Genomic DNA, 144,179 nt, shown 5'->3' with positions numbered 1-144,179 from the left:
GAAAAGCTTGAAGGCTAATGAAACATTTTCCAAAATACATACAAAGAGTGTTATAAGAGTTCACATTGTTCTGATGCTCCGTCTTGCTGGCAGCAGCTTTAAATTGAATAGATGGAAAAAAAGTAATTTCCTTGTTTAACAGCAACTATCCAGTGGCCAGAAGCAAGGAGGACACGCATGAAAGGGAAGGAGCTACAAGGGTCATAGTCTCAGGCTTGTCTTTTCTTCCTGGCCTTGACATTGTCCTGTAGCAAGTTCTTCAACAAACAGCACTTTGTATGGTTCTTTCTCAGTATCTGTTAATCTTCTTCACAGTTACAGGCAAACATATTTGCTGTTTTTCATACTTCTTTCTAATTAGATAAGCTTTTTAACATTTACATTACTGTAAATCTCAAAGTCCTCCTTAGATTTCCATGTTTTAGTGAAAAAATATTAAAAGGCTTAAAGACTGCAAATAGTTATTTTGCATGAAAGTAAAAATGATAAATAATTCAAAAGCAGAATCCAAGCAATGGTCATACGCTGGATGCACTCAGCAATTACTGGGAATAACAGTAATCAGCAAGGGTCTTGAAAATGCCTGTAGATTTTTTCTCCTTCAATCCTAAAAAGCTTACATTTATATTTTATTTTCTATTCTTTGTATTCTACTTCTTTGTTTTTCACATGCATCATTATACAAAAAAGAAAGAGAAGAGTTTTCTTATTTTTTTTTCCTCTTTAATGAAAAAAAAGGACAAAATAGGGGGCAGAAATGGGTTTTTATTTGCTTTGGACATGTTTCTCTGGCCTTCTGCTTGTAGGGTGCATCTTAAGGAAATAACAGTATTTTTTCTTCAGGTTTTCATTTGTAAGGTATTCCTCAAGATTTACCTGATATTATTTTTTTCTGTCTAAAAAATTTTCTTCAATTTTCTTCCCTTCTCTGCCCTTCTCACAGAGAGAGGGAAAGATGCTGATTTATTCTGAAACAGTTATCAAAGAGCACCAAACCTATGCATCAGTACAGTGAAACTGGATAAAAAAAGCTATAGTGTACTTTAAAAGGGAGACATGAGCTGAATGGTAATGAAGGATACTTCATTGGTAATAAGAAACCCACTCTGGGGACCTCATGCATATAACAAAAGACCAGCTAAAGAATAGAGTGCTCTATAATGGATGGATATATAGGACAGGACTACAGGATGAGTCAGTCTCTGATGTGTCACCTTAATCAAATCTGACTTAAGAAAATAAACGCTTAAATGCCTCCACAAATGTTGCTAGTATCATGGAATAAAAAGAAGAGAGGTTTTGAAAATAGAGGCTATGGAAAGGCCTGGTTGAGTAAAATAGCCAGGCCACAGCAACTCAAGGCAGGATGCCAAGCTGGGGTGAGACCCTTTCCTACAAAGCTTTGTACCAGTCATATCACCAGCTGTCAATGAAGAAAAAAAGAAAGAAACAGCTCCTAAAATAAAAGCCACTTTTGTGGCTAAGATCCTCTATGATATAACATTTTTGCTCTCCCTTTCAGCTTGATTTGCTAAATAAATGAATAATTGGATTGTGAAACATGGCAGAAGAATATTAAAGGCTATTAGCATGTGAAATGAGCTGTCTGCTGGTGTAGTTCTAACCCTGTGTAGTGCAAATCTATGTAATTCATATGGGACTGATGGATAATTAGCCCTCAGCGCTGCCAGAAGTCTCTGATGTGTGAAAAATTAGACAAACTTTCAATAAGCTTTCTTCTGCCACTTCCTCCCCAGTCACACCAGTATGTTCCAGTTACACACATAGATGTGTCTCAAGGTTGAAAGCCAGTTCAAAGGCAGACATAAGTAAGGCAGCAATCCAAGCAGCTTCCTGTATTGCTGGCTATTAGCCTCCCTCTGGCCTGAGCTCCACTTTCTACATTCTGTTGGGAAAAGCTCTGGAGATCTGTGAACAGATTGTGCTGCATCAGCTTATCCAGATAAAACATAGAAAAGTTAAAGTTCGCACTTTGTCTGTGCTGCTTGGCATAAGTCTAGCAAAGCTTACCCTTTCACACTCAGCCACTGCAGCTGAGTTTAGTTTGGAGATGAAGCTAAGACTCACACAATGAAGTAGAATAAGAAACATCATGGTAGAGCCCTTTCACAGCTCTGAATGTGTCAAGGTATGGGAGCCATGCCTGGACCCAAGGGTATCCAGACTCAAAATCTTCACTTTGACTTGGTTTCTTGTTGCCAGGTTCACCTTTTTCTTCCTTTCATACTGAGGCCAAGGCAGGCAGGAAGCCAGTGATGCCCCACAAAATCTGGATAGCACCTTGTGCTTTTGTATAACAACTGTTTTAGTGCTTCATAAAGTTCTGTACAGATTTTAAAAAAATTGCAAAATTTATTACCAAATAAAACATCTTTTCTTTTTCATATAGAAATATTTTTTCTCTAGCTTCTTTAGACTAGGGAAGCTAGTGCCAAAGGACACAGACTCTTCAACTCCAGTTCTTTACTGTGAGAATAATACTTATTCAGACTAAAATAAAAGTTTCCATTTTCTAGACTGTGGCAAAATCTGTGTGACAAATGTTCCTGCTGATAGATTCTGTTGCTATGCCATCTAAGGAGACCACACTACACCTCTTCACATTCTACCATCTCCCAACAATACTTTCAACTATGCTCTTATTGCAATAGAAAGAGCTCTTGGGTCTCTACAGAGCAGAGTTGATAAGAAGACATTCAGATGTACACGCTGTTCCCAAACTCCCACTTTTCCCTGCAGTACAAATACATAATCTAGTACTGCCTGAAGTCCCTTGGAATCCATAAACTACTCACTGTATAGACAGTGCTGTTTTATCTTTTTCTGGGTTAGTATTTTGCATTCTACTTAAGTTTTCAAGAATTCAGTGTGTAAAAGCAATAAAACACAAACTGCTTACAGAGAAAACAGGGTGGCAAATTCAAACAGGTGCAATTTACGTGAACCAAAAGCACCTTGCAAAATATTCATTGATCAAGAAGGAGACCATGGCAAATTACAAAGGTTCTAGAGAAACTGAAAATCAAAGAGGAAGACAATTTACTCTGTAAAGTAAGATAAAGAGCTACCAGAATGGCTGGTTTCTCATTGACCTCCCTGGCTTCTATTTCACATTTTTTTGTTGATATATGCGCGTGTATATATACATATATACATATGCATACATCAGCAAAGAAGCTGAAATTTTCCAGATTCAGAGGGACAATGTTCATTTATTTTATTCTTCTAATCTCTTGCACTGTGTAAACATTTGCTATTGGAATATCTGGAAGAAAAATCTCCAACAAGACAGTAATATGACAAAGTCACAGGAAACTTTTTAATCCCTAACATTGGTATATATTTTGTGGTTAATCTAAGGATTCTTTCTCATCTTACATGAACTTTTTACTTATCTGAGCTTGAAGAAAATGAGAAGAAATAAGAGAGCAACAAAGGAATGAGAAAGGTTTCAACTGCATTTGCAGCCCATTGGGAGATCCTAATTGCCCTAAGGGCTGCTCTGCTGGTCCCTTCCTCTTGGCATTGGTATTCAAATGGTTGCATGGGTCATGGTGTGTTTGATAGCTACCCAGCACTGTACTGCTGCCACACTTTAAGATTTATGGAGTCTGCCACCATCTACAAGTTAATTATCCCTTTTTATTTGGATGCACTGGGCTCTTTTCATTAGAGATGATATATTTTAACACTCGTGATAGTAGTAGGTAGCTTTATATTTCTTTCTTCCTGGAATACAGCTGCTTTGGGAGTTAGTTTCTTTGCCTGAAGTTGTAAGATTTAGTACAATTCATGTTCTCAACATTTTGTTGGGCATATAAGTTATGAATCTGATCCCGTACATGACAGAAATACAGGTTTGCTGAGCTACAGAGTAGATCAAAAGCTGCACCATTCCACCAACCTATCATTTTGCTTTAGTCCCTTTAGTTTGGTTGAAAGTTATTCTTTTCCACTTTTAACTCACAAGGCTAGTATACAGTAAATTACTGGAGAACAGCTTACAGGAGGGAATATCTCTGAGCATCCAACACTCTTGTGCTTGTGCCAGTCATCTTGTTTTACATTCCCTGCAGCTCGTTTTCAAGCATTAGGCTAGTACTGTAGGTTAATGCACACATTCACCCAGCTGAGTTCTAGCCATGTAGCTGCTGCAGACCAATTCAGCTAGAAAACATGCCCAGGAAGCTAAATCAATATTCAGGCAGTGAGCCCACACTGAGCTCCAGTCTGCCACAGCTCTGCTGATAGCCGTATTTCACTTGTCAAGTTTAAAGGCAGCTTCTTAGCCTGTGTGTTAGGTGCAGTGGTGGCAGTGCTGAAATATTCTCAGGGACATACTGAGCACAGAAGGACAGGGCTGTATGACAGGTAGCCTGTGCCTGACCAAAGCCAGGACTCCCAGTTTCAGGTAACCATGCAAGAGATATCCACATCCTTCAGAAGGAGTCACACAACATCTATTCCTTACCTATGGCACAGGTCACAGAACAGCACCATGAAGGTACTGTAGTAGGAATGTTTTAATCATAATGTGCCTTAGGAAGGGAACAGGAGGGGTCAAGAGAAATCATACCTAGAACTTAATGAGTAAAACTTGTAAATTACCTTAGGTAGTGATTGTCCAGACAGGGAGGGGGAAACCTACAGTGGAACTTAGCAACCTCATCTGGGACCTCCCCACCTTGATTGAATAAAATTGGACTCTCACCTAAAAATGAGAATACAGGTTACTATGAAAGAAATTTGAGTTTGATGTCTAGCTTCTTAGTTCCTGGGGCTGAGAGTGTTTGACAATTTTCTGGGAAATTGCATCCACAGCTCTCTGCCAAGATGATTTGGAATGGAGCAAAACCTTGATGAGACCCAGGACCCCCATTTATTCCAGTTTTGACACACTTATATTTAGCATAGATATGCTATCTTAAAAATAATAACCAAAAAAAATTCTAAACTACTTGCCAAATAAAGTTTGTGCCCATATATGTGATTCTGTGTCATAACAGCTCAGGCTCTGCTCCGTGTCTTAAATGGAGCTCATGTGATATCAGTTATAAATGGGAACTGCGAGAGCAAGTGACATAGTGTATCTGAGAAGGAGTTATAAAAAAATATGCTAATTCTTGGAAGATTCTTGGAAGAAAATTTGAGTATGTTGATGGAACTCTACAGAAAATAACATATTCCTCCACAAAGACCTCCCTGTTGCCAAGAGCCTCTTTTTACCCACCTTAAATGATTACTTTATGTAAATGCAGAACTGGTATGTGTTTTTACAAAAGAAAGAAAATTCTATCTTAGCTGCTGCACAAGCTCTTGGGGATGCAGAATCTTTAATCAGCCATTGTGTTATACAGCTTTTCAGATGTCTCTTTATCTCCCAAATTCTGATGACTGAAACATGTTTAGAACAAGAACAGCTATAATTGTAAAGACTTGTGCCTTTTTGAAAAGTCATGGCTAATGATAGTTTTTTAAAATGAGCTTCGCAGTACTCTGTATCCTCTAGAGGGCTGGTGGGAGGAAGGGATTATATGCGTTCATGGTTGCTCTTGCTAGTTCCTCATTCTGCTTCTGAAATCTCCTTTATGGCTTTCTGAAACTAGTTGTTGTGAAAAAAATACATGGAGAACTAAAGCCCTTTGTGCATTTATCTGTTGCACCTTAACCTATTTGCAAAAATAGTATGCTTTGGAACCCACTTGTCTAAATAGTTCCTGTGCCCCCTGCCTTGACTGAAAATAGAGAAATGGTCAAAATATTTCAGTTCAAACAATTTTGTTCAGGAAATGATAAATAATCAGTCAGATTTTTTTCAAGACTGCTGATTTTACACAGGTTGGGTTGGTTTTATATGAAAATGGAATACCATTTATTATTAATTTTAATATCTTTCTAAAGCATTGCTCTAGTGTTTCATACTGCCTGAAGTGTGTGTTCTTCAACTTCTTTTCTCCCTCATGAGCTATGATTCCTTACTACATGTCTATGCAATGGCCAAGACTCCCTATCAAGAGGAGACTATGGTGTGCAACTACAGATTTAATTTACCCAATACTAGCAGTATAAAACCCACACTAATCCATTTCAAGATGGAAATAGAGCTGTTTTCATTCACAATGTTAGATATATTATTTCCTGTGGTTTTCATTAACACTCACAATGCAAATTTGGTCATTGTTCATATACCAGTTGAGATGTAGTGTGGTAAAATCATTCTGTATGGATGCTGTGATATGCAACCTAATTCATGTGATATGCTTTTGGTTCTTTCATAAACTACTAAAAATCTTCAAACATGCTAAAGACCAATGACAATGTTAATGAACTAAAGCACAGGTCCAAACAATTCCAGTGGTAAAATTATGGTAGCAGCTTCTCTCTCTCTTTTTTAGGGCTTCCAAATTGCGGAATTGATCCAGGCCCATTACTATTACCTCTAGACACCTTACATGATGCAGCACTGAGAAAGTGAAATATGAAATAATGAAAATGAAATCCAGAAATTGATAAAAAATTCCCAACAACAATCTTACTTTAACAGCTAACATATTTCTGCCAGAAATTAAGCCTCCCCTGCTTTTTCCCTATGAAGATACTGATAATTGATGTAAGAGCAACACAGTGAACATGCATTTCTATTACCTAAAATATTTGACCAGAAATTCTTCCTACTCCTTTTTAACTCAATAAACATCAGGGGAAAATACACTAGTTTGGGGTTTTTTTTGTTAATGCTAGTCAAATGAAGATGAAGAATAACATAAACTGCAAACACAGAATAGGGAATAACCCCCCATGTCGATTAAATGAACAGTGTATGGAAAAATGTTAGTGAGTTTACTATTCATTTTACAACATTTCAGCTTGAATAGTATATCTGGAAAAGCTTCCTATGTCTACAAGAGGTTTTTCCAGAAGAGAACATTTATTTTAGTTGTCTTGGCAACATGAGCTCCATGGAAATAGAAATCAGAGCTTTTTTTTTAAAAGAAAGGTTTTGTTTTCAAACTCTGAAATAAAATAGAAGAAAAATGAGGCAACTAGGTGAGCAGAACTTTATTATCTGCTCTCTTTTAAATGCATGAAATGACCAGATCCATTACATGTTAAAGTATTCCACCTTCCTTTGTGCTGATGAAACCTTCAGCGAGGTACAGTCTTAAACAGGAGTCAGGAGCATGGAGAAAGCTGCAAGCAAGCTGCATTGAGCACTCATTAAAACAGAGAACAGGATAATAAGCTGAGAGAAAGAAGACTCTTGACCAAGTCAGAAGGAATTCAGAGTAGGAAGTAGGAGACTGAAAGAACCCATGATTGTGATTTTTCAAAACCTAAAATGTTGTTATAAAAAGAACAGTTATAAAACAGTTATAACAGTTATAAAAAGAACAGTTCCACATGGCCATCAGGATCCCAGCCTTGAGAAGCAATGCAGGGAAAAATTCAGCTGAAATGGAGCGAAATTTTAAGCTGTTAATTAATGTCTTTAAACAAGGTGACAAGTTGCCTAGAAAAATCTCCCAATATAATTAGAAATTTTTAAGCACAGACTAAACACGATATTTTGATTATTTGTTCTTTTACAGTCATAAAGAAATTACTTCAAAGGTTTACAGAATTGTAAAACATTCTGTCCCATCCCATCACATTTTTTTACTGGAAAGCCAACAATCTCTTCCTATTATATACTGGATGAGCCTAGCATGAAGCAGGGTGTTTACAGTGCTGCCATCCATGTACTAGATAAATAGGATACAGCTCCACCTGAGCAGGCACACAGTCTCTCCTAGAGAAGGTGCTGCTGTTGCCATTGCCTTCATATTAACATTTATTGAGAACCATGAACTTCAAACTGGGAATCAAAGTCTCATAACCTTTCTTCTCCTGTTATTTTAAGTAGAAGTCTCATCTAGCAGCAATTGAAAGGGAGAGCAGAGATGATGTGTGACCTTGAGGTAGCTGCGCCTTCAAGAGCTGCCCCTACTCCCATCAGTAGTTGTGGTCCAATACTACAAAGAGGTAGCTGAAACATTTCTAGCTACACAGCATGTAAACCTAATTTCAACAGGAGACAGAGGGTACTGAAGTGGCTGAAAGACAAATTCATTGACCAGTGATTTCATCCTGGATCCAAATTTCAAGACAATTTTGTCTGCATTATCCATGACCTCAGCCCCTGCCATGTCATGCAAAGACCTTATTTCTTGTTCAACTTTCTGGACAGCAGCAGTGGTATATTTCTAGCTTGGCACCAATCTAACAAGGAAAAATATTTTTTCTTCTTCAGTCAGCAATCACTAGGAAAATGACACAGGAAAGAATCAACTAAAATGCACCTGACATCGACCAGAAATCAACCAAATTTAACAGGATAAACGCCATTTTTGTGATTTTTTGATGTTGTTACATTTTAAACTAAACTGTGATCTGTAAGGAACAAAAAGGAGTAATTGAGGACTGAAGTTACTCTAACCCAGTGAGAATTTCAGAAATTTCAGTAGCAGTTTTTTCATAACTTTTGTCCTTTCTTGATCTCATAAACTAATCTCATTATAGCTAATGTTCTCAAAACACTCTCAAGGACAATGACAGATGAAACTTGACACAGAAGCAGCATGTCTGGATAGAAATCACTCAATGTCCCATTAAAACATTTCTGTTCTGCCTCAAAGAAACGCTCAAAATCTTCTGATCTTCAGGAACTCTTAACTTATTTCTGTAAAGGTAAAAAAAAAAAAAAAAAGGAAAAAAAATCAGTGTCTCCCTGCACTTTTCTTTATTGATCTTTCTCCTTTACCACCTGTTAACCTACAAGGTAACAAATCACCTCTGTGTTGTAGGGTGGACATGCAATGCACACCTGTGATGTTGAAACTCGCTCTTGTCTTCATTTCAGATGTAGTGAGGGACAGTAACAGCAGCTACAGGAAATGTTTTGGCTTTTCACTTGTGCTACACATCACACAGAACTGACGTGCAAAGGGAAAACCACTCCAAAACACAACCCACTCGGCAGAACAAAGTCAAAGTACAAAGATGCAAAGGACATAAGGGCACTTACTGAAGCTCTGTGAGGCAACAAAGGCTTCTCCTACTTGAAAGTATTTTTTCAGGAAACTGGTATACTTTAAGACCATCCACTGACGCAGGTCTGACTGTTGTCTACTCACTGGTTGAGAATTTGCCTTGGCTAACCTTGTTATATTTCATCTTTCTTGAGGTAGCTGTTATATTTCATTCTGGGCTGCCCATTGCTAAAGTATCTACGAAACTTAAGATTTGAGATGTACTTGTCTTCAATGCATCCCAGTGAAACAAAAATAAAGTACAATTTTCCCCATTTTACTCCTGGGTAACAGAGACAAGAGTTATTTAAGACTGTACCTAGAATCCCAGAAAAACTGGTAGAGTGAGGAAAAGAGCTCCACTCTTCCAAATTTCCATCTGACATGTGAAATCTTACTGCATATAATGTTTTTTTCTCTTTTTTTCTCTTATTTACTACACAGATTTACAGTCTCTGAGTGATTCTTTATAGCAACAGTAACAGTGCAGGGGAAATGAAACCTAAGATACATTTAGATCTCAATATCCAAAATGGCAACATGATGACAGATAAGCACAGAAGAAAATGAGAAATAGAAGCACTTGCTCTCTATTTCAATCTCCTTTCATTTGATGATTGCTGATGATGACACTGGGGATGAAATCATTATATTTCTGGTGCAGAACCTCCAACTGGAGACTCGGAGCTGGTAGGCTTAAGAAAGAAAGAAAAAAGTGATGTTGTCCACTATTCTTCTGATTGTCAAGAGATATTCCTGCTTTACTAATGGAATCCAGTGCAAGCTTGTTGGAGAAATTGCCATGAATGGGAAGATACAGCAACTATCAAAAGAACTTTAACTTTACTCCAAACTTCACTCTAGCTGTTAAAAAGGTGTGCAAAATGTGAATGATTTCCAGAGCATCAAAACAGCTACATGCATATGAGACCAAATCCTATACTGATATTACAGTTTTGAGGTAAGCATCAGCTAGTATGAGAATATCTAACTAGAAGAGGTAGAAAAAGAAAATAAGATGTAACAAGATGGTTATAAACATTCCCTTTGTCTGGCTGCAGTCTTTCTCAAATTATTATACCTCAGAAACCTTAACTATTATTGATAATACCTTTTTTTCTTTCAGAATTCATTTAAACATCACACCGTAATACAGGACATAACAACTCAGGTGTTACAGTTAAAAAATGTCATCAGCAGGGCTGTTATCGTAATGGTGATACTTATCATCAAAGTAGAATAAAGATTGTATTAGTTAGTATTTAGCGTTATGCAAGCACACTAGTTTTGTGATTAAAGTAGTGTCTTCTAAGGTTTTGTGCTTTTACCAAGTGGCAACTTATTCTTGAAGACATTTGCAAAGTATAACATGGTGTGACAGTTATAATCCTGGAATGAAAATGTAAAAGATGCTACACTCCAGGTGGGGAAATAGTCTGTTAAGTGATTTCTCCATGTTTTCTTTTTCTGCTTTTTCTCTATAAAGCTCTTTCCTTTGGTCTTAGGATTTCTATAAACCTCACTGATTTTCAAGTGTTGGCATATTAAGAGACTTTTAACAATTCTTTACATCGACTAATTGACCTTCTCTCCAAGTCACTGCTTTAAAAGCAGGGGCTATGTTCATCTAGAATTCAACATGTTGTAGTGTAGAGTTGAGATTTTGTTTAGTCTGTTAACCCAAGAAATGATACATAAACATAACATAAAGAGCTCTGACAAAAACCCCTTTATTCCTGGCATCTAAAGAACTAGATTGTCAGAACTAGGGAACAGGGTTAAATAATAAATGCTTTTCTCAGGTCTCCACGTGTAAGTTATGAATGATAGCATTCAGTTTATCTCATAGCAACAGCAGTAAGACAAATTAATGTTAACATATAGCTGCGATATTTTAAAGATGAGTCCAAAAAAAAACCATGAGGTAAGGGGATATGTTGCCACTTTGCTATCACAATGAGGTAACAGTAAAGGTGCAGTAAATGTTATAAGGCAAAAATATTTCCTAAATGATTTTTCATTATTGTTTGTCTATTGGGGAAGGTCACCATGAAAATAAGCAATTTCTATGATAAACCATTTTGGACAGTCCGTCGGCTGATCTGTTTCAAGACAACAGTAAGACCCACAGAAGGCAAGTCCTTCCTGGCAACAGCCTGTTCTTAAAAACCACACCATTAGCAAACTTCTAGGCATAAAGGAGTCACACTGAAATTTTACTCAAAAGAGCCAAAGCAGGAGTGAACTCCTATGGAAAATGCATAGAATTAGTAGAGCAAGAAAATTCCATATTAAGGTTAACGTGAAACCTTGTTTCCCTGTACAGCTGTGTTGAGCCAGCACATCAATGCAGCCTGTCAAATACTTTGTCAAAACAGGTTATACTGTTACAGGTTTGATACACATTTCTGCAGGAGTGGCTTTCAAGAATTGTTCTGTTGGAGCCACATCAAACTAAGTTTTTCAAACCTATTAAAGATATTACTTCTCAATGTGGTTAATTAACAAGTTATGGGAGGGATCTAACTTTTTACCCTCAATCATTTTGGTTGCAAAGACATTAATTAAAAAATCATAGAAATTATATTTAATGATAGAATACCCCTCTCCTCCTTCCTCCCTCACTTTCCCCCAGTCCTGATCAGAATTAGTTTTGCTCCACCAAGCTTATGAAGTTAGTGCTCATACAGACAGTAGTCCTGGCAAATAGCTTCAGAATTATTATGGAAAGTTTAAAAGCCTTAACCATCACTGTTCTGGATCCTTCAGGAGTGGTACCTAATGCCACAACAAAACCTTCTTTCTTGATTTCAAAAGAATGCAGGATCACACTTACTGGGATTAAGGGTTTCCTGCTCATTATACTACAAATTACGTAGCATAAAACGAATTAGAGGGACTGTTAATGCTCTGTACAGCACTGGTGTCTTTGAATGTGAAATGAACTCAAAATTAAAACCAAAATCCTAACAGCATTCAAAAATTCTAATGTATTCATATATACTGCAAACTATGTAACATTTATTCTAAATACAATGAATATATAATATAGCTCATAATGGGAAGTTTTGCTTACCAGATAGGATTCTGTCTTGATAAAAACCCCACACTACTATGCATAAAAATCTCTTGTTAAAATACTGTTGGAATAATAATGTACACACAAAAAAAAAGTACCCCTTAGCATTAGTGCTTTTCTTATTACAGCTAATGGCAAACCCTCGTTGATTACAACCGGAGTTCTTTTCAGAGAGCTTTTCTGCTTACTTTTACTGCAGGCCAAATTATACCTCTGTAATCTCTGGAACCCTTAGTATTTTCCATTGCCACATCAACAGCTGCCAGCCTTTTCTCAAGTGCCTGAGTCTCTGCTGATGTCCCCAGCCAGCTCACTCCATGGGGCCACATCTGAAATATACACATTCTGCTGTTTGAATTGTCATTTCCCTCCCATCTAATGACTAATCTCTGCAGGTATTTATACCAATCAAATGAAGGATGTACAGAACATTGATATTTAGGTGTAAATCTCTGCATACAGTCATTTTTGGGATAATAAATCAATTTAATAAAGATCAGTGACAAGCCGGTTTTAGCTAAATCAAGATTAATTACTGAAATGCTAAATAATAATAAAGCCACCAGTTAAAACTAGACAATGTTTGTTTTCAAACATGCTTTCTGTTAATTTGATTCCAATCTGTTTTGATTAGGTACCATGTAAGGGCATGGAAGTACAGCAGATGACTCTTTTCCACACATAGATAAACGATGCCATTTGTCATATTTTCTAATTAAAGATGATTAAATTATGGCTCATTATTTTTGCCTTCTATGAGTATGAAGAATGGGATTTTTTAGTTGGTTCACGTGGAGATACTGAATTCCAAAACTCCCTACCTGTCAGAATCAGTTGTTTTCCACAAGCGCAGTTTCCCTCCTTTTCATGGCCACTTACTCAGGGAAGATAGCCAAAATATTCTAGTTCATGTAACCAAATGCAGCTATACACAAAATAACATGTATTTTTGAAATTGTAATAGATCCTGGAGAAAAAAAAGATAAAATATTTTAAAAATCACTTCCCTTAGTGTGTTTCTAAATTGAAAGGCTTCTAAATAGAAATATACAAAAAAGATTTACACAAGTTTACAGGGAAACTGCCATTTGAGATCTCATCCAAACTTCCATCTGATGGCTATAGATGTAGACACACATCCTGTTTCAGACTGGGGTCTGGGATACCTGCTTTAAAGGAAAATGCAAGAAGCTATCTGCATGCATGGGAAGTTCTGAAGAAAAAGAAAAGCCTATAATGCTAATTGCTTTCCAGGCTCTGACAAACCCTTGGCCATGAATTATTTCTCATTCAGTTAGCCCAATCAGAGAAAGGCACTCATTGTGGTAAATTCCTCTTGTCTTGATGCAAGTTATTTTCTCCATTTCTGAGCTAAAGTTTGTGTACTCTTTTTATTTGTTATCCTGAGTAAATAGCCAATATTTTTCTTTTTTTTTTTTTGCCAGCAATTCGGCTTCTTTCATTTCTCTGAAGATAACAATAAGTTTGTTATTACAATGAAATGACAAAATGTACAGTCCTTTTTCAGGTACAGGGCATCACTTATAGTGATGCTAGCCGGAGATGCCAAAGGTACCATTAACCAAAGAGGGGGAAAACTCAACAGAACTGCAAAACAACTAGGAAGATACATTTTTTGTTATTATTATTTAGTCTCTTTTAATAAGGTATGTGTTCAGTGAGCTGTGCCAGAACAAATAATATCACCAAACTTCAGCTACCTCGGAAAAAATCTATTGTCATCACAGAGACAGTCACAGCTTTACCAATGAAGTCTGCAATAACAATGTACCTTGTACAAAGACTTGGTTTTTTAAGTGGTAACCAGATAAAGAGTTGAAGTTATTATCTGATTGATAAGGTTGTTGACACAAAATATGCAGACAATTATTTCAGTATGTTGATGGCTCTATTTCTCACATACATTATTTAAGTATGACAGTTGCTCTTTTCTTTTTGATGCCTATGTGTGATTCTCATGAATATTATTATTAACTATGCAGAGCAGAATGTAACCTTGGTGGATTCAGTTTGCAAAGGGTTGGGCTCACACTGTTTTGTTATTATTATTTGTTATATATTCTGTACAAATTCATATTTACCTGCCTTGTTTTCTTCACATTCCATTAGGTGCTTCTGCAGAGCCTCAAAAAGTGTGCTCAGTTACCTGCTGTCTCATTGAAATAAGAACAAGAAGCCTTGGGGATGCATGATACAGGAAACCCACTTGTGGAGTTCACTAGCTCGACAGGGATGGCAGCAATGTTAGCACAAAACAAAGTGTATGTGTATGAAACCGGTAGGAGAAGGATTCTGTGACCAGAACCAAAGTGGGATGCAAGTTTATCCCAAAAGCAGTTTTCATGTCAGAAATATTGCTTTGAGAAGTGGTTAATTAGATAAACGCCCTTCAGTTCCTGTCAAAAAAAGCTTAAAGAACTAAATTACTTCAGGAAACAATGGTCAATCTCTTGTTTAACAGTGGAATTCGTATTTTAAATTATTTCATTACATTTGTTGCAGAAGTATTAACCTAAAAATGGTTATACTGGATAAGAGCAATAGCCAGACTCACTCACTCTCACCCACAGGGCAATTAGTGGGGGCTTCTGAAAGAGCACTGCCCAGGCAAGGCCTTCCTTCCCCAAGTACTTCTTGCCACAGCCAAAAGCTTAAAATCTGCTTGATTTGGAGGTGCATGCAGTTCACATTCAACAGTCACTGATGGATTCATGCTCCAAAGTTCCATTTGTAAAACCAAGCCTGCTCTTCATGCCCATAAATCCTGCAGCAATGAATAGCATAAATATTACTTTTTTTCTCTAAAAAAAAAATAGTTCTTTTGTTTGCTTGAAAAGTATCTTAGGATGGCTCTTATATCTACACACATGCAGAATTAAACTGTTAGCTATGAATTACATGAGCTATACACATATATTTCTTTTCTCTTTTATATTGCTTTGCATTTCCCATCCTACACCCTGCAGTTGACTTTTGAGCTGATGTCTTTTTGAACATGAAAGTAAATAATCTCAGATCCTGGCACTCTTTACTCTTGACACTGGAAGATTTCTGTAAATAACACATCTTTTATGGTGTCTTCAGTTTAATATTTCTCCAATCAATGCCTGGTTTAAAAAAAAAAAAAAAAAGAGTACTGCTGAAAGAACTTTTTTGATCACCTTCTCCCTGAATACTAATGCAACCAATATATTCAGTTTTTCAGCAATGGTTTTTATCTTCCCTGACTGCTCTTTTTATACCCTGGATCAAGAGTCTGCTCCAAACAGCTCTCTCAAAATCTTCCTAAGTTCTGATGTGATAAAACCAGATTTTGTTACAAGTTTTCATATCTCTAACAGAATACCTCAGTTTTAGTTTTAACTAGCAATATTCATGGTTGCTTGCAAGGAAATAATGTCTACTTGGAGAGATCGTTTTTCAGGTTTTTTTTAAATTCTTAATTACTTCCTTTACATGGCTGTGCAATCATGTTGGCCTTTGAAGGTCATTAAAATAAAATAAAATTCTACTGCAGTGGGTTAGTTTCAAAATTTCTCCTTAAAAGAAATTCTTCTGTATAGAATATATCTGCTAGATCTTGAACTACTATATCTCACTTCAAAATGGCAAGTCACAGCACAGAATGGAATGCCATATCCCATATTATGCTCATCATGCCATTTATGTAAATGTCATAATGTGCTGTGAAACAGTGCATTGTTTTATTTTTAATAAATAAAACATTTCTTTAATGTGATACACGTTGACATCTCTTATCTGATTTATTGGATATTTGCGATAGAAGTGAACACCAAATACAATGAAACCATTTAATACGAGGAAGAAGAAAAACAGATAAGCATTCAGTGTACTAATTAGAGGAGTAGTTATTTTCTGGATATGTCTCTTAGCCTGGAATCATTTTTCTAGGATATTCAAAACAGATGCTCTTTTAATTAGAAGCAGAAAATCTGAGTTTCAGCTAGCAACACCCAAGAGTACGCTTGACTGTATTGGAGATAAAACACAAACTTTATGTAAGTCCTACCACCTTCTGTTATGTAAATGTCTACTTATGAATACATCTGCTAGATGGCATCAGCTCAGTCAGAGTATGTGCCTCTCCCTGTGGCTGCGACAGTCTCCCCTGAACAGAGGAGGGACTACTAATCAATAAAATAGCATGAGCTGCTGTTCTTGAACAACAGTGGTTGAGACCTGCAGCTTTTCAAACAGTGGATCCTGGATTCTAGTGCCTGTGGTGTTCATATGCAATTTAGTTAGCTGTTGCTGTCTATGACTATATATAGAAACAGATTTATTACTATGGGTGTGTTACCAAGAGAGAAGATCCAACCTGATAGGAGGAAAAATATTAATTCCATTGAGTTCAAAAACATCTCCTGTAGCCTCCTTATCCTTCTCTTTTCTTATAGTCACGACAGCAGTGATAGACGCCTGAGAAATACCTAAGCCAGAATAAACCTCAGTAGAGAACCCAAAATGAAATATGACCTCTCAAAAATTTTAATTTTATGACAACAAAAATACAATAGCACCAAATTGCAAATGACAACTTCACAGACACAAAGAAACCAAACCCATATTATCACCACAGGTCATTCCATGCCTAAATGTGGACAACAAGAATGAGAAGGGAAAAGCACAGCCTTGTTTACAATACTGTCTCTTGAGGTTTGGGCAGCCATTCCAAAAATAATAACCAGCAAGTCACAGTAAAAAGTATGGCTTGGACCTTAGCTCCGTTTGGCCCTACATAAGGTAGAAGTTAAGTATCGCAGTTTTATTCCTTCACAGTGCAGGGTTGTCCATGACAACATAGTTACAACAATTCTTATCTTCTACATTGTTTTGACTGCCTGAAGTTGCATTCTGTTCACCACATTTCTAAAGGCAGAAATATCCTAACGTTTTAACCTTCCCCTGGTCCAAGTCTCGGTTGGAATCTGCAAGGTAAGTGTGCAAGAGGTACTCTGTTGGTTTAAGATGACACAATCGATCTTGAGACTTACCTAAGCTTAGCCAAGAGCCAGTATCTTAAAAACTGAGAGCCCGAGAATCACTGATGTCTACCAAAGACTGGCTAGCTCTGATAAAAGGGAAAGACAACTTCTTCTTAAGATCTTAGTTACTTTTCAGAATTAGAGGAGAAAAAAGATCTAATGGAATAGGGCTTTAATTGGCTCACCAGTGCTAATGAGACCTGCAGTAATTAGCTTGCTCAATACCTTCTCTCTGGACTTAAATAAAAAAGGTTGGGTGTTCAGATTGTCCTGCCATATTGAGCATATGTACCATATCCAGACTGGCTTGCAGACCGTGGCCCTAAGCAGACCACAAGATATCTGAACTCAGACTGTAGCTGCTTGTTACTATAGAGAGGACAGTGTGGGAGGCAAGCTGTAGAGTTTTAAATAGGTCTTTAAGACCTAGAAAAAAAGCCTGAGTCAACTGCAGAGAACAGGGAGAGTGAAGGGAAGGAAAACTGATATAGTGAGATGCATAAGCAGATTGGCAAGACGTGTGACAGTTGGTGCTTTCCTTAGAGCTTCAGCTTTCAGAATTAAGGGTCTAAGGAGAGAGATTGATTTAATTTAACATTAGAGTACTTCTAGCTCTTGTCCAGCTCATTTCAACATTAAATCTGTAACAGCCTCTCTGAAATTACACATTAGTGAAAACAGCGAATCCTTCAAAAAGGGGATAAAAGTTCAGGAGATGTGTCATTTATACAACTTAGCTACTGAGAAATAAAGTTTTCTTTTCATAAATATGGTCATGTTTTGTGTGTCATTACTACTTTGACAGAATAACATGGAAGTATCAAAGGAACCAGGAATGTTGTGGAGAATAGAAAGATAAATGGTAATAAGAAAATACGGTGTTTTCCTTCTATTGTAGCTGCCTTGGTATGCAATATTTAAAAGCTAGTTTCAAATTGCATAATGTCATCCAAAGAGAATCTAGAAATCATGGTATTTGGGGCTAGAAGTTGGAAGATGCACTGTAGATGTGTTCTTCCCAAGGAAAAATTTGATCTTTTCTAATGTAAAAATCTTTTTCTTTTAGAATTCGGAGAAATGAGTAGTGAATATATGCATTGTTGCCTGCTGATCACTAGGACAGCTCTAAGGATCCCGAAGCACTCTGCAAATACAAATGCTTTTGGTCACACACAGGAGTTGCAAAACCAGCCTTATAGCTACGTTACAGAAAAATAAATGGTGGTCTGGGCAAGGTCACAAGCAAAGGAGGAGTAGATCTTGGAATAAAGCTCAAGGTCACAAAGCAAAGGAGGAGCAGATCTTGGAATAAACCAGAACAAGCCTATAATTCCTGGTCCCTCTTGGTTGGCATTCTTTCCTATTCCTATGCTCGAGTCTGATGACTGTACAGCACTGTAAATACCAGCCAGTCCTTCAGTACAGAAGGACAGGGTTTGCTTTAATGCTATTTTTAGTTAAGCAGATCCCACTTTTAAATCTGCAACGCCTTCATTTTCAATATCGTGATTATGTTTAATGTTCCATAGGAAGATGAGGGGATTAGTATGAATCAGAAAGCACAATGCAGCGTAGGCAGTACCACGCTGCCTTCTGAAACACCAGCACAGAGCAAGTAGGAGCTTCGGTGAGGGTTTTACACGGGTAAAAGGCATTAGGCAGCTGGACGTGTCAGCTGGGTGCCTCATCAGGCAGCTGGTACAAGTGGAAGGTCAAGAGCACATTTACTGTTTACTGAATTTGTAAATTACTAATTATTCAGCTCACTAAGCAAGGCAGGCTCATTGCCTGCGCGTGATATTCCCCCTCCCATCAAGTCTAAGCGCATATGGAAGAGTAGGAATTCTCAGCTATGTTTTGATAGATGGAAGCCATTAAAGTGCCATAATAAAGGGCATAAAGAGCTATAATGGGTAGGTCACTAGTAAGCATAAGCACATTTCCATGTTTGTCAGAGAACAGGTGTAGAAGATAAAGTCCAGCTGAGCACTGAAAACAGCAGTTCTCTGTGTCTGCAGAGAGCTTGGGGGGTTGCCTTGTTAACCACAAGATGGTAAGAGGTGATGTCTGTGTCCATGGGGAGCAGTGGCCTAGGAGGAGTTAAAGAGGGGTCTTCACTCACATTCCACTGTGGGAGACAGAGACAGGAGCCAGACAGACACCATCTCGGAACTGGGGAGATTTCAGAGCTACTGGCCAGCAGAAACTGTGGGAACTACACCACAAGGAAGGAGACCACCAAGAAAGGAAGTAAGGAAATTGTCTGCAACATGAGGGTCAGAAAAAAAATTACACGGTGGGCCTTGAACCAAGAAAAGAGATTTGTTCTTCCTGTCCTGTCTGTCAGCAAGAGATGATTTTGGAAATAAGCTGTTCAAGAATTCATAAGAAAGAGACGTGAGATGGAGTGATCATCGTGACTTGAAAAATGAACGAACTTTGATATCTTAATCCACTTAGATTGGGGCAGTCAAAGATGGCTGACATAAGGCTGCTTGTGCTACCTTCAACTGAATAAACCCAAAAGAAAGGAAAGGAATCTTCAACTGAATAAACCCAAATGAAAGGAAAACTTGGGGAAAGCATATCTAGTTCTTAGCTTGAAGTCACTTACATTAGCTAAGTGGCCAAATAGGCATGCCTTCCCCTCCCCTCTGTACAAGTGTATCCTTGTACAGAGAAATATCTACCACAAGAAGAATCAAAACGTGATACTTCTGGAGTGAATAGGTTAAAACCTCCCCTACCCAGTCTTTGTTTGCTGCAATATCTACCAAGACATTTTATGAAAAGGGAAAAAAAGATTAACCATTGCCTCTATTTGACTGCTCAGACATGACTAGGAGTGAAAACTAAAAAGTTACCAGATCTTCCCAGACTAAGGACAAGAAGGGTCATACAGAAAGCTCAAGAATAGAGGAATTATAGCTAAAGTCAGTGGAAATGAGGATCAAGTATAGCAGATTAATGAGATTGTGTTTTCCAGATTAGAAAAACAGAAGCAAATACTCTAGATGGCAGGATGGACTTGAAAACAAACAAAATTTAAAAACCCTAAAATGCTTAATTCAGTATAAAGAAACAAGGCAGCAATGAAAATTAGTCAATAAATGCAATGAGAGACTATGAACAAACTGTACTGTTTCAGAAGTTCTACACCAAGACAGTTCCAAGCATGCCACTCAATCTATACATACCACTAGAAGTCAGGCTTTATAGGCAGTGTTCAGGCACTGGAAGCAGGGGAAGTGATGAATTGGTGACAGGAAAGTGAACAGTATTCTGCTAGATATGGCACAAAGAGATGGGTTTTGTGATGGCAACTTTTATTTTTTGATTCTGGTTCAGATAGTTCTGCATCAGAAAAGAAATATACACCTGAGATGAGCTACAACACTAGGTAGCTTTCTCTTTTTTTTTTTTTTCCTTTCCTTATTTTTAGAGTTGGACTACTTTAGTAGAGACTACCATGGAGACAGTTCAAGACTTTTTCATTCACAGTTTGATTTTCCTAAAATGCATGAAATTGCATCTGACATTTTGAAAGATCTGTTTCAAAAGTAAGAGGCACTATTTTCTTCTCAAAGCATTTCATGCAGCTCAGTTCCTAGTGGACACATCCTTTCACCAGGGTGCTGCCAAAGCATATCTCGAATCTTGCAACAGAAAATACATATACATATACTGTTTTAGAGTACACATGAAGCTGTTCCTCTAAGCCTTCTCAATACAATTTATGATACTAATGTGTATCTCAAGTTTCTTGTAGGTGCTGTTGCAAGTTATCATCCCATATCAATACCTGGTTTCCTACCATGGCACTGTGGTAGGTAACCCTGGTGAGGTTTGAACAGTGCTGCTTTTAAGGACAATTGAAAAACTCCATCAGTCATGATGACATGCTGAGTAGTACATACACAGTACCTGCAAACTGTTGTTCATAATCAGTGTTAGGATACTCACAGGGTGGCTGCACACAGGTCAGCAGGGCATTAACTCAGGATGGGAGCTGACTCTGAGTGACTTGGAGGAAGAGGAGGGAGGCAGTGGCTCACATTCTCTCTAATTAGAGAAAAGCTTTATTTTAACTACTCTTTTAAAAGTTGTCAGGTTATAAAAGAAATAACATTGCCAAAAAATGACTAAAGAGAACTATCGGACAAATTAAACTGGCAGAACTACCGTGTAATATAATGCAAAACAGCATTATAAGAGGCAGAAAGGCAGGCAACTATTTCCTATGTGCAAATATGGCTAGAAACTGCTTCTCCCTTCTTTTCATCTTGTCCCAACCAGAAAAGGGCTAGGGAAAAATCTAGACAGAGATGCACACCACAGTTACTAGGCAGTTTCCATATACCCCCTGAGTTTGAGCAGTGACTTGACTCCCTTGTGCATGTCACCTTTTTTCCCTTCTGAAATATATTTCATCTCAGTTCATCTTTTGAGCTTAATAGAACAACCAAGAAGTGACACTTAAAAGTGAAAAGCAGATTTAGATATCCCCAAGCTGTTGAATAATGTGATTATGGATCTTCAGTTGTTGGAAGGAGCAGCAAAATGTGGTGTATTAAGTTGCAATGATTTTAGCACATCTTTTCAGCAAATTATACATGTGCTATAGTTTTCATCTGCTTTCTACAGAGGAAGATCAGTTCACTTCCATCACAGACTGGAAGTTTCTTTTGGAAAAGAATGGGCAATTTTTTTGGTGAGATTCAGAGTTTGTGTGAACTGCCAGTGACCCCCTTGGCTGTTCTGTCAGTGCCTCTGCGGCACTGCCTCTGTGCCTCACCCATCCCCACGCTGAGCTTTCAAAGGTCTTAGAAATCAACCGCAAAATAATTACTGCAGTGCTTGGCTCCAGCTCCAACTTGGAAAGTGCTAAGTCATCAGCTCTACAAGACATAAATTATCAGTTTTGGTCAGTCTCAATGCAAAAATATAAAAGCCACAGCTTCTTGAAAGCACATCTAGACATATCTTAAGTCCAGTCCAAATAAAATAAAAACACATGATGGAAATGTGTAATGCTTTCTCCAGTGGTTTGTGGTGCCTTTAGCACAATGGGGCAGATAAGGATGGCTTTGAGACTGAGCAGTGCTCATGGCATCCTGGGTATGTTGGTTATGGTCTAAATCTGATCTGAAAAGCAAAAAAAACTTTTACAGTGGAACTTTTCCATATTCTTAAAATAAAATAATCTTGAACATTTCCCTCTTCAGAGTTCCTTTCTTCATGCCTGACTGTAAGGTAAAAGTAACATCTAGACAGTAATACTGGTCCAAGAGATAAATGTACTAGAAAAAATATTTTGGTTATGAATTGCTAATGAACATTTTCTGATTTTAACACTAACTAATATTCTCTAAGTAATTTCTGCAATAAGTTTTTGGCCTAAAGACTGAGTAATTTAATTTTTTTTAAACCCTAGCCTTGCAAACCACTTAATAAATAGCTCATGTGAGCTGTTTCCATTACTTTGAGTGAAACCAGGCTCCTTTTGCAAACAGTTGTGTCTTAGAGTTCAACATTTGCCTTCTTTAAATACTTCTATTTGTTTAAGATTAGCTGTTTCACAAACATTCTTCAAACCTCTTTGCTAAAACACTGTTGAGAATACTGCCCATAGATAAAATTCTCCATTTTCTTAAAACAGAGACAAAATGTACTTTCAGTTATTTGTTGAACTGTGTTAACAGGATATTAATCAAGCAATTAAGAAAAATTTATCCAGTTATTGTGCAGAAGTCAGTACTATTGCATTTAAGTACCTCACAATCTTATCCAGAAAATGATTCCATGCAGAAAGGATGTATCAATACTCCTATTTTATAGCCTAAGGGCAAAGCCTAGAGAGGCTAAACGACCTTCTAGGGATCACCCAGAACTTTTGACACAAAGGAAAACATAAACAGAGGCTCCACTGGAATACCTTTCCTTTCCTGAAGAAAAAGGAAAACTATTTTACTGAGTGATCCTTTCCAACCAGCACTGCTCAGTCACAGAGCACTGATGCTTGTTGGATTCTTTCAGGAATATTCCAGGCACGAGTCTTTGTTTTAGTCTCTCTGACACTTTGTCTAGTTTCTGAATCCCAGTGGTACTGAGGTAGGATGTATTTTGGCACGTACACCGTGAAAAGTCCCAAACTATTGTGAAAGATTTATAGATAACTTTCTGTAAAAAATGCAAGAGACTGTACAAGTATCCCATTTACTTCTAACTTAGAAGTTAAAAAAATCACAAATGCTTTAGCTAGCTAAATATTTATAATAGCTTGTCTTTATGTATGCAATGCATAATGCCTTCCAAGTACTTTAACAAGCTAGAAATAGAGAAACATTGAAAGCTGAAAGAGCCATATTTGGGGTGAAAAATGGAAATTGTTTAAAAACACCACATTCAGTTAGAAGAGAAATGACACATTTTAATGTATGGGCTATTTTAAGTCAAGCAGGCGGTAAGGATTATAGTTAGAATTTGGCCAGAATATCAGGCCAGGATATCATACTTGCAGAAGAGAGCAGCTGTCAGTAATAAAAGTAAATAAGCAATAGGACCCCTCCAAAGTAAGAGACATCTGCACCCATGGCCAGACTGGAGGCTGAGCTCAGGCATGACCCGTGTACAGCAATTTTGATGCTTCTTCCTGCAGTGCCCTGGGTTTCCTGGTGAGGAAGCATCCCCTGAAATAAACATCTACTGTCCAAAACTACCCAGAAGATGCCCAAAGCATATAATCTAATTGTGCTCATTTGTCTCAGGAAGTTCTCGGAACATGGATGCCCTTCCTTCACTGTAGGTTTTCCCTCGCTCAAGCAGCAATGCTCACCTTTCTACCACTTGGATTTCTTCCCTGAGCATTGCAGCGCTTTGGCATCAGCCAGAACAACAGCAATGTCAACAGGTGAGAGCTGTGGGCTCCTTCCAGCACACGCCTACAGCTTCTGCAGATATAAAACATCTTTGTGAGAAGTTCATGATGCTGGTAGATGCAGCCAAAAGATGTGTATTCCAGTGATGCTACAAGCTGTCAATATTGCCACCTGACAGCAGTTGGCAGTAAAGCTCATTGCTGCAGGCCTGACCTCAGCCCTCACTGCTTTGAGTACTCCGAAAATCAACTCCCACATCACTAAATGCTATTTTCTTTACTGGGCAAGACTGAAGGGGGATACTTTTGCTCTGCAATCAATACATTTATCTGTACAGTCAAAACTTCGGGCAGAGAGACGCAATTAATCGCCTGAAGTGCTTGAAAATTTGTACTAAATACATTTATATTCATTTCATTAGTCAGTTTTTTACAACTTATCTATTTATGTATTATGTGTGTCTGCAAAATGCAAAGTTTTACTCCCTATAAATCAGAAATTGCACTGTAGCACTTGTTTTTTCTCTAGTTTTAAAGTCTGTTTGCCAGAGGCTACGTATTTGTTTGCTGAAATTTCATAACAGACAGACTGGTAGTAAGGCATTTTCACAAGCAATGAAAATGCATTTGACCATTCTTATGGGATCCCAAAGAACTCAAACCAGAAAGGCAGGGCAGGGAGGAGAGCAGGGAGAACCACTGCTTCTCTCACATCACTTCACTGTTGAGACTCAACTGGATGCTTTTCTGTGACCGACATATAACACCGTATTTTTGGGCCTCAATTGCTGTTTCAGCAGCTCCAGGCTACCCCCTTTCACCAGACAGACATGCTGTCTAAAAGTTGTTACATTAACATTTTCTTCCATGTATAGCTGTTCTGGAAATTTTCCTATCTGGGCTGCACAGAGGCCATAAATGAGACCACAACCTCTTTCCACAAGGTGTCATACAAACTTATGGACCAAAAGCTACAGCCTGTAGTCAACAAAACTGGCAAGTGGTGTTATTCTTCACCCAAGTGAGACAGAGAATGCCATTTCTTTGGGGGTGGGTCCACATAGTCTAGATGGCCCAGGAAGAAAATGCACTGAAGAAGATATATATAACCTGGGGCAAAATTTCTCAAGCTGGGGTAGATTTATGCCAGTTCAAGGATATTATAGCTGTAATATGTTTTCCTTTCCATTCAACTCTGCTGAGATTTTCGTGGGATAGCTAATGCCAAATCGGGCTGACTCACCTAGGACAATAAAAGTAAGTCCCCATTTCCCAGAAAGGGGAGACAATTTTCTGAGTCCCCACCTTCCTTCCTTATTTCTGCATCTTCTAACACCACAGTACATTGAATGCAACCTTGGCTTTGAATACCTTTTTCTAGTCATGATACATCTCAAGGGCTTTGAAAAGTATAGCAAACCAGTAACTGAGGTAACTGTTTCAAAACCACATGGCTGACAGGAGACTCTCCCATTATATAAATATGACATATATGTACAGTTATGAGTGAGCATTGCTTTGTAAGCACACACCTGACATATCCCTTGTGATCTTCATCCTAAGCTAGCGTAGCTTCAGATGCATTTATTCATTTAAGTCTCAGCATATTCACTGAATCTCACTTAGTTAAAACAGAAAGGCAGCTACTATGCCAAAGGGAGATGTTCTGAACTGCTCTCAGCTGGGAGTCTCATCTTATGCAGCTTACAGAAAGGCTTCTGGAAAGCTGCACATTAACGCAAAACACAAATGGTAACTGAACAGGGTACAAAGAGGCTGTTCTCACAAATGTCTCATCAATAAACATCATAAAAGACTTGCGTCAAGAAATAGTACTCCATCCACCAGTATACGCAAACCATAGTAAATAATGAAAACATAAATAGGAGAGCAATAAGGAAGGCAGGCAGGGAGTACAAATGATAGCACTGAAACACAAATAAAGCAGCAAGGTTACTGGTGAAAACAGAGGATATTTTTTATACAGGAAATTGTGCATATCTTTCTGCTACCACAGAGATTAGTAATGGGGTGAAGAGTAAAGTGATTGGATTCATTCTTTTATCAAGATGCTGGAGTTTAGAGAACCGAGTCCTTTGAGTTTGCAAAGGGTCACTTGGGAAAAATAAATTGAATTTATTTTTAATTGAAGCACTTGCAATGTGAATCAGAATTCAAGGACCTTTTATTTCTGCAGTGTATCTCACTTCAAAATGCCTCTGTTCTTGAATGAGTGTATCAACACAGTCCATTTTGGTTTGTTCAAATTCACCTGACTAGATTAACTGTCTGAAGCACCTCCACATAGACAGATAGTAAATAAGGAAAAGAGATGCACCACAAAGAAAAGAATAAGATGGGAGTACAAAGCTCATTTTATCTTGTGCTGCAGGTAAAGCTTGCCTCTAAAGGTGTCAGGTGAGTACAAATGCAGTCCTTAATTCATCCAACAAATGTACAAACCAGATCTGCACAGAAAATGAATAAGCTAGCATTCACACAAAAAGGGTATTAAGAAACTAAGGTAAAGATAAGAAATGGAATCTATTTTTTCTTGAGTTCTTAAAGGACAGGCATTTTCTTTAATTAGAAGCAAGCATCCACATAACAAATGCAATCTTGTAACTTCTAATAGCTGAAGCATAAGCATAATCAGTTGTGGTGGAAATTCCAGATTGCATGCTCTCATCTCTTGACCTTGTTTCTCTCTATCTGTAATTAATACCTTTGTATTAGGGGGGCAATGACTTTGTAAGGAATGTCAATAAATACACACAGTCTAACATCTTCCATATTGTCACAAGTGCCACAGATCAAGTCTGTGTTCAAGGCTCCTGCACCCCTGCAGCTGCACAGCCAGAGCTGCTCTTTCTGGACAGAAAGGACCGACCACAGGAGTTCAATGAGCACACACCACTTGCAGGCACAGTGAGGAGAGCACAGCAGAGCTGACCTGCATCATGCAGCTCCTGGTCATGGACTCCCTTCTGTCACTAATGAAAGGGGTGGGATGTTGCTACATAGTACCTGTTGGAAATCAAGGGTGTAATTTAAATGCATTTCATGTTAACTGGAGCAATCAAATGGCTGCACAGCAAAGACCAATCTTCTAGTACCAGATGGTGGTATATCTGAACAAACTCCATTAACAAACTAAGCACTCGTGGTCCAGACCTTTCTCTTTCACTTTGCTCCCTTTGGTCTACAAGTTTCCCAAAAAGAAAAAGCAAGCAGTCAATTAAAAAAAAAAAAAAAAAAAAAAATGTTTACATCTTGTTGGAGAAGGGGATTTATGTCTGTCTCTGCCCTTCATCAGGTTAAGACTAACTGATGACTCCTCCAGCTTTGGCTGGAGGCCATGGCAACATCAATTATGTGGGACTGCCCAGCTTTATACTTGAAGAAACTCAGCTTTACCTCCAAAAAACCCCACAAACGTAGAACAACCCAAAACCCCACACAAAAAACTCCACAAACGCAACACCAAACACATAAAGAAAAGAACCCCCAACAAACCCACAAACCAAAGAGCACCAAATTTATCTTTCATCTGTCTCTTTGTATTTAAAAAAAAAATGTTTGTGTCCTTACACTCCCATTCCTCACAGGTGAAAATTGTTGGACTGCTGAACATCAACACAGGCAGCAACAAGTTTTGCCTTTAAGCTGTGGAAGAAATTCTATTGCCTTCAATGGCACTAGAGCAAGAGCTCAAAGTCTATTCTGAAAGACCAGAAGAAATACGAACAGAATGATGTGAGGAGTAAACTCAGAGAAATGCTGATTGTGAGATACTAAAATGTTATTTCCTGGAGCAATTATTTGCCTCAGTGACTGCACAGAAATCAGCCACACTTAAGGTACTATACTTCCCACAGCACTGTGCAACACAGTTCTCCAGTTAAGCTACATCCTTCTCCTCTTTATGGCATCATTTAGAGTATTTTATCAGCCACATTTTAAACCCCCCCTTGATTTCTTAAAAATTGGTCTCTATTTGCCTCTCAGCTTTCTATCTGTGAAACAGGATACAACTTCCCATCCATAAGGCATCTGTAAAAAAATATTAAGTTGCATGAAAAGGACTCTATAATCTTCTGGGATAAAACACAGACCCTTTCAAGAACCAAAAGCACTCAAAAGAAAAAAACCTGCCCGTGCAATCTGGTGCTCTACCTCTCACAGATCACTTCACTGTTGAAAAGCTTGTTTTAATTATTTTCCTGTTTGAAGTAACAGCTAGCCACTTACTGAGCTTCCTGCCCCATTCCCTCTCTGTAATGCTAGATTTGTACAAATACACACAGGTAAGCCACCCATAAAATCCAGGTAATTAAAACAGTTTTACAGCACAGCCATAGTATCAAAGCAAATGAAAAAATAGCAAACAGGGGCTCTGGGGCCTCCAGCAGGGTGAAGAGAGAAGCAAGACACAGCCAGTGTCTCAGTCCCTTCAAAAACAGCAACCCAAAATGTACAGAGCAAGCACACAGCAGGCAGAGCTGGATTGCAGCCACACTCTACTCGCACCAGAGCAAGACTGTTGCTTGTGCCCTTTGATGGCAGAGGTTAGCACTGCCAACAGGGCACAGATAGCTTCAAAACCTGCACACAGAGGTGTCTGTAACTTGAATAAAGAAATTTAGAAGAGAAAGGTCATGGCCCAATGCATGGATCGCAAAAGGAAAGGACATGTAGCAACTTCTCATGAGGCACTGGGATAATTTGCATATGCTGTGTACAAGACAGCGACACATGGCAGAGGAGCTTGTTGACAACTTAACGATTGTATTACTTACTCCAGTGCCTAAACAAAAGAAAGATGCAACTCTGTAGTTTTATTAAGTAAGAGGAAGTTCTGTAAGTCTAACTTTGGAGGCCAGTACCTAAAAATGTGCATCTTGTTAGTGGGAAATATGCTATTACCTTTGAATTCTGGACCTTTAAAATTTAAAGCTCAAAGTTAACATAACTAGACACTGGTATTTCGTACACTTGTGTCTTAGAGGGCTTCCTCCACAAATTTGTATGAATATACCTTAAAGGATTGTCGAGAGTTCTGAATATGTCATAAAAGGAAAATGCAACTCAAGGTGTATGTATGTTTCCATAATGAGAAAAGCACTGCATCTGTGAAGGCTTATACAACAGTGACTTCTGCTGTGAAAACCTTGTCAAACCAGCATATCAGTTATTAAGGTTAAAATTTCCTGGTATTGCTCTTATTACTCAAAATACTGAATATGCTTAAAATAGAACTTAACAATATGCTTCTGACAGGGTACTTGAAACGTGAGAGGCCTCAGTTCCTGTTCTTGCTCTCATAGCAAGGGATAAGGTGTCTATTTTAGTGGGACAAGGATGGAGACATAAAAATCAAACTGTTCACTAGTTCCAAAAGAAAACCAAAACTTTTTCATAATCATGAAATTGTGGTCACAATTTTGAACACAGGTGGATTCAAAAGTTTCCAGGACTCGCATCTGACATCTTGATCTGATGCCATTGCATCTTACCTGAGTTAAAAGCAGAGGCAATTTTGGTGAACTTCTGTTATGCCTGCATCCTAGGGACACTTAAAAGATTTTCCTTCCAGGGAAGAGTGCAACAACACCTTTGACAACTTTTGCCTCTAAAAAAACCCAGAACATAATTAACAAGGCTTTGGAGGTTTGAGAAAGTAATTGTTTTTTTTATTTTCTAAAAAATTGAGTGGTTTCAACAAAGAGCTTTACTTAAAATAAAAGAGCCCATGAGTCCTCACAAATTTTAATACAGGGTTATCTTCTGGAAAAACAATTACTAACGAAGAAAAACCATCTGTTCCCCATAAATTAGAACTGGTTAAATGTTCACTGGAAAATATTTATTTGACTAAACAAAAGAACTCTCTGCACCCCTCTATGTTTAAAGCCAATTTTCTTGCTTGTGTATTCACGAATAGGTGGAAAATAACTCTGTGAACAGCCTATACACATTAAGTTAGTCAGCATAAACTGTCACAAAGGCTTTCCATTTTAAGTCATACCTTTTATAAGTAGGACTTGACACTAAGCCAGTCAGCCTGATGCTCTCTCATGCTTTTTGCATACTTTAGAGTCTAGATTATTATTGTCTGCTCTCAACAAAAGGTCTGTAGCCATACAAGGTTTAGTATGCCTTCATCAATTTAGAGTGATTGTTACAAAATAGCCCATAATAGGTGTCTGAATTTAATGCACTAGAAATGTTGGATTTACAGATAAGAAATATGATATACTTTTCAATCTCTTCAGAACCACCATTATTTGAATTCCCTCTGATGGTGCATTACAGACTGCAGCACACATTGGTTTAAGAATCAGTTACTTTGTTTTTTCATGCCATGCATGGCAGCTCTTGATTTACAGTCATCACTAGGGCTGCAAGTTCTCACCATTGATTCTGCCCATACTTTCTGTTTATGGAAGAAATGATCATAGAATACACTTTATTTGATTTTCATAAACCTAAGCATGATTCTATAGTGGTTTGTTTTCTTTTTTTGTTATTGAAGTGCTTTATGATTTACAAAAAAAACAAGAGAAGAATTTACTGCCAGGCTTGTGACCTTGAGGAGGACAGTTTGAAACTCTGCTCCTAATCTTGCAAGAAAAACAATCAGTGCTATATACAGCATAAAATGACTGTAAATGAGATGTTGTAACTATAAAAATAAATAGAGTGTCAGAGATGTTTGATGTATGAGTTTGCATCAAGGGAGCATTTCTCAAATTTTAAAAGAATAATTTGATAAATGCAGGTCATCTTCCACGTATTACCTAAGAAATAATTTTTAGTGCTTTTTTTTCATCTGTTGTAGCTTTTGTACTGACTGTATTAGCATATTGGGAATGGAAAGATTTATTCTCTCTCACATGCCAAAAGTAATTTTTTTTCCTCTAATCATTACATTCTGTACTACACACAGTAAAAACTCCCAAACACAACTTTTATTGATGAGCAATTATATAGTCTAACTCCTGTTTTCACCAGCTGGCTTGAGACATCTTTTAAAGGGTCCTTTCTTTTTCAGAAACTAATCAATATTTTCATGGAAATTGTGAATGCCAAGATGAAACAGAATAACAGCTTTCCTTTTGATGAAACTTAATGCCTTATTTCAACGTTTATTAAATGAAGTATCCCCCTCCAATGCTTTTACATTTTCCAAATGTAGCCTTCAGGCTAATAACACCTTTTAAAGGCATGTATATTAAAAATCGAAAGCTAAATTACTTTGGGAGCATTGCAATTTTGGGTTTTTTAGGTGACCCATCAGCTTAATTCTAAACAATTTTGACATTTTTCTAATTCATGTTGACTAACAAACCATGTATTTCTCATTTACTTATCTGTAGTACCACTGCTTTTCAGGACACATCCTTGCATGTGTAGTACCTGCAGAATTAGATTTTTAAAAATACAAAACAAAACAAGAGAACTCAGGAAACACAGGAATATATATACACTGAAAGGAAAATCCCACATTGGATAGGTTAGCTGACCTAACTTTTTCTTTCCCCCCACTGAGGAACAGGACACTTCAGTTTGGAGTGACTGTAAAACCACAACTTCTCACCATCAAGCTGGATGACTCAATGGGTTATGATGGAACAAACCTTTATTTAAACCAAAAACTACATCCCATAAATAGCAGGGTGTCACAAAAAGTCATAAAGCCCAAATCAGTGAAATAGGTGAGGATTACATCTATTAAAACAAAAGCTGAAAGTCCTCTGAATAATGAAGTACATACACTGCAGCAGAGAAGTTAAAACAGTATTTTCACAGGAACAAGTATTAAGGTGCCAGAAATGCTTTTGGTCTGGACACCAGATTTTTAAAAATAAGGGAGATGTTGAAAGTCTCATTATGAGAGCACTGAGGACAAGAAAGAAAATTACTTTTCAACTCTGTCTTAATAGTTTCAAGAAAGGATTCTGTTTCTGAGTAGCTCCTGCTGCAAGTAAAACAACCGAAAAGGGCCCATGACTTGCAACATTAAACAGTGGTTTGTTACTGTTCATGTTCTTTCCACCATATTGTCTATTACAGACTACCTACATCTTCAAATGGCTGATAGCACTGAGAGTATAAAATAAAAACTAGGGTTTAGGGCAACAGTAGGGTGGAAAAAACTGAGGGAAATATGGCTACTTCTGTCAAGTTCCAGAATTTCGGAACTCTTTATAAACTGGCTTCTTGTAACTTCAGTAATGTCCTGAGTTACAGCAAAACAGGTTAAAATGAGAATAATAATAGTTTATTTCTAGTGAAGGTCAGGCACCATTTGAGGATCTTAGTAATTTGCGGGAAGTCAATTCAGCTATACCTCTGCACACCTCACCAGCGCTGTGTTATCACAGAATCACAATGGTGCACAGGGAAATGCAAATTAATTAAAAGACTGAAGCCTCTGTAAGTCAGCAGAGGTCATAAAATCTTAAGGCAGGTATGTGAACTTTCTCAAGTCATCTTCTGTTGCTTACCGAGTAGGTTCTTTTACAAATGTACTGCTGACACTGCTGGAAACATAGGAAGGCATCGCTTTCAGAAACTGCAGACATAGAAACCTTGCTAAAACATTATCTGATGTTGCACACTGCTGAATGCTGGAGTTGATCAACCACTGCTGTTCACGAGATCATCAACAGTGAGTAAACCAAGCGTTTAAAATCAAATCAGTAATTAACACACAACTGCATAGTACGCTTTATGAAACAAACAGACTTTACATAATATCCCCAAATACTTTAGCATTAGATAACAGGGCAAGGAAGGGAGAGATTAAGTTGCATCAGCAATGGAAAAAATATCTTTGAGAGTTTAGACGTGCAAGTGAAGCATGAAGCAAGGAAATGGGGCAAACAGGAAGGCTGCACTCGATGGGAGACACCCCTTGAAAGAAGATTTATCTACTAATGATAATGAGATTATAAAGCAAAGGGAAACTAAAGCTGCAGATAACAGTAAAAGAAGGAAAAAGTTTGAGATTGTATCCCCAATATAGTTCTCACACTAACTAGAACCTCACTTCTATTCTGAGAAAAATTTCATGGAGCGCTTGCCAAAACTCTAGGTCTGTGTATGGTTACATAGCAGAGAATGGACAACTGAAAGGAAAAACACAGCAGCAACTGCTGATCAGAAATCTTCAGCTCTGGAAGGCAGAGAACTGCCCTATGGAGCCAGCACTGTAAGCATCTCACTAAGGTTAACTCATGCATAGACTGAAGCATTACAAAGTAACCCACGGAGAAGCACAGCTGTGGCCTGAAGCCAGGGCAGGCTTCCTTACTCCACAGTGTCAGGAGACAGCTCTGATCACATCCTGTGCAGGATGACAGAGCAGTGTCAGCATCAGTTAGGAATTCAAGTGTCTCTGGAAGCTCAAATCTTGTAGCCCTGAAAGAAACTCTGCCATGTAAGGCCAGGAGGAGGGGAGGATATCCAATTCATTTTTACAACTTCACTTGAATTATTTTGTAGCTGGAAAATGGTCACTCTGGCGCAAAGTATGTGGTACCATCCTGAAAAATGAGTTCTAAATAATTAAACTGAAAATCGGTCAGAGCAGGTCCCAACAGATCACACTATAATTGCAGCTATTAACCACACATTTTTTACGACAGCGTAAGTCAGGGTATAAAAGTATGATAATTCATTTGAATTCTAGAAATACATTTGCAGCCAGAAGCTCTGAAAAGCCACACAGTTCAACCAACCCCAGATATAAGTGATACATATTTGCCACCATGGGATCAACCTTACCATTTGCTGAGGATATGCAGCTTCTATCACCTTCCTAGAATTCAGCTCCATGTGTTTGGTTCCTTCAGTAATTGCACTTACTCATCTTTGCATCACAAACCTACTTGTTACTATAATGCTGCAAGCAATTGCTGGCACTCTCAAATCGTATCTTCGCAGCAGAGAACAATTTTCTACCTCTTACCTTAGGTTCTTTTGACTGACTTCACTGGAATTACCCTCTCAAAATGCTATAACTAACAGTTATTTTCATCACAGAACTATAAGACAATCACATTTGGTCTTCTTACACGCATTTAGACGAAAAAAATGCATTTTCAGCCCTTTATTGCTTACACTAGCCAAACAGACAAGCTTGAAACCGAATACCTTAACGGTTATCACAGGTGGACCACAAATACCATCTTAATTTGCTTAAAAAAATTCATAATTTGAGCATCGAAATGCTAAGCTCTAATGCTAAGCATTTGTGGACCAAGCAGATTTGGCAAATGAAGGAATTAAGATGATTTTAATTGATTGGTGTAACTGCTAATGAGATAAGATGAATCTGCAGCAAAACGAGGTCCAAGAGTTGCAAAAAAAGGATCACTTACTCTGGAGATCACAGTCACCATCTTCACAAACTTGATCATTCCCTGCCTTTGCAGGAAGGGCATAGGGAATATTACATAAGGAACATCAATCATATTTGGACTGAAAAAAAACTTTAAAAGAAAAAAAGCCATTGCAAACACAAGCGTGATTTTTATCAACAAATACATTTTTTCAAGTTATTGAAAGAATTTAACATTTTGACAGACTTGTTTCTAATTTTGGAGAAATATGCAGTATGTATGTGAATTAAGAGTAAACTATCTTTGTTTTAAGAAATTTTAATGTATCTTTAGGAAGATAGGAAGGACATGATGTCATAAGAAAGCCAAACTGGACACTGTAAGTGTAGTTTGGTGGGAAGGGGGTTGTTTTATGCATTGGGTGTGGAGGGGGGAGTGTTATTCTGGTTTGGGTTGTTTTTCTTAACTAGCAATAGTAATATTCTAGCTCTTGGACACTCTGTAGTGTGAACCAGCGAAGGAAAAGTGTCAAAAATCAAGATTCCATGTCTTTGAAAGCTTCCACAGCAATTGGTGCTATTTTCTTCAATATGACGGACATAGAAAATATCCCAGTGAACACATTTAGCATATAATGTACTGTTACATAGCAGTGACAGATAATCCACCATCATATTAAATGACTTGGTTATACAGTACAAAGATTTTTGTGATTTGCTTCTTAAAACAATGATTAGATCTCTGCCATTTCCCCATTAAGAGGTGTATTCTGTAAAGGAAAAAATAATTAAAAATGCTTAATTGAGATCTAATGAAATCAGAAAAATTTTAATACACCTCATTGTTTTTCAAATGAGTTAAGTAATAAGATGAAATACATATTTAAAAAAAAATTAAAAAATTGAAATATTTTCCATACTAGAAGTCTGTATGATAACTTTCAAAACTGAAAATGTTTTAAATTTCTTTAGTTACAATATGCTGTCTATGCATAGTTTGCTTCAAGAAAAGGCTCCATGTAGACAACTTTTAAATATAAAGTTACAGCATTTATCTAAAATCACAAATAATGTAAAAAACCCCCCACTCTTAGGAAAGTTTATAAAGAATTGTTTGTTAAAACAGAGTTGAATAATCCCAAGTTAAGCTAGTATGTTCACACCTATCACTTGATCACTGATCCTCTGTTCACCTGGTTTTTGGATTCACGCTTGCATCATCTGTGTTGTGCCAGCAAAAGCATCTCTTGGTATTCAAAGAGAGAAAAAAGGTAAATTAAATAGGTAAAAAGTTTGCTATCAAATATTATCAAAAATTTACTTTTGCAGTGAAGAACATCAAGACATTTTCTAATCAAAATGACATAGATGGAATGTTGGAAAAAATATCTTCTAAAACAACCAAATGAATAAGAAACACTCATGGACAAAGCAGCCTAAGAAAACTTACAGGAAGAGGTCAAGCACCTTTTTTATGCTGTTCAGATTCTACTGCAGTTTTGGAACCTTTATTAGTTGTTACACAATACCAAAGTCTGCTTTGCTGGGTATCTGTATTTTCACAGTAGTCTCTTGAGTTTCCAAGCCAGTGCACATTTTTCCAATGTCAGTCTATTTTAATAGAAACTGTCCATTGTGAAATGGAGGTACAGAATTGTAGAAATTACATGGAGCCTTAGACACAAGTCTAGAAAAGATTACAAGATTTTACTTTAACCACAAATACATCCATCTCAGATTGACCTGGGAAAGCTGTTCAAGACTGCTTAAGGCAATGCTTGCATTCACTAAAAAGGATTATGATATGGCCTCCAAATTTATCAGGCACTGAAAAAGAACCCTTGTCTGAGGTGGAGAAATTGGCAGCTGTCAGAGTGTAATTCTGATCTGGCAAACACTTGCCCTGCAATTCAGGTCAATGTGAACAGAATGCAGAAGTTTGTAAGCAAGTAGATATTTGTCAACATATTAACAACAGATCATACATACAGGTTGAAGTATCTTCAGCCACTTCATGTCAGTTTAGCTATGGAGAAATAAATTTAAAAGATGCTGATTTCTAGTTAACTGTTTACCTGCAGCCATACATTCTAAATGGTGGCTTATAAGCATAAGGGTTAAATTCTCAACTTTGTGTTTCTAGCTTTATCATTTAGAACTATTTTAAAAATACCCACATAACTACATTCTTGATTTAAAACATCTGGACAAAGCTACTTGTTCCAGAACAAGGGCCAAATCTAGCTCCAGCATGTGGTAATATAAAAGAAAATGGTATATCAGGAAATTCCTGATGTGAGCTGAAGGACTCTTTGTAGCGTTCAATCATGACTTCAGTTCTACTTCCTTGTGATCAGAAGATATGCAATGTATGGCTGTTACTCACCTGCCAAAACAAACCTATTCTCATTTCCTTCATCCTCTCTTAGAAGATGTTACCACAGCGTTTTTTTTCAAGAAAAAGAGATAAGGTGCAAGTCCTGTCTTCTGACTGAAGGCTATTACTAGGTTTGCAGATTACAAGAAGACTGACAGTCCACCAGTTAGGTTCATGTCGAAGCTCACTATTTGGCATCTGAGAATAAAGCAACTGATGAAGCAGAAAACTTAGTACCTTCCCTCTAAGCTTTCAGGTAACTCAATGAACAGAAGAGGCTGGTCTGTCTGAAGTGAAAACTGAGTCAGAGCATTCTGCAATGTGTCTCTAAGCTAATATTCACATTTTTGCCTAGGTTTTCCCCAGTTTCCAGTGACACTCTCTTGAAAATAAGTGATAGACTCATTCTACAGATAAAGCCTTCATCCAATCAATTGCATTTCCATCTGAAATCCTTAACACCTGGGCCAGAATGTTAAAGATGTTAACACAAACATCTAACTTCTTGTGTCCTGCAGTTTGTGAAGGTCTCTGGTATTTATGTATGCAAGGCTGGACAAAAGCACAAAACTGAAGTTTATTCCTCTCAAGGTGGGTATTTGAAAGTATGTGCACCAATTTTAGTCAGAAATTTAAACCTTATGTGAGGACTCAACTAAAAAGAGTCAAGAAGATCAAGAGCTAGATGCACCCATTACACACAAGTGAAGTTACAGAAATTGACCTTTATTTAGTAATCAGTTTCTTTAACTTTTTTTTTGATACAAAGTGACATTTTCATTTAGTACAGAAAAATCCATATCAGAACAGTACCTGTCTGTTTCAGTTGTACCACTGGAGTCTACTCTGACCTCAAACTTTAAAAAACAAACAAACAAAAAAATGAGATAAACAAAACCCAACTTCTGTCCCTCACCATGAGAAGCAGGTGGACTAGTAATTCACTGATACCATTTCATATTTATTAATTTATATATATAGTATTATAATAGTATGGCATAATACTATATAAAATACTATATATATATATGATGTTTTTATAGTTCAAAATACTCTATATAGTTATAACTATATAAATACTATAAAGAGTATTTTGAACTATAATATAGCAACTGTAAAACAGAATTTAAATTTAGGACCAGATCTTTCTTTGAAGAACTGTACAATAAGAATCCCTTTTTTTAATTATAAAAGCTGCAAACAGAAGCAAAATTACAGCCTGTAGTGTAAAACTAGAAACCCTACATAATGAAACGTTAGAAACAGTGGCTGAGAAGCAGTTCTACTCAAATAATATTTTAAAAACAATTAAAATACAGTACCCAGGAAACATGGCACAAGAGACAGAAGAGACAGGTACAAAACCTGTGTTAGGAACACAGAGTCAGAAGTGCAAAAAAGGGAACCAATATAATAGAGTTTGGTACAACAGCTAAATAAGTATTGCAACCAAAACTAAACGATCACTTTTTTTTTGACAGTGAAAACACTAACAATTTAGTACCTTTCTAAAGGCTTTTAATAAAGCCCTAAAACTGTGTCTGCTCTTAAATAAAAACAATCTATGTGAATGCTACACACTGAAGTACAAAGCTTAAGAATTACCCTGCAAAATTGCACCGACATAAGCTTTCCATATTTACAGTATCTAAAAGTGACAGAACACAGCATGCTAGGCCTAGTTTATGACTCTTCCCCACCAGTACTTAATCCAGGCCCAACAACCAAAAATTATTATTTCTCAACACAAGTTAAGCTTGGATTGTTCAGATACATTATGACATTTAAATACTAGATTCATGCATAAAACAAGAAACGATATCTTTGACAGACAAGCATCGACAGGATACAAACAGTGGTCTGCCCTGTGTAGGAGTGTACTTACTTTTGAGCTTACTCCCAAGACGTACCGATTCAATCCCACCTTATTACCTGGTTGTCAAGTCAACAATGTGCTTAGAAATGGTCAAAATCGTAACTAAGAGTCACATTGCGCATAAACTGACTGCTCAGATTCAGAAATTTCACTCCATTTTGGAGAGCTACCTCATTAAGTGAAAGGACATAGAGTTAAAAAAAAAAAACAAAACAAAAAGACATTCAAGTAAACAGCAAGAACCAAATACTTTGAAAAGGTTTTTGTAAACTCGTCATTCTACAGGGTTTTGCAGCATTGTTAAATTCGTTACTCATGGACAAGTACACACAGGTCACAACCCCTCGTGACAATCTGTCATGTGTACATGTACGACGTTAAGAGACAAGCTCGGTGAAGTGATCTACCCCTTTCCCACATGCCTCATCAGGTCCTTGTGTGTTCAGTGTTATCATTCCCCTTCATGAAACAGAAATCACTTACGGACAACTCTATAAAGACAGAAATGAACAGAGTCCATTGGATAGAAAGTTAGTTGGTTATTTACACCTGCAAAGTAGTTTCACAGCGAAATAATCTACAGCGGGCCAGCTGGAATCCACAGGACTTTGTTTTGTTCTTGGTCGACAGTTGTCATAATCTGAGTGCAAATGCTTGAAAGGGCTCCTCCCTGGACAATGCCTGGAGAAGAAGAAACACCACACACAAATGAGACTGGAACAAACAGTTATGACTAATTACAAAGAGCAGTCTTCTGCATTTATCTGCAAAGTGTTTATCAATAGATCAGAATTAAGCAACTCAATTCAGTATTTGACAGATGCATGACTCTACTAAAAAAAAAAAAAATCAAATAAACAGAACAAAGAGGTCAAGAATTAAATACTCAGTTTCTTCTGCTAGCTCTTAAAACAGTCCAGGGAAGTCACAGAACTAATGGCTGTAATCAACTAAGACAACTGTTTTGTAAGAGGCCTCCATGTACTATTTTCAGAGGCATCAGGTGGCAAAGTTTAAGTCTAAAGATGGTCAGAACCTGCTATAATAAACTTTCTCTGTTCCACATGTGGTGTTAAGAATTTTATATTTACAGGGTAATATACATAGAGACTACAGCTGTAGCAACTAGACACTATTTACAAATATTAGAAGTAAATTATGAGGCAGCCCACAGATCATTGAGCTAAATAAAACAGCAGCCCTGCTACTTCAGTTCTTATTGTCAACTACATTTAAGAAACAAAAGGGCAACAGCAAGCAACTCCCTGAAAATCAATTCAAAAGATAAACGAACACCTTTTATTCTACCCTTGCTAAACATAACAGTCATAAAAAGTAAAATGCCAACACTGACACAGGAGAGGAGAATGTATTCGCTTTAAGACTTAAAAAGTGAGGAACTTCATGACTCAAGAAATATGTCAGCAAAGCCTCTGGCCACAGCTACCATTAATGCTAAAAAAATACGGAAAGACTTACACAGCTTAAGAAATAATTTTCCTTAAAGGGAGAATTTGATGTCACATAAACTAATATTTGACTCTGCAATATATACTACAATTAATGATGTCAGGTGAGTTTGGATATAGAACACAGTAACTGACAAGGTCTATGGAAGGTGAAAGGACAGGGAGGAAATGATTCAGACTACACACTGTGCTCACAATACAGGAAACAAAGCCAACTTCAAAGAGTCATTAATCAAAAAGTGTACTTCATGAAGTAGTCACGGAGTTCAGGTCAGAGAGTGTGTCCTACAGCTCCATGAGTAAGCTACCAGGTACAACACGCCTATCTACAGGCTTATTTTATGCATAACACTATAACGTCAACAACCTTAAATGTCAATGCAGTTTGAACACCAATCCTCTCTGACTATCAGCATCTGGAAATGTTGATGACTGCTGGAGTCCACTGTACTTGGAACTAACAGAGGGAGGACCTTCCCACAGGGCATATGAGAAAATACACATAAGACTCTCTTTCACTGACTGCCACTTCCACTCTCAGGGTAAAATTAAAATGCCACAAATGACTAAACAAGAAGCAGAAGATAACATATGGGGATGCAATCTGGCCATGTGCATGTCAAATTCTGTGAAGGTTTAGTACATACCATGCAAAAAACATTCATATGGCTATTACAGATAGGTAAATGATTTTGTTGAGAACGCACACAGGATGCACTGAGAGAGCTCTATACTACATATACCCCCTTTTCCCTCTCCTACCCTTGGCAGTTATGCATCAAAATATTTCTGTAAGAAACCCATGGGATGAAAAGTTGGATTTTGGCTTAGTTTAGTGTGTCATTTTGTTTTTCTTTTTAAGTTTTGTTGCCATACCCATCAAGATGCTTAGAATTTTATCCCCACTGTTTGAATGTATGTGGAACCAAATGAAAATACACTCTGAAATGAGCAGAGACAGTCTTCAAACACCGTTTTCCTTCTCTGGTAAAAATACAGTACTAACTACAAACTAATATTGATTTCATACATTTTATGAAGTTAAAAAGGCTTCTAAAGTTGAATTTAATTATTCCAAATCACAATGCATGTTCAAGAAATGTTGGACAATTTTTTTGCTTTCTTGAAACATTTAAAGTATGTCTCACAAATCACACAATCACAGAATGGTTGGGGTTGAAAGGGATCGTTGGAAATCATCATTTGTTAATTTAAACTACAGCGTTCTTCTGTTGTTTTGTTTGATTTTTAAAATTACAAAAAAACCCTTATATTCCTTACATGATATAAAACCGGCATTACTGTGTCAAATTATCTTGACCATACTTCCAATACTACTGACTAATCATAAAACATTTTCAGAATCCCTTCAGGTCACAAGATTTATAACATTCAAAACAAAACTAGGTAGAAGCAGAGAATAATAATTCTAACTTGACATTTCATCTCATAGTAAAACAAAACAACAGAACATGAGTTTGCCAAAAGGGAAAGCAGAATGAAAAAAAATCAAGTGCTCATTGAAAGAATGTAGAATCTTTTGAATTACAGTGTAATTGGTTTAAATCGCCACTGTGCTCCTAGTGAAAGTTTGATTAAATACTAACCTGTAAAATACTTGCTATACTCTTGTTCTATTTTTTGAGCTGTCTCAAATTGTTCTTTGGAATGTTTTTGTGTAACTTTGTCCCTCAGGAAGATTGGGTCTTTCTGCTCTCTGAAAAAGAAAAAAAAAAAAAAGGAGAAAAAAAGAGAAACACCTTGTATAAGAGTAACTTTTTTTTAAAATGGACTTGAAAAGATTCCCTCAAGTTGCGTGAATACAAAGCCTAATTCACGTGCAAGCAGACTCCTAGGCCCAGAGTGCCATCTACCGAGTTTCAGCAGTATCAGCAGTCATCAGGATCATTTCAGTGCTAATGAAATTATTTGCTGTCAGACCAAGACAGTAATTCTTTAAAGTTTCAGAGTCTGAGAGGTGGTTGTAGAAGAAAGAATATAATTTTTTCCAGTTCATCATCATCTCATATACACGTTACTACTCCCTGCACAAAGCTGGGCACAAGTACCACTCTTTTAAGGGCTTGTGAAATATCAAACATCAAGCAAATAAAATATTTCTGTTATCATATATATAACACATTTTTGAAATGCCTCTTTTTCTATTATAGAAGCTCTTGAAACACAAAAAAACATAGAGAAATTTACAAATGGTAAAAAAAATATTTTAATTCTGATCAAGGCCTGTAACACTCTCCTCCAAATGTGACTTGGGGTACCCAGTAGGGAATTCTGTTTAAAAGGAAGCCGAATTTATATTCAACTACTAAGGTCATATATATACATACTGAAACAATATAAACATAGTTTCTTATAGCAGTGAGAAAATCAGCACAATTTAAGTCTACAAATAATTTTTAAAAAATTACTAAACTAACCTATCATTGCTGTGGGGCATTTCAGAGAATGCCAACAGAACCTGTGCTATATGAAAAATGCTGTTTGGAAAAACCTTTGGCGCTCATAACAGGTAGAGAAATGCACCAATGCAACTTATATCGATGACTGCTAGTTTGATCACTCTCCGTCACTTTCCAAAAAAAAAAAAAAAAGGAACCAGCTGTAATGGTCACCATTCCATTTCCAATGGGGGTCAAGACATGATAGTTCCATTTATCATTTAAGTGCACAATCCTACAGTGGTAATGAAATACATCTAATGCTCTATGTCTTCCTTCTACTTTAAAGTGGTGATACTTATCTTCTCTATTAAATAGATAGTAATCAAATTTACCTACAGATCAAGAATATAAGAAGTCTTCAATTTTAAAAATGAAGATAGCACAACTATAAGATCTCTTAGCAAAAGTGTTTTAATATTCATGAGGGGAGATTATGTCACTTCTTGCCAAATCAATCTATCAAAACATGTAAAGGCTTACTCAGACATCAGTGGAGGGATTGAGGTTTTTAACTCCCATGTTCTCTTCCTGGCTACATTCAAGCAGGAAATTCCCAATTACTGAAAGAACATGGCTTGAGAAGATATATACACTATGTGCAAAAGGGGACTTGCTTTGCTTTTTTCACTGGAGAATGAAGGTGGGAAAGCTGAGGTTATGAATCAATTGGCATTGCATCCATACCCTTGGCCCTGCTGAGAGGATGAAGAACAGCTTTGTCATCGTCACCACTAAACCCTCAATGATCTCACCCATATCTGCCTTACAGTTTACTACAAAAGGGAGCAGGAAAGATCCGAATCCCACTAGGAGTACTTTCAGTTTAGTCTACACGGATTTCTTGAGAAGATTCACTTAATTGTCATGCAGCCCAAATGGAGTTAGGACCATATACCTCATAGTGGTTTTTATGAGGATTAATTTCCCCATTTTAAAGAGATTTAAGATGACTTGGATGAAATAAACAATAAAGGTAAACCAAGCTTATTTTAAGCTAAAATAAACATCCCTGAACTACACCCCTCACAGACTTACTTGATTTGTTTAGCATTTTTGTAGCGAATAAAAATTACAATAGGGTAGATATGAACACTGTGGAGCCGTTCGATGGCATGAGGAGCGATGTCAAGCAGACAATGACAATCCTAAGATCAAATGTAAATGCAAAACACTCATTCAGTTAAAGAGCACAAGCACACATGCAAATCCCCCATTTCTTCCCCTACTTAAATCACAGCAACCCAACAGATTTGGCTATACATTTACCACTTTGGCACTATCAAGCAATTTGTACCCAAAGGATTAATAACAAAAGACAGAAGATGAAAAACTGCAAGAAATTCCATTCATAATACCAAAAGCATGCATTGATAGAAAAAAAAGTACTTGAAGAACTAATGAAATGAAAACTAAAATTGAAATATATGCAATATACATTTTGTCAAGTTTAAATACTCCTATTAATTTTCTCTTTCAAAAATCATAAGACAACAAAAGTGTTAATAGGACTTTCTGCATGGTTCGACTGAAAACCATAAGGAATGTGCAGACTTAAGGTAATATCTGTCTCCAGGATTATTAGCATGTTTATTTATATACGACTGCATTAAATTGAATAGTTCAAAAAAAATTAAATCCTTGTTTGGCAGGGATAGAGAGTGGAATTTAAGACAATGATTTCTAACTTTATTTAATAATACTGTAGAAAAATGTGGACATTTCTAGTTTCTATAAAGGTGAGTTTGCATAAAATAATCTATAAACAGTTACATGCCAAAGTGAAATAAGTTTTATTTTATTCAGCAGCCTGGGGAAGAATTCCCTAAATGTCTTAACGGATAGCAATAATAAGTTAATTTCCACCCACCAACATAGTATGACTTCATACTGTAAACTGTACAAAGAACTACAGCATTAAAATTGACTCACCTTTTCTGTTATCTCTTTTATTGAGGCTACAGTTGTCACATCAAAATGTCCACTCCTCCGTTTATAATCAATAAACAGACAATCCTTCACACCTCGTTCAATGGCTTGCTGGGAAGCTTTCATAACCTCTGTTTCATAGAACCAGAAGAGATCCACTTTCATTACTATTCCTTAGGCACAGAACAAAGCTAAGAAAAAACACTGTCTGCAAATTCAGATTCTTGGGGGTTTTATCCATTTTTGTTTTATCATTTAGTTAACTTATGTAGAGGTTACTATCATGTATTCCAGGTATGAATAAATTGGTTATATTTGCATACTTACCAAGAGGACATCTGCAAAACTTTCCCGGGGATTCTTTGACCAACATGTCTTTCACAGCATCAAGTAAAGGTCCTAGAATAAGGACAGGTCTAGGAGAAGTACAGTCCACTTTCTGAACACGCTGATATGCCAAACTTGCAGAATCTACACACACAGAAGAGATTTACTTGTAGAAGTATAAATTATTTTCCTGGTATTCCTCAAATAAGCAGAAGCACCCTAAAAGTAATTACGAGAACATCTCCCTTGCAAGGGCTAAAGGCCTTTACAAGTACAAAAAGTGTTCAGTCATTATTGCAATTTTTCCACTTAACGGCTTAAAATAGACATTTTTCTAATTGAACTTGGTGTTCCATTAGAAAAATTGAACTCCCCACCTTCATACAGACTAAAACCAATCATCCTGGAAAGTGTAAACAATACACAATATTTGGTGTCTCTGGCTTGACTTGTCGAGCTCTTAAAAAGACGTAAGCATTGCAATCAACATGATTTTTGTAAAGGAGTGAAGAAATAGAAGTGTAGATTTTTTGAGTGATGTGCAGGATTTCTCTCTAGACTAAGTAACCTGGACAGAAATAAAATAATTGAAAGGAAGATCAAAACTATGCTTCAAAAAGAATCTCCCTCTCCAAATGAAATAGTATGCCAATAGGTCTAGGAATAAACTACCAAAAAATTAATTTGAAACACTCTGGCTCATAATTTAATAGAAAAAACCATGTTATTAAAAGTAATAATCACCAATTGTATTCAGAGCAACCAGAAAGTAACATTATTTGGTGTGTTGTGTTGCAGTTGATTAAAAATTAAAGAGAAGGAAAGGAACTGCCTCCCAAGTGTAACAAAGGTACTTGCCATCCAAGAAAGGAATTGAGTCTGTACTGATTGTATCAAGAGCCAGTAAATCTTTTCCATCTTTGGAACCGCTTCGCTTGTGTTTGTGCTTTCTTCTGAAGAATGACCTCCGTGCTGCTGCTGACAATGTCTTAGATGAACTGTTTTCATCTTTAGCCTCAGACATGCTGTGTCTCCTGTAGAATTCCTGATCCATCCTATAATGAGACAGACCAAATGGATGGTATTTAAACTTATCTTTTTAAATTTTTTTGACAGTATCACCGCTGCTTTTGGGACATACTTGAAATGCTTCTCTCAAGCCTTGGCCTGAGTACCATTACAGAAACTCAATCCAAAACAAACAATAACATAAACCAAATAAAAAGTATCTGATAACTTCACACTGCCACAATTTCCTCAGAATTCTATCTGAGGAAACCTATCTGCCAATAAAGGCAGCCTCTCACAGAAGTGAAGATCCCATTCTTTCTGTGAAGCTGCATGTTATGCTCATCCTCACAAATAACTCATTAGCGACTCAAAATAAAAGTTTTGTGTAGTCCGATTTTATATCATCACAAATATTTTGGCCACATAACATGTATAGTGCAGTTGGTTTTACCACCCATCTTCTGGGAACAAGCCTATCAATGATGTGTATGTGTCTGTATGTATATATTGTACTTCCACACATTCCACATATGTGGAATATCCCGAAGTCAGGATGAATATTGCATTATGACATGGAGAGAAGACTACTAGAAGAAAAGGAAACCAGAAAACCAGTACTCTTAAAAAAAAAAAAAATTACTAGGTGATAACAACTGATTTCAGTGACAACGTAAAAATTTTAGTTACCACATCCTCCTATCCTCCTCTTAGCTGCTATATCAACACCACGAGACTGAAGTGGGTACATAGTCTTATACCAACATTGCTGTCCACACATAACTAAAAACACTGATGTTTCCCAAGAATGACAGTGATAACCAACCTTGGATTCAAGGATATTTTTGCTGTGGTTACTCTCATGTTTGTTATCGGTATTATCTATCACTAGACTGAATCACAGAATCATAGTATCAGAGAATATGATGAGCTGGAAGGGACCCATCAGGATCATTGAGTCCAACTCCTGGCCCTGCACAGGACACCCCAAGAGTGACACCATGTACCTGAGAGCATTGTCCAAATGCTTCTTGAACTCTGGCAGGCTTGGTGCTGTGACCACTTCTCTGGGGAGCCTGTTCCAGTGCCCAACCATCTTCTGGGTGAAAAACCTTCTCCTAATATCCAACCTAAACCTCCTCTAACTCAGCTTCATGCCACTTCCTCAAATCCTGTCACTGGTAATGAGAATGAAGAGATCAGTGTCTGTCCCTTCTCTTCCTCTCATGAGGAAGCTGTGACTGCAATGAGGTCTCCCCTCAGTCTCCTCTTCTCCAGGCTGAACTGACCAAGTGCCCTCAGCCACTCCTCACATGGCTTCCCTTCAAGGCCCTTCACCATCTTCATAGCCCTCCTTTGGACGCTCGCTAATAGTTTAATATCTTTCTTATATTGTGGTGCCCAAAACTGCCACAATATTCAAAGTGAGGTCGCCCCAGTGCAGAGCAGAGTGGGACAATCTCCTCCCTCGACTGGCTGGCGATGTTTTGCCTGATGCACCCCAGGACATTGTCATTACTAGTTTACCATTTAAAACAACTTGATAGAGCAATATATTTAATTCAATGTTATTAAAATATGCATACTTAAAGTGACATCTAAGAACTACTATATCCCAGAAAGAAGAGAAGCAAAGAAGTATTTTAAATCACATCTCTCTAGTCAGACTTCTAAAGGCAAATACTTTTTAAAGATAAGTACTGTAACCAAGGTCACTCACATATATTTACTTGGAATCTGTCCTCTTTCCAGCTTCTGAGCATTCTCGTCTAGCTGCCAAGCCATCCAGCAACCAAAATTTCCCTGTGGTAGAGTGTCGTCCACATACAAAATGTCATCCTTTTTAAAGCTTAAATCCTGTTCCACCTCTGCCAGACGGTCATAAAGTGCTCTGGAAAGGAAGATATAAATAGGCTCTACAACCAGTCTCCATCAACTCAAGGGAAGAACACACATACCTTTTTTGAAAAGTTAACAGATCAGTGGTACGCTCTACATTTCAAGAACAAACAAGTTTACAGCGAAACATGCAGACTTACTATACAAAAGATTGTGTCCTAGCCACCAAAGACTAGCTAGGACAAATTAGTAAACTTCAAATTTTAAAAAATGTGGCAGAACTGATGTATCACCTATCTCGTGGTGGTCTGCACACTATCCTAACAGCCTTATGCTGTCATTACCAGTCATGCTCAAATACCTGATGTAGAATCCATCTCCAGGAAGCTCTTTTATTTTATTAAACTCTTCTATTCTGTATTGAGTCTTTATTTTGATGTTTTCTCCAGGCTTCAACATTTCAAGATAAGCTTCCTCTGCTGTTTTATTTCGCATATCAATGGACCCATACTGCAAAACACAAAACAGAAACCCCTGGGTGTGAAATTGTATCTTAACAAGCAATAAAACCAGGTGAGCTTGAAAAACATGCAAAATTACATCGTTTTTCTCACTGGCAGGCTCTATATACAAGTAAATCTTGTCATTTAACTCTAGTACAGTTTGCACCTTAAGACGTCTAGCAGGAGACTGAGACATTACATTGGAAAAAAAAATTGAAGTGCACACAGCAGCCATGCACAGTGAGAGTGCCTGCACTTCTTTAAAAAGTTTACCAAGTGTAAGTTGAAAATCATAAAATTCACACTGAAAAAAAATTAATATTTTTAGGAAAAGCAAGTGGTCTGAAGGAAGTCATAAACATCTCCATCTCGGTAGTAGAGGTGCAATGGGAGAGTCTCAGTACTCAGTTGCATCTGAAAAGCTCATAAATACAAATGTGTTTATCATCTTAGCAGTTCTGACAAGTAAACAAATATTCAGATGCAGAAAGCAGAGTCAAAGACACATGATATGGTTTTCCCTAAAGTCTCATTAGAATTTCACAGTAATAAGATTATTATTATTCTCTGTTTTGCAATCTTTCATATCCTTGCCTTTCCCTATGTACAGTAATTGGATTCAAAGATTCCTATTTAGATGAAGGGAGGAGATGTTTATAATTCCAAGTGGTCATACGTGAGTCCTTCAAACTTCCAGGCATCTTGTGCCATCAACAGTGATAATTCTCCAGGTCCACATCATCCACTCTACATGTGTTGCAGTCAAAATGTGGGTTATGCATTCTCATCATTCTTACCCAGGTTTTGTGGCAGGAACTAAACATTCACAGAACATTTCTCACAGTGGGACAGCACAGTACTTGGTACCTCCCTCTTTAGACCATCCCAGCCACTTTGTCAGTATGCTGCACACTTCTCTTAAGAGCTTACCTCAAGGATCATGTCACCCAAGACTAGTCCATCAGGTCCTTTTGCTGGGCTATCCTCATCTACATCTGAGACAAATATTCCATACAAGTTTCCACCACATATCTGGATCCCAAGATCGACTTGGGATTTTTTAACAACAACAGTTCTAGGTTCAGGGGTCCTTTTGTTTGTGTCCACAGGGCCCCTTGTGACAGAAAGAAATAACATGTATACTAGAATTTAAAAACTTGCATTGTATACAATCAACTAGTCATCTGAAGAATATCTATTTACATAAATAGAATAGGTCACCTACAGACACAATCTTACATGACAAACATCACCGTTTCAACTAAACCATTCTTGTAGTAAACTTTCTTCACTAACAGATGCCATCTTTCAGAAGCTGTCTGAAAACATGTACTTTTATCCTGGGGTCTACTTAACTTGTCTGCTGACTTATTTCAACCAGACACAGCATTCACAAAAGTAAACTTTGTTTTTTAATACCCTCCACATCCGCTCTGACCCTTATTTTCCTTTAAGACAAAAGTTTTACTCTCTACCTTAAGGAATTTCGGGGACTTGTAGTTGGAGTGGTTTGTTTGGATGGTGGTGTCATTGTTCCTTCATCCTGTTCACTCACAGTATCGATTACGGAATGATTGTCAGGTGTTGCAGCTCCACTGCCTTGAGGGGTGGAATGATTACTCACAGGTTCTAGGCGAGAACTATGAGGGGAAAAAAAGACAGAATAAAAGACTGGTGGGCTAATGCCAAATATTTTCCACTCAATTTTTAATTTGGCTGTAAATCAATTTTAAATTAAGGGTGAAAAAACCCAAACCAGCATGCCACTCTAAGTCTAAGAGAAAGATAAAGCTCTGTTTCGAAGTGTAATCATGCATCAAAATAGGATGGGTAATTTCACTAGGTCATATGCCTTCTCTAATTAGCTTTTGGAAATTCCAGTTATGAAAAAAAAGAAGAAAAAAGATTTCAAGTACTACAATGTCACAATTCAAGGAAGAAGTCATCCTGGGTTTTAGTTTAGTATATTTAAGGACTGTGCCCAAACAAAAGAGAGAAATATAGTTAGATGCATCGAGCATTTTTCTTTTGTTTTTGACAGGCACATATTCACACATTACTTTTCTAAGCAATTACACTTCTCATCACCAGAAACGTGCTCACGTTTGCGAACATATTACATGTACAGAAGTTGGCTACTAGCTAAATGATTGCATGGACAGAAGAGCTGTCTTTTTTCCAAGTCTAGGCAGCCTTACCTTGATCGTGAATGATTGCCAAGTTGATACATATGTGGGTTGTACTGAGCCAGAATAGTGATGGTGTCACACTGCTGTCCAATGATTAGTCGAGCCTGTTGCTCTGTAGCATTCCTCAAATTTATTCCATTAAACTACGGAAAAATTGCACAAGCCAGGATGTCAAGTTTTCCAATGAAAACTAGCAAAATCATTCTTGCAGTTTTCTAATTAGTTTCATGTCTAAATGCTGACTTATTTTCACAGGAGTAAATAGGACAATGAAAACGCAGCTATATTATGATTCCTAGAGTTTACTGCTTGGAAGGAATCACCATAATTTTAAAATGTTTGGTAACCTGACCATGAGTTTAACAATTTTTGCATTGTTAAAAGACATGTATTCTGAGTTGTGCTATAATTTGATATCACTGATTAAACAGAAGTTGATTCAGATCACAACTCTGAGTAAATTCAGAATTTAAAGATAAATTCAGATCTACTCGGGTCTATTTTAGCATCATAAACACACTGTGCAATAGAAGATGCTTTAACATGATCTAACATTTACAAAGCAGCTCTATACTTTACAAGATGCTACTCCATGTGTTTATCTAATACCCTAGGCAACAATATGACTGAGCCTACCTGAGTAACTTTTTAATTGGGTGTCTCAGCTAAGGATATGGCACAGCAACAGCAGCATTAAACTCAGTAAAAGCCAGTTGCTGGAATATTTACTCACCTTACCAGGCAGAGTATGGTGTTGAGACTATATTGTTTTAAGTACTGAAACTAGCTTGCTTAAAAATTATTTATATTTATATAAAATGGAATGTAGATCTACCATCAAAAGACAGTATTTTTATGATAAACCTGAAAAAAGTCACAACAATCACAGTTATGGAATATTACAAGACAGAGTACTGTTCTCTACATCTCACAGCGCACAAGCTTTCACAACATAATGTTTTGGGGAAGACAGTTATGGCTGCAGTCATACAAACTGATTCATTAAGCCATAGGAATAGTAAGCAGACAATTACCTCTAGTAACTGATCACCATACTCAAGGCCAGCTTGATGGGCAATGCTCCCACCTGTTACTTTAGAGACAAATATTCCACCATTCTCTCCGCTCACAATGGAAATCCCTAGTGGCTCAGAACCCTTCTGCACTTTAACATGACGTGGCTCTTCCATGTAGGGCCTTTTAGAGGAGATAGTTAAAAGTGATTTGGAAACAGTTGCACTTGAACCATCACAAATGTCAAAGTACATGCAATACTTTACGTCTGTCTGAACTGTAATAATAAAATAGGTTTAAACAGGTACTTAAAAAAACCACTACTGTCAAATGTCTTAAATGCATTCCTGTAACACCATGCAATGTACAGTGGCAGAAGTAAATGTATACCAGGTACATGACTGTTCTAAAAATTATGGTAAATATGAATTAGAAATTGTATGGTCATGAAGTTGGCAGGAAAAAAGCTTCCAAATGCATATTATATGAAAGTAATTGAAACACTGTATATAATATGTCATTTACAAACCATATTCCAGAAAGGTATGTTACAAATAAAAATGCTGGGAGTCTTCACTGCCAGTGAAAATAAACATAATGAATAATAAGGTGGCAAACCAAAGGACAACAATGCACAAATATCATATTTCATATTTGTAAGCTGGAAAACATAAATTAGTAATGAAAATTAAGCAGTTGCAAACTCAAGCCATTAAGACAGCAGTTTGCATGGTAGCATTACAATTACCATGCAAATTCTCCTCAGGGCAATTATCCAAACATGTAAAAAAAGCACAAAGTGCGCAATACTGCTCGAGAAGGACAACCTTAGATCAGGCCAACCTCAAACTCCTTAGTGATGAGAACCTAGGCCTAGGAGCCACAGGGATTCTCAGAAAAGACCTATTACGGAACAGATATCTGAAAGATGTAGAAGATTTGAGAAGACAAGAGCACTTAGAACAAGACAAACAGCAGTAAGACACTAGTAAGTATAACAAGAAAATGGTTTATACAAAGGAAAACCCTGATACAGTCCTCTTTCCTCCCCCCATATTTGGGATGTATCCACCTGTACAAATAGGGCTGGTCCATTCATGCCATGTATAAAGAAACAGTAGCCTTCTAAAAAGTCCTGGTTTATACGACTATAAACTTAATAACATCTACACAGCAAGAGGCATCACCAGATACTAACAGTTGAGTTCACTGTGAATGAAACAGCTTGGGCATCATGTGTGGTGTATTTTTTATTTTAGTACCACTATAATGCATTTGACATGCACTAATTTGAATATTTTCTTTCCTAACATTTTATTATATCATAGACATTCTCTAAATTGTGCCAACTGCTTAAACTATTTTATTGTGCTGTTCAGAGACCAGAAAAGTTAACTGGACTTCACTCACTTCCACTAATGTGAACCAGGTTGAGGAAAGGTATTTTTGGGAAGAATAGGATGTGGGGCTGGGGGCAGAGTGAAGGGAACATTGTTTCATAATTATGCATGTTGCCACAGTCTTTGAAGGTATCCATCTGGTAGCCTTAATAATAGTTTCCCAGCTTATGAAGGCATATAAGATAAAGACTGGTTGCTGACACAAATGTAACTCTTTGACTCTGTCATCTTATATCACTGTTACAGGTAATGCCCTCAGCACTTGTCTATCAACGTAGTGAAGATAAGATTTACTTATTGCTGAAGCTCATATTTTTTGCTTGTAGCCTAAATTAGCTAAACTCCAATAACTCACAGAAAACGAGAATTAATGAACTTTATTTTTTTTCCACTCATTATGAGCATGTAAGTCATGATGTTATATGAAGATTCCTAATGTAACAAAACTTATCAAGGCATACTATCTCATTAAAAACTAAAATTACATCTGTCTGGATTTTGTTTATTGTACCTTTCTGCTCTTCCATCTTCAGTTTGTTTGCTTTGGATTGGAATAAGAAGGAATCAAAACTATACAAATTACATAGGATCCTACCTTAGAATTCCAGTAAATACAAAATGAAAGATAACTATGCATGTAGTAGAGAATCAATAATAAAGAAAAAAAGAATGATAACATTAAAAAGGTGTCTTACTTGATAAGTAGTGTTATTAAAATCAAGTGAAGCACACTTTTCTATAATATTCAGACTGTCTGCCAGAATCACTAAACACTGATTAGAGCAAAAGTCTTAAGTGAGCAGATCTTTTAATTTTCATTTAAATTAAAATCAGCAGGATAAACAGAAATATTGATTTATTTTTTTAATCTGTATTATTATTAATTTTATCTGGGGAAAGGCCAAGTGAATTATTTGTATTTTGTGGGGAATAGAAAGATTATAAGACAAAAAAACCCATTTACAATGCTATGTAGGCATCTTCAGACATTGTCTTAGGATAGATTTAAGTACCTACTTTCCTAAATTAAGAACTCTTTGTGTTTGTTAGTTTTTTTGGTTTGGTTTTGTTTTCTTTTTTTAAACCCACAAGTAAACCTTAGAATTATACTCTTTTTAGAAAATCAATCTAGAGTATGGTTTGTACATAAGCACAGCAAGAGCAATCGGGCTGGAACCTGGAACTTCAATCACCTGATGTATCTTGTGCTCAAAGACATAAAGATATAGGGATGTCAAAACCCCAGCTTGTTCAGCTGAACACTAATCATTAGTCATGTGAAAGAGAAAAGACATCTGACTTGCAATTTGCAATTAGAGGAACATTTATACAAGAACACACTGAGTATATGTAGTAAAAAAGTCACACTGAATTAAGAAAGAATGAAAATTCACAAAAACCTCTTTACATTTCCTTTCAAAGAAACACTTTCCTTTGTACATAAGACATTCTAGAATTACTACAATAACTTAATCACAAATTCTTTAAACAAGACAAAAATTTCATATAGCATTTTGTGGATAACTTTTTATTACTACCAGAAAAGTCAGAATACAGAATATCCTTATCACTTTATCATTCACATTTTTTATGGTCAGTGCTTTTACATAAATTAAGTACACAATGGGGTCTTGAAGTCCACATAAATGTAATCTATTCCAACACATCACAGCTCCTTTATACTGCTGAAATGGCATTCAGCTGCCTTATTGTAAATAAATACCTGATCCAAATTTGTGTCTTACTGTTCTGTGCTTTGAATTTGTACAGACTTTCATATATTCAGTTTAGCCAGATCATGATAAAATGAAAACAGATGTCCAAGACTGATACCATAAACAATGTATCTTGAAAAGGCTCACCAGGAGATACAGGTAGTCGTTAAAACACAAAGTACATGCTTTTAAGAAAACCATCAAGTCAGATTCAAATTCTGCAGGCAGTTACACATATACTTAATGCTACTAGCAGTGGTCCAGGTACAGCCAAAAGGATCAGTCAAGATAGTAAAATTGCATCTGTACACGTGGATATGTTCTTCCACAGTTATGCCCTCAATTTTTTATGTTATCTGGCTATATTGAATCAAGGCACAGTGGTTAGAGCACATATTCTGCAATGCTAAGGCACCTGATATTTAGTTATCAGATATTAAGTCTTAATTTTGTTTAGATTTCCGGAGCACAGAACAAGGCTATCATAAATAAGCATCTGAGGTAGTTCAGCTGAAGGAGTGTATTCCAATTTAGACACAGAAGAAACAAAACCTTTTTGAAATCACTTATTTTAAAAATCCACAAAAAGTTCTCTTACATACTTGGTAAAGAAAATAAAAACACTGACAAACAGGACCTGAGACGTACCTCTGCACCTACATATTTGTAATTTAAATTAAATTTTCACGTTCCTTCAGCTTAATAAACGCACAAAATTTCCTCAGATACATTTGTATTAAAAACAAAAAAGGTGGGGACCTTACCTATCTTTCCTACGTTCTCCAATAGATACTGGGCTAATGGAAATCCTAGGGAGCGTAGAAAGAGAGTTCTGAGACTGGCTGCTGGCGAAGGAAGACGTTTCCAAGTTAAGAGGTGACTGGGGAGGAGTTATCAAGCTGGGACTGCTACATTCAGAGTGTGACAAGGAGCCTAAGAAAAGTCAACAGTTGAGTTTTAGTGTCCTGTATCTGTCACTGTTTGCAGATCTACACAGACACAGTGAAACACACCACACCCATGTGAGACAAGAAAGAGGACTGACTGTTCACTAGTTCTATTAGTCATGCAAGGAGCTTAGGGAGACCAGGTAACTAATTTCAGACAGTGCAAATTTACTGTCCTTCATGACTACATGTTAAATCTGTCCTCTCTAAGTGTGCATACAACTACTGCCATGCTCAACAGGAGACAAGGTTACAGATAAGCTACACCATAAGCATGTCTGAAAAGACTTAGCAAGGCAAAGTTAAAGAAAAATAATACAAAACAGGAAAGGAGAGGTAAAATAAAAATTTAATATGTACGTTTATTTTCAAATAAAATATTTATGTGCAGCCCTTCCCTTTTCATAGGAGATATATTATTCAAAAAAATAACAGAACCCTAGCATCCAGCATGAATCATACACAGAGACAGGAAAGTTCTGAAATTTCAAACCAGTTTGACATGACTTAGCATCCTTACCCTGGTTGTACCCTCCCTAAGTAATCTACTGAACAAATGCCCTGACACAAACAGTTTGCTTCCTCTGAAAAGCGAGAAAAAATAAACCTCAAATTACTAACCACAAATAAAAGCTATTTTTAAGAATTATACTTGCCCAGTTAGGAAAAGCACTGCATACAGTACTTTAAGGTTACAGAACATTTGAGCAGTCATGGTAGTGAGGAGCTGCCAATTGCTTGTCAGCAAACCCTTAATTCTACAGCACTTCAACCACTGTTTGTATCGTGCCTTTAAACAGCCTCCACCAAGTAGTTTTGCATGAAGTACTGAAATATTTTCACTGCATTTCAAAATATAATTTACAATCAGTGATCTAATAGTAAAATAATATACCTAAAGAATGAAAAAATGCAGGTCATTTCGCTGTTAAAACTTTCAAGGCATCATTCTAGAAGAAAGTACAACTATAAAACATACTCATACATAAGAGTAAGCAATGCTTACTCTTACTTTTTGTCTGCACTTTTACTTAGTGTGCCATGTACTCTAGTCAACTAACAGAAAAAACAACTTACATTAGAAAGGTTTTTCTTGGGTTTTTTTAACATTTCTGTGGCAAAATGCAGATTTTGAAACCTTAATAAAACTGTCATTTTAGATTTCAGTGCAATCTGATTTAACAACTGCAAAGGCTTTGTATTGGTAGTACAGAAAACAGTGTGACTAAAATTATTTATGAAATAATTCACCTCTGTCAGAGCCCATCATGGACCTTGGATATCTCGGTGTTAAAGGGATCTTAATTCTTTCTGTTCTGTATTGCAAGTTACTTGAAGAACCTATTTTTAAAACAAGGAAACATTACAATGATAGAAGTAAAAGCAACTACAAACAAAAAAGTACATTTAGATTCTACTTCTTCAATGAGCATTAAAATGGCTTTTGAATGATCAAGTCGTAATTGTGAATATCATATTTCTAGTGAATTATCTTGATTACACAGTCAGTATAAACAGCGCACAATGCAGCTATGTAGCAAAATGCACTGTTCATTCTTCTGTGAAAAAATATGTTGAGCATTTTCCTATCAAATGAAACTTAACTTGAAGTCCAAGCAAGATCTAACATCTCTGTTTACTAAGAATCCATGGGACTTTGCAAAAGGCATTTAATTATTCTGATTACATTCTGCTTGGATGAACACATAATCATTGATATTGGTTGCAAACCATTATGCCCCTTTTTGCTGTGGTTACAAAGCTACCATGCTCTATTCAGATGCAACTGCCAATCATTGATGGAACACAGGGAACACAAACATGCACAAAACCCCCAGTTATTACATAATTTAAAATATAAATAAATCGAAAGTGTTAAAATATCACTGCCACAAAGCATGCATTTGCTTTGGTATCATTAGGTTAGGCATAAACAATTTTACATGTCAATCAACTAAACATAAGCATAACTTATCTTCAAACAATACAATTTACATTAGGTCATTAGTCATCCTTGAGTTTTTGTTCAGGGGGTTCTCTCCTTTTCTTTTCTTCCCTCCACCTCACTGAGCCTCAACCTTTGGCTGTGCCTCCCATCTCTCTAAGGGTACTTTCAAAGAGTAACAGGCACAGAAAGGAGAATCACTCACACACATAGAGAATTTCAAAGAACTGTAAGAACTGATTAAACACAGCTACTTCCAGGGAACACTTTTAGTCATAAACTCACAAAAAAATGAAGAAAAGGAACACAGGAAGCCTTTAAGCTTTGCTAGCTATGACAATCCCACAACATGGGCACTTAATGAATTTATTATTTGTCTCCAATATATAAGAGTCCCACAGGAAATTAAACAGAAAAGCTAGTTACCAAGTCTGGCACTAGATGGTAATGAATTTGAGCCATGAGATGCTCTTGTACGTGAATTTTCAGAGTAGTCATTGGAGTGTTTATGACTTAGGTCCAAACTCAGGCGACCTTGATGCTGCGAACTACATCAAAAGAAAAGGACAATAGGGCAACAGTTAGAACTGGGCAAAGAACTGCAGCTAACAGCAACTGGCCAACAAAAAATTTTGGTTAACCCCATGCTACTCAATAAAACAAATGCTTCTCTCCTTCCCACTTCCCCATTGTCCCATTATTTTATGAATTTAGAAAAGTCAGAGGAAAAATAGTGTAAAGTACTATAAAAAGGGGGAAAGGTTTATTTGTTTTGGCAAGGACAAATATTAGAAATTAGTCAATTTAAAAAATTAATTTCTTCAGTTAATTAAAAAACTTTGTCAGTATCAGTCAGTGGGACACAGTGAAACCTAATCCATCAGTTACTGAAAAACATGAAAGCAACTGCCACAGCACCTATATGCAATAATGGTTTTGAGAACCCTGGATCAAAATAACACACAGCAGCAGCGTGTTTCAATCTTCACTGTATCAAACTACCAGAAGCAATTTCATCCTAATGAAAACAAAATGTTAAGGAGATATAAATTTCAAAACACCTGGGATGCAGATGCTGATGACATATTTGGCTGGCAACTGATGGGCAATTGCTGGTGTGAACTCTATGGCTCCAGGCAGTATAGATTGGATTTCTCATGACAGCAGTCACTGCAGGGCACGGTGCTAAGCTTCTTGGTACTGTCCCTGCTTAAGATGACAAAAGCACATTCTTACCAACATTATTAGCATATAAACTACGGAGTTAAAATATACCTAAATGTTTTTATAATTATGTATTCTAACATTTATATGTACGATAAATAAAAATATTGGCATACAAATAACGTTATTAAGTACCATTGGACACCTTTTAGATAATTTATGCATGTTTAAAATCTGGTTTATAATTTTCTAATGAGACAGGAATAAAGTGGATTATATTACCAAAAATTAAGCCAATCACTGCATATAATTTTAATATGCACTGGTAAATAAAAGATTTCCTCTGTTTTCAAGTATGGAAGTTTTTATACAGCAACGAAAATTCTGCATTTCTCTTTGAAATGCATCTGACTGGCACACAAGTTTTTGTTTGGTACTTAAACTGACTGCAGCTAAAATTATTCTGGTTCTTCTCTTTTGTTGCCCCAATGACTCCTACTTCTAGTGTAACTTGAAATTCTAGTATTTCAGTATTTATTTATGAAGCTTATTACTCAAACTCTTCTTTTAAGTACCCTCATCCTTCAGTAATCAACCAAAGTCTATCTTAAAATTTCCCCCTAAATGATTTGGTAGTACAGAATACAATAGCAAAAACTTGTTCTCATTTCAAGACAGACTCATATTGTCTAATGTAGATTTGACTTTACTCAGTTATTGTGCAAAGGTATCATACTAAGATAAAGGTTAACTAAAAGATTAGAAATAATACCTTTAAATACTTTTTCTACTATCATTAAGAGAGAGAGAAAACGAGAGAAACGAGTAAAAGAAATTGAAGTAGAGCAAAAGTTTCTTGATCTGAGCTACTCTTGAGCATGTCTTTACATTCTGAACTGACTGGTACACCATGGTTTGAGACTATCCATTGTTCCAGATACACCAATTACCTTCATGGTCTCCAGTAAGAATAAAATCTTCCATAATTTCTAGAACTTGCAGGAGTATAGGGCTTTACTAGAATGGAGAATACACTCATAAAATGAATATTGTTTTCATTTGAAATTCAAGATTAATAATACAACTGCTGAAAACTGGAATCTAAGATTAGACACTAAAAACTGAGTAATTTACCAAACGTTTCTTGATTATTTCAAAGTAACTAGCATACGATAACCTAATCACCTCCTTTAGCACTCAGTTTAGTCTGTGCCAATTCTAAACCTGCTGACATGAACTTCAATACCAACAACTGTTTGATCAACTGAGACAATATGCTGTTTTCTGTTCCACCTGATTATACTGATATATATATATTTATATATTTTTTATTTTTTTGTAACTGTATATATATATATAACTGCTTGTGAGCCCTCTTCAGCATCTCAGCATCGCAAGCACACTCGCATTTAACCTTTAATTTAGATTAAGATCACAACCAGTTTGGGCACTCAACTTCAGATACCCCAAGTTTTTGATTTCCAATAGGCAGAACTTAATATGTTGCACTTCCTGAATATCAGATCTTTTTCCTTGGAAGTATTTCAAAAATTAAGCAGCTAAAGCCTAGGACACCTCCATTTACTGTTCACTTTCAAAAATACTGGAAATCTTACTTGTCTCCCTAATGGATAGGCTACACGTTTTTCTCCACTAATGTACTCAAAACTTCTCTGCACAGAAACTGATGAAACACAGCTGTCTTAGTGGTTCTTAAACAGGTTTCACTTCTTTACAGTCCAAAAGCTGAGCAGGCCATGTTCAGACTACAACAGACCATGGAAATAAGTTCTGTGAGTCATGTTTTTTCTTTACTTATAACAAAAAATCCCCAATATGGACAAGTCCCTTGGGGTATTCCTAGAAAGTAGTTAGGAGTTGTGCCACTCACCTGCTGACATGCTGCCAGTGTATAAGGCAGCAGGCACAAAGCCATCACTGTGCCTTGCAGAACGTTTTGGTGAATACGGTGCCCACTCCTGTAGCTCTGGAGACAGATGTTCCTCACTAGCTGGAGCATATTTCTGTGCCTACAAGATCAGAGAAATTTGATTACAGGAAGTTGGAGATTCAGAAGAATAAAATGGCAAAACTGTGAAGGCAGCAAGCAACATCAAACTTTTTAGCATCTGTTCCAGAATGTGCCACCACATTGCTTCTTACACCTCTGTCTTTCAATGATGCTGCTCCCTTCTACTCATTTTTCCTCCATCCTGCTTTGTTATTCTTTTTTATTGTTTTGTACTCATTTTAGGCCAATATTTGCAACTTAACTGATATATTTTCCTTCAGTAGAACACCCAGCATTTAGATACATTTCTCCTTTAAAACAATGCTTTCACAAGACATTTCAATTGTTATTTCAGCCACTACTACTGCAAGTGTTTGGTAAAGAAGATCTGTCTAACAAGCCAGAAAGTGTTTTCCTCTAAGCCTGTAGATCCAGATACATGTGGAGCAACCTCTCTTCAACAAGCAATTCAGGTTTTGGAACCATCACAACTTCTGCATGTAACAAGTAGACACTGGTGAATTAAGAAACATGATATTGACTGTGATGCTAGAGAGCTGCAAGTGCAGGGTTCAGCACACGGAGTTTAAACATTTCAAATGTACAACATAAAATATTAGATTGGAGTATGCAGTAAGTGAAAAATAATCAGTGAAAAGATACTTACAGATTTTATGATAGCAGTATTTTAATCAAATGAAGAGTTAGTGAGAGCACAAAGACTCTAAAAGGCAGAGGTGCCTTCTTGGAACACCAGTACTTGATCATGTCCACAGCTGTACTAGTAATTGTACCACCTACTATTCAGGGATTAAAGTTCACTTAAATTTATCAGCTTATCAAAGTACACAAAATTAACTGCGTATATACATAACTAAGGAAACTGACAACATCCAATATGGCTATAAATTCAACTACACTGTATTTTGGAATATAGATACTACTTTGGGAGTGAGTACATGCTGACTGGACCCTACTGTCACAACAGCCCAATGTAGTTGCAACGCACAGGGACAATTCCACCAGAAAGAAATTTTCAGAGTGAGTTATGTCCACATTTTGAGGCACGATATCACTTGTTCTCTTCAGTCAACAATTTTAGAGTTAAAAAGCTCTAACTATTTTCTGGGCAGACAGAGGAGAAATTAAGGGAAGAAGAATAAAAAAGTTTTGTAGAACTTACTCCTAATTTAACTCTAGAAAAAAGATTAACTAATACAGTAACGTTAAAGAAAAAAATCATCACTTTGTAATTCTACTATACAGTTTTCTTCTTTAGCTCAAATCAGCACCTACTTGACATCTGTAACATCGCTTGGGCACCACGTGGGAGCAACCACAATATGTCCCTGTATATCCTTTCTTGCCTCTTAAACAGTGAGTGCCAAAACCAACCCTCTGTTCCAGCTAACAAATCTCTTAGGCGTAAGCCCCCACCTACATGTGCCCTTGTCACAGCTGGAAACTCTTTACTCATATAACCAGGAGAGTGCATATGCTCATGACAATGCACTACAATGAAGCATGGGACTATCAGTGCTAATGGATCAACTTGATATTCCACATAAAACAAACATCCCATCTTTAAATGTGTTCAATATCTCAGTCTTGTTTTGTTGTTATATATGTGCTAAAACATGACACTAGAATATGCTCTCTTTCACTTTTTCCAGTGCAGTTCTTGATGAAAACTTGTGACCTTTCTCTTAGCCCTACTGCATGTCAGACCTACTCAAAATAAATCTGCTGATTTCAGCTACAACATTAAACATTTATGCTTTTCTGTCATTTGTTGTGCTGGTTTTGGCTGGGAAAAAGTTCATTTTCTGCAAGTAGCTAGTATGGACCATTTTGGATTGTGCTGGTAACAGTGTTGGTAATACAGCTATGTTTTCATTTTTGCTGAGCAGCACTTACATAGAGTTTTAAAGCTCTCTTTTTCCCTAAAAATGTGCAGAATATAGCTCCAAACCCTGTACTACTTCTAATTCAGCTCTGCTGTCTGTATTGCTTCTAAAGTTCCATGAACAGGTGGGATTATCCAGGTATAAACAAGTATGGGCAATGAATACAAAATTCTAAATAATTATGATGTTATTACATAGAAACAAAAATAACACTTTTATACATGTCAGTTTTGAGTTGGGAAAGAAAAAAGAGTCTCTGTCTGCCACCTGAGCAAATCTGAGACAGTAGACCTGAAACAATGTTATTGATTATGTCACTTTAGACAATGCAGTCATTTAAATAGGTTCTTCTTCCCAGAATCAAAAATTTTTCATCCATCTACTCTGTCAAGACATGACCCACCATCTTCTCAGCACAGGTGCTTATTCTAACAAATTATATGCTGATTTTGAACTATATTATTATATCATATCCTCATAAACAATTCATCTTTTTAGTGTAATGTGCCTAACACCCTCTGGATTTCAGGTAAGATGTACAAAATTATTTACACACATAGAAAGACTTACAAAAAACCAACACTATGAATGGTACACCTCCTTCCATTAAATTGTACCGTGAGCTGCACAACCAATCTGACTTCTGTAAAACTTCAGAGGCCCTATTTTCAGTTTTTCTAAGGCTGATGCTTTGTGTTTTTATTTACATTTTTTCAGGTTGTCAAAAACATACAAGAGAGCCCAGATCTTCCAACAAGTGGCATTAAAATCCAAGATGTGGCTGTTAAGCAGAACTCTATAATTCTGTTTGGTGGTCACCACTGCCTGTTATATATTGCAACTCCATAAACTGGTTTTGTATTCTGAGATACTGCCAAGTGCCAACTGAGCCTCAGCTCAGACCTGGATTCTGAAGGCAGGCTATGCTTCTCTGGCTCTGGCATGTAACTGGGCTCCCAAAACCACACTGAAAATACAATTCAAGGTTTCTAGTTTTGTGCTTCAATAGACCAAGCTTCTACCTGAAGGGCAGGATTAGGAATGGGCACAGGGGTCATTTTATGCCTCAGAGCAGGAGCCGATTTTGGCCTTGGTCTTTTAATCTCTGGCTCTTCAACTCTTTGAAAGCCAATGTCATCTTCACAGGATTTCCTTGAAGACAAATGAGTGCAGTCAATTCCCTCCTCCCGATAATAATGCCCAGCATTCCTGCTGTGCCCCTTGAGAGTAGCTGAGTCCTGTTTAAGTGCCAAGGAAACTGGAGCTTGGGCAGTGGCTGGGCTGGTGGGTGGTGATCCAGTTGTAACTGTAGACTCTGATGCAGAGCTTGCCTGCTGTTTATGTTTAAATTTGATAGAGTCACTTCTCTTAGGAGGAGTTGGAGGAGTTGAAGCCACTTCAGCTTTTGATGGTTGAGGAGAATGGCCTGCCACCTGATTAGGGGAGAGGTACTCCAGCTTGGGAGGAGTTGGTGGCCTTTTGAAAGTATCAGGGTCAAAGATAGATTTTCTTTGTTTTGGTTTTTTGTACACAGAGAACTTTTCTGTTTCTGTTGCTGAGATATTAACCATGACTTTTGGCCAGGTACCACCACTATGCTTAGTTCCATGTCCTTTGTCAAATGCTGTCTCAACCATCATACAGTCAGCTCCTGTAGGTTCATAAGGCAGTCTCCTGCTGTTCAAGTCAACAGCTCCATAGCCTTGGTCCCCATATGTCTCTGGGCTGAAGGAGCTGAGACTTTGTTCTGAATTACTATGGCAACTGTGCACTGTGTTCCTCCGAGAGTCTACTCGTAATGTGTTATTAGGGAAAGGTTTGTGATCACAGAACGAAGCGCTGCCCTGATCACTCTGGTCCTTCTTGCCATCCATGATGTCTGGATTGAAAATGTCAGTCTGGGTTGAGCTGTTGAGCTTCAGATTTCTTTTGTTTTGGGTTTGTATCTCTGATGCATGAACCCTACAGTTTGATATTTTTTCTGAATCCTTCAAATTTTCAAATATATTTTGACCGCTCCAAGATGAACTCTGAGGGAAAACCTAAAACAAAAAACATGAGTCATCACTTTATTATTGTGGTTGATTTCTGTTTAGTATGAGTCATATCCTAACCTCCTTGATTTACCTATACTTGAATATACACTAAGACATGTATAGACACAGTTGGGAAAGGTTTAATAATGTCTTACAATTCAAAGCACAGAACTTCAGATAAAATGAAGTTAGAAACCTTTTGTAACTTTTTCAGAACAATTCCAAAAGGACTACTTCACATGGCAGCAGAAGTACTGACTGAAAGTGAAGGGACCTGCATTCTACTTCTATCTCTGATAAGTGATGATAATAAGACATCTTTCACTGCCCATTTACTTTCAAACATTTCATCTTTTTACTTTCTTAAAACCTCAAACTCCCTACATCTGAAATTATCACTCTCAAAGGCCATGTGACAGGCCCAGCATAACAGGATTCTAAATGCAATAAGCAAAACAGAATAATACTTCTACAGAAATAAGCCTGAAAAAGAAAGCCTTGTACTTAATCTTCATGATAGCTTAAGTTCAATTTTCTGCACAACTCTCTCCTAAGTAAAAGTTAACATTCTTTAGCCAAGATGCAATTTATCTTTGATGCACAAAAACACTGCAGCTTTGAAGTAAAAACCAAGAAGTAGCAAGCAATTGGGGTAGCAGTCATTTCATGTGACCAGCAAACAAATGGGAAAGAAGATTAAGTTAGTCTCATTTCCTACTAGATGCCACAAGAGCCTTACTTTGGAAATAAACTGTTGAGTGACTGTACCACCAGTGAAATGCATCCAGGTGGTCTTATTTTTACCAGAGACTTTCCCATGTTGATGCATTCTTTTTTTTTCATATACTCTTCCCTGAACAACTAAAGTAATTCCGTATAAGTTCAAGAAAATTCTGCAAATTTAGCTTCTCCTACTCACCTTCATCAGTGACAGGGTAAGGGAATCCCTACAGTTCCGTAGCAAAGCTTCACATTCAGTAAGTGACTTATTATCTAGTGCAATGCCATTGATCTAAACACAAAGAAACCCAACAACAGACATCTGTAAATCAAAGGTAACAGGTGGGCAGGATCTCAACATAAAATATCTCTGAGACAGGGAAAACACTAGTTTTACATGTTTACCTGACTTAAGTCTGGTTGACCTCTTTTCCACTTCCTAAATGAGTGGAGAATGGTAAACTCGTAACTACAATTTGCTATTCCTCCCAGGGACATGGTGTAACAACACTTGTTCACTGCACCAGCCCCTGTGCAGTTGTACACCGACCGTAACCACCTCACGTTTCACTGGGAATTAATAAATCTCACCGGTCAGTTAAGGCTGCAAATGCACAAAGGGACAGATTTCCTCCCCAGGACAGATGACATCTGTGATAGCAAAATTTAGAAGACAAGAAACCTTTCATCCAATCAAGGGATGCCTTTTTTGGAACTGACCTCTCCTAGACAATATAACAATCGCGAATATCATTCATTACATATAAGCCAAGAGTGAAGAGTTAGTGCTTCTGTCAAAAGCTGTCATATGAACTAAACACAACAGATAACCTGTTATTAACAGATTATGTTAATAACTCAGCATACAAAACCATTAATTTAGAATAAATATTTAGTGAATTTACAAAAAGGGTTTAATATTGCAAAAGTAAAAAATTGATCAGAATGTTTAGCATTTTAAAGATTAGCATCAATGATAACATTTCAAAATAACATAGAAATAAGAAAAGGTAAATGCATTCTTAAGACTTACAGCAATTATTCTATCTCCCACAGTAAGGGAACCCTCTTTGGCAGCTGGGCTTCCAGGCACAACAGCAGCAACAAATACTCCATTTTCTAGACTGACCCCACTATCTGAAAATCACAAAGAAGAATTTACTCCTGCGATTCAAATATCTTGCTCACATGGCACATCTAACCTGCCTGCACAAGAAATAAATACGACTACCAAATCACCTGAATTTCAATTTCTGAAAACCCTTTTAAAGAAATAATAACACAGAGGGGGAAAGCAGGGATTTTGAATATCCCAAAATTTAATATAATCAAATGGGTGACTGGGTTTAACAGTCCTGTTTACACTCCCAGCAACACTCCAAACAGGCAGCTAACTAGAACGAAATATTAAAAACCTAAACCCACCAAAGAACAAAAAGAAAAGCTATGCTTACAGAATAAAGCTATCTTTAATAATAGCATTCTTAGTTTGTTAAAAAAACCCATAAAATAATGAAATCCCTATCTAGGAGGCCATAACAGTTTAAGTGGGATTTAAGCAAAGGCTTTGAGACCATGTACCTTTATGTCAAGCCATTTCTGGTTCAACAAACACATATCATGTTTGTTGAACAATCCTTTACAGTCGTTACCTTTATGTCCAGAAACATTGATGTGAAGAGGTGTTATCACTCGCCCACCTAATGACTTCCTTCTTCGAACCACCATATTAATAACACCTCCTCCATTCAGAACAGCTTTTATAACTTGCTTTTTATCCTTATTAGTAAGATCCACATCATTTATCTTCAGCAACCAATCATTCACTCTGGTAGATAAAAATAAGCAGGTCAGTGTTGTAAGCACACTTTGCAGGACACAGCACATGAAAAACATTCCATGAAAAAACATGTAATAGAGCTGATCTCAATAAACTAATCCTTCCTTATCTGGAGTTCTCCATTCCTGAAAAAGCATTAAGCAGCAGCCAAATGAAAACCAGGACTTCTAGTCTGCACTTCACTTGGAACTGTATATCCTCAAATCACTAATGACTACTTCTTATTTAAAAGCAGCTCTGTGGACTGAGGCCAGTTACTAAAAACCTTCTATCAACACTAAGAACAGGAGATGGTTTTAAATGAGTCCTTGCTCTACTCTCCTTTCTTCTAGCTCTCCCTCAATTATTTATTCTCATGTCTTTCCCAAAATTTAAATAAATAGATCTAAGTTTGAGGACATAATAAAGGAGTAAGTGGGACACAGTGAAACAAAAGAACATTTCAAATTCTGTTGAGTTTTAAGTGCTGAGTCAAACAGTGTTTAATTCCTGTAATGCTTTTAGGCACTGGTCTTCTCAGTGTGATTTCCCAACCAACAAGAACAATATACACATGATCAGTGATGAAAAAAAGAACTTAAAAAAATGGGAAATACTGAAGACAATTTACAATATGCTCATATTTAGTTTATTATGACCAACAAAAGACAGGTATCTTCCCAAGTCAAATCCCACCTTAACCGACCATCAGCAATGCTTCCTTTGTCTACTTTGGTAACGAAGATCCCACAGTCTCCAGGGAGGTATGGCTCGTTCACACCTTCTGCCACATCAAAACCAAGTGCTTTCAAGTCCATGTCATCCTAATAAACATTAACAAGTGATTCAACTGCACTGGCAAATATTGTTAGTTAGCAAGAGGCATTACTGCATGTTTGCACTATGCGTTTGTATTTACAGGGTTCCTGTACTAGGCAAGGTTTTATTTTTTGTACATAAATATATAAGCTCCCAATTCCATTAGTTATTAGGCATTCTCTGGCATCAGAATGATCCTTCTTTCTCAGATTAAGTTTGAAATAATACAGAAGAGGAATTTCACCCAAGAGGAACAGAAAAACAGAAGAGCATGTGAGAAAGCATGTTCAGACTCATATAACCTGCTTTAAGGTTGATGACAGTTGTGTAATGAGAGAATAAGGACATGTTCCCCAAGAATGGGCACTACTTAGGGGAAAAAAACAATCGCAAAGGTAAGGAAACAGCAGTGTCTTAGTGATGAACTCTGACAGACCTCTGCTTTGATATGGCTACAGACCAGAAGTAAACAGAAAAGCAAGCTCTAAATTAAGGGAGACCATTTCTAAATACAGATTTAGAGGTGATATTCTACCAAGCCTGACCCAAAACAGATCATCCTTGATATGAAAGGCAATAAACATCTTTAACAGATCAGTCATTGAACCAAACAGGGAAATTTTAATGTAATGTTTGCTTTAGTAAACAGTAAAGTCACTGTAAGAAACAAAACTGGTCAAAATAAATCGGGACCAACTGACCACAAACTGATTTATAATTGCTGTTTTCAATGTTAAATAACACACTTCTAAATATTACAGAACTCTGCTTGAAATCTAATGGACCAACCATCCCAGTGTACTGAAGGGTGATAACACCTGAAATTTAAAATCTAAAATGAAAAAAACTAAGTAGAGCTTAAATCAGATGTGTAAGCACGGTTCAGCTAATCCCCTCAAAATCAGAAGAGTATAAAGTCTTCAGGGAGTGCAAAAGACGCCTGATAAAAGCTGAAGATAAAGCATGTGAAAATACGAATATTTACCAGAAAATAAATTGAGCTAAATTTCACAAAAATATACTAAAATCTTTATGATTCTTCCAAATGTTCTATATAAGAAAAAAATTTCATAGGGAAGAACATGAGGCTGCCATAAAATAAAGATCAAGTAGAGATTACAATATCATTGTATAGCATCAGAGCTGAAAAGTGAATATTATTTCTCTCAGTTTTGAGCTGAATGATTATGTAGAACCTAAGCTTAAGCAGACAAGTGAAGTTTAAGCAAAAATAAAAGGATTGAAATGTATTCAACACCATGATCTTGATCCTGGAATTCAACCGCTGGTAGGTCAGCAAGGATTTTTCCATATATCTAATCAAGGTTGGTATGATGTTATTATTATTGTAATTTGGCAGCAGCAAGTGTTTAGAAAAGGGAAACACATTCTAAGTAACTAAATATAAAGGGAATTGAATGCACATGAATGGAAAATTCATCAGACTGCAATGTTGTTTACCACTAGTACATCATATACTGGACTTTCTAACTAATTTTATAGACAATGCAAAAGACAAATTATTAGTTATCAGTTAAAACAGAGAAGATGGCAAGGCATGAAGTTTGATGATGGAGCTGGGAAAGGATGAAAAAGCATGGTGAAAGGGGAATTATCCCCAAAGGAATTTCCAGACAGTGGTTTTGATGGATCAGCACTGGTACCCAGTTCATACTGACTTTTCAATATATATTTCAAAGTATAATAATACTAAATATTATTTTTAGCGTTAAAAAAGGAATAGATTAGTGATTTTGTTGGGATGCACTGTCAGAATACAGACAGATTGGAAGAGCATAAAAAAGGATGACCTCAAATATTGCAGTAAAATAAAAGGGATTTAATTTGATAGCATTTAATAACAAACTTTGCCATTCAGGAATGACAAAGAAATTGTGGTATACACAGAAGGTGTTATATATTAAACAGAATCTGGAAGACTATCTGTGTGTTCTATGTGTTCAAAAAAGTTACTATTGACAATGTGATGTGCCAGCCAAAAACTTCAAATAGATTATCATACAAGACTTGCATACAAAGCAGAAAATAAAAAATCCAGATTAAAAAGAAAAAAATGAAATTACGTGGAGATAAGTATTACTGGGATAATTAAAGGAGCTAGAGGTTATCTGGAAAGCTAAACATAAGAACTTTATTTAATATGCCAAAATGGAAAAGGGATATAACTTCCTTTACAGACAAGCAAGAGACTGGCAACTCGTTTCATCCCAGATTTTCCAGCTGAAGGGTGATGTCGCCCTAAAATATATGTTAACCTTGAATAAATACTTTTAATACTTTAAAATTTCTAACCAACGCATCTGAGTCAAAGTAGGAGAAATAACTTAATGTAAAAGCTTAACTATTTTATGCATAGATTTTAAATGATGTTGCAAGTAGGAGAAGAAGACTGGCCTCTCTAATGTCACTGTTTCCATCACAATTTAAGGTTTGTCTGCCTTAGCACTGCCATGCCTGCAATGAATCACAAACTTAAAAACCACTAGACTACATGAACCTGGGTACCCTGCAAGATTAGATATAGGAACTATTTTTATTTATAATGCATATGAGGAAAAATATAAAACTTGTATATAACAGCTTAGTTTTGCCAACTACTTTCATTTAGCTGTTACTGCACTTGCTGCCTACATGTGTGCCTACATGTGTGCCTACATGTGTGCCTACATGTGTGCCTACATGGCTCCTCACACAGCAACAACAAAGAACTAACAAGACCTAAATCATATTTTTAATCATACCTAGTACACAAAGACTATAATTGGCTTCAGAGCTATTCAATACACAAGACATGCACTTTATGTTTTTTACTTACTCTGTCTTTTTCAAATTCTACCACTTCTGTTTCCCATTCCAGTGAATCTGTGTCTATGGCTGAGTCATGGGAACTATGGGCCATCAATTGACGAAATCTGGCCTCCTTTTCCAACTGATTCTCCATCTTCTCCCTAGGCAAAGAAAATAAATGCTTATAGACACCAACCACCCCCTTTTAAATTGAAAAATAATGTTATTGACCTCATATTTGGGTTTCCAAATCAAAAATCCAAGCTGTGTCAAAAATTTCCCCCATGCTTCTGTCTTTCAGATATTCTTAGTCTGGTATCAAATTGACTTTCCATTTCTATATATTGTCCTAATATAGCCTTACATATTTTGCAATATTTTTACATGACTCCAATGCACATCTAAGTTTTTAATTTCTCCCAAAATGCATTTAATTTACCCTCAGATGAGCTGCATCCCTATGCTCTGGACAAGTGGGGCATGACAAATAACGACAGCAAAACCTCTTCCACAACCTAATGACATATGATGTACACCTTGCATTCATAAACCAGTGATAATACAGTTGGGAGGAACTAATTGGAAGTTAATCTCACTTCGGTGAAAGAATCCCATGTTGCTTAAGTGTATCTCCACAGTACAAAGCCTAGACTATGCATTTCATTAATAAGATAAAAAGGTTAAGATAGTGAAACTCAGGGTCCTGCCCACCATAATAATTTCAATGATAACTACAAATATAGGCAATTCTTCCACATACAGTTACATGACCTGCTGCCTAGAGCTGTAACGACATGTTGTTCACTTACAAACACAGGTAACAAACCAAAGACTGTATCACAAACTTTCATGCAGTTTGATCCCTTCTCTAACATACTTCAGTTCCTTCAGTTCACGAACAGCATCATTTTTCTGCTTTCTCATGTCATCCAGATTGCGAAGAGCTTCAGCCAAGTCACTCACAGCTCGGTCTCTCTCCCTCCTTAAGTTGTCACACAAAGTTCTTCAAAAGAAAAGAAGTTGCAATTCAGTTACTTAAAACCCTATCAAAGTAACAAACTGGTTTAGCCACATTGTACAGTTAATGTAAAATTTAAAAGACCAATTTCAAGAGATATCTCAGTGCAAAATAAAAATGGATAAGGAAGAAAAAAATTATATATGCTAGGTCTTAAGAAAATGCTGGCAAGATAACAGAAACTTTCTTTGTCCCTCTCAGAACTTTATTTCCACTTATCTTCTTTAAACTAGCAGAAAAAAAAAAGTCGTATTTAAGTATTTTCCCTTAGTTCTTTATACATATTTAGTAGTAAATATGTTGGGTATTTTTTGTGAATGTCCCCACAGGTAAAGAATTATTTGCAGGACTATAGCAGGATTAGGCATAGCACACCTAAAAGAACGCACAATTTGTTGTTCCTACACAGCAGTGCTATTATACTCAATGGTCTTTCCTAGAGACATATTATGGTTATGAAAGCCCAGAAAAACACAAGGATCTTGTAAGGTGCCCCCAACTTTTAAAGAAAATCACTCTGTGACATCTAATGTAGAGAAAGTGCTAGAAAAAATCCAGCAAGTCCTTGAATTGCATCAACTGCACACGAAGTGTCACAAAGATCACTCATTGCATCATCTAGCATTTGTTTACCGTATACTTTCCCTTTCTGCAACAATCTTATCCCGCTCTTGAAAGGCCCAATCCCTCCTACACTTGGCTACTTCTGCTTCCTGGACAGCTTCCTTTAGTTCTTGTGACATTGCCTCATATTGCTTCCGAAGCATTTCAATTTCTTTGTTTGCTCTTTCTATGTCTAGGGTAGCAGAATCTTGTATCTAGGAATTAAGAAACACAGGTAAGTATTTTAGGCACAATTTTTAAGTACATATGCACAAACAGCTTTTACTATATGTATGTTGCCTGATGTATTCAATTCTCATGTTTTCATGACAAATGTTCATTTATCTTAGCAGCAACTTTTTGAGGGGGGAAGATAAAACCTGCTGTATTACATTTCATTCAGTAGCGTACAAATTTGTGCAACTACTTGAATAAGAATCCTCACTTCAAAATAGCATCAGTGAATATTTCATGTTTCAGAGGTGACATTTTATGCTTCTCTCTTGTTCTGTTTAGCAGACAGAAAAAACCTTCAAGCATACTTAGGAATCAGATAAACTACTATAAGCAGTTACAACATAGATTTCCTGCATTAACACCTGTTATTTACCCTGGCACAACCAGACATATATATTCCTGTAAAGACTGGGGATTCACACAGGTCCCTTAATTCCAAAACAAAGCAATAGAATTCAAAGAAAATTTTGATTTAATGTTTCTTGTTTTGGATAAGAATTACTTTATTCTTAAATTAACTTGCACCTTTAAAATTCTCTATTTTGAACAACAGAGATGGTGACAACAGTAAGACAAGTACACAGAGAAAACCCCAAGCTTGCAGCACAATAATACAAGCCAACTACAAGAGTACAGCCCACCACAACCATTGGAGGCTGTGGGCTTGCAAACAACTGTGTGTGGTTAATTTCAAGAATCATAAATAAAACTAATCTCACTAGATTTATAATTTCATTAAAAACTAAACTTTTGTTATCTATATTTACAAACAGAAACCTAGTATTTACAAACAGAAACTCAATATGAAGCACAAATGTACCTTTTTCAAACAAAAAGTGCTATCATGATGTCTTGAAGACCATACATGCATTCACACGTAGGTATTTTAGAGCGACTTGAGAAGAAGGGGGAAGACTCCCAATGTGTCCAGACCTTTAGCTAATCTCTCTCAAATTACTGACCCCTTGAAACTAAGAAAGAAAAAGGCATCAGTGAAGACTTGCAATACCTGACGAGCTTGATAATATTCCCTTAGTAGGTGGTCTCTCTGGATGATAGCTTCTGTTCTCTCTTTTCTGGCAACATCTCTTTCTTCCTTCACTGTCTCTATATCCTTGCAAGCCTGGTCAAGTTCCTTCTGGGCCTCAGCTTTGTCCTTCACTTCATGACAGTATTTTTCCAGTAACTCATTCCTCTCACAAATCGCTCGATCTCTTTCCACTAGAGCTGAGTTCAGTTCCTAAAACAAGACCCATTGTTTGCAGTAGGTTAAGTTCAAAAAGAAATAGTTCATCTTTCCAACTGGATACACATGTCGTGACACCTTAAAAGCATAGAGAGTTTACCACTCACATTCTGAAAAATGGGAGCAGATCACATTACATACAAGTAAGTACTAGCAAAGAATATTAAATGTGGTACTAAAGATATCACACCATCACATTAGCACAGTGCTATGTCAAAAGTAAGCAAGATTCTGGGTGCACTCACGGTTTTAAGGAACCTAAAGGTAATTAAGGAAGGTAATTAACCAGACAGATTTGGTGTTCTAAAAAAAGGCTTTAAATGTGGCAAAGGGTAAGAATATATTGCAAATATTTTTATGCAACTGCCTCAATTTTACAGGACTGAAATAATTTCGACAACCCAGTTACATAAGCACCTTATAGCTTCCTCATAAGTTTTAAAGGCACATCAAGTTATATGCCATTAAGATACTAATGTGCTACAGAATAATCAAAGGTAAAATGGCAATATTAATCAAGCAGAATAACAGTACATTTTATTAAATGTGGAATTCAACTGCATTGTCATAAAAAAGATAAGGCAAATGTGGAAGGGTTCTAAAATAGAATCAGTCTTTCTAAAATTGTTTAAACTAGACTCCTATTGGAAGAATGGGGCACTGAAACAATTTAATTTCATGGTACTAAATTTTCAGATGGTTCAGCTCTCTAGAAGCATTAAGTTAATGGCTACAAAGAAGTCAGGCACTCCTAGCTGGAAAATACTGATGTTTTGATCACAAAAGGATCACCAGACAGGTGACTTCCCAAAAGCAAAAGAAGGAAAGGGTACTTGTGTAGAAGACACCATGTCACAAACTGACTTCCATTCTGTTTACCTCTACAGTTTACAAGGAATAAAATTGAGTATTTAAAGCACAGGTGACAATTTCATTTTGCTGTACTAACATAACTGGTTTTGACATATGCATGTAAAGAAGGCTAGTAACACTATTACAGGAGTTCTGCAATGACATTAAGAGTTATTTTTGCTGTAGAGTAACAAACAAGCAGTAGAATTAATTACTCACTCTGTGAACTTTAAACATATAACTGAATGTCAATTACCAGAGCACTCAAGTGTTTTCAACATCAGTAAGACCTTTCCTTGCTCAGTACCTCTGAAGAGAGAAATCTCTGAACTATCTGTTGGTGCAGACAAGTTTTAGCACTGGAAATAGCATTTTGCCCAGTTTAACTGTATTTTGTATAAAATGTGCATTCAAATGTGTGTATAAAACTTACTCAAAAACATTAAGTCTTTCCCACAAGCAGCTGAGATGAAAGTCATCAAGGCAGAGGGAAAGTTCTCAGAAAGCATTTCATTAAACAAGAATTTACAGTTTTTTAAAGTGATTGGAAAAAATACATATTACCACAGTTTCTCCCAGCAGGCTCGATACAAAATATCTGAATAAGAGCAGCCATTGCCTCCAGTGGTCAGTGGTAAAATCTCACCTCTGTCTTTTTCCTATGACATTTACACAAAGTTACAACATGACAGCACAGGGAAATGTATCATTTGGCTTTGAAAAGAACAGCTTCTGTTTGAAAACAGTGGAGTAGTTTGGTTTGAAGAATGATTCTGAATTTGTGAAGAATTTTTATGTTTTAAGGAAATTCTTACACACAAATGTAACATAAGGGCAAAATACAACAGGCCTATTAAACACAGGGGAAAGTTGACTACCACTGAGATTAAACATGACATTTTGAGTATTTGCCAGAGCAAAAGATTATGCCAAACAAAAAGCACCACTGGAGAAAGTAGAGGGGGAAACCTGTAACATCTAATCCCTAGCTTTGAGTGGTTGAATTTGTGAGAACTTAATACAAAACTGTCCATTAAGTTCAAAAATCATGAGCTTTCTTCTATCATTTATAAGTGCCAGAATATTAGTTCATTTTAAAGGTCTATTAACCCATTAAGTTTGGGCATGTGCAATAAAAGCTTAAATGTCTAACTAGGAAATGGACTGACTGACCTCATCAGTAGCTGCTCAGACACAATGCTTAAAAATCAACCTCTTCCGAATTTCAATTGCTTTACAATTTCTTTGAGACACAAAAAATAGCAAACACACTAGGCAAACACAAGCTTCAGGGAAGAAACTACATTCAAAATTCCCTAAATGGATTCAGTGCTGTTTCAACCAGTCAATGAACACTGTAATAAGGCACTTAAAGGTGTTGTACATCACAAGGAAAGTGATGTACACTGCCTTTTTGGAGAGCACCAGACCAAGTATTCACTGACAGGATAATCCTACTTACAGGGGTACATGTTTCAGAATACTATTTCAAGTGAATCAATACACTGATGGATACTTTTTTTTCAATGTTTCAAACACTTTCCTTGACAGAATTAGAAAATCCCTTAGGCGCTGAATGCAACTGCAGCGAGCTATGTGACTACATGACACAGGAACATATCTCCTCACAAGCAGAAGAGTCATGGCTACTGGAAAAGGAAGTGTGAACAGAAAGACAACTCACAGTACTGCTATTTTACGCCTTTTTAAACATTATAGAAGCAGTCATTTCTGCTTTCTGATGGGCCAGCTCTGACAGTGCAGAAAATGCATGTCTCTGCCCTGCCAGCACCATACTCACCAGTCCTGGGCTCTTTCTGTTGCTCACATTCAAACACTCCTTCAAGGCAAGAATACCCGTGTATTTAAAACTTTAATTCTCTGCACTGTAGCAAATTACTCATAGTGCCACAATGACAGATACAACAAATTGGAGCAGAATGACTAATTGTGGCTATTTCCATGAGTATTGCTTATTACCTACCCTGATCCCACTGAAATCAACAGACATTTCTACTGGCTTAAAGGCTTTGATGGAAGTAGAAGAGGTACAAAACATGTATTAAAACCTCACTCACTGTAGAAGCTAAATTACTGAGCTGATAAATACACTGGGTTGAAAAATATGAATTCTTAAAACAAGAATTTAGTTATATTTAAAAGCCTTGGTGCCACATGTCACAATCCACATTATGTCCCTCAAAAATGTATTATTTACTTTAAAAAAAGCTCCAAGACCTCATTATTTGTAAAGGGTATTTTGTTCAGATATAATGCTGCGAAAAGAGTAAAATGAGATTTATAGGCAATGGAATGTCTTTGTATTTGCTTGTATCTGTTTCATGCTAAATTAAGTATTTGTAAACCAAAGAGTCAAGTGAATGCATGTCAGCTGAAATGAAACCAAGCAGGAAATTGTGCTCTGGAAATTGTAACAGCATCATTCTAATATGGTTGTGATATAAGCATTTCAAGAACATGTTGCTGAAAAATACAAAGTTCTGGTTTCACACATTTTAAGGCATGCCTGAATCCTAGAGAAAAATATTCAAAATATTCTTTTTAACTTAAAGGCAGAAAGAGGGCAAATGAACATGCATGTAAGCACAGGCTTTGCATAAGTATTTGAGATGACTGATCATGTACCGTCTTAAGCCACAGTAGACAGTATCCAGTGGTTCCTGCAGAGGTTAGAAGTTAAAAATAATGAATATTTAGAGCTATACAGAGAGCATTACTTGAGAAGGTACAAAAGACTAACACAGCAAAGAAAATGATTTATAGTAAGCAGAACAGAATTAAGTCAAGTGAATACCAAATTTCAACTGGCAGGTATTCAAACATGGATGCTAGATAAATTGATAGTAAAAAGGACTGCCTTAGGAAAATATCATCCCCTTTGCAGTGCATTCCTATTTTCCATTAAGCATTTCTGATTCTAGCATCAACAATGCACACTCATTTCCCTTCCCCAACAGGGAAGAAACAATAGGTTAGTACCTGTCTTAAAGCTTCCATCTCTTCACTGGCCACTCGTTTCTCAGAAGAAGTGTTCTTCAGTTTGGACTCTGCAAGCTCCAGTTCTGTTTGAAGCTTATCTACCTCTTTGATTACTTGATCTCTCTCACTCATTATGAGGCGGTATTCATTGAAAACTGAATCTCTTTCTTCCTTGTATTTTTCTGCATCCTTTGTAGCTTTCAGTTGCATTGTTTTGAACCTTGTCACCTCTGACTGTAATCTCTCCATCTCTCTCTGCAACTCTTTGTTTTGTGCTGTGGCGCTGCTCAGTTCCTGCTGTGCTGATTCAAACCTAAAAACAAGTGGAAACACCACTAAGACACTTGTTACTCACTTTCCTTTTTCATACATTAGGGATTCTGCTAGGTAACCAAATGTATCCTTTGGTAAAACACAACCACAGAGGACTTCGAAAATGTATTCTCTCTGTGCTGCAAAATAATAATTGCTTTAAGAATATTAGTGAACCTTCAGGAATATTAGAGAATCTCTTTAGGGAACTGAAACATAAAAATTATTAGAAACAATTTAATTATTAAAAGTAAATTTATAAAAAAAATATTCTAAAAAGAATAAAAAACATTGTCATTATTTAATAGCACAAGTTTAACTTCATTTACTATTTAGGTCTGCTCATCTTAGAATTCTTTCTCCCACCACACACTCTCAGGCATGTGGGAGGAAGGGAAACAAATGCAGAAACTGGAAAACCAAAACTTCCATATGCCAAAATATGCCACAAGGCTGGTAATGGGTAGGTTAAAAGAGAATAAAAAGTGGGTTTATCATAAAAATGCACACGATGGAGCTAAAACCAGGCAATTCAAAAATTCAAACATTTTTGTTTGTTTTCATCCATAGGTAAAATTAATCCAGTAAAATTAAAATGCATAGTATCTTACAGCTTTATAAAATTACTTTTGACAGTTAATATAGACAAAAATGTATGTATTTTATCACTAGAAAGTACTGAAGTATGGCATGATCAAACAAAGCATATAAAAAGTTTAATTACATTTATAAGCTTTTTGTTTTATATGGACTAAGCATTCTTAAAAGAGGTGAGAATATAATTCCATACACAAATTCATAATTTGGTTTGACAAGAACTTCTCCTGAGAACAGTGTTTTACCACAACTGGGCACTAAGATTGCCTTACTTTTTTTCCCCAGAACTCACAGGTAAATGTCATTAATGAAAACACTGTAATAAATTTGATGGACTTCTAGGGTTATCCAAATTTCAGGTGCCCACAAACCTCTGGCAAACTTTGTTCTCTCTCTCTCACATACACACACACACTCTTCCCCCTATGCAGTATAAAAGTGCAATTTCTTGTCTAATCCAGCATGTTGCCTGACCTTTCCTGAGAGAGAGCTGTAAACCAAATTTCAAATATTCCCTTGAAAACGTCAGTGTTTTCAAAGCATTGCCATAGCTTTACCAAGGCAACTGCCAGTAGTTTCAAAACCATCACCCTGTTCTTTTCACAAAAGTCTTGAGTTTAAGAGGTCATCAGGCAGGTACTACAGAAGATTAACATATTACAACCTGGATTTAGTTTTTCTTTTCAGTACTGTAAGGATGAAGGTAAGAAGAATATACTAGGAGAGAAGAACAAGTACGTATCAGGAAATCTAAGAGACTATGACAAACCACCTCATTGCTATGTGAGAACCCACAGTACTGTTGGAAAGTATTTGGAGGTCAAATCAAGGACAACAACAGGAAGATTCAATCAAGCAGGGAAGAGAACAGATTTAAGGGAATGTTTGCCAAGCAAAAATATATCACCAGTAAGGAACAAGAAAAAAAAAAGGCAGCAGGGTGAGGGGGAAGGAGTCCAGAAACCAACAAAACAACCAAACTACCCAGGGGAAGTGATCAGAGAGAGAAAAGAAAATCTCTTCCATAGAAGAACATTCATATTAAATAGCGATAACTAAAGAAACCTGAAAGGAAAGTTTCATCTGGAACACCTTGATCCAGCCTGACCTTGCATTGTAGGCAATGAGGTCAGGAAACACTGAGGAAATACAGATCCCATTTTCCTAGATGCCTTCACTGCTGTGAATGGGTTGCAAGTAACAGGGTGGGATGGGTCAGTAGCAGTAAGCATGGGACTGTCGTGTTTAAACCAAACACCATGGAGCCACTTGCTCACTCAGAGCCAGAAAACTCATGGGTTGAGATAAAGACAATCTAACAGGAAAAGCGAAAGCCATGCATGCAAGCACAGCAAAACAGGGAATTAATTTTCCACTTCCCATGGGCAGGCAGGTGTTCAGCCATCCCCAGGAGGGCAACTGCTAACTTGGGAGGACAAAACCATCATTCCAAATATTCCCCCTCCTTCCTTCTTCCCTCCACTTTATATGCTGAGCATGATGTTACATGGTCTGGAATATCCCTTTGGTCAGTTGGAGTCAGCTGTCTGGCTGTGTCTCCTCTCAACCTCCCGTGCACCCCCAGTCTCCTCACCAGCGTGACAGTATGAAAAGCAGAAAAGGCCTTGGCCCTGTGTTATTACTGCTCAGTAATAACAAAAACATCTCTGTTATCAACCCCTCATTCAGCACAAATCCAAAACACAGCCTCATACGAGCCACTCTGAAGAAAATAAACTCTAACCCAGCCAAAACCAGCACAGTTGCTCCAGTTTATAAGAAGCAAATAATACTGAGAAGAACCCTAACCAGGACTATCTGCTTTGTCTTCAATGCAATTGCAAACTGCAGGTAGATCTGTCTGAGTACCACAGCCCACATTCAAAATGCAGCAGTGCACGTGTAGGTTAAGATGTAGCACACAGGAATTACCTATTCCAGACACCTGGAAAAGGTTGAAGACTTCTCTGATGTTTTTTTAAGACCAAAGATTAATTCAAAATGAGACCTCAGCTATCATGGGAGTTCCTGCTCTCTTTAAAACCTACTTTGATAGTGTTTACAATGAGCATTAATTAAAAAAAATAGTGCTACAATTTATGACCCATTCATACTCAAATACGAGTTTAAGTTTTTATATTCTGAAAAGTATACACATCTGAAATGCATTTTAATTTTTTTCCAAAGAAATATGGTTTAAGTTACGAAGAAAGGGTATAAAAATAAGACAAATGAAGCTTTATGTAAATACAAATAAATAAGAAACTCAGGCCCAAAGGCAATAACATTTGAATGAATAAAAGACTAATATTTCTGAAGATCAGTTATATTAATTTAGTTGGAACACTGGTTCACAGGAACATGCATATCTTTCATGGAATTCTTAAAACCAGTCTCTGAAAAGTATCAAGCAACACTTTCCTCTCAAGAAGGAGACCTAAATCACAAGGCCATAACAGAAGCATGTTGAGCTTCTGCATGTACCAGCATGTTTGCAGTGTTTCGTGTAGTATATGTCAGGCTTTTCAGCACTTTCAGGAATCCATGGCAGTTTCAATTACATAACTTCATGTGTACACTATTATCTATGCTCAATCTCACCTTTTGGAAACACTGAAAGTCTATGAATGTGGAAAAAACATTTTTTGGCTTTGGTCTGTGGGAGCTGAGTATCACCCCTAACAGTGAATGAAAACATTCCTAACACACCCACAGATGCTCTTTGGAGTCCTTGTGCATACTGATGGTCTTCCTATCCCACATGGTTAACTGTGTAGGCTTGGTATCAAGAAGGAGCAGAGAGACAGGATAAGTGTGGTATGACATAGTGTCTGTGTTGTTTTTTGACACTTGCACCGCTCATGGCAGCATCTTCTCAGTGAAGCAAGACTCCCAAACACCTGTATCCAGTGAACTCTGCTCCCAGCCTGAACCCTGTCTCACAGTCTCTCTCAGTCAGCAATTCTAATATCATGAAAAGTTAACTTAAACTTGAAATCTTCATTTGCCAAACACCTTCTAGAAATTATATTCTCTTATCAACTCACATATATATATATATATATATATGCACACCATGCATTAAGGAGTTTGTTTGGAACGCTAAGTCTGAGGTTTAACAAAACTCTGGTTATATGTGACTCCTGTCTCTACAACTAAGCATAGATATAGCTTGAAAAGCAGAGTATCCCTATCTCTGAGCTAAACAATGGTTAAAATTTCATCATACAATTCCAGTACCTGGGAAATCCTTTTCTCAAGAAAATCCACCATTTCTCCAAACAAACATCCTCATCAACACCTTCTAGGACCTCCCAGAAAATTTTATATAGAAACACATGCTTACTCATCACACCAAGATAACATATACTAGAGAAAAATTTTCGAAAAGAGATTAGAAAGGTATTTGTGACTCCACCGCTATGAAAATAAGATGTGACATTAGAATTGCTAATGACATCACAGAATACCTCAAAGGTATCAAAACTTGATTATACCTCCTGAGAGAGGACGAATATTGCTGCTGAAAATGAATGGCTGTGTCCCTTTGCTTCATTAACATGTCGATCTGTTTCTGCAGACGCCTGTTCTCCTCCTCAGCCTGTTCCAGGCGGCTCAGATCCGTGTTGTGGCTCGCAATCTTCTCGTTGTACCGTTTCCTGAGGGCATCATAATCCTTCTTCACACCCTCCAGTTTGTCCATCGCTGTATCATAAAGTTTATTCAGTATCTCTGATGATCCGTTTTGCTTCATAACCTTAAAAAAGTGCCAGAAACTCCATCAATAACCTTTGGTTTTAATCAGTTCAATAAATATGATTTAAATATATACATAAGAAACAAATCTGCTTTATCACAACTTACAGTGTACAAGTTTATGCAAATCTCTCTCTAATGGTAACTGCTATGGACACCTATTAAACCCATGTTGTTTTCTAAGTATTTGTAGTTTTAACAAAAGGTAATCACTACTTGATGAACAAGATGATAGTGGTAATTTAGGAAATGCCCACGAGGTGGCATTCACGACCACCATGGTTGCCTGTATCCTCTATGAACAAATTAAGTAATTAAAACCCCTAAGAGAATCAAATCTACTCGAAATATATAATACATGCAGGCATATTATTTTAATATTCATACAATATCTCATCTGACAACTACCCATAGATGTTTGTGTTTCAAAAGCTATACATAAAATATGAACAAGAAGAGGAAAAGTCCATTTAAATGTGAATAAAGCCTGACCTGAATCTTAGTTTCAAATTAATTTCCATCAACATAAGAATCCTGTTGCAAATAGCAACACTGACAACAAATGACCAGCAACAACAAAAGAAAGCCCTAATGAGCTTCGGCAAATCTAGTTGTTGTTCATTCTCAAAAGGCAAAAAAAAAATTGCCTGAAATGAAGTCTTATCTTTTTTTATTCCTTTTTTTTTTATTATTATTTTCTTATTTCTGTGCTCTGTTTTTCTGGTTTTGTCTTTTAAATTGAAATCTGGCCCTGATGGAGCACTGGGAAGAAAGAGGAATGCTCTATATAGAGAGGTGCCAGTAATTACATAATGCTAACATTAGCCTACAAAGGTATGTCCCTAACTACCTAAAAATAAAAAGTATTAAAAAAAACTAGAAGGAAAAAGAGACAGAAAACATGAGCTCTATAAAAAGTTGAAACCAAATACAGAGCAGCTATCCTGCACAAATATGCACAAATTGGTTCCTCATCTTCTTTTGTGTCCTACGTTCAGAGTAAGGACCAGTTCCTGAATATGGAAGAACCAGGACGCTTGCAGACTAAAATGAAAGGAGAGCACAAGAGATTGCCTGCTCTTCATTGCCCACTGGTAACAGATAACACCTGTCATTGTTAATAAACCCCATTGCTACAGAGGTAAGAAAAGAGAGACAAAATTATTCAGCTTGACATTGGTCTCCTTTAACTAAGCAGGATATGTAAGAGGAGTGAGTTACTGTTCATGAAGTGGCCCTCAAACAAGACTATACTTTGGCTATTTCCACATACATCCCAATCCTCAGTGGATTCAGCAGCATAACCTGCACAGAGGTGGACCCATGAGTAGCCAGTATGCTTCAGTGAACCATTTCAGATAAGCTAAGCACATGGTAAACTGTAGGCATATATAAAGTGTAAATACATACTGATTTAAACTCACTCAAGGAAGCCATTTTCCTGAACACCACTTCCCAGAGCAGTTTGAGAACAGGTTTGAGAACTAATTATTTGAGAATCCAAACAGAAACAAACCATTTCTTGCTGTCTGAAGCAGATATGGAATGTATTTATGTTGCAAACACACTAAATAATTAAGAAAAGAAGGACTAATAAACAAGAAACTGGATGGAATTCAACATAAACTTGCTAACAGAGATTTGACAGAGGAAGACAGAAACACCAGCACAATAAAGAAGGTCCCCCATTCAAAATCCCAGTCAGAGAAAAAGTAAATAGTCCCAGCTGGTCCAAGGAAGACAGTCGTGGCAACATGAGACTTCCTACGTGAGCAGCAGAAACTTAAGCTGGTCAGCTGCTACACAGCAAATCCATGACAATCCTACACAAAGAGTAATTTGATCAAAAGTTTTTTCTCTCTGAGGCCACCAAGATGTATTTTGTTATGGTCCAACAACGAAACAACACGTCAGAGGGATTAACACAGAGTTAGACTCATTCATACAAGAAGTGACATGGACAAGATAAGACTTTTGGCACCCCTTCAAGACACCATGATTCACTCTGACAAGCTGAGAAATGGAGTTACACAACGTTCTCACTGAGAGTCACATACATAGTTTCCTTTAAGGGTTTAATCATGACGTTGACATGAGGCTGAATTTCTTTAAATCAATACCAACGACACTTCAGCCCCCTGTCCTTCCAGAGAATTTCAAACCTCAGGACAGATCCACAAAATACAAAAGCCTTCTCTTGGAGGTTGTGTATCCCTTCTTTGCAGACTGGGAAACCGAGGCATAGAACTATTAAGCTATTTGCCCATGTTTACACAGTAAACCATTTCTGCTGTCTTCTGAGCCAAGCCACTAAACCATCTGACGACAGAGCTTGCAGGACAGTGTTAGAGGAATGGATAAAAAGGAAGAACAAATCTTCACTCCCCTTTGCACTAGACCTCAAGCACATGCTGAAGTGCCATTCAGCACATCCAGCTTGCTTTGACCTTTGGCCCTCCTACCCTAGCAAATAATTATTTTGGTTTGCATAGATTTTGCTTCTGAAGCCTAATGTTTGACTTGCAAGTTTGCCCTGTGAATCAGACTACACACAGTCAACCAAGATACTCTGTTTAACCATTCCACATGGTACTGTAACAATTCTAACTAAATGATCAAACTTTTCTGTAGGTGAACAGTGGACCTGATAGGACCAGTTACTCCTTAGTATTACTATTGCTTTTTTATTTTCTGAATATGTGAAAAACATTGACCTGAAGACAGCCTGTGATATAAAGTTCTGAAATATTTAATTCTTCCAGTCCTGAAAATTTTGTCTCTTTGTTTCAAGTTCAAAAACATTAACCAACCTGTAGCTTTTTTCTAGCTGAATAGTTCAGTCATTCCAGTAACCTTTATGGTGTAATGAGAATAACAAAAAAAAAAATCCCAAAACCAACCTCCCCACACAGACAAAAAAACCCCATCAAAACCAACAAATAATTCAAACCTCCAAAGGTTCTCAAAGTGACTGTCACTATTTTTTTTTTTAATTGTGATTCTTTCCAAAAAACAAACACAGCATGCAAGTTTAAAGCTGTCCCTGTCCCATAAAATACCCTAGGAAAATAGTCATCTTTTTAATGACTTTGCAGTTTCAAGTAAGATTTTTGATGCCTCTCCACCCACTTTAAAAGTATATCATTCATATACAATCCTCAGGCACACTTTTTCATCTCCGTATCAAAATTCCTTAATGCCACCTCATATTCTATATCACTCACTCTTCATGCCAGCCAGACACAGAAAATCAATTAGTATCCAAGATGCCATTTTCTCCCCTAGTACTGCAAAATGTAAAGAAGATGTTTCAGAATAACTAAGACATAAAAGGCAGCAACTCTGCACGTTCAGATTTGTTTATCAAAGGAACCATCCAGGATCCCTTCTAGCACACCCCCCCCAGGCTGAGCTCACCTGTTGCTGCTGGCTGCGCAGGTCCGTTATCTCCTTCTGATCCTCGTCGTGAAGTCTCTTCATTTCCTCACAGGACTGCTGGAGGTGATTATGTTCTCGCACCAACTGCGTGTTTTTCCTCTTCAAGGTATCCATGTCCTCCTTCAGCTGTGACTGGTCACTCAGCAGCCGACTGTGCAATGTGCTGTCACGGCACACAAAAAATGCTCTGAGAGGCCAACTTGCAAGGACAAAGTCCTGGACTAATTCATTTCAAGCATGAGCTTCCTACCCAAGAAAGCATGTCAAACTAACTCAATTCTGTATATTTGTGTATTTCAAGCAGCAGGGGGAAAAAAAAAAATCAGAAACAAACAGGAAAGTAAGTACGAAAATATGCAAAAATACACAGTACTCCTAAACTGCATCAGAAGAGATGATGGATTTCTGCCACCCATCAATGCCATTTCATAGCCATTAAAAGCAGGCAGGCAAACAGAAATGGCATAATATGAATGTAAGATAATCCTCAAGATAATAGGAATTATCCCACGAATCATCTCCACTTTCTCTCGGGCTCCCCAGCGGAGCAGCAGCTAACCAAAAAACAGATGAGAAGTACAAAATTCTCCTTGTATGCTACTGTTTTAAAAAGAAACAAAATCCCCCAAGCTGTCCAAAAAAACACCATAAGCAATAAAAACACACTGTACATTTCAACTACATTCAAGCAGGAAAAAAGCTATGAAAGCTCTTCCAAACTTTACTGTGCAAGCCAGAATTATTGAAAGAAATACACTCTCACTTAAACAACTGAGAGTCACACAAAGAGGCTACCATTCAGATTAAAATTCCAGGTAGCAGTCCAAAATTAGATCAAATCATTGCTGGATAAAAGCAGATCAGTCAATATATTTTATTACTGTAGATTAAAAAGAGCACCTTTTGAACACTATAAGTATTTTTATTGTTGAAACAGAACAATTCTAACTGAACTCTCACACTTGCTGGTAAAATGTTAAAAATGTGTATTTATACATATTAAAAAAAACCCGTCAAACACAGAGCAATGAATAGATCTAATTTGCATTCTATGTTATTTTGTACTCCTTCCTTATGAAGTCAAATACCAACATGTCTGTACAGAATGTCTCAAAGCATTAAAAAAAGTTTCCTTAAAATTAGAACAACCTATTAAAAAAAAAAAGCCTTTTGACAAATTATATTCACACAACTAAGCATACATAATTTTTACATGTAGGTTATTAATCTGCTATCTGTTATTCAAATTTTGTTGGAAACGAGAATGCTAACTCTTTGGAATGCTCACTCTTTTTGGTTTTTTTTTTAAAAACACAGGGTTTTAAAAATTATTAGAGAAGAAAATAATATTTGAGTTTAACTTGTGTTAAAACTTACATAAATTATCATGAGAGTTATCACAATCTATTAAAAGAGAGTAAGAAATTACATTCTCTCATATTAGATTCCACTCTCTAGCCTGACAGTAAAATTACTAGATTGCAATTTAGTAACCTGGGTTTTCTTTTTTCATCCCACCAGGACATTGGGGATTCCTGTCTCAAATGTCTAAAAGTAAAACCAGCAGTCCATACTTTATCATTTCAAATGGGCCAGAAATGTATTATCTGAAGCAAGTAAGCACTGATCTTGCAATTTAAGTGGAAAAACAGCATTAAAAAAAATTACTTGATTATCATGTCAGGTAAGGTAAACTCTTACCTTACAGCTTTACTAATACTTACTGATAAAAATCTGCCTCTTTTGCTGCTTCTTCACACCTCTTTAGTGTCTTGGTGTGTTGATTCTGCAGCGACTGTAGGTCTGACATGGCCTTCATGCACTGAATCTTCAGCCTTTCGTAATCATGATTTGGTTTTGGACTAGGTCTAGCGTGGAAAAAGAATATAAGGTCAAACATCAGCTACTAAAGAGAATGAAAAATTACTATCCAATAAAAAAATACCATAACACAATTGTTTAGGTTATATTATGCTTTAGTTTAAATACTGACCAGCTCACATAAAGATGCAACCGCAAACAAAATGTCACTGACTTAAACATCTATTAGTTTTAAACTGAGATGTAACATCTAATAATGTCTAACTATCACTAACACAGCCAAAACTAGTACAGAGTGTGCATGTAACTCTCTTCTGAGCAGCAGTATTACCACAGAACAGAACAGTCACTTGATACAAGAACAAGTCCATCTCTGCACACTTGGCTTTCCTGTGTCACCATGTCAAACTCTCAGCAACAAAACACAAAACTGCAGTAAGAGCGGGGCTGAAAAGAGGTTTCCAAAGTCAACTGGGGGTGCATGGAAGCCTGGGCTAGAAAAGGCTTCTCATATAAGCAGCAGCTGGAGGACCTTGTCTATAACTCCCTGGGAAAATCAGGGAGGGTTGGGAGAAAGATTTCCAATGGGACACCAAAAACTCATACATCTGTGCTGGCGGAATTTGACCTGTTTGACTAATTGAGCACTGAATTTAAATAATTTGATCAAGTCATTCTGCTGAACTAGATGCCTGATTGTGTGTTACCATGCTCTTTTAAACTATTATAAAGGATTGAGAAAACATGTCAGAATCTGCCTCACATTTCCATAAAATAACCCAAATTTTGTCAAACTAATTATTAGGAATCTCCAACACAACATCATCTATAACAAGCAATTTTCAGTAAACAAAACATCAAAGCCAAAGTCAGTCAAAAGAAAAATTTTGACTCAAATGTCTTTTAGTATATCAGGATGACTGGGAGAGGAGAAATTTTCTAAAATCATCTCCCTTGTCAAGCAATTGACCAACACAGATTATGTCTAGAATGTGTGGTACTTGTACATGGGACCTTTATTTGTAGACTAGAATTGATTAGATTTGTCATCTTGTTTTGAAGCACTCAGCTTCTAAGAGCATCTCAATTGAACTGTTCCTTCTCTATACAGTCACAGAATTTTTGCACCACTGAATTTTCTAGTTTCAAAATGGAGCGTCTGACAGCTGTCCCTTGTCATCTCCTGAGTCTCTGGTAACACCACAGGCAATGAATAAAAACCCAACAAACCACCAAAAAAGAAAACCAAAGCCTCCATAAGGAAACAATTGCTTTCTAATTTAACTCTGTTTATTCTCATATCATATTTGCTCCGTTGCTGCACAGATCATTCTTCCTCCCTCCCACCTCGCACTCTCCCCCAAATGGCTTCTCTGTAAGCACAGCCTGAAAAGCCATCACAATTTTCTTTGCTTCATACAGAAAAAACAGCAGCATGGATTCTGGAACTGAAATGCAACTGGCAATTGAATCAAAATGAAAATGGTTTTGTACTATTTCAGTGGTGAGAATTGTTGAAAAAAAAAGAAAAAAAAAAGCCAGCCACATCTGGTTCACAGACTTTGAGGGGGAGTGTGTTTGATATGAGGTACATTTTGGCAACTCAGTTGCATCTGGGTTGCTGAGTAGTGAAGCCTTCAATTGAAATTCCTCTTTTCCTCCTTTCTCCAGAGAAGTGTTTTTGGGGAAAACAAAACAAAAAGCCCTTCCTTGACTGATAAACAATTAAAAGCTAAAATCATACAAAGTAACCAAATGTTCAAGCCATGTCCACAGGGATTTTTTTAGGATATTTTTAAGTTCATTGCTTAGGGGTGCCAAAAGAAATAGCATGTTACTCATACAGCATTACAGACATTACTGCAACTACTCCAAGTGTTATTCTTTTAAAATACAAACCTAGTTAGCATAAGTTAAACTCAATTTGAAATGTTCACACCCTTGACAGAATCACTAAAACCCCAAGTATTGATTTAAATTAGACCTTAGGGTGAAGTTATTGAAAGCAGACACCATCTGTCCACCACAGTCCTTAAATGACAACATTAATTGCAGCACAGTTTAACTCTCAGTTGTAGCATTAAGCTTACTGAGACCCATTAACACATGTTCATATTAAACTATTAGGTCAGTCTGAAAGCTATGGTTAAACTTGTTCTACAAGTGTAATATCCATTGAGTGTATTTCGTATATTGCTGAAGTAACACCAGCATTATTAAAAAAAACAAACACGACAAGACCACCACAAAAAAAACCCCAAAACAACCAAATCAAAATAACACCCCCAAACAAAAACAAACAAACAAGCAAAATCTCCAGATTAAAAAAAACAATGCATCACCTATAAACATGGAGACTAGGTAGGTAATTACACAAGTTAGCCAAACTACACAACGAGGAAGGACTAACAATGCCACCAATAACATCCTCCATTCTACCTCATCTACAGGAAATAAAAACCACATGGATATCCAAGGCCTTATCTTCCACAGTGCTGTTCCAAGGCTTTGTATCTCAGCAAGAAAAACAGGAATACGAAAATGAAGAATATTGGTCAGAAGTCAAAAATCAAAACTGTTTCAACAAAACAGTCCATTCAAGCACATGAGGGCTTGTTTAGGCAAGACCACCACAGTTTTATGCTAAAATGTCCCACAAAATACAGAAAATTATTATTTCAATAAAGAAGAGGTATCAGTTACTATTTTGGAAGCACTTGTTCAAATATTAACAAAATTTAAAATGCTAGTGTCTGTTTTTCTGATATTCATGTGAGAATCCTAAAAATCCTTTGTGCTACAGTGGAATTACCCTGACCATAAATCAAGGTCACAGTGAGATTGACATTTACATGTATCTGATGCTAATGCCAACCACAGCTCTAATTCTGTGGGCAATGCCTACCTAACAACTTGTGTTATCATTCACTATTGCAATTCCAACAACAATTACAGATTACACACAAAACAGTCTCTTCTCAAAAGCAGTTTTCAGGGGTTTTATTTGTGTTGCAACTCTCTTCTATTACTACTACGTAAGTAATAATAGCAAGTTTAAGTCTCCCAAGTGCTGCTTGAGCATACTAAATTATTTGGTCAGATCTCTGTTTAATCACCACCACGTGGGCTCACATCCATGTCACTCCACAAGTACAGCACAATCAATCCTACTCCTAGCCAGCAGGATGGCACATGATCTGATTCAGCACTTCTCAATCCACTGCTGTGGCTCCTCTTCCACTGCTCTAGACTCAGTCAACATGTGCTTTGGAAAGCAGCCCTCGGTTTTGCAGTGCCAACCGTCACAGCCAGCACAGCCCAGACTATCAATGTGTTGGAGCTGCAACTGTTTTGAAGCACGCCAACGTGACGTGTCAAGATTTGCCTCTGCACCACCTGTGTTTGGTACAGCCACAGTTACAGCAGCACACACAGCCAGGAAAATAAAGCCTGGGTAGTAAAAGTCACCACCTACATAACGATCTCTCAGCTTTCACACTTCAGCATTAACAGTTTGCCATGTCTGGGCTTTGACTCCTGGAGGTTGAAGATTAGTTTTATATGAGGAAAGAATGTGAAATAAAGTAAAATAAATACCAGCAAGTTTTAAAAACCATAGATGTGTATGGGGATGGGAGGAATACTTGCTTTTACACTGAAGGAAAAAATGTCACCTAATAATCTTCATTCATTTCCCACTCTTCAAATATTTGATTGTTTGGAAGTCTACTACAATCTAACTACTGTCCAAGGACTACAAATACAATGTTCATTTTGATGAGTTGTTCTTGAAGCTGTAAACATTTATGTTTTGTACAACATACAAATCCTACACTGAAGGCAAAGGATTGAAAAGAAAGAGAAAATAGGGCAGTCTAGAGGACAGCTCACCAGAAGTTTATTAATAGCATCCTGGATTATGCAGAAGATTATTGTGAGCTATAAAATCCTCAGTGCCTAAGCTCTAGTGACTTCAAAGAAGAAATCCCTCTATGTAAGTAAGTAACTGGAAGTATGCAAAAGATGTTGACATTTGACAATCTTTTCCTCTCCTGTCCCCACAACGCTTTGAGAGGGTTACACAGAACATGATGCTCTTAAAGTAGCCCTCAGAACTCATGGGGGGAGGAAGGGGGTATTAAGATGAATAGCTATGGAGTTAATAAAACGTCCAGATTCTCCCAATTCCAGTTCACTGAGTCAAATCTTGACCTCATCTCATACAGACAAAAAGTTTAATTAACCACCTGACCACATACAGATAGAGCTGATTAAGTAACAACCAACAACAATAAAACATTCAAGTTCAGAGAAGCTATGCATCATGACACCACCTCCCAGAAAATCTGTTCTTTGCTCTTATTTCAGATTCAGTGACAGACAATTTTTTCCCAAGGTTTAAATATACTCATACATGTGCTTACTGCAGGCATAAAGTACCTGCTCAGTGTACCCAGTCACACATAAACATTAGCAGATCTTTAACCCTCTAAAATAAAGTAATTCTACTTTCTACTCAATAAAAGCCTTTTTTACAATTAACTCATACTCTGAGTACTATCTTCCTCATAACATGTCAACACTCAAACCAGAATGAGCTACATAAGACTGCTGACCATTAACTAACTTTGAAGACATGTTATTTTAATTTGGCAGCACTTATAACTTCTCAGTGGAGGAAAGCTCCTTACTCTGAACATATTTCTGCTACACAGTTCCCCAATATACGTATACCAGAAAGCTTATCTTCTAAAAGACACATAGTCCACTCAACAGAAATCCAAACCTCTCTCTCCTTGCAGAAGCACAGGAATAGCTGAGATTTTTTTCCTCTCCTAATTTCTGTTCTCCAGCCAAGTATTCAGAGCTATTTCCCTTTCTTCTCTCTTGCTTTCAAAACACCAAATGCTTCAGCCACTGTCTTCTTTCTCTTCCCACAACAAAACCCAGGAAGCCTAAACAACTTCTTTGCTTTCTTCTCTCAACATAGACATGAAACCTACTCCCCTCAGTCTCACAGAAAAATTGCTGGACAAAGTGAGAATAGGCATTTAACAGGCAGCTCTGAAACGTGAATGTCTGAAACACACTCATCACCAGGATGCAAGTAGGTTACAAGCAACATAATGCAATCTCCTCAACGCTTTACAGCCAAGTACAAGTCAAGACACTTGAAAACACTACTGAGAACTTGATTAAAATGTCACATTTCCTTTATGTTTACCTGCAGTCATCGAAGGTGGACCCAGGAGATGAAAGTGCAAGTTGCTTGCGCAGCTCATCCCTCTCTCGAGTTACCTGACGGAGCTGATACAATATAGTCTCCAGCTTCTCACTCATCTGTCTCGTGTCTATCACAGGTGGTGGAGATGATGCTTTACCAGTCGTACCTGACAAAGAGATAAGTAAATGGCAATTGAGAGAACTCCACATAGAACAATATAACTTCACTTAAGAAGTAACTCTAATTTGAAAAATCCTGTATTTTTGGTTGCAGAATCCTGTTCTAAAATGAAACAAGTAAAGGAAGTTGTCATGAATGAGAGAAAAATAATTCCAGTCAGATCCCATACTAGCAGAAAAGACCTGTGTTGCGAGTTAAGTCTGCATGAGTAGGTTACTTGCTCACTCATGAACTCACAAGTTGCCTAAAAGGCAAAGCAATTTTGCAGTAACAACTGCTAAGACCTCAGGAACGACCATAGTGACAAAAGTCATAGGTAAAAACATTATTTTCAATAAGGAACCACATCCATGCTTCTAAAAAAAAAAGAACCAAAAAAAACCACCAGCAACAGCAGATAAACTGCTACAGCACAGAGGCTCTTTTGCTCTTCTTTTATCTAGCAACATAGACATACCACTCTGCTATGTGCTACAGCCAACATTTATTTTTAATGCAATTCTGTGCTTTCACATGTCACAATTTTTCAGTCTGGTACATGAAGTTAAAGATTTGACTTGTCAACAAGTCACGAAAAATGGGCTTCATTTTTAACAACATCGGCTAACACAAGCACATTGCAATCACTACAACTGGACTACACATTTAATTTCCTCTAAGGGGCAGCCATACATTTAAAGCGTTCTGTGGGGCTTTTTAATTCTCAGTTTTCCTAATATCAGAGCTGATGATGATGCCTACTTCTCAGAGAACAATACAAACAAAAAGGTGTCTTCTTCCACTCAAGAGATGAGAGTCTGCTATATTGCTTCATAACATGCTAACAATTAATTCAACTTTAATTTTAGTTCTGCTCATTTAAAATTAAGTTGTAAACATAGTTTTGCTCATGTGTCTCTCAAACACACGAGAGAAGAGTCAAAGATACAAGTCACAGATGTGAAAGTTAAAGGCCTAAATGTATATAGGAGATTATTTTCTACCCAAAAGAGAAATTCTAGAAATAATTTACATAATCATACAACTGAAACACATAGCTGATATATGTATTAGCTCATTAGGATGTACCTTTATTATTTTTTTTTAATTAATGAAGAAACAAAAGATAGAATAGTAAAATAATGCTCTCTGATCACTGTCTTAAGAAAAAATTTCAAACAAAATTATTTCCCTGGTTTAAATAGTAATGAGTTGCAAGGATTGGCTCCTTATCTCTAAACCTAGTTCACGAAGGTATTGCAGAATGTAAAAACTCCAACTTCTCAGTAGAACTACTTGTGCTTTAAAATTCCCACAGCAAAATAATTGCAGTGTCAGGGCTATCGTACATACAGCATCTAGAATAATAGGATCCCTCGTTTTATTCCTTTCAGCTGTTACTGTAATTATGTAATGAGAATTTATGAACAGAGACTGTTCTTTTAATCTAACTATTGCATAATAATGTATGCAAATGCTCTAAAATAAACTGAAGAAAAAAAAAATTGCATGAATGACCTGCACTCTGTAGAAAGACACAAACTCGCATCTCTCAGAAGAATTCTCAGTGGAGACTCCATTTGGGCTTTTCCTACCACTTTGTTTCACTCCTCCATCCAGATGGAGACCCTTCATTTATACAGACTAAGGATTTCACATTTCTACAATGCAGTTATCCTTTCTTTTAAACAAGAAGCAGTCAACATAATTTCTATGGCAAAGTTTTACAGAAACCAGTAATAATAGAAATGCACTATCCTGGGCTCATGATATAGGGAATAAATAAGGAGAGAAACAGACAGATAAAAAAAAGTCAGAATGTGTATTCACTTGGAATAGTTTGGACACATCAATGAGCAAGGAATTTCACAAACAAGCTGAAAGGTAAAGGCAGACAAACCAAATTCAGGTAATGACAGGCTGCATGGTCTTTGGTAAATTCAATGGCAACATGCACATCATCTCACTTGAGCTGACATATCAGGGTATGTGTAACATGGAGAAAGCCCTTCTCATCCTTACAGAGAAGTTCAAAAGCTTATGTCATCCTGGGGCTGCTGGCAAGCAAAACAGATGAACAGAATGCAAGAGGTCAAGAGGAAGGAGGAGATGAATCAGGAAAGGCTGGTGTGCTTTACATAGAGAAAAGGGTATTGGATTAACAATTGGTCCATCACTGATATCAGCGTTAACTCCAGCAGCAGCCCCGTGGACAATGTCTGCTACGCAAACCTACAGCAGCATTCAGCAGCTGTCCCAGGAATCTTTAAACATGGTAAAAGCAGTCCAGAGTTACAGCACTATTCCTCCACCTCTTTCCTCCCCTCACAGCTTGGACAGCATCTGAGTGACAATCTTCTTCAGGCAAGGAGAACATTCGTGCACACACTCCCAAAACTGTGCCAAGCAACAAAAGTCTGCTTTAAATAAAGACAGGCTAATTAGCCTTAGGAAAGAAGCTTTCTTCACTAATGTGAAGCCATTAGTCCTAATACCAGAAAGGGTTATTTTTCATTAACTTGGCAATTTTTACAAGCACATCAACAGATACTTTAATCTCTGCAATGGTATTGTCGACGCACAGCATCAGCCACAAGATGTACGGCTGTTAAGTGCTGTAAAAACACAGATCAATATGATCCAGTTTTTCCCACTCTTATCCTTAAAAGGATCCAAAAGTTCATCTTTGCTTGATTTGTTAACCTTACATTTTCAATAGTCATACAAAAGTTCTTATAAAGCTTAAATCAGATTTCTGAATGCTTAAAAAAACCCACATTCAGTAAACACCTTTTTCATCAGAAAAATTGCATAGTATTTGTTTCCTTTAGAGGAGCTTTTATAGCTGAATGCTAAAATCCTTTAGCTACATTTGGCATCTCGATGCAGCAGAAGGAAAGTGACCCGTGCTTCCAGCTTTGTATTCTTTTTCCATCTGACTGCCTATTTTTTAGAGAAGTACTTCCCTTTCTGCACTTTAACCACTCAAACTGGTCTTAAGACATATGAGGCCTAAAGGCTAACTCTCCATTATCCAAATTATGCCACCTTTCGGTAACTCACCTGCTTTCTCAGACAATCTGGATTTCTGAAAAGGCACTTACTGCATGTCCTGCCAAGCGTAACTCATTCATCTGCTTTGATAAGCCTCACAACTCATTTTTGACAAGGCTGCACTTGGATTCTGAGAACTTGACTGCATGGGAGTCACTCCCTGGCCAGCCTCCAGGTAAGCAGCACTCCACCAACTCCTGAAACATCCGAGAGCAGGGATGTGTCACATGGTGAGACCGCACTTTGCCCACAATGCAGTACATTCATTGAGTCCTGAGCACGCACTGACTTAATCTAAAGCACAATTTTGCAGGAATTCCAACATGGGTTGTATAAAAGAAAAGCCTTAAAAACAGAAGCTGGAGTGATCATATCCTCCATACTATAGTCCAAATGCTGGACTTGACAGAAATCACAAAGATCCATTATGTAGCACATACCAAATATAATTCTTGATGATTACTCTAACTGACAATGACTGAAGAGATAATATGTCCACACAGAAACAACTGCTTAGTTAGCTTCACATTTGGGGATGGGGTAGAACATTTTTTGAAGAATAACAGACCATTTTAAGAGAAACAGGTCTGGAAAACAGGCCATGGAAACTGCACCAAAATGTACCATAATCCCAAATAATAATATAATTTTGAGGTGGGAAAATGCATAAACAGCTAATTTTAAGAAATGTCATTAACATACTTTGAGTTATAATAAACTTTGAGAAATACACTTGTATCATGGATTCAATTAATTCAAAAGGCAATCTGTCACCAGCCAGAAGAATCCCTGAATTTTACAATGATTTTTCTTAAACTCATAAATTTGTGCTCCTTCTTGCTTGAAAACAAACAAGAGACTAATTGTACAGTCAAGCCTTTTTCACTGTTTTCTTTCATAAAAAATAAAATCAACAGGGATGTTCAGAATATTATTTCTCTATAGCTCTGTAAATCATGACAGACAATGTTAAAAAAATATTTGCAATATGTATTGCAAAGCATGAAAAACACAGTTTCTCCCCAAGCTAGGGAAGGGGTGAAGAGGAAAGACTTATGCCTGATGTAGGAAAATGCATTCTAAAATATTTACCTTCTTTCAATAATTTATGGAGGATAGAACAGGATTACATATCAGAAATTATTGTTTAGATACATTTCTTCAGATATGTCTTTTGAAGTGGTCTTGAAACAGCAGAAAGCACAGAACAGAATTGCAAACATGTGAAATAAAACATTAGTAAAACCAAACAGCCGTACACTGAGGAAAGGAAACTGAAAGATAAAATAAAGAACTGTGGAAACAGTTTCATCTGACAGACAGAAAACCTAATAGGTTATGAAAGCAGTGAGGATCATGTAACATGCAAGGACAAAAGAATGCGTAGCACTTCAGTATCTTTTTTTAATGCAGAATGTAACAAGCTAAAGAGAGCCAGCAGTATCTAAAACAAACTTCCAACTTCAGTAAGTTTAAGACTATAGAAAGAACTGAACAGTAATTCTCGAAAGATCAACATGATAGAAAATCTACAACCTAATACTCAAAAATAGCAGGAGGGAATAGGGTGGGGAAGGGCAGATACATCAATTCCAAATATCCCTGCAGAACTCTGCTGCGCTAAAATACAACTGAGAGTAAAATCTGTTACTGTAATCAAGGAAAATACAGTTGAAGCTTCTGGGTTTGAATATATGGTAGCTCCCTGGCTCAAACCCTACCTTTGTCAGGCTTACAACTGTGTACTGAAAGCACAGCCTACACAAAAGTGTCCAATTTGAACTCCAGTGACTATGATCAACCACTGCACACCAACCAAAGGGATGAGACCCCTCCAGTGCTCTGTCCTTCACACCTTCTCCCGCAGGAGTTGTGAGCACTGGTTCACCATATCACTTTACAGCCCCAAAAGAAAACCACTGACACCAAAAGGATTTCCTAAATGTACAGACTGATAAAGGGCCTCAGGGAGCAGTGAAAGACACCACGTTCCAGAGGTACTGTCTGGAGTGCAGGAGATGGGTATTCTCACACTGCATTTCCATTCAAATCAGAACGGAACAGAATCAGACTAACCAAATCTTCAGAAATTCCTCCAGGAGGCTGACAAATGTTAAGAAGATACTGTAGCAAGTGGTCAGTTATTCATTAGTAGCTCTCTCACCACAAAAACCCTACTGCCCCTTCTCCAAGACTGCATCAGTATACATGATCAAAGTTAACCTTATAATTGTTACCATTCCTTTTTTTGAAACAGGGCATGATGTTCACTGAGCAATCTTGAGTACTTCTGAAGTGACATAAATCGAGAGAACCCTTTGCATGACTCATGTCAACCCATAGCTGCCTGAAAATGGACGCCAAAGAAGACAATGATAATACAGTAAAGCTATTCAGACAGCTTATTTCTTATGAGGAGATGGTTACTAACAAACACACTGAAAATTAGTTAGAGACCTTAGGGATCAATCCTAGCGAGAGCTACATGGTTCATGAACAGAGTAAAATAAGAGAGTGAAGATACTTTAGGTGTGTGGAAGAGACTGCTCATTTCCCAAGTTACAAGTCTTGTTTCCAGTAAACTAAATCAGTAGTTTACTACATCGGAAATAAATCTATGGACAGAATTTTAATTCAATCATTGAAACCAAATTTTACAGGAAAAGGACTTCTGAATAGAGAAATTGATGGGCAAGGAGGTGGACAGTGAAAGGCAATTACTGCAGTACAGAAAAAGATTCTGATGTGGACTACTGGTAGTGTTCCTACCACCTTTTCTTATCCATTCATGGCCTTCTAGCAAGTGTAACACTGCCACTTGTCCCTTTGTCAGTATGTGTTAACTGTTGAGGTGTCTTTAGCAACAAACTTTGTGTTAGTAAAAAAAACAAAAAAAAAACCAAAAAATAAAATGGAGATTCCTATAGGCTGTCATGGGGGAAATAAATAACTCTTTCAGGCAAGGACAGTGTTTGTCTTTGACTGACTGAGCATCATAAGCCACACCTGCAACCAAATCGTTCCTATGAATAGTGAAAACAATTACTTTGTTACATACAGCTGTAGAAAGTATGAAGCAATAAACTGAAATCGCAACAACATGAAAGGACACTTGTCAAAATGGCCAACATGAAAATGGGGAATGAAAAACTAGACATTGTTGGGAAGGAACCTGCTGGGAGGGTGGTAGTGTTTGCTTTGGAGTAAGAATTAAGGCTCTCAGATTAAGCAACCTGAACTGCAATTAGTGAACAACTATCTGTAAATAGCCTATCAGGCTGATAAGTTAAAGTGTTAAGCAAGGAATACTCTCAGCTGAAGTCAGAGCTGGACAAGCTTGGTGGAGACAGATACATGATGACCTGATGGCTGCAAGAAAAAGGCATAAAATTGTAGAGCCAATGTTGGTGTTTGTTACAGACTGGTATGTCCATGGTAGGGGGGTTAAAACTAGATAATCTTCAATGTCCCTTCCAACCCAAACCATTCTATGGTTCCTTGTAATTTCCCACAGGAAAATGCAGTGATATGGACAGAGAAGAGTAAGAAAAAATACTTATGAAAAAGTGACACAGTTTGCAAAGAACTGAACAGGTGGAAAGATAATAGTCTGTTAAAAGTTAAAAGATAAAGGTCATAATATGCAACGTGGAATGAAGAGGACACAAGATTGACAGCTGTAATCAAAACAATGCAAAGAGATCCTGTGGAAAGAAGAAATTTATGCATGTAAAAAGATGGAAGGTCTTTTCCATTCCAAAAATCCTCTCATTAGGAACTTAGCATATTTTCAAATAATGGAAGAGTATGCAATGCCTTCGTGTTAAAAAATTATAATAAAAACTATTATGAAGAATCTTCTCAGAACCCTAGCCTGTCTCCTGCATGCAAACTGCTGGGTTCCATTAAATAACATTTTTTAAAAACAAATAAACAAACCAAAACAAAACAACACCCAAACATCTGTGCATTGAGGAAGGGAAGAAAACCCACATTTTTAAAGCACTAAAGGGAAACTCTGAAGCATCATCATGGTATTAGGAGAGGTAAAAAATGGCTCAATTCTAAAGCATAATCCTGTTGTGGCATCAAATGTCAAATGACTAAGTGCACTATACAAACTGGCTCTCTTTTTTTAAACTGTTTGAGAAACAGGGTCTTGATTCTGTGTTCTATTCTTCTCCATTATCATGACTGGTCAAGTGGGAGACTAGCCAGTGCCTGTCACATATAGCTCTGTTACTGCTTTCTATCCAATTCCTAAGTGACACTGTTGTTCCGTGCTTGGCACGACAGGCACTGAATCTCCATAAATAATTATTCTGATGTCAGAGACACAGGATTGTAGCTCCATTCAGAGAGTCTGCTGGGCATGGGGAGCGGGCAGAAGAAGGATGCTTCTATTTACACACAAAAATCTTTGTCATCAGCCAAGAGCAAAGAGAAAGGAAACAGAGAGAGACCATGACAATAGGGATTTAACAAGGATTTAATAAGGATTTGTTCCTCTGGGGGGACAAAGGTGGGGCTGAAGGACAATGGTGGTATTACGCTATTACAGCAGTTTATATTGGACCTCTTTCAGAAATAAACCATGAACATTTACTCTCTATACCATCAAAACTACCCATTTTACATGTACAATAACAAGAACTTTATTAATATATGGGAAAGAAAAGGAAAGAAGCAAAAGAAAAAAATAAAATATTGTCATCTAAACTAATTGTGAATAGTGAGGAAAATATGCATGAAAAGTATACTGTCACTCTGAGGTTTTATTTACATACAAATACAAATGAAAAAGGCAAATACAACTACAAAGGAGTTTCTTCTCCAAGGCTGCTAACCTGCTATTACACAGGTGGGAAAACTTGCTTCTACTCAACTGCTTATGCTATCACATGCACATAAGGATGGAAGTTCATTCTTGCCTCGTGCCCTGCAAGCCCATATAGGCAGGAAAAGAGAAAAAAAGCTTGGATGGCAACCCAGTACTTGGAATAGACTAGCACTAAGCTCATCTCTGAGTCACATTATGCAAATTACATCACTCCCTGCTCTCCTCTTGTACTGACTATCAAGTTATTGAAGACTTAGAGAACCCCAGCAGACCCATTTGTTCCCCATACAGAAGCTGTTCAATAAGTCTTCATCTATACTGCTGCTCTCCATGCCTGTTGCACTCTGCTTTCAATGAGAGAATCAGAACTGCAAATACAGTGAAGACTTGGGCACACCATGGGTTTATACAGTAATAAAATGATGTTGTCTCATCTTCCCCTTTTCCTTTCAAAATCCTAACACCACGCTTTATTTATTTGACTGAGACTCAGCAAATGTTTTCTCAGAACTATCTTTTAAGAACAATCACCTTATTTAGTTCTAAGATTAGATATTTAGTTCTAAGATTAGATACTTAGATCAGGGTCTTTTTCCGAAAAATAAGGCCATTGTTATATACATCAGCTTCATAAATTAACTCAGAAATCCAGGATAACCGTAAAACATGTGGCATCATCTCCATTTCACAACTTCCTGGCTTACTTGGAAGTATTTCAGAAAAAGATCATTTAATTAAGAATGCTGGCAGCAGAAACCATCTCCAACAGTAGCTAGGGTAAGTAATGCTGGGAAGAGATGAAGCACATGGACATGCTCTTCTCTAGTTACATTTACAAACTATCGCGTTCAAACATTACAAATGAAAGACTGTACTCTCTCTCATAGTTTGATGACATTAAGACTAATTCTCTGATGATTTCTCCAGGCATAATTAGCGGCCCCAATACCTTTCTCATTTCTGTCATATACCTCAATCTGTTTCTGAGCTGTTTGACAAACAGAAGCAAGGTATTAACTGAAACCAGTGTTTTGAGCTCAGGTATAATAAGACAGATCCCCTATCTGTCCTGTCAGGAAGGTCTACATGATTGGGGAACTCATTCATTTTTCTACATGTGTGTGTACATATAACTATCAATACCAAACTGAACATATTCTAAAGCTTACATTGTCTGCAACCCATGAGCTATTTATCTTCTTTCACAGATGCATTCATTTCACAGGTGAAAATTATTTCAGTGAGTGGGGGACAGAGTGGGGGAAAGATGTATATGAAATTCCTCAAATGCTACAGCACCTCAGTATTTGTCGAGATTCCATTCAAAGAAGTCATATGAAGCCTTAGGGGAGCTGGCATGCAAGTGCTTTCAGTTATGATGGTTTGCCATTCAATAAATCAGTCAGTATTAAAATAATCTGACTGCAGCTTTGAAGTGACTTGCAAACACGCCTATTAGGATATGTTAGTTATCAAGCAATTTTTCTACTGATATTATATCACATAAAAAATATTGTCTCTTGCAGAACAAGATGTGAGGGTGAGAAAACGGTTGGGGGAAAAAATCATACCCATTAATAACAAGTCTATAACCATACCATAAAATAAACATGTCAGCTTCAAACAAAGAATTCCCCTGGCTGTTAATTTGTTAAATATTAAATTCCTAACACACATAAATAATTTGAATAAAACAAAATTATGGAGATTAGTAGATCACAAGTTTTGTTTAATAGCAGGGCACTTAATTTTCAGGTTATAAATAATTTTGATTACTGCACACTCCAAAGGCATATATCAATTCTGAGGAGAGCTTTTTATGTCAAGTACACAGATCCAAATTCAGTACGAACTTCAATATCTTAAAATACAAACAAAAGTTTTTGGGAAGGAACATTAAAAAAAAAAAGAAAAAAGATTTAAGTGTACCATTCCTTTTTAAAATCAGGAACATGGAACTAGAAACGACCACCTGCATTTCTCCTATCTCAGCCATCACTTCATCCCATTATCCCACAAACTTACTGGATTTCACCTTAGAAGAACTTCCTTCTTTGGAAGGCTCCTTTTTGAGTCTGCTTGTCTTCAAAATTTAGGAACTCATTTCTTCCAGTTTCCAGCCCCAGTTTACTCATAGCAAATTACACCTACCCTTCCTTCAGGTAATAGCATACAAGTGTGATCTTGATTAAAATCAAACCAACGTGTCACAGCTTCCCGTGTTTTCAGCAAATAGTTCAGTCAACACTAAAATCTTGTTCCTGCATGCTGGAGTTAAAAGTTCAACTCAATGACTGCAACAGATGTCTACCCACATCCCTAAACAGTCAACTGACTGGCCTGGTGCTGTCAGGGAAGCCTACAGATGCCTACAGATTGGAACTTTAAAAATGCAAGAGCCTGCATTCCCTATTCAGGGCAAATGGATTTCACAAGAGAATGTATTTGTATAAGTAAAGAAAGATGAGGAAAATTGACAGCTAATAGAGCTCTTCCAAGATCATCTTGTGGACAAAACACCTCTAATACCGCTTCTTTTACCTCCAATTTTTTTTCTGAGTATTTTGTCTTTCCCAATGATTTTCAAGGCAGAGAAAATGAAGCAAATAATTGCATGCAGGAAAACAAAAATATTAAAGCTTGTAGCCAATTTCAAAAGTTTAAGAGGCCATGGCCATGGTTAACATTATAATTTCTATGACGCTTTTGACTCTGACCACAATTTTCATATCTACAAAAATACATACATACACATATACACATGTCTATATATATATTTATATGCACAGACTTGTATAAACACAACATTTCCACTTTTACATCATCTTACTAAGTAACTCAAAGCACAGTTACATCATTTAATGTATCTCAGTGTTAGAGATTTTACTGGCAACAACTGCAGCCCATCATGAAAAGGCTCAGCTTGCACTGTACAAAACAAGTATATTCTTTCCAGATCAAGATGGATATTTACATCTTATAGTTCAACTTATTTGACTTTATGACCAGAATCTCAGAGACAACCTTAAAAATTTGTTCTCCCAGTTTCCAAAAGACACACTCAACACGTTCCTAAATACTTTACTCACCAATGCTGCTCAGAGAACTGCTGCTTTCAGAGTCAGAAGGCATTATGGACAGCACACTGTAAGTAGACCCTAAAATCAGGAAAATAAAGACAGTATTACTTTCTTTCCCCCTCCTCAAGCCAACGTAATGATCCATTTCCTTGATACTGCAGATGTCAAATGCACTAAATTAGAGAGAACACACACCACTGAAGCATAAAAATCTAATAGCCAAAGTATAATTTGTAAACTAACATTACACAGTGCACTGAGTAGAAAATCATTTTGGATGAAATGGTAAAAATTAGTTCAGCAAAATACTGAACTAATACATTGGTTATTTCAGATACACTGAAAATACAGTATTGTGTCTATAACAGGAAGACTATGTGTGACAATAGTCAGAATCTATTTCGGTTTCTTATGATTCTACATGTACCAACTCCTAATTCATTGTGTAATTGATTTGTATTCTTATCCTCAAACATCATTCAGACTTGAAAATTTCACTTCATTTGTAAGTAAAATTTGCTTACATCCATTTGCAACTTGAGGTATCTAATTTTAAAAGCAAGGACCTACAAAGCAGCAAGTTTTTTCATGTATTAATAGATCAACAGACAAAGAAGCCTTTCATTTTAGCTATTTTAGAAGTATGCTAGATTTTACTTACCAGAAGAACTAGAAAAACAGGTCCTACTTCAAAACATTAACTAAACAGCTCCACCATCCCTCACAGACAGGATAAATACACCATAGTAAAGACAGGGAATGACTGTGTGCAAAAGCCATTAGAAATCTGGTCCATTTTCAGCACTAGCCAGAATGTGAAACCTGTCCTCACAACAGCCAAGCTCAGATAGTTTCAATCCTTTCAGGAGCTGGCTTTCCTATAGCCCCTCTTTCTTATATTCCAGTATTTCTTCCTTCCTTTCTTCCAGTTTCTTTAGGAAATAAAAGCTGAGAAGATTATCTGTATGGATCTACCTTTGAAATAGACTGAAGAAAGGACAGACTAGAAAATAAGAAAGAAATCCTAGTTTTTGCTCGTTTCCTCTGCTTTTTACTAGAGAAAGACATGACATCTGTAAATACCATGATGTTAGATGAAGGAAAGGCAAGATGTGATAAAATAATTCTACTAACAACAAGCTTGTCACTGTCACAGTGGCTGGCTTCAGAAAAAAAATCCACTGGGCATTTCTGCTTCCATCTCCAGTATTTGCAGATAATAATTTAGGCTGTATTCCTATTTCATTAAAGCTTATTAAAAGCAAAATAATTTCTGCATTAATTTTACTTACAGTATTTCTTACAGTCTGAACTTAGATTAGAATCATAAGGAAAGCTAAAAAAAACAGATCAATATATTAAACAAAGTAGGACATCTTTATGACAGACAATGTGTACTGAGATGGTATCAAAACTGCGTGGGACTCAAGCAAAACAAAGTCTTGTGCCAAGAAGTGACACTTGATTATACTTGGCAACTTAAGGCAAAATTGCCCAGCTCCTCTAAAAGATTACACAGTAGTTGCACATCTAAATGAAGTTTCACTGATTGTTAGCTGTTTTCACTTTTAAGAGTGGAGAAAGAAAAGACTCAAAATTTCATCATCTTAACTGATTTTTCTTCTATTTATCTTCAAGACGCACTGATCCTCTCTGTATTCTTTTCCTGCACATTACAAGCCTGAGCCAGGACTTAAAACGAGTTAAAATCTGCTCCCTGGAACAGAAAGGTTTTGTGAAGCTGACTTCATCAATGGAGAAATATGACTCCATAATAATGTTTTTAAGACGTAAGCTGAGATTTGTAAATGCAAGATCCGGTATGCATGGCATGTTATCAAGAAAACCCACAATTGTGAAGAGGGGAGGAATCATCTGACCCATTCATAATTCCTCACTTCCAACAACAACAACAAAATAAAATCTAGCAGCATTTGTCTGGTTTTGGTTTGTTTTTAAACTACACAGGATATGAGTCCATTATCTGTGACATGTGCAACCTCTCTCATCAGAAGCAATATTAGTAAGCATTAGAAACAATAACCAGAGGACTCTACACAATTTCACAATATTAAAATTTGTCTTTAGGTACTGTACTGATATACATCCATGTATTCAATCCAGGTTAAAGTGGCATTGTACTTGGTGTATTCTGCTTGATCAAACCAGCAATACATCATTGGCACCTGCAAATGCTCCAAGACAGTGTTCCCCCACTCTGTAGGATGCCTCCTCACATAAATGAATACACTCAAAATCATCCCAACAGCAATTCAGATACATGTAAAAAGGTAAGGCCAAGCTAGTTTCTACCATCAAAGGCACCAGCAGATCCTGTTTATTCATGGTATTTAAAAAAAATTTGTTGTAAAACCACAGGCCTCCAAACAATTTTTCACTTTATTTCATATTTTTAACACTTCGACTGTTCATCTTGTCAAATTGTACAAAAAATAAGTTCAGAACACTAAACCTAACAAGAAGCCATGAATACTTTTTAAAGTAAATGCTGAAAGTACTTCACACCTAGGAGTGCACATGCCTTTCACCATTCTTTTTCAAATATTTGACTTTAATATTTTTCTGCTAGTATTCACCTTGCATATTCAAGCCCCACAGTACTAAAACTTGCTACATTTGATCTCAGTGCACTGATTTAAAACAACTGCTGACATGTTCCTAAAGCTCAAAATTACAACTTGAAATGACAGGATTCCAAGAAACACAGTAGAATCTACTCATACTTAAAAAAAAAACCCACAAAAAAAACACAACAACCCCCCCCACACACAAAAAAACCCCCAAAAAAACCCTCAACAACCAAAAACAAACAAACAAACAAACAAAACCCCCCCAAAGAAACAAACAAAAAAACAACAAAAAACCCCAAAACAACAACTAACCAACCAACCCAAAAAGCAAACCTGTCTTTTACAGATATACATTCATACAGAGAGGGAAAATAGCATAAGCATCCTGTCTTTGTATGGCAGACTTGCTTTCTTTTTTACTCATCCAGACATAAGCTTTGGATCAATTCCTGGCTGTATTAAACAGCTTTGGCAGGGCAGAGGGATTTAGAAACTGCTTCAGTAGATACTTGAGAACCTTAAGAATCTCACTTCCTTTTATTTTCAACAATTAGGGCAAGTCAAATTTCTTTGAGTTATTACTGTCTTTATTAATCAGATAACAGGAAGGCCACTTAAAAACTCACAAATTCAGGAAAGGAACTAGTTGCTTAATGTGGAAGCTAACTCCAGGGACAACAGAGAACTGTGTTCCAGTTTGCCTTCATCTTTCACACAACAGCCCCATAGAAACAGCGATACCTTCTTTCCTTGTTAAGAGAGACAATGATGGCGGAGGGGGAATAAAAAAGAAAGCAGAAAGAGAGAAGAGTTACATGTGCTAAGAAGACACCGACTGTCTAAACCAGCAGTATCCTCATCAGCAGTGCCAAATCCAGACTGATGGAATTAAATTACTCGCACAAAATTGAAATGGAACATTTCTGTCTTCCTAACTTCTGAATTGTGAAACACCATGTAACACTGGCCACCACCTGTACTTCAAGGAGAGACTAAAAAAATCCAAGTCAGATAAGCTCAAAGTAAAGCTTCCAAAACAAGCTTGAACTTGATCCCTTCAGTAAGAAAGCAGAAGGATCAAGTATGATGTCTTCTAGGATATTATTGAACGACTTCTGAGAAAAAACACACTGTTCAAACTTTATTATATGGAGATAAACTGACTGTCAGAATTGCTGTGGCTGCACAGAAACTTCTCATCCTCCTCCATACAAATACAGATACATATGCATGCTCTGCTCATGGCTTTAAAGTGTATCCAAGGGGACTGTACTGGCAAGACACACAAAACTCATTGTACATATGCTTTCAGTCCACTAATTCTTTTCTTCCCTCCTTATCTATAATCCAACTCAAAGAAAGCTATTTCATCTTCCAAACTTCACTATATTAACTAAATAACTGTGTAGGAATAAGAATAATTACTCCCTCAGATACACATCTTCAACACAGGCCAAAGAGACAACTATACTGAACCTGCTGCAGTGTGTGAAGAACTAGGGGTTTATTCAAGGGACATCAGTTGTTTCATCCCACAGGATGGAGGTTGCTCTGTCCTCAGCTACACAGCTCTCGGCAGGTCATCCATCTCTGAGGATTGCATTTAGATCTGCAGTATGGGCAAATCTTGAATTAAGCATGTTTTCTAAGTAAGACTGAGCCTGGAAGGAGTGCTTTGCCTGCACAAATCTCTTCTGCTACACCTCTGTGTTCAAGGATGATGTAAACAACCCTCCATGCTCCCTGGCTGCAAATTTCCATTGTTAATTAAACTGTGCTCTTCCTCCCACCTCCCTTCCCAGTGCAACGACTGCCAGTTGATTCAGCTTCTTGTCAGCAAATGATTTTTCTGATGGAAATCCAATGCACCAGATGAGAGGGCAGCATGACAAACATTGTTTTATCCACATCTCCATGCACCAAACCAAGCTGACTTTGGCAGGACTCCTATTTGCTGGTGGGGGGGGAAGCAACAAAGTTTGATTAAAACCGGAAATGACCCAGGTTGCAACGTTCCCACTGCCTTTACAACAAATAAAACTGCCCAAGAACCTTAGAACCACACGGGTCTCCTATGCTCTGTCTCTGATGCTACTCTTTTCTTGGCAGCCTATGCAGCCAGGTTTGTCAAAAACCACATGACATGGTAATTTCTTGCCATTGTGTGACGTTCAGATGCTAAATTCTGACCTCATACAAAACCTTCAATTGGGTATTTGCTTCCATCCATGTCAAATTTATTTCAGATGTTTCACAGTCATTTACTTTTAAGAATATGAGTAACTCCAAGAACAAAGGTACAGACTTAGCAGTGACTCTTCCTCATCTGCTTTTAAACATGGCTTTATTACTTATTCTGTAAACCTATTTTTAGGGCACCATGAAAATTGAATTAACATTAAGCAGCTTTTTAAATAATCAAGTAGCTAAAAAAATCACATTTATTTCCCAAATGCCTCAGTCTATAACAGCTTCACAGAAATTATAAGGGTGAAAAAGTTTATTTTCCTTTTCAATGGAAAACACTTTTTACAACAACCTATTTATGAAATAATAAGATATTAAAAGTGTGTTTTGGAAAATACAGATATTTCATTGCTTAAATAATCCTTGAATTCTAAGTGATTAAGAATACACTCTTGTTAAGGACAGAAAATGAACAAGGACTTTGGCGATTTTCTCTGGAACATTTAGTAAAAACCAGCACCGGAGACAAAGTCAGGCTAACTTTGATTTAATATGACAATTTCTGTGTAGGTTTAGATTCAGAAAAGTTAAGTAACCTCCCTGAGGCCAGAGACATCAGTAAAGAAGCCCGAATTCAGATGAAGTTCCCAGCTGTCAGTCATACAATCAGTACAGCATCTGATCTTGAACTGTTAAAAACAACACTAGACAAATACCTGTCAAATTGCTATTTTCTTAGCAACATCTGTTCAAAACACTTCATAGTAGAATAAACCTACTGACTGATATTTCTAAATATGTGTTCCTAAGTGTACCCTCTCTAGCAACATCTACACTCATTGCTATAGATTTTTTTTCTTTAGCCAGGAAGCAATATAGTAAGTTATACTGAAAAGAACTTACAATCTATCTTTAAGAGGAATCTACACTACTGCACTACTGTTGCACCTCTTACTTTAGTGTGAATTATGAAAGGAAGCAGACAAGATTGGGACCTTCAAGAGTGGCAGTGAGAAAGATAAGAGGAAAGTACAAGAGACAAGAAAACTTTATCACTTCTTCATTAAGATACACTTCCTGCTGTCCACATACTTCGTCAGCATTATTTGTTCTTGTTTACTGTAATCTGAACGTTCGGCCAAATCATCCTCTTTTCACAGAAAGAAGTGCAGAAATGATTAAAAATCCTGACAGACCTGAATTTGCATTGCTAGAGTCACAAAACACACATGCTGACCATGCTTCAGCTGACAGAGAATTCAAGCTATTTTGCAATGGTCATGATCACACCATTACAGAATATTCTGAGTTGGAAGGGACACACAAAGGAGCCCAACTCAAGTGAATGGCCTGTACAGGGACTGAACCTGTGACCTTGGCATTATTAGCACTATGTTCTAACCTCAGGGTTATATGTTCTTATAATGTCCTAAAGAGGTGGGACAGAAGCAGTTTACGAGAGCAAAATTACCATGAATTTTTATTAGCTGGATAGCAGCTATTATCAACCTATAACCAGAAGCAAAGAGGTACAAAACCTTACAATTCCTTAAAAAAACCAAACAAACCCAAATCCAAGCATATCAAGTCAGTTAGAAATAATGCCCTTCGCTACCTTCCAATCTTTTATTTCTTTCTTTGCAATTTATAAAATTACTAATGTAATCTCTTGCACTCTGTGAAACGACATCAGAAGTGATTAAATCTATCTACTGGAGCAGTAGGACCAAAGATGAAATCATAATTGCTGCTGCTATTACTTATTCAAAAAGTCCTGCAGCAATTCAGGTTCTGAACCAGAAACAACTGCTTTAACCTTTGTGCTTTTTGACTGGGATGGCTTTTAGTTCTAGTGAGCGCATTTTGTCTTGACAAGTTATTTGCCTCCAACACTGTTTCACCTAGGAACTGTGACAGTGTATGCCCATGCCCTCCTTTTAAAGCCCTGAATAGTTCAATGAGATGGGTGATGATTTCTCAAGTTATTTTAAGGCTAAGAGCAACATACCTCGCTACCATGAAAATATTACCATGCAAACTTAAATTACTCACATTCTGGTAAAAGAACAACTTACAGTTTGTAGACCTACAAACATTGTCTTCACTGGTAACTTTATTACAAGAAAAATGTATATTTTTTTAGTCTGATGCGCCAAAGGGAGAGCAATGAATAAGTGATTATGGATACTTTAACCTCACTATTTAGTACAGATGGGAAAAAGCTGCATTTAAAGACATGTCCTAGTAAAAATTCAATACAGGTAGGTGAAACAAAGTGTCACATATTTCAGCTCATGTGGATTGTACAGGTGGTCCTCATGCTACTATCAATGCAGCATTGCCATCTTCCATTTTGAAACATGATGTGGCATTACAGTTGATCACCTTATCAAACAAATACAGGTATCATTTTTATGAATTACTTTTAACACAGATGCTTTAACAATTCCCATTAATATATTCTGAGGAAACCCATCCCACTCCACTGGTAAAAAGGCCAATGTATCCATCTTTTCCACTTCTAGCCATCGGGAACATTACATTTGTTTGCTGGATTATGTATGATAAGCCAAAGGCAAAAATAAAGATAAAATATAATAACATTTTCCTTTTTTGACAAGCTTCCTGAAATCTCAAAATCTATTTATGTTTGTTATCTCCTTAATCTAGATTACTCACTAAATTATACATAAGAGGATACAATTAATTTTGTTTATTAAGGAAGAGAGATGTACGTTTTCATGAAACCACCCAGATGCCTAAAATACAGTAGAGGATGTTCACCAACCCCTTTCCCTCCAGGAAGGGAAATTGGGTAACGTAGAGCCTAAATCCACCTGGCAAGCATGTGCCCCTTCAGTTCTCCATCTGCACAGTGTCCAGCAAAATGTCATTCTGACCATTCACTGGATATTCCAGATATTGCTGAAGGGCCCATAGACAGATGATGAACAGAGTTACATGTCATTACCTGTGCTGGGAACAGACACTTCTTTGAATATCTTCCTTTTTCATTAAAGTTTGACAGAAACAGTATTCCTGAATACCTTCAAATCTCCTCACTAGCTTCTTTTAACCTCAGAAAATAATACATCTTTTTCCTAGCACACTAACCAGTGCTTAAAGTTTGAAGGACTTGGTTGTCCATTTTGTTATCAGCACTCTTTCCAAGGAAAGTTCATTTGTAATTGACCCTAGACGATTTAAGTGAAAGTAAATTATGTTCAGACACATATATACCCACATGCATATCCTATGCAGTCAAAAGCAAGAAACTGTTGTGGGAAGAAGGTAGCAAATACTAGATATTTACAAACACATTCTCTATCAGCAACAGTTGTCTTACTAAATTTGCAATGGTGACAATAAAGAAATTCAAACTTCTTTTACTTAGCACAGGGCTTTGTAGCATATTATTTCATCAAATAATTGTACAGTCAGGTAATATGAATGGCAAAATAAAATTTAAGAAGTAGCATTATTACTACAACTAAGTGCTATATTTAAACTTTAATTTAAATTTTGGGAATAAATCAAAGTAACCACCTAATTAAGTTTGTAAAGAGGCCATGCCATTAAAAAACCAGAAAAAAAATACATGGAAGAACAAAGAAAAAAGAAACTATAAGTATTTAAAACTGCAGGCACTGGCATTCAAAAGACTATAAATCTATCAGGTAACAAGGGAAGCAAGCATCAGCTCCTCAAGATCAGCCTCTAATCGCACCCAGTCCTTCCATTAACTCACTGTAACTTGCAACTGGGTGTTTCCTCTGCAAAAGCAGTTGGGGACATGCCTGAATCTGTGGGTGACTAGACCATCAGTGCCTAACCTGAGCTTTTTGCTAACAAGTCAAACTTTGTCCATAATAAATAAGCATTCTGGTTCAAACTATTTTTTTAGGACAAGTCATCAAGGATACACAGGTACCTGCACCCATCCATAAACGTGCTCTAAATATAAGACCTGATCAGCTTCAGTGATAACGGTACAGTTAAAGTCGCATTGCTTTCCTACTCTGCAGAGACTTTCAAAGAAGGGCAAATGGGTTTATCATAGTTCTATCTTACCCCTGCACAGAGAATTAGACACACAAGAAGGAAGGCACCTCAACACAAACATAAGTGTAATCACACCACAGCGTTGTGCTGTTTATAGCTCAAGGAAATGAAGAAGCCCATTTAGCCCAGTCCTTTGTGATTCCAAGCAGAGGAGTAACATATCAAAGTCCAAAGGCTTTTCTCCACTCTCCCGATACTATCTATCTTATCTAAACTCACCCGTGTACAATTTAATCTTGTAAATCTATCTTGTCTGAATATCCTGATTTCTACAACCCTAGCACGTTGACAAGCGCCAAACTTCTTTTTCTAACAAGAAATGTAACAAAGTAGTTGGAACGCTCCCCTCAGAAAGCAGCCTCTGTTAGCACTCAAGGACTAAACCAGCAACCGATTCAAGAAGTTAGTTACACAATACCTCCTCATATGCTGCTCTCACATTTAATGCTATAAATAATAACTGATTCAGAAAACTTATGAGTCAGTTGGTTTTAGTCTGAATCCCCCACTTTGCTACAACTTACAAACCAGTTCACATCTACTGCTCACTAGGATTGCAGGAGATGTATCTATACAATCATCCAAGTTGGGATTATGAGTCTACACTCAACACGTCTCCTTTGAAATTCAAGTTGCGTTGGGAGATTTGACTTTTTCAAACCATGTATCTCCAGAAAGAGTAGTTCGTATTACTGGCATAATGCTCAAAAAACCTCCTTTCAAACTTGAAAGAAGATAGCATACTTCCCAACTAAGCCCTAAAAAATGAACTCTCCTTATATTGCTCTTCATAGTGTGCTTCAATATTCAGCTCTAATCAACTCTCACTCAGAAAAAAGAAAAGGAAAGAAATGTCTCAAGATGGTTTCATTAAGGTATGTCACAGAAGGGCTTTAAACTCAACTTTGCTGTGTTGTTACAAAGGAAAAACTATACAGACTTTCATATGGAAGAGCTTGTATCCAAGCTTCTCCTGTCTCTGTTTACAGCAACTGTTACTCAAAATGGTAATAGAAAAGATGTATCTAAGCTAAATCATTTAATTTACATTTTCTTGTCTCCTTGGCAAGTTAATTTTTCCCCCAACACTCTACTTCATTTAAAATACCAAAAGTAAGGAAAAATAGAAAATATAGCTCTTTTTCCTCTTCCTAGTGTTTAGATCAGGAAATCCTGCTGCTAGCAGTAATTCCATATTAAATACATACATATTTATTCGGTAGGCACAGAACACAGGGTTCTGCTCAGTAAAAGGGATATAAGTCCCTGTTACCTACAGACTTCAGGCCTAAGTGCCTTTCAGGACATCTGCAATCACAGTAAAGTCATCAGAACTGTGTGAATGCTACTAGCACACACCAAGTGCTGCAGACAAAGGAAATGTCAAATCCATGGCAAAGTGACTGAGACCACTCTCTAAACTCAGACAAACTGCAGCAATTATTCTGTGTGTAGAGATTCTGTGATCTCTACAAGATCTTTTCAGAAATGTACCAGTTTTCACAAAGGTAATAGCTTAACCAGACAACTCTTGCAAGTTCCAAGCACTGATACAATCTTAGAAGAGAGGCTGGAAGAGGTAACAATATCAATTAAGAATATATTTGAACCATGGACTGTAGTTCTTCAGAAGACAAACACACAGATATAAAAAAGAAACCACACCTATGCTCTCATTCAAACAATGCAATTAAGTATGTCCTTAAGTGCTCTTCTGTAGTGAGTGATTATTACCTATGAACTATTTACAAAAATAGTTTGTTGCAAAAATCCCCAAGGGTGAACTTCATGCCTCTTCTGGTTACAGCTGCACCACCCAGGAGAACTTTTCATTCCTCACTAGAGGTAACCCTCAGCTGTGATGATGGCAGCAACAGCCTGATAACCTCCTCCACTGGCACAGGCAGACAGAATGTTTATGACCCAACCTGTCCCTGACACACACAGGGAACACACAGAAAAGCATTGCTTAAGCTTCCTAAAAGCAAAAGTAACACGTGTAACTAAATAGAACAAAAAGCCACCTTCCTCCAAGTACCAGGGTGCTCATGCATATAAATGCTCTACCTGGGAGCTAAGAGCAGAGAATGCTGGTAAAAAAGTAAGTCATCTGGAAGAACTTAGGACATGCATTCCCCTTTTTGCCTCTTCTCTGTGGGATGAGTGCTGCTACTTTTCCTTCTCACCTGGTCATGGCAGGAGGGGAAGAGACAGTGTTCTCAGCCTCTGCTGAGGCTTCAGAGGCTGGGGAGGCAGCCATGCAGCGCTTTGCAATGCTGAAGGAGTTTCCTTGCTTAGACAAAGATATTCCCAGTAGCTTCTCCTTTGGGCTTCATCTTTTACATATCACCTTCATGACAGATCCCATTTGGAGACTTAATCCATTTTAGAGTCTAGAGAGGATTTTTCCACATAGCCATGGTATCAACGTGCTAGATGGACCTTTTAGCTTGTTTGCAATGATTATTTTGGGAGAAAGCAACTGCTACTGCTGCAAGTCTAGCAAGTTACCGAGTGGCTAATGACTTAGCTAGGACCTTTTAAGCCACAGGTCTGGGTTACCAAGCAAGCAACTGCAGTGAGCTGACAAGGAATGTGTGGGAACTTGAAGTACTAGTGACAGACACTTCTTCGTAAGGGGAGAATTTTTAGAACTCAAATATTCACCAAGAGAGCAACTGTAAGGGGTGGAAGGGGGGATGCCTGCAGTACAGGTAGTCAAATGCTATTGGCTCTATCAGTTCTGGAAAAAGGTCTAAAGCTCACTGCACTGACAGTGTACCTACAAAAGACAAAATCACAGTCTGACCAGGAAGCAGTAGCATTAGCATTACCTGACAGCACACACTGAACTTAATGGGGTGCAGTGGACCTCCCTGGAGTCTACACAAGAGGCAGAGCCTAAAAATTCAGCAAATGCACTCAATGTCCACCAGGCTATTCCAAATGCAAATGCAATGCCCTAGTCCACTAAAACAGTGACAGGAGAGAAGATAAAAGAAAACAAGACTACAACCAGAAGAACATGATATACTGAATAGCACAAGTCAGAGCTGTTGAGGGGAGAAATAGAGGCCTCCTATCCAAGAGGGGTGACTAAGCCAATAAACAAGTCAAGACCTGTCCTGCTTGGAAAGTCACCTGTCTGTTAGAGAGGTCTGGTTTCCCCTTAACCATCTCTCACCTACATCTCTGAGAGCAGAGGAGCAGATGAGGATACTGCCTCCCCATCAGCACCACTTGTCAGGCATAAAGGTTGAATGAGGACAGTTTTAACGTTCAGGTTCAGCTATTGATGCCAGCACAAATGTGCTGTAAATAATCATGCCAGGCAGTCAGGCATAGCAGACTGTGTAACACTTTGCAACCTCTTCATTTAACCATATAAACATCCACATTTCACTGATTCCACATCAGCAACACAAGAGGCAGTAAAAATTGTGCCTCCAAAGGTAACCTTGGACAGGTTTTGTTGTGCAGGCTTAATAGCAGGCTTTGTCACCTCTTCTCTACTTTAAGCCCTCAGAATATCAGTCTTCCTTATATCTTCCTCCTTGAACGGTTCTGAAGATACTGGGGATGTTCCAGAAGGAAATGGTATCAATAAAAGCAGCTGTCATCAGGATCAAGTGTTACATTTTGATTCCCATTTCAACAGTAGCCATGAGAGCAGTGAGGTCAAGGGTGTGCAGGGGACAGAAAAAGCATAAGGAGAATAGCAGTGGGTTTAAAAGAAAAGAAAAAAAAAGGTAACCATTCATTGGATCTGCTGTTTTCCTCACACATATACTGTTTTCAGCATGAAACAGACATACAATTAAGCACTGATTAAATCATAACCAAAACCAGGCAATGCCTATAAACTAAAAAACAGCTTCCCCCTAAAAAAATTCCACTAAAAAACACGAAGTGAGATGAATTACAATGCTACTGTATCCGTAAGCCCCAAATATCTGAAAGCCATTACAATGAAGATCAAATTCAACTACTCTGTAATATGAAAGAGTGCTTAGGAAATGACAATAAAGACCGAGGTTGAGCAGGATCACTGTTTAGAAGCAGCACAGGATTAAAATCTCCTCTGTCATCAATTACAACCATCTTTGATACTGCAACTCTTCTCTACAAGACATTTTCACTACTTTTTTCTTCATTCTTGCACAGTACTCCATTAGCTCCTGTATTCTGATTCTACATTGCCATTAGATAAATCAAGAATATTCAAGATATTTAAATTACAAACAAATAGGTTACATTCAATCACAATTTTTCCACATCCATCTGTTCTTACGTTGCTGCAAGATTTTAATGTTAAGAATACATGATCGAAAAAATAAAAAGGAATTCTAATTGTGTAATCCTAAGTATGTAAAAGCAAACAGATGACTGGAACTCAGCTCAACAATTCCATCTTTTCTAATCATATTGTAAACCACAAGTTCCTCAAGGGAAATAGTACATCTCTCTGCTTGGATAATATCTTCCAAAATTGACATTTTGAGTACATTAGAAGATATGTCAGAAACAAGTGTGACTATTAGTTTGGATCCATTAAAAAGTGGTTCACATTTCAAAATCCACAATGCAACAAATCCCAAAAGGGTTTTAATTTGTACAAAAGCATATAACCACCTCTTTTCTTTCAAAATAACATCAGAGGAAAACTTCAGAGAAAATTTAAATTCTTCAACTGAAAAGAGGGTTGATAGCATGTAGTTCTTTAAATAATTTCTTTCCCTTCCTGTGTTACACTTTATCCTGCTGGGAAAATAAATCCTGCAACTTTTCACTTGAAGGGCTAAATCTGCTTTTTAATTAGAGATGCTTATGCTGACTCTGTTTTATTTAAAATGCAGAGATCCTTCCAGAAATATTTAGTAAATCAGTACTTAAAAAAAGAGAAATGCACAGAAATAAGATAATTGAAAAAAAGTAAGGAAAAAGAAAAAACTTGTTTCCAGCCAGAAGAAATATTTAAGACTTCATAGACTTTCATCTTTTTTGATCAAGACCAAATTCAGATAACCTACATGCTCCTATCTTCAGTATGAGAACAATGGAATAAATAAGTAAGATTTAATACCATGAGCACTCCTTTTATTTTTGCATGTTCTCTGTATGTATCCAGTTATGTATCCTGACAGGTATGAGTTTAGGGTTGGCCATATTCATTTATTTTTCAGCTTCATAAGGGATGTTTTTCTCCATTCCCCAGACAAATTATCAGAGGGAAGGGACTCCATGTACAAATGTAAATTAATACTTGTATTAATGTAAATTTAAACAAATAAAACCCCACACAAACCCACTTCACCCATCCAAATAGAGTTGCCTATCTCAGTCCTCTGCGCTATTAATAAGTACAACCAGAGTCATGTAATATAATAACCAATACAATCAAGTTGCTACCTCCAGGTAGACTACTAGGGGGAAAAAAAAAAAAAGAAGTTAGTGACTTGCCACCAGCTCCACATATATAAAACACACGAGCTGATCATTCAGTATTTGCAACTATCTGAGACATATTGAACAGAAGTATCCTCCCAGGCTTACAAGAGGCTTTACAATTCAAAATTGAGTTCAGTTTGCACCCAAGAAGATCTGAAATCTGTTCATTCTATAAACATCAGAAGTTTCCCCATCCAAAAGCACAGCCTTGAGTGCTTTTTGGTGATGTCATCAGAAGACAATTATGATATGTAAAGAGAAACCATCAAGAAAGTTCTGAAAAATTATACCTTGAAGATCTGAGCTACCATGGTCCTTTGAACAGGTGAGCAACATCCCTTTACTGAAAACCTGTATTGAGGAAGTATGTTGTTTTAAACAAGACAGAAAGTGCACTGCCTGGTTACAGCACTTAGCTTCCTCCTGCTATTTTTAAGCTGAAACTCTGTAATCATGCCTAAAAGTGCAATTACTAACCACTTCCATTAATCACTAGACGTTTGGACACAGTAGGTCAGCATGGTCTGGTTTTCAAGGCAGGATAATTCTAGTCACAACTTAAGTGCTTTTAAAATGTCATCCCCCCGTTCCTCAGCTCGCTGCAAGAAGGGCAAGTATTTCCACAGATTAAATGATCACCCACCGATTCATGCCTGAATGGCAAGTACGTGCCCTCTGGCCAGGAAAGTCTAGAATTCATCACAAACAACATGTTCACAGATTGGGAACTGGGATGATTTGCCACACACAGAAACCTAATTGCACATTTATCACCTACACAAATTAACAGCAGATACAAATAAAAGCAACATGCAGCAAATAAGTAGCAATGATAATGGACAGCTAAAGAGAACAGAAGACTCAAAATGTTTCAAAGACATGATGATGATAAACATTCAAACAGAAAGACTAAACATCACATGACCAGGACATGATGTTTTACTGGCACATCTAGTGAGGCACCGGAATTTGTTTACAAAAGTACAGTGGATCTTACAAGGCATTCCCCTCCAATGAGATGGGGAAGAAGAACGACTACTAGAACTGGTAGAAACAGAGTAAGGAAATCCACATTGGCATCAGCAAAGTTATTCTTGGTCCATTAGGACTCTGGAATACAATGGAAGGTGACAACCACACTCCTTTATGATCCCCCACTAGTAGAAATGAGAGCCCTAAGGAACCTGCTGACCCCTGTATTATTCTCATCCCTCCTAAGTAGAGGCGTATCCTGCCTCCTCCTTGTGTCTCACTATAGAAACAGATCTAGTCCTAGCTCTTAATCATCATCTTTCACGGCTTTCCAAGTCACTACTGATCTTCTTACTGAAGCCTCTTTAATTTTCCTACTTTTTAATTTTTGTTTGTCTTAGTGAGAAAAAGGTAAGAATTGTCATCACTGTGGGGAGGGGAGCTCTCGTGAGTAGTATTTTTGGAGAAGAGAGAAAAGTTCTATTCTGAAGGCAAACTGACCGGTTTTAGAGGACCAGAAAGATCCTGATATGGCCTTTGGCTCCAAACACACACATCATAATCTTTCAAAATATCCATCATCTCTTCAATATTCCTGTTTCCTACCCAGAAATCTAGTATTTTATTTTCAAAACTAGAAACCATAGCTATATCTTCTACTTTTCAGGAAATGAGGTAAGGAAAACACTTGCTCACTTTTCTTTCTTTTCTTTTAAAATATAATACTGTATCTGGAGGATGTATGTTCAGCAAGTGGAAAAATTGCAGTTTTAACTGATAACAAGTGGCAGCACACAGACAGGTGGATTGTGTATTTGATTCAATTTACCAAGGTGTATTTTTGAGTTATGAGTTTAACAAACAGATGTCACTTGGAACAAACGATAACATTTTTCTGTTGCAAGTTTTAGCACAGAACAATAAGGCGCCCTGATTAATTTCTTTAAAAATAAATTTTTAAAAAATTAGAATATCAATGCTGATACACAGAAGCAAGACTATGTTTAGGTTTACCTTCCCAAAACTATGAACTGCAAAAAAAAAAAACAACAAAAATTCCAAATCTCTATACCTGAGATCAAGATCAACAGTATGTTAAGCCAAGTGCAGTACCCTACATTCAGAAGAACATGAATATGCATCTAGCAATGATTGAAGCACTATTACTTGTTTTAAAATTTCAGATTAGAATTTCTGTCAAAATACAGTATGTCCATTCATTGTACACTATACATCTATTGTTCTTCCCACAAACAATGAAAATAAAGAAGAAAGATAACTGATGGTTTTTGACAGCCAGAAGTTTCAGTCAGCAATATTCAACATTAAAAAAAATAGAAATCAACCTTAAAAATGGTTAAATTACTGGGCATTTTCCCCAAAATTAATGGGAAACAGAAAGCTTTCTGAGGAACAGCCAGCATAGTATATATCACTCAGTCTGTTCTCCAATGGTAAAACTATCCATAAAATACTGTGCTGTAGTGAGCAACACAGGCATAGAAGAAGAGCATAAAAAAGAATGGGGAATACTCTATTGGCAATACAGCATGTTAATCAACAGCAGGAATAGGTCTGGAGAAAATCCTGTGGTGTGAAAGGAATGCTCACCTATCAAGGAGTAATACCAATATTAACACATTCTTCAGTGTTGTGCTCCCTATGCCAAACTTCCAGGGCACTTGAAGGAACCTCCTGTGTCCCTGTGACTAGAAGGTATAAGCACAGACAGCATCAAGTCAAAGTAGGGCAAAGAACAAGGGTAGGAGGGATAAGCAGGGAAGTTTTCTCAACCATGCACTCTGAACTGCATTATGGCACAAGAGCTCTCCTGCCACTGTGACCACTGATGTCATCATGACAGCTCAGCCTGAAACACAGCTCTCAACTGTACACATCCACAACAAGAAGCAAGTATAGTATACCAAAAATTTAGAAAACAAATCACAGCCATGCAAGGCACAATAAATCTCTAAATGGGTGACATTTTTTCCATGTATTGCTATTATGCTAACACTTACTAAGTTAAAACCTACACAGTAAAACACCAGTTTGAAAACTAAAAATTCGTGTTAGCACATGGCTTTTTTTCTACAAAAATCCTCCAGCAACCTCAAAGCAAAAAAAAAAAAAAATCCTGGATAGTACAGCCTATAATTGCAATTTAGCATGCATATGCTTTCAACGGGTGTAGTCAAGCAACATTAAAGCTCTAACAGCATGTTTTAAGAGAAATAAGATGCATGAACCAGAAGTCCTAAAGAACAAATCACAACTTTTGTTTAAAGAAGTACTGTTGCCTCTGTGTTTAGTTGTGAATGACAGGAAACCTGTCAGCATGGTTTGTGTACACACAAAGAAAACTGGAATGATAAAACCCAGTCTGTTACAAAGACAGAAGCTCCAATATGGCACTACTGCGGTTGTTATACAGACAAGCCTATAAAATTGTGTTTATTGTCTGAATAAAAATACTACGGAGAAATTGAATGTAGCAAAAATTTTCTAAGACGGAACTTGGGGAGTGCTTTTAAACTACTGACAAAGGGATGACATTGAGAACCTGGAGAAACCTGATCTACAGCTGGAGCCAATGTTCATTTGTCTCAATATTCCTGTGTCTGCTCAGACAGCAAATGCTGCCACCAGAGCAAGTGCCAATTGCCATATATTAGACTGAAAGAGAAATGTGTAGTCTAACATTTAATCTTTTACCAAATCCATGAACACGGTAATCTTAAACATAGCAAAAGCAAAATTTATTTCCCACATAAGACATATGTATCATACAAATTAAGTTTGATGTCAGTGAAGCAAACAGCAAGAGCTCTTCACACTGTCCCAGGATTCTGACCCTATATTTTGCTGGGCACTGAGAAAACTGCTGACTGTTCAAATCTTAGTCTTCACACCAAGGTGACAGAGGTCCCCATTCTGTTTATTTTTCATCAAGAGAGACAGGAGATCTCTTGATAACTTGCAGGAGGCACAGCCTCCTCAGAAGCTGAGCCTCAGTACAGCCCCAGTAGAAGACAATAGTAGTGTCCCATCTAACGCTTATTTTCATCTCCAGTGACTCTTTTTTTTTTTGGTGTGGAATAAGAAGCTAATATGGAGGATGAAATACTATTAACGTTTCCAAAACTTAGAAGCATGATAATTTATTACAATTTGCTCATTCTGAAATCTGTCCTCACTACTGAAATAGTACACCAACTATTGCACAAGTTAAAGAACTGAGAACAGGTATTATTTTGGCTTCATACCTCCAGTAAAAGCATAATCTCCTTCATCTGAATGTCTTGTACTGGTGTACATTACAACTGTGTCTAGCAACCCATGTGCATGTGTAGGTACAAAAACCTCTGGCAATTGTGTCAATGTAAACTACACTTTTCACTTTACTCATTAAAAATATTTTTTTTTAAATAAGCTCAATTATGAATGAGAGTTCCAAAAAAAAAAAAAAACAACAAAACAAAAACAACAAACAGCAGCACCACTTATGCCTTCAATCAACCAGGACTTCTAGAAGCTCCAGAATTTATGCTTTCAGCCATGCCCCATTTGACACACACTGTGCAGAACCAACATTGTGGCAATAAATTAACTTCCACAGCAAAAGTGAATTCCCCTGACTTCATCCATAACCTAAGCTGTGGCATGTCCAAAACACAGCAACTTCTACTGGATTTCACAGCTGCAAACTCAAGACTTCCTTAGAAACACTGCCAGTACAAACCCTCCCATGGGGAACAAAAAGTTCCACCAGGCCTTTAAAAACAAAAAATAAAATAATTGGGGGTGGGAGAACGATGACACAGAAACTAAAACACCATGTCTGAGAATGGTGAGCAGGAAGACCTCTGTTCACACAGAAGTCACTTGGAGAAAGCCCTAAATGCCAAAGCCAAGTTTGCAACACCTTAATTTTTCAGCCTCAGCTGCTAGTAAGACTATATCCTCTAGACATGATTATAAATGAAGGAAGGTATAAATTGATACATCACACTTGCACACTCAGAACTTCAACATCACATTTAGAAGGACCTTTCTTTTTTATCCAATTCTATGTTGATATGACACATACACAGATCAATGACCTGCTTGAAATTTTTTTAATGTGTCATTGTAGCTATTGGCAACCTGTCACCAGACATCACTTAAGAGCTTGTCTCCAGAAAATCTGACTGCACCAACATAAGATCTCAGAAGCTATCCAACTCAATTACCTGCTACAGGTCCTATAAAAAAAGAAAAAGGTAATATGGCTCAAGAAGAAATTACTCTACAGTACATATATGATTATAGAACATATATCCTGGGTTGGGGATGAGATGGACATAACAAAGACCACAAATATTTGTCTTGCAATGAAAAAAAAAATTCTCTACCCCCACACGTGGCTTTTAATCGGTCTCCAGACAACCACAGGAAGTCTGGGTGGTTGGGACTTCAGCTGAAGAGTTTCCCACTGAAAGAGGGAAGTGGGTTATGACACTGTCACAATCAAACCACTAGAAAATTCTGATTTTGGTCTCAGAATGTTTCCCACTTTTTCATGCACAATTCTTATCAAGAACCACATAAAGTAATGGTTTGATCAAATATCAGACTGATTTGTCAGTCAAAATGTTTTTCCTTCTTTAATTTTAACTAGTTTTTGCCTGTAAATAGCAACTTTTTGTATTTTACAGCCAATTTACTGTAAAGAATGTCTGAAATACAGCTGTCTGGTGTTCAAGATGCAGATCAATGCTATCAAAAATCAAATCCCTCAGAAAAAGAGAAGAGTAACATTAAAGAATTATGAAAGTAAAAAAGAAACATTACTCCAAATTTTTCAGGACCTTTAACCATTTCTTCCATAACCAAGCAGAAAGCCAAAAGAGTAGCTGACAGAGAGCCATAAAAATACTCAATACCAATGCAACCACTCAACTTTCCAATACCTTTCAGTGCAGCTCTACAGTAATGCATTTCTGCTTCTTCTCTCTTCCAACTCATCTTCCTTCTCAGCTCCAAAGATTACAGGTCGATTGTACAGAGACTATCTCATATATGCTGCTCCCAAATCCTCCCTACCCAGCTAAGCTTTGTCATTATCACATTGCTATTGTTTTCCTCATCAAGTCCATGTTTCACAAACAGGTCTCTGACTAAAGCCAGACAAGTTTACTTAGTAACCATAGTCATTATCACCTGGTTTCAGGTGCTGCCCACATAACACTTAATTTTCCTTATTTCTACTATGTTATAGCCATAATTTTATTTGTTGCACTCTTCAGCATTGCTTTTGGGATGAATGAGATCAGCAAGCAAGTACTCATGAGATGAAATAAGCCCTAAGCTTAAGTTAATGCAAGCTTGAAAACAAAAAGAATAAGAAACTACCAAAAAGCACATGGGAAGTCTTATTAGAAGCAGCCATACTACTTTTTCCAAGCACTGTACACGTACCAACATGTATTCTATGCCTATGTATCAAGCAATTTAGCTCAGTCCCTGTGATTTAAAAATACAAGCTAATGCTGTGGGGTGGGAGGGCTAAAGAAATTATAGTTATGTACCCTGAACACCCAGCTATTACTGGAACACTGGTAGTCAGCTGCAGAATGTACTTATATTAAAGTGTCAAGAAGCTATAAAATCAGCACTAAATCCTAAGAGCAATATTTGAATAAATGCAACACAGATTCATGTCTTGCATGCAAATCAGTTTAAATACAAGTACAATATATTTCATGTGCTTCCTGGCATGGTAATACTCTTACAAAGTAACATCTCTGTAGCCACACAAATTTTTCATTTTTGAAACACCTGGAATCAGAAGACAGTGTGCATATATCAACATTTTTGTGTTTAAAATTTTATTCTTGATACCAGAACATGTATCTACACAGGTCTGGAAAAGACACCCTCAAATTAGTTTCAACTATAAATGAAGTCTTTGTTCAAGAGTGGCTGAAGAGAAGCAGTTAAAATAAAAAAAAATAAAAAAGGAAAACAAACAATCAACAAAAACAAAGAAACACACACACACACACACCCCGCCAAAAAAAAACCAACAAAAACTCAAACCACTTTCTAGCAAGCCTTTACAAGAAACATCACTGGTATAAGCTAAAACATAAGCAGACTGAAAAGTTTAAGTCTGCTAACCCACCCAGGAACTACTACTACTATTTCAGGCACTACAAGCTGTGCATATAGCACAGAGCAGGCACCTTCCCAGCCAAAACCAAACAAAACACACTGCAAATATTCCCCGGACTTTGTGCTACGAGTGGGAACGTAACCCAGAGCGCAGGCTCTGGTGCCGTGCAAGGCAGGCCGGCAGCGCTCGGTCCTTAAGCAGCGTGACCAGCCCGGGCACAACAAAGGGCTGTTGTTCCAAGGCAGCAGCAGGGCAGCAGCTGAACCAGTTGGCCCAGTACCCTACCGTGGTCTGTGGGACATCAAAGGCTGGCTGTGACCTAAGCAGACAATTAGGATGCGTGGGTGTAGAGTTACAGAGTTCCAAGAGGTCACTCACGGATGAATTTTAGCACTGCAGTACAACCCCTTTATAAAGCAGTATTATTGGCTTTTTTGCGCAACTAGCCTTCAGGCTGACCCCAGATCTAGGGAAATTACTGCAACACTGCTTTTTTCTTTTTCCTATATAAAGCTTACTGCAAAAATTAAAGTGCAATTCCTGAGATGAGCTAAGCAGCTTAAATACACGTTTAACAAATTTAGTATGCAAAGGACAGATACCGTGGTTCTTTCTCTTAAATAATCAGGTAATCAAGTTAACCAAGACACTGATGAGGAAGGGGGTGAACAGCTGTGGAGTAATTAGCAAGGACAAAAATCACACCCCATTGCCAAAGACACTCAAGTTGCAGCAATAAGGTACAACACTCCTTTCAGAAAGTATAATCAGCACAAAGTAAGGCTTGTGAGCTCTATACATATGCCATAAACAAAAATTCAAGACATATCTCCTTACAAAGAAGGCCAGTTGTGCTTTCTTCTCTGCTGAAGACACCACAAACATCAACACCATCTATCCCACCACATGGCACTGCCCTTCTCAGCAGCTCAATCCCATGGTTCTGTCCAAGAAGGACTATTTCCTCTCTCAGTAATGTTACTCCCCAAAACACAACTTTCCTCATTTACCCACCAGTTCTATATGTGCATGCCAAACTATTAAAGACAGCCTTGAAGCAAGAAAAAAATAGGTCTGAGATCACAACACCTCTATACAGAATCACAGAATATTCTGAATTGGAAGGGACCCCCAAGGATCATTGAGTCCAACCCTTCACCCTGCACAGGACCATCTGTCAGAGTCACACCATGTGCCTGAGAATATCATCTAAATGCTTCTTGGTGCTGTGACCACTTCCCTGGAGAACCTGTTCCAATGACCAACCATCCTCTGGGTGAAGAACCTTTTTCTCATCTCCAACCTAAACCTCCCCTGACACAGCTTCAGACCATTCCCTCGGGTCCTGTCACTGGTCACCAAAGAGAAGAGATCAGTGCCTGCCCCTCCTCTTCCCCTCACAGGAAAGTTGTAACTGCAATGAGGTCTCCCCTCAGTCTCCTCTTCTCCAGGCTGAACAGACCAAATGCCTTCAGCTGCTCCTCACACAGCTTCCTCTCAAGGCCCTTCACCATCTTCATTGCCCTCCTTTGGACGCTCTCTAATAGCTTAATATCTTTCTTATATTGTGATGCCCAAAACTGCCACAATATTCCATGAGAGGCCACACCAGTGCAGAGCAGAGCAGGACAATCTCCCTGGACCGGCTGGTGATGCTTTGCCTGATGCCCCCCAGGACAGGGTTGGCCCTCCTGGTTGCCAGGGCACTGCTGACTCATATTCAACTTGCCATTGACCAGGACCCCTTTCCATGGTACAGCTTTCCAGTATCTCATTCCCCAGTCTGTACATATACCATACCAATGTTTTAATCACATAAAGAGAAAAGTTCTTGGATGATGCAGTAGTAAAAAAAAAATCAGATTTCTTTCTTCTTCACTCTTAGTATGGCCCCAGTAGTAAGGTTACAGATCACTTGCTAATCAGAGATTGAGTCAGCTACACTGAACAGTCACACAGCCTTGTGGTAGATCTTCACACAATCCTGGACTTGAGGGTTCACAGTGACCACCTCTGAACAGCTGTACAACACTCTACCCTGCACATCAGAGTTACTTGACTTTATTTTCCTTCTGTGATAAAACACAGGTCTTGTGTACATGGCTATATAAAAGTCCGTACATTGTGTACACAAAAGTTTCAAGTAACACAGAAACCCTGAGTTCTGAAAAATTTCTTCAAGCTTTTGCTTCAGCCCAGCAACTTTTATCACATGTAAGATGATTCCTCTGCAGGATCTTCAACAAGAGCAAGGAAGCACTAAGCCTTAGCATTTAACTTCCAAATGCTGCCAAACTGGAATACAACTCACACTATGAGAAAGCAAATTTTGCTTGCAAATTATTGTATCAGGAACTCAGGCACTGGTTTAAAAACATTAGGGTCATATTTAATCGTCTTAACTCATGTAAACAGCAGTATCTTTATACAACCCAAGACAGGAAGTGGTCTCTTGCTTAAGAGGAGCATATGCTTATGCACCTTGTTAAACTCAACTGCACCTTTTAAGTGATGCTGTTTAAGGAAGATCTATTAGGAAAGTCTTTAGGACTTCGTCCTTTTTTTTCTTCCCTCTCTTTTTTTTTCTTAAGACCAAGGAGGTTATCTTACCGAAAGGTACTTCACCAGAAGAAAAATCTCTTGGGATCAAACCACTGTTTTTACAGAGCTAGAAAAACCCAAGCAAACAAACAAAAAATCCAACATCAAAACAGTTCTAAAGTTACATTGTAGCACTTCACATTAAATTAACCCAAATAAAGCTTAACTGTGTATTTTCCACCTTTTTCTCCTCTTACACAAATCACTAGAGCAGATGGAATTTCTCTATTAGTTTTCACCAAATTGCATCCTGAGAGTTCCCAGACTATGGTAAATGTTAACTCCCGCACATTTAAATAAATTCTTCCAAACCACAACTTTTAGAAACGGATCCATTTCAGTCGGAACACCACCAGAACATAAGAGTTAAATGCAACAACCTTACCATAAATAGTTCAATCTTAGTAATGCAGTTGAAGAACTGAACCATGTATTTCTAAAAAACATTATATTTTCCAGAATAAAATGTGATTTATTACACTAAATAAAATATTTTACACCCAACACAAAGGGATTTGGCATATTCATATTAGAGCTATGTTCAACAGCAGTAAACCTCAAAACATAGAACAGGCACTACTTTTCATAGCATTCAGTAACCTTTGAAATGTTACTGTGAACACAGAAAAGTCATTTCTACTTGCTTTTTCCTTCTAATTAAAAAGCCAAAGAGCAGTAAGCAAGATGACAGAAGCCAAGAGTAAGATAAAGAGAGAAATAAAGCAGATGGCATGTAAATATATTTATATATACCTAAGCTATTCCCGAATTATGAAAAGAGAAAGATCAAAATCTTTTCATTTGCCCCATAATCAGTGTTCTTTTCTAAAAGAGTTTTCAGATATTTTTATGTAAAGTGGATTGTGAATTCTAATTAAGATATAGCTGTAAGCCAGGATCCTCCATCATACAATTAATCTTAAATCCAGCCTCCAGCCAAGCAGGGTACAGATGGAGATAGACAGATGTAATTACAAAGTCCATCAGCACTAAGCCACCGGGAGAGTTTGCAGGCTTTCCTGTATTTCTTCTTTGTACAGGGTGGTAGGCTATTTTTGTCAAAATATACCAGGAAGACACAGCTACTGTGATACAGTCACAGCACTTTAATATGACCTTGAGTTTCCATCATATATTTTAAGGCATTAATTTTGAAAAAAATTACAATTACACTGCTATTTCTGCAGGCTACGCTGCCTAACAGAGCTGGAGTAGGTATTGCATTCCCAGCTTAATTTCTGTCCTTCAAGATAAATTCCTCCCTTTTCTGCTTCAAACCTCTCCAACTGTAAAACTCCATTTTACCATCATTCTGAAGCTGTTAAGTGCGATTAATTGTTGAAAAAACATGATTTTGAACATAAATTCTACGGGGAAAAAAAAAAAAATTAACATGTGATCTGCTCTCCACCTCTCAGCCCTTAAATCTCTAGAGAGCTCATCATCACTGCACCCATGCTAGCATGCACAGATTAGTTACCTCCAAAAGACAGAAACCCTCTCCACACTTCTTCAACTCATTACTGTCACTAAAACCCAAGCATTCAATGGAAATTCACAATTCTTGCCAATATTAAGATAAAAAATACCTTGTTTCATCTAAGAATCAACTTCTCACATGAAAGTGAAAGACTCAGAGGACAAATTCTGTAATCCTATGTATAAACCTAGTATAGCAACTCTAACTCAACTATACTCCTATAATTTCTTACAGCAACAGCATTAAAGATGAATATCCAATAGCAAGGCATAAGACATGTAGTTTGACATTTTCCACTAACTGGAAACCTACAAACAGTTTCTGCTTAGTGTCTGAAAACAGTACTAAGATTGCACATTTTAAATGTTATTGAGTTTCCATCTAAGATCTGTAAGTAGCATTGAAGCACAGCAAAAAAAGAATATTCTGTCTTCATATAATGCAGTCAATTCACATTCCACCATCATACACGAACCACTTCCTTATCTGAAAGCAGCAGCCAAGATTAACAGTAAATTTGCATTAACCATTTTACCATGGTTATCCCACCCAAGCTGGGGAAATCAGCTACATCTCCTGTGCCCTGCAAAGGGTTTTCTTTATGAGTTTTACACAGGAGCTGAAAAAGCAACTATGAAACAGATGGATGTAATGGAAGTCAAACCTGGTAAAACGGTCACAGGCAGATTCTTAGCTCTAGGACCATGAACTGACAAATTTAAGAACACACTTGAGTTAAGGGTATTCATACACATTTTCAATTACAAATCACTGCAGATCTGGCCATGTCCAAGTCCCAGACAACAAATATCCTGACCCTTAATTTTTGTGTTCAAACTGATATGCCAAAACCAGATGTACTTCACTAGACCAGCAACAACTGTAACAGTACTGGTAAATAAAAATATCTGTCAGGGAATTCTTTGTGCAAACTCTAACTAGTAGTGAGGATAATCTCAGCTAACTTAACTGACTTTGTATCAAACCAACTAGGAAAAGCTCACAATTGCCATCGCAGGGAAGTTCAAGTTTTCTCTCTTCTCTCAGTTACCCTCCCTACCTCTCAGCCTTAAATCTCTAGAGAGCTCATCATCACTGCACCCATGCTACAAAGCAGAAAGACTCCATGCCCAGGCTGGCTGGTGTGCTCTCCTCTGACCCAGCACTCATGGAACACCTGATTTGCAAGGCAAATTGAAAACAGAGTTAAATCCCACTGCTATCCTGAGCCCACGAAAGGTCACCTAGCTCTGCCAACAAGCTCAGGGCTTAAGCAAGCACATATAATTGCCCACAATATAGTTTTTTCCCCTTACAGAACTTCACCTGATTTTCATCATGAAAGCAGTCCTTGCAATTAGTTGCTCATACTTCATTAACAATACATTATTCCCAACCTGCTCTAAATACACATCACTTTCCCTCTTCTCCACAACACTAGTCTCTGGGTCCTTCAGAGGTGATAATTCCATGAACAACATCCTCACACCTACCTCCATGATGTTTATCCCTTATTTTTGCAATAGGAAACTAAGGTAGAGCAATTAACATCAGTAATGCTGGATGTTCAGCTTAGACATTCACAAAATGGCTGAAATTAAATTAGCAGAAGGTGGCTAGCAAAGAAAGCTTCTCTCTAAAGTGCCATTTTTAAGCAACATTATTTGAAGCTGAAATTGTTTTTTATACTAACATGAAATGAGTATTTTTAGCTTAAGCATTAGCAGGTTCACTCTTAATGAAGCTAGTAATGAACACAGAGCTAGAGCTGTTTAGAGACTCAGAATAACAGCTTTTCCCCGTGATGCCATTTCCAGATAAAAATGCAGACCTGCACCATATCTGACAGAAACAACAGAATGAAACTTGCTAGGACTCAAAGTTACTTTATTTAAATCTTATTCTTGATCTGAAAAAAAATTATAGGGAAAACTATATATATATGTTTTATTATTTTCATTATAATAATTAATCCATGTTAATGAAAATCAGTCTTCGGGTAATTCCTGTTTAGGAAGAATTCTGTAAAGTTCTCCAGGCTGATATAAAATTAAGACAGAAAACCCACAGAGCATTTGCTTTGAAGTGAGTTTTAAAAAGAAGGGAAGAAAGTCTTAAGTTCAGAAAGACCTGTGACAGGAATAAGCATTTTAGCAAACCCCAATTTTATGTTCAGAAGGCTGCTGATATACATATTTAAGATGTACTTATTAAAACACCCACAAACAAACCACAAAAAAAACCCTGTTGGAGCAGAAAGACTAACTTCCATAATTCACTTCTGTCCAGCATAACAAGTGAACTCAAGAAAAGTTTTATTTCTTCAAAAAATTTGAAAAATCCTTTCAGGAAATGCCTAGCCACTGGTGTACCCTGTAATCCGATCACCAGACACAGACGATTCATTTCCACTTCCCAACATGCCACACCACTTATTACCTTTACTTATAAATGCTCAGAACAACTTTGTTAACCAAAATACACTCATAACATGAATATCAGACATTTGTGTTTTATGGAATTTCTTCAAATAAAAATTTATTTAATTTACAGAAAAGTGTAACTTCTTTTTGAGTCTCACTGAACAAGGTGTCCTTAATATAAGAATATTTCTTAAGGGAGTGTAGAGTTTTTTGTCCTATTAAACTCTTTCTTATATGTTTAACTTCTACAAAGCACACAGATAACATTCAGATAACAGGTCCCCTACCACCACCATCATGGAAAGACACTGAGTGCTCAGTGGGGAAAGTCAAGCCTGTCTTCACAATACATCACATGTAAACTGAAAAACACACGAGGACAGCAGGAAATAGAGAGCAGAGATTAGCCAGCCAAATGAGACTTCACTAAATAAGTTAACAACGTTCTGTTGAAGTTATTAAGAAAATTAAGCACACTTTTGGTGATTTTCTGAAACAGATCACATAAAATGCAGATATTACCCACATCAGATACTAGTGAGAATTACATCAAAGGCCAAGGCCTTGTGATCTAATCTACAAGGTCAGAAATCCTACAGGCCCAATGATGCAAAGTCACCTTCTCTCACTGTCATAAGACCAGGGAATTATTCACTAACATTTACCATCTTTCACAAGCTACTATTTCACCACAATGTCCCATAAAATCGTTTCAGTGATTACTGTGGGTTTGTGTCTTACACAGTAACAAATGCATGCAATCATACTTCAGCAAAGCCTTTAGTTTTGGGGTGCGTTGTAAGAAAAAGTCAAAATATTTTGCTAAGAGAAAGCTAGTCCTTTAATTCTCATCTACTTTCAACATAAAGATTCCTCCCCCCCCCAAAAAAGCATTTCTCATTACAAAAGAAGTATCTATTAAAAGTTTCCATGCACAAATGTACACATACAATGCATTTAATGAGAAGAATTCACAAAAGTTTTTATATGGATTCCCTACATCAGCTACTACAACCCTCAGATACAATCTGGCCTATGTGCTCATAAGAAAGCTACACAGATTCAGAGCAAAACCAATAAACTTGACACTGTACTGTTGCAATGCAGACTTGCAGAAGAAAACAAAGAACCTTCCAGAGGTGCTGAGCAACACTCAGTGTAGCACCCTGAAATTCCTTACAAAAGGGCACAGTGTAGCACAGAATATGCAGCAAACTGCTCATCACTGTAGCCAGGCAATAGCTATGCTACAGTCCTTCCACTTTCACCAGTTTGCATTTACCTTCTCGTTATCACTGGCAGGAAGGAAATCAGAGGCCCCAAAAGACTACAAGTTCAGCACCAAAACCATACTAACAACCTGGCATTTTGCAGCACTTCAGAAATTTGCTAAAATTAACCTGAGATTTGACATTCTAGAAAATACAATGGAATACTCCCCGACAAATGAAGTTTTATGCAAGTCATGTATGCACAGCATATCACTGAAGATCAACTCAGCCAGAGATAGAAAAACAGCTCAGCATTTACACATTGTGTTTTCTTCCAGTCCAGCACACATTACACACCGGTTTCAGCCAAACAATGCTGTAAAGAACAGGACTGCCACCAGCCCTGACAGCCAAATATTTCTTGCCTGTTTTTACTGATTTTCATATTAGTACCAATACTCCTGATGTCCTAATCATGTCCTAAAATCCCAAGGCAGAAAGTATCTCTGTCCTCAGCATCTGAAACTACTTCTCGGTGTTACCAAGGAATGTTCTGCTCAGTCAAAACACTGCTCTGACACTTGCAGCAAGGCAGCCCACAAAATATTCTGGACTACTGCAAAGATGCCAGAAAAACAGGAAAGGTTCATGAACCAGGGTAACAAATGAATATATTAGAAACATGAGCTAATGTAGTATACCTCAAAGTGCTGGCCTACACATTTTCAAGGCCAGTGATTTAGAAAAATAAGTCACTATATATCTCCATGTCTGCAGTCTATACCTAAGTCAGCCTTGTGTAACTCAGCGGGAAGGGAAGGGGGATTAACCCATTAAGGCAAACTAATCAGACCCTTAACCTAAAGGAGTCAATGCAACTCACAAAAAGTGTCCTTTCCTGATACACCCTAACGGATACTAGAAGTCTCAAAAACCTCAAAAAGAAAGTACTGCTTATGCAGTGTCAGAGCAGCAAAGCTGTGGCAGTACATCTAAATAGAGAGGAAAAAACTAGGCAGCCTGAGCATCCCAAGGTCCAATGCCAGAGAAAGCAGAAAAGGGGCTGAACAAGAAAGTTATACTTCTATTAAAATGGAGGGAAAAATACCAACACTTCAAGGTGAAAATAATATAATTGAAAGTGAAAGCCCTCTTGAGAATACCTCTTCTGTGATCTTGAGTGGGTTTAGTACTGCATTTTGTGATTTTATTATTACTAAAATTCAGGTACACCTACAGTATTCATTCTGAGTCTACTCCTGCTCCAGAAGTACCTGATGGAGCAGTTGACAATAAAAAACAGTTGATCAATTACAAGAGAAAGCCTACTGTTGTTTAAGGCTTTTTTTGTTTGTTGGGATTCTTTTCCTTAGTTTTTATTAGTTTTGTTTTTCTTTCAGACCTTGGCTTTTTATATTACTTTTAGCCACACCTACTGAAGTCAAATGGCCTTTAACAAACTGAAAAAGCAAATCTGTTAAAAATACAACACACCCTATCTTCAATTAAAGGTTAAGCGAGCTCTCAAATAATATCAGCCACAGAAAGGAAAAACCAGACTGGACATTCAAGACTATTTTAAAGACTGAGAAGTCAAGTTAGTAACAGAATATTTACACAAACACACATAATGATCTAAAATGCAAAGCAGACCTTCTTAAAAATCACTGCAAATGTTCACAAGACCATGCATTAAGTGTTTAACAGAACTTTAAAACTGCATAACAAGATTTCCTGAAAGAAGTCATTAAAAGAAAAAAAATCTGTCAATCTTCTGTCAACTTCTAGTTGAAGAACTCCCAACAACTCAATCAACCCATCCTTCTGCAAGAAGATCATAATTGTGGAAGGCAACCTCAAATTATATAAGTGCTCCAAAAAGAGCAAGATCACATGGTTACCCAAGTCTCAAAACTCTCCCTAGAGTGATTTTTCCACAAAAGCATGCAACGGAAGAAAGCGATCTACAAGAAAACCAAACACAAACAAGAAATAGAAACAATAAATAAGATATAGTTTCATACTTATTAAAATAAAACATGAACATCTAGGTAATGATTTAGGCAGCTGTACTTAGTAATTTTGATATTTTCTACACCAGCTTTATTTCCCCAATCCAAAAGTTCAGATGGTTTTAAAGAAAATAATTTCCAAGAAAACCAACAGACTTGTTGGTTGGTCTGTCTCATAAAAAAGGAATATACCTGAAAAAGGATTTTGGTGCAGCAGCATCCAAAGAACATAGCTCACTTATGCTGAGTGAGTCCAGAATTCCAACTACATTTTATACCTGTCATCAAGGAAAATACCTTTCTTCCTACACCACAGGTATCTTTTCCCACACAAACTCCATTTTGAGCACTACTGAGAAGCAAACAGCCATCAGCCTCACTTTCTGAGGCACAAGCAGTACTTTACTGTAGATATTGTCTAATCCAAAGAGCTTAGTATGCAAGGCCTGGACTCTGCCAACTTTTGCACATGCCTAACCTGATGCATATAAATGGGGATTACTCACATGCTGGAAGGTAAGTGCACGAATAATAAGCATGTTCGTGAATCAGCAATTACGTGCAGGTAGAATAAAAAGCCAAAGTGAAAGGAGATGAGGCACAAGAGGCAAGAAAGTCGTCACTAGGCATTAATAATGTAAGTGTGAATGCTCTCAACTAGAGTTTTAGGAAAGCTCATTTAGAAGTAAGTTTTAAAAAAACTGGCTTTCAGGGTTTCAAGGTGAGGAAGAAGAGAGTCTTTTGGTTTATCATCCAAATACATAATAAATTGTCAACTACATAAAAAGTTTACAACCCTCTTTACCCAAACCTCGCAACTCTCCAGCTGAAACACTTAATGATTTTACATTCTTGCTTCCTTGCTCTTTCCAGCTACAGGTCAGTTGCAGGTCTGAAAATCTTAATCAGGGTGATACGGCCTATTTAAAATACAATTCCTTCATCAGCCAACTAGAAAAAAATGATGATTTTCTCAAATACAAAGAGTAGCTCTCCAGAACAAACTTGTTAATGCTGTGAAAAAGCAAACTGCTGAGCAGTTCAACCCACAAACTGTGAAATTAGAGGTTTTGGAAGCTGTCAGGAAGAAGGTGGCACTATATATACAAAAAAGGCTGCTCTTAACTTCCTCTGACACCAGTTTGGATAAGAGGGGCCTTTCAGTTGTAGCAGGTTATTCTGTATTGCCCAGTAATCATACATGGTCAAGAAAAACATCCTTCAGTGTTCCCCCCAAGCGGCCAGCAGCCCTCAATTCCAGGTACCACATCTGCTGCCATCACCTTCTGAAGCCTGCAGAGGGTGACCCATGGAGATCAGACAGTCTTGCACAACAGCTTACAACAGGAGTTGCCAAATTTAACCTGACTTGTTAGCTACAACGTCAGGGGATGCTGGTATTACCCCATCATCAACACATCTGCCAGTGCACCACAACCTATGACAAGCATATAAATACACCTATTATACATCAAACATTGTGCACTAGGTATTTTGAACTGGTTTCTAAGCTACAGCACCATGGACCTCTGTCAATAATTTAGTAATTGTGTCTTCCATTGACAAGAATTAATATACCAGAGTAACATTGAGAGCTCCAAAATGTAACCCTTTTGGAAGAGCCAGGCTACAACATTCAAGATGCACTAACAACACTGGACTCTTCAGGGAACAGCATCCTTCTTTTATGCTTTCATTAGAAAAGCACTGGTTAGCCTCAAGCCAAAGCTCAGTCACTGTGACCTTTCCAGCTCCTACATCAGAATGATTCAGTACTAAATTACCACCGTTCACAAAAAAGCAGTCAATGACTTACATCTTGAAGGTCACAAATAATGTTTCAGCATTGACTACCCAACACAATTTGGAAGTCTAGATATCTCAACTTCACTACTATAGCTCTTTTCATACAAAGCTATATGTACTAACATGTTTTTTTTTTCTATCTCCATCAATACTATGAACATTTTACATAAAGAAATGTTTTAGCATTATTATATGTACAGCATTTTAAGATTCTTCATATGAAATAAAACCAAGAGGAGCTAATTGCTTCACCCTGTAACACCCAAAATATACCAGGGACTTATTGTGGTTTAACCCCAGCCAAAACCAGCCCAGGACTGAACAGCTCTGAAAGATCAAACCTCCAGCCTCGAGATTTTTACAGAGTAAGAATTGTTACAATCAATTTATCAAGATTTACTTGATATCATTCTAATCACTAGGGTTTTGAATAAGGAATTTTAATGCTAGAAAATAATAACTGAAATAACAGTTAACAGCAGCATGGAAAGCTAAGAAGCAAAAAGAAAGAAATAAACGTAAAAACCCCCAGAAAGTTGCAAAAGCAAGCAGCAAAGGGAAAAAAAGAATACTTGGCTCAAATTGCAAGTTGCTAAGAGAACTGGAAAACCCAAAGTCACTACCCATGCGGCAGCTGTGATCTTCGCTATCTAGACAAGGGGTCCTAAAAAACTTCAGAAAAACCAAGACTAGTTAGAGGTGCAAGACAACAGTGAGACTGGGAAAGGTAATTAAAACAAGCCAAAGATCTGAAATCTAAGAGCCAGGCAATCTTGTCAAGTTTTAACAAATAAATAAGGAACAACTTACAGAAAGCTGTTAGCTTTTCTTATTAATCGTGTCTAATTTCATAAGATACCAAGTCCTGCATGTGTCCAAAGCAACTTGACAACTGTACGCACCAATACAAAGAAAGGGTTTTTATTCATTTTACTCTCATGAAAATAATGTCCCCAGTTTACTGTGGCCAGTTTTCTTTCCACCCCCTCCCTGAGCACAGCAAAAATGTAATTAAGAACTACCACCCCTGGGATTTATGAACTACTGAAACACACATTTCCTTCTTTGGAATTGAGAGCCTACTTCCATTCACTGACTACTATCAGACATTTCATTGGGAATACCCATCCGGACACTTGCCAGAATCTTCCTGCATTTTTTTAGCCTGGCAATTCCAAGAGATACCAAAAATCTGAGATCATCAGAAGACACAGGTACTGCAGAACTACCACTGGGTATTTTATCGAGTTTAATTACTGCTCAGGGCTGCTGAAGACTGTACTTCTCCTAATGTGACTTCTGAACGCTGCCTGCTTTTTCATCAGTACGACTTAAGAAATCCTGTAACAAGGCTTGCAAAGCTACCCTGGGAACTAATAACAGGTCTGGAAAAACCCAGACATACTGCTCTACTTCTCCCACTCTTCAATTTTCAGCGATGGAAGGGAGTGCAAATTGTACTTAATTGCAAAATTGTCAGTTCAGTCCTTGAGTCAGTAAATTATGCTTTTACAATTTCTTCTTATTCTCCCTCTCTCCCAGGGAACGAACACTTAAAGCACTAATTCACATCTCCGAGCACCTGTACTGTCTTCTCCCCTTACCTCACCCCACAGCTTCCTGAGCCCCCCTTTATTCTCACATGCTCCTACAGGAGACCACATCCCGCCTCCCCACCTCACACCCTTCCCCCAGTCTCTCGGCTCCTAACTACCACAGATTCTCATTCCTGCTCACGAGCTCCTCTCGCCAGTCACCAGCCAATGTTTTGTGGGGATCACTCAACACTTTGGGAGGGACAGGGAAGAGGGGCCGCAATGCAGAGGTCCCAGCACCAAGCAGCCATGCTCCCAGCTTTTCAGGGACAACTCCAGAATTACTGCATTTCCTGTGGGTCTCCTTGGTGCTGCCAGAGAAGTGGGTCCCAGCTCTATATCTCCTAAATTCATACTACTGAGCTTGCCTTTTGTGTTTGTTTTAAATATGCTGAAAGACTTTCCAATTTTTAAAAGTAAACTTTGTGACTTCAAATCCCATATTGTCTGAAACAACCAGCTCTGTTTTTTTATATATAAAGCAGAGGGAGGAGGAAGCTGAGATAATCCCTCTAAAAAGAGGAAAAAGTCAGAACTCTTTTTCCTACTCTTATAGATGTCCACATTTACTTTTTGGACTGGAAATTAACATGATATCTGACCAAACACAGTTAGAAAAAGAAGTCTTAATAAATAACAGAAGAAAAACTTCCAAAGTCAATCTACAAACAATTTTCTTTCTTTCCTTCCTCCCTGCCCCTTTAAAGATCTTTTTAAATATGTAACCAATTTTGAACTTTAAAACTTAAATTTCCATCTTGAAACTGTTAAATAAAACACCTCTAAAGCCTAACACACTCTGCTTTTAATATCCAAAATGGTGCTAAATCTTTACAGTAAAAAAGCCAGCATGTTACAGTTAAGCTTACAGAGACATACTCACTGACTACAGTTGTAGGGGTAGGTACAGAAAAGCAGATCAACTGCTAATACAAAAGGAAACTGTGAACCTAACATTTTAACACCTGTGAAAGCAGAAACGAAGCTTTTTGAGTTCAGCAGTCTACTTAGTTTGAAGATAAAGCACTAGGAGCACTTTTGTAGCCCCACAAGTTCATCTCAAAAACAAATTCCAAGGTCAACAACCAAACCTGCTTTTTTCCCACCTTTTTAGTATCACAAAAACGTAAGTATAAAGTTCTGTATTATCTAAAGCAGTCTAAAGACTACATAGTTTCTTTAGATTTCTGTTCTGGCCTTATAATTACGTTTAAAGAAAAAACATCTTATTAGTACTTGTCACAATGAAGTATGTTCCATTGTATTTTTGTCTTGAACACTTTTCATACCACAAAATTCACATTATATCAATAGTACAAATGAAATATTATCTAGATAGCAAGATATCTAAGAGACAACTGAATGCTCAGAAGTCATTTATTTTCACATTACAAAGGACAGGTTATTCTATCAGGATAAAGGATTTCTCAGATGCATGATGGAGGTCATTGGTCGAATCAATTATTTAATGGTAATCCATCAGTTCACTCCCAAATAAACAAACAAAACCACTTGGCACACTACTTAAAGAATTAGTCCCTGGGCAAAATACTAGGAGATTTTAATCAGCCAAGCAGTCACTCTCACATGGGCAAAGCCAATTTCTGACAAATATTTACAAAGAATGCAATGTAGTAATCAAAGGTTTCACTCAAGGAAGAAGTGAAGTCTCTAAACACAACTAAGTGAAACAAAGCAAATCGCACTCACTTTAGCTTTTGCTTCAACAGAAAGTAGTTTCCTGTTACATTTTGCACTCAACTTACTAACATTGTTAGGCATACATAAACAAACTTCATAAACTTGAAAATATACATTTCATTGAAGAAACTAACTACTATATAGTTTCAGGTTTAAAGTCAGCAATTAGAAGCCACTATAGAAGATAAATATATTTAACTGGGACTGAACTGGTGGAAACTATACAGATGAAAAAAAAAATCTTTGTGAAGTAAAGACAGAGTGAAAGTCTTTCAGCAGCTACCAGGACCCCAGTTATTTCCCTTGAGCAGTCGGATCAGTTGTTTACTTCCCCCCATGTGGCACAGATAAATACTTATAAAAGTGTCAGCTCTACATTGTCCAGCCAGTCACAAGAACTGCTGGTATAAATAACAACCTGAGTTTCCATCGGAGTTCACACATCGCCTTTAAAGTACAAAAGGAAGCAATATTTAAAATGAGAAGAAAGAAAACACAAAGTAATGGTACACATTGCACACATTAAAATGCACGGAGAAACACTCATCCTACTGTAGTGAGCAGACTATAAGCCAAATTCTCTAACTTTAAACAAAATTACATTGCAATTACCTTCTCACTTCCCTCACAACAGTACACTGGAAAAAAAGAAATTAACCAACACCACTACAAGAAGTTATTGATTACAAATAATTTTAATCAACAAGCATTCAGGGGATATACATTGTACTAGCCTCTTCTTCCAAACAATTCTAAAATTAAGTGTACCATTGTAAACCGTCATTTTTACATATGCTAATGGTAATGTAAAAAACTAATTCAGCTCTATAGGTTCAATCAAAGGGATGTTTAAGATAAATATTTTTTGCCTGTAAGAATAGAGGCATTTTACATAATATGGACTGTTTCACTTCAGTATTTTAAATACAGAATCCAACAGTTCATGCTACCACATTTATATTTTACTATTATACCCAAAAACTAAAAAGTGACTTGCCTCATCCACCTACAATATCCCCAGTGAAAAGGAGTAAAACTCCCAAATGGAAGAAGAGAAGGTGGGTGGTCAGATTTCCTACAGGGAGATATTAGAATAAAATACAATTACATCTGGATACAGGTTCAAACATGAACCTTTCTATCACAGTTACCCTCAAACATTAACTCTTTGCACAACACATCCAGGACAAACTCACACATAAGCCACGAATATCAGAGGTGTTCAGTGGGCACACAAGCAGTCTCACAATGAATTACCATAAGATCTCCTCAGGGGAGCAATGTTGGAATATATACAGCAGGGTTTGAAGGCTCAGGCCCTTTATCTTTCTATGGTTTATTCCTAAAGCTTGCTGTTATCAATCTCCTGTGAACTAATTTTTAAGCATGTTTATCACAAGGAAAACAAATCCATAACTCTCAAAGTTAGCTCTTTATTACCACTGATAAATGAAAGCAATAACATTTTAAAACCCATCATATCAAAGGAACATCTTTCCCCACACAGCTGTTAATTTAACTCAGATTAGCCTCCCAAACACATTCAGTCAAAGAGGATATAAGTAATTTTGCCAAAGTACTTTTCACTCAAGAACTCAGTGTTGCAAGACATTTTGCAATTCCAACTCGCATTTTAAAAATGAAGAGCATGACTACATCCAACATCTACTTCGTTTGTTCCTGCCATTCACGTTTTACAACTTTGTTTTTAAGGTTAGGGAATGTCAGTAGCCCAGAACCATTAATGCATCTTCTCAACAAGACGAGTATTACTCTAACCATACAAAACCATCACTGAAAGGCAGTGAGTGCCCTCATCTCCCATTGATGTCAGAACACATAATGTTACAAGTGTTGAGGTCTATTGTTCAGTCCATTTTTCCCCATCTTGTGGGGTCCTACCATCCATTCATTAGAATACTACACTGACCTAAAACAAAACATAAGACCCTCACACACTTGCGTTTATGAAACTTCTGGCATCCACAGCGTAATTCAAATAAGGGTACACAGCACAACTGCACGTGCAAGCACTATTTTCCAGAGAGAAGCAGCTCTTAGAGGGCTTTATTTTCTTAAAGAAATGGTATGGTTTATGGTTTATGGTCAGGAAGCCTTCCCAATGCAGTTCCTTACGTAAACAGGTAGAAACCCTGCAAATCCCAAAACCGGTGACACCACCAAAAAGAGAACCCACGTTTTTGAATCAGTCAGCTTGATCACACTGGATGAGAATACCTCATTGAGAATACATCAGTGAGAATTACTACTTACTTCAATTTCTCATCTAGAAACACAGCTGCACTTGCAAGGCCTTAAGTATTATCTATTATTTATTATTATTATTATTTTAGATCTTGGTTTTGTGCACTAAAGTAGGCTGTGACTCGTTTTGGCAGGGGGAGAATAGGGGCAGACTTATGGATCAAAGCCCAACTTACTTAAGGAGGTGGTTTACACCCAAATTCTTCTCGTCTGGATTTGCAGTTAAATCAGCGGGTTTCCTATTCTAACCACCGAGAAGCGTTACAACAATATAGCCTCAAACAAACAGATGGCTGTCCAGAGAAAAAAAGTTACACTATTTACTCAAACGCACATCTGTTGGAGCTCTACCAGCCAGCCTACTCCAGCAGACGGGCTGCAGCGGGGACTTTCAGTTTTGCCCAGTCCAGAAGTGACTGTATGACACCACCGGCGGACCCGAGGAGTCCAGAGAAGAAAAGCTCCCTCGGATACAGTTTTCCCGAGCCCCCAGCCGGCACCCGGCTCCGGGGCAGGGGAGCAGCCGCGCGAACCAGGCAGGGGTGGCCTCTCCGAGGGGCACCGCGCAGCATCCCCGGCACCGCTCGGAGACCAGCACCAGGAGAGACACCAAAAGCGTCGGGAGCACAAAACAAGCACCGAGAGCCGAAGAGCAAACACGGGAGAGTTTTACCCCCACCGGAAAGGGGGGACCCCCGCCCGCTCCCTTCCCACCTTCGGGCGGGGGGCCCCGAGGGGCCCGCGCTGCCCCGGCGGGGGTGGGCGGGGGCAGCCGCTGCCCTCCCGCTCCTCCTCCTCCTCCTCCTCCCGCCCCGCGCCCCCGCTCACCCGCCGTCTCGGCCGCGGCCGGTGCCCCCGCCACGCCGTTCAGGTAGAGGATGGAGAGCAGGTGGGGCTGCGTCTTCTCCAGGGCCACCCGCAGGTCCTGGAAGTGGTCCCGCTCCTTGGCCAGCAGCAGGGCGATGAGCAGCTCGGCCTTCCCGCCGCCCGCCGCCTCCAGGTCGCGCAGGTCGCGGGGGCCGAGGGCGCCGGCGGCCTCCAGCAGCTCCACCACCTTGTCCACTTCGGTCATGGCCTGCGCCAGGCTCTGCCGGCACTGGACGAGCAGCTCCTTGTGCTTCGGCTCCATGGCCGCGGCAGGGCCGCCGCCGGCCAAACTTCGCCCGCCCCCGGCCCCGCCGCTCCGCCACCGCCGCCCCCGGGGAGGCGCGGGCCGAGGCGGGGCGGCCGCCGCCGGCCGCCCTCCTCCGGCGCCCCCGCAGCGGCCCCCGGCGAAACTTCGTCCGGGGAGGAGGCGCGGAGCTGGGGCAGGACCTGGGCCGAGGGCGGCTTCGCTTTCGCCTCTTCCTCCTCCTCCTCCTCCGGCAGGCGGGGGGCGAGCTGCCGTTAGGGGCTGCTGCTGTTCCTCCTCCGGCTGGCGCCCCGCTCGCCTCCTTTCCGCCCCCCCAGGCGGCGAAACAACTTCTCCTCCTCCTCCTCCTCCTCTCCCCTGCCCCCGGGAGGGGACCGCGGGCAGCAGGAGCCGCGGGCAGCGCCGCCGCCTCCCGGCGCCCCGCACCCCCCGCGGGGCAGCCCAGACAACTTCTCTCCGGCGCTCGCCGCAGCCGCGCGGCCGGGAGGGGGTGCGGGGAGACGGGCTCAGCTCCAGGCGCCTCCTTTCATCGGCGGGCGCACGCAGCCATATTGGCTGCACAAAGCTGCCGCCTGCGCCGACACGGGGCTGGGGCTGC

General features: G+C 37.6%; 1 protein-coding gene across 5 annotated transcripts; it reads right to left on the bottom strand.

Moving 5' to 3' along the window:
- Positions 1–37,507: 37,507 nt before the first annotated feature.
- DLG5 (discs large MAGUK scaffold protein 5) lies at positions 37,508–143,668 on the bottom strand. Of its 5 annotated transcripts, none has more exons than XM_027649422.1 (34): positions 143,278–143,666; positions 103,948–104,016; positions 92,806–92,971; positions 87,485–87,628; positions 85,740–85,923; positions 82,064–82,323; positions 77,658–77,970; positions 73,569–73,799; positions 72,353–72,537; positions 71,579–71,704; positions 70,730–70,862; positions 67,771–67,898; positions 66,908–67,083; positions 66,289–66,392; positions 65,455–65,547; positions 63,522–64,541; positions 60,473–60,611; positions 58,479–58,626; positions 57,844–57,965; positions 56,724–56,813; positions 55,290–55,458; positions 52,254–52,331; positions 51,431–51,593; positions 50,406–50,539; positions 49,683–49,847; positions 49,138–49,321; positions 48,066–48,214; positions 47,586–47,756; positions 45,716–45,912; positions 44,858–45,001; positions 44,534–44,661; positions 43,640–43,749; positions 41,750–41,859; positions 37,508–39,354 (listed from the first exon to the last, which is right to left on the bottom strand). In XM_027649422.1, the coding sequence occupies exons 1-34, from the start codon at positions 143,576–143,578 to the stop codon at positions 39,251–39,253; spliced, it is 6,138 nt and encodes a 2,045-aa protein (XP_027505223.1). In that variant the 5' UTR covers positions 143,579–143,666; the 3' UTR covers positions 37,508–39,250. The 5 variants fall into 5 exon arrangements, with proteins under 5 accessions (XP_027505223.1, XP_027505225.1, XP_027505226.1 ...); XM_027649424.1 differs by having other exon boundaries at positions 58,479–58,623; XM_027649425.1 differs by lacking the exon at positions 52,254–52,331 and having other exon boundaries at positions 143,278–143,665.
- Positions 143,669–144,179: the final 511 nt, after the last annotated feature.

This window comes from Corapipo altera, unplaced genomic scaffold, assembly GCF_003945725.1.
Source record: "Corapipo altera isolate COAL_440 unplaced genomic scaffold, ASM394572v1 53, whole genome shotgun sequence".
NCBI classification, from domain to species: Eukaryota; Metazoa; Chordata; class Aves; order Passeriformes; family Pipridae; genus Corapipo; species Corapipo altera.
The sequence above is the reverse complement of the archived record's forward strand: the minus strand, read 5'-3'. Positions and strand labels throughout refer to the sequence as shown.

Coding starts and splice junctions, on each gene's coding strand:
- DLG5 (XM_027649422.1), bottom strand. CDS start 143,578: ATGGAGCCGAAGCACAAGGAGCTGCTCGTCCAGTGCCGGCAGAGCCTG. Junction 87,629..92,805: donor TCCACCTTCGATGACTGCAG/GTAAACATAAAG, acceptor TTTCCACGCTAG/ACCTAGTCCAAAACCAAATC. Junction 56,814..57,843: donor ACCATCTAGTGCCAGACTTG/GTAACTAGCTTT, acceptor TTTTAAAAATAG/GTTCTTCAAGTAACTTGCAA.